General features: G+C 38.5%; 2 protein-coding genes and 1 pseudogene across 4 annotated transcripts; all 3 read left to right on the top strand.

Annotated features, from left to right (window-relative positions):
• The first annotated feature begins 25408 nt into the window (after positions 1–25408).
• LOC308246683 (DNA-directed RNA polymerase III subunit RPC3-like) lies at positions 25409–29154 on the top strand (annotated as a pseudogene). The gene is made up of 2 exons: positions 25409–25445; positions 27708–29154. The product of its transcript is annotated as a DNA-directed RNA polymerase III subunit RPC3-like (transcript).
• A 12867-nt stretch (positions 29155–42021) lies between these two features.
• LIN28B (lin-28 homolog B) lies at positions 42022–126729 on the top strand. 2 transcript variants are annotated; one of them, XM_080665461.1, is made up of 5 exons: positions 42022–42130; positions 51273–51321; positions 58734–58921; positions 105877–106061; positions 126229–126729. In XM_080665461.1, exons 1-5 carry the CDS (start codon positions 42128–42130, stop codon positions 126596–126598), a joined length of 795 nt encoding a protein of 264 aa, XP_080521587.1. In that variant the 5' UTR covers positions 42022–42127; the 3' UTR covers positions 126599–126729. The 2 variants fall into 2 exon arrangements, with proteins under 2 accessions (XP_080521587.1, XP_080521588.1); XM_080665462.1 differs by lacking the exon at positions 42022–42130 and adding an exon at positions 42436–42570.
• On the top strand, positions 91052–92645 carry LOC308246979 (importin subunit alpha-1-like; the record flags this gene model as incomplete). Its single annotated transcript, XM_080665460.1, is given in 3 exon segments — positions 91052–91657; positions 91661–92583; positions 92585–92645. Coding segments are annotated over 3 exon segments (1572 nt in total). The 5' UTR covers positions 91052–91069.
• Positions 126730–144179: the final 17450 nt, after the last annotated feature.

Raw genomic sequence — 144179 nt, 5'->3', positions numbered from 1 at the left:
AGATATAATTACATATGTGCAAAAATAACATATGTAAAGGTAATTTTTTTAAATTTACCACCCTAACCATTTTTAAGTGGGAACTATGTGATGGGATGGAGGTAGTAGCTAATACTATAGCGGTATTCATATTGCAATTTATAAATGTATCAAATCAACACATTGTATACCTTAAATTTAAACAATGTTATGTGTCAATTATATCTCAATAATACTGGAGGGGGGGGGCAGGAAGAAAACAGGTAGTTCAAGGGGGGAAATCTGGGTTTTAAGGAAGCAGGTAATGTTTTAAGATATTGAACATTATAATATGGGGTGGGTTTATGCTATCACCCCTGTTAAGCAAATTAGATGATTGTTTATATCCCTACTAGCCCTTATCTATAACAATAAACGTGTAATATGCTAATATGACCGGACAGCTGAACGACCTTCCAGATCAGTGGTCAGCAAACTCATTAGTCAACAGAGCCAAATATCAACAGTACAACGATTGAAATTTCTTTTTGAGAGCCAAATTTTTTAAACTTAAACTATATAGGTAGGTACATTGTTATTAACTTAATTAGGGTACTCCTAAGCTGGCCTTTGCTAAAAATGTCCTCAATCTGACTGAGGTACATTCGCTACGGTCGACCCCTTCCAACTCTCCCATCCACACTCGTCTTGTATACTTGTTTCGTCTATCTCCTTTTGTTCATCCTCTCTATATGTCCAAACCATCTCAACATACCTTTCTCAATCCTCGACACTACATCTTTCACTCCACGATGTTCCCTAAAATTAACTTAATAAACTTTACTTAAAGTTTTAAGTCTTAGTTAAACTATAGGTACATTGAATAAAATTTGATATCATACTTAATAATGATATTATTTATTGATAAAATTAAATTCCTTACAATATCCATAAAATTAAATCATGACAATGACTGACAAACACTAATGTGAACAATGGCCTTGCATCTCCTTGGAAAGTTTGGGTAAGTCGGGTTTGTATGTTGTTGTTTTTAATTTTAGGCACGATTCCAGGTTCTCATCAATAAGACGACTTCTCAATTTACTCTTGATAAGGTTCATGCTTGAAAATGATTGTTCGCATAAATATGTAGACCCGAATAAGGAAAGAACAGCAAACGCTAGTTTTTTCAGTTGATTATATGTCAGGAATACTATTCCAGGTGTAAAAAATCAACATATCTTCCTTCTCCAGGTCTTTCAAAGCAGACCACTTGTGCTGTGAACTAAGTTCACATTTGTTTTTCTCCAATATTTTTATATCAGCACAAAGACGTTCAAATTTCGAGCTCCACAATTCTTTGTTTTTTAAATCCAGCAATTGCATTTCAAAGTTGCCAATGTCAATATTAAAGGGAGAAAAATTTAATTCTGTTACAGTAGCATTAAGAGGTTTTTTAACAAAGGCTAACGTCGCTTTGCTGTTTCTGAATTCCTGAAACCTGTTGAGAAAAGCTGCCCTCATATTTAAAGGTGTTGTTTTGAAATAGCAAATGTCAATATCAGAATTATTTTCTTGGCGATGTTTCAACAGGCTTGGAAAGTGAATCAAAGTTTCTCTTTCAAAATCTTGAGCAAAAAGAGATCATTTTTTTTTCGAATGAAATACCTTCTTCTAACATCGAAAAAACTGTGTTTCCTTTCCCCTGTAGTTTACGATTAAGCTGATTTAGATGAGACGTAACGTCTACCATGAAATAAAATTTTTGGATCCACTGATCGTTTGTTAGTTCTGGATAGTGAACACCCTTCTCAAGGAGAAATGCTTTAATTTCTGTTAATAAGGAAGCGAAACATTTCATAACGTTTCCTCTTGATAACTAACGTACCTTGTTATGCAGCACAAGATCTGCGTACTCACTCTCCATTTCAACTAAAAGTTCTTTAAATTGGCAATTATTAAGAGCTTTAGCTATAATGGAGTTGATAATGTTAATCACCAATTCCATAACTTTGCAAATTTATTCTGGAAATGTCTGCGCACAAAGCGCTTCTTGATGAATGATGAAATGGTAAGTAAGTATCTCATGATTAATTTTTTCTTTCAAAATAGCAACAAACCCGTTTCTTACGCCGGTCATACTTTTTGCCCCATCTGTTGAAATTGAGACAATTTTATCGAGTGGAATATGATGTTTTTCAATGCACTCAATTACAGCATTTGCTATATCCTCTCCACGTGTTTGATCTTTGAGTGGCAATAATCCTAAAAGTTCTTCCTTAGGACCTGTAGATGAAATAAATCGTACAAAAAGTGAAACTTGCGCTGTATCATTTATGTCACAAGACTCGTCAACTGCTATTGATAAAGCTGAAACCAATTTAAGATCTTTGACATGCTGGTTGGTTATATTAGAAGACATTTTGACTGTTCTATCTTTCACTGTTTTAGCAGACAATGGTAACTCTTTAATTTTTTTTAGAATATCTGCTTTGTTCTTAAAATCCCGAAATAGCTCTTCGGATGCATTTATAAAACAACTTTTTTTTATGTATTCACCGTCTGTATATGGTTTTCCTCTCTTAGCAATCTCTTGACTAACCACAAAACTTGCAATATTAACATTGTTGGAAGATTGCATCCAGTAATTAAATACAGAACTTGATTTTTCTTGACTCTTCTGAAGTTCCTCAACTGCTTTCTTCCTTGCATCACTGACAGGATATTTAGTACTAAATGACACATGTTTAGTTGTAAAGCGTCTCTCCAAATTTGATTTCTTGTTATGCGCCAATTTTTTCTGACAAATAAGACAGGTCAGAAGGCCATTTAAGTTTTGAATAAACATGAAAGTCTCGGTCCATTCAACTTTAAATTCACGGTTTTCGTCTTCCGTTTTTCTTTGCTTCTTCTTTTTTTTTTTTTCAAATTTTTATTAAGGTATTATATGTGTACATATCTTACCATTGCCCCCCCACCCCACTCCCATACATGCCCTCACCCCCCAATGTTTTGCATCCGTTGGTTACTCTTATATGCATGCATACAAGTCCTTCAGTTGATCTCTTATTTCCCCCATCTTTGCTTCTTCTTTATAGCCATGTCAAACAGGGCGCCTAAAAAAAAGTTTCATTTTATAATAATAAAGCCACCAACACAAAATAATTACAATTCTTAAATTGATGACAAAAATACCTGTAGGATTTGCAGCTGGTTGGAAAAATACAGGTAACTTTATGCTTCGAGTAGGTACTTTTGTCACCCACGCGCGATTTGCGGACGCGACTAGCACTAACCACTGCAAAATGAGACTGCTGACTGACTGGCTCACTCAACTCGTGCATGAATCGCGCGCGCCTCCCCCCCGCGCTGCATATCCCGCGGCCCACCTGTGCCGCATCTCCCTTCGCCCAACCAACCGACACCCCCACTTCTTCTAACGCCACTTCTTCAAAATAGACTCGCCCAGGCCGAAAACTGACCTCTGCGCATGGGCCACAAAGTTTCAATCGCACTGTACGTGTGCGCCCACATGTGGTATTTTGTGGAAGAGCCACACTCAAGGGGCCAAAGAGCCGCATGTGGCTCGCGAGCCGCGGTTTGCCGACCACTGTTCCAGATGTCCTTCTGGATGAAGCTGGGACTGCGAGGGCTGAGCCCCTTGCACGAATTTCGTGCATTGAGCCTCTAGTATGATATAATTGCAGTAATTGTCTGCTCAATAAAAATAAAAGAGAGTAACTTACAGGCAGCTGTGAGTTCATGGATGACCCAGAGCAAAGTTGTCAGAATCTGCATGTGAGGCTGTAATTACAGGACCAGAGCAGAATCCACCATGACTGGAAGTCTAATTGTCGCTCAATACCAGAGATCTGGGAAAATTAAGCAATTATTTCTAAATCACCACTGCCAGGTATTTTAAAGCTGCAGGTCTGTGGCCATAAATATTTTCTTTTATCTTTTCAATTTCACCCTTTGTTTTATTTTCTACACAGAAGCTTTTCACTAGACTAATGAGACAACAAACTTAGTCCTAAGATGAATAGGTATTTTAAATGGAAGAGTAAATTTATATTTAATGACTATTACACTTTCTCAAATAGAGTTTAGTTTAAAATTCATTTGGCATAAAAACATACAATATGATAATGTATATATGTATAATAAAACTATATATTTATAAATTTACACATCAATATTAATTCATTTTTTAAAATCTATAAGGATAATACCCATTAAGAATATGACAATGGTGTCACCTCTGATGAGGGACATTATATTGAAAGAAGAAAAGTTAAGGTCACATGTAGCAATTTATACTTTACATATCTCTACATTTTTAAAGGGTTTAGCAAAAATAAAATCCCAACTTGAATTAAGTATTAATGTTGCTATTTAAAAAAAATATAATAAGAAACAAAACTTGTGAATTGGTAGAGTAGGATTTGGTCAGGCTAGATGGAATTCCCTGTGCCCTTTATAGCTCTGTTACTATGACCCATTTATATTATAAGCATGTTTACATAAAAAAGCCTAGAAGTAATTTTAATATACACCTGGTATTTTATTATTTTAATCGTGTAAGTTCATTCATAAGCCTTTTATTTTGTTTCCAACTATTTAAAATAACTTTTAAAACTTTTTGTTATGAAGTTTCCCAAACAAAAACACAAAGAGGGACTATACAGTAGTTAGCAAAGTAGGTTTTCAGCTGTGAGTAAATAAAGCAGTTTATTCTTGTATTATTATTTATTAAATATTGCATTATTTTCCATACAAACAACTGTAAACCTACTTTGTCAACCCCCAAGTATCCATAACCCAGTTTCATTCTATGGCCAAACTTGTTTACCTGAAATGAAAACTTTATTTTTTCTATTTACATAACTTCTTCCTCTTTGTACTCATCTTTATCTAAAGGTAGAGTTTATAAATATCTGGATTCTAATCCATTCATCATTCTCAACAACTTTAACCTTTAAAATCATCTTCCATCAATTACAGGATTATTTATCAGAGTTCCAAAACTCTCTGGAGCAAACTTATTTAAAGTCAAAATCCCCTAAGATTTTCTCTGTCTCTGTGACAATTCAAACACATAAAAAATCTTATGCAAAGAACTACAATGATAATTATATATATAAAACTATCAGTGTGCATTGATGGAAAGTTAAAGAGTTGGATAAAATAGAGGGAATCAGAAAAAAAATAATTTGTAAAAAATATATATAAAGGTTGTATCCACACTTAAAAATTTTTCTTTCAAGCCATGGCCTTTGTGTATTTTTTAAGCATCTTTTGGCCAAACAAAAATAAAATCAGGTGGCCGATGCAAACCAAGTTCACTTTTTTAGTTCCCCCACATAGCATCCTCTTGGACATGCTTGAAACTTAAAGCATAGAACACAAAATAGTGTTCTTGTCCAATGCATGGCAGAGTGGAACTCAGAGGCCAAGACCATCAGTTCCTATGCAGAGCAAAGTGGAGTGTAACCACAGGGTGTTTCAAGAACAATGGCGATTCAGGACCATGGACAGCGATATACAGGTCCTCACATTCCGTACTGTGGCTAGTTTGCTCTGAAAGAAAGGCATCTGTTACTGTGTATCGAATGGCTAGAACAAACACACAGACACCGTTCAGAAGCCAACTGCAGAGGTCAACCTAGCATCCATAGAGCCTAAGCAGAGGCATAGTAAACGTCTTCAAATCCAAAGACAAATACCTAGGAATCACTCTCAGGGAAAAGAAAAGTCAAATTGAGGACAAAAGGAAGGACTGGGATACAATAAAATCGACGTGGGAGGCATTCAGACTTAAGGTCTAGAAAGAGCACTTTCAAGTGCAGAAGCAGGCAAGCAGGTCCATACAACAGTGCAACTAGAGTAAGGTCCCTGCCCTTTTATCTTAATTCAATTCAGGTTGATTCAAATCTACAGGCACCGAATGTATGCTAATAATAGTGAGATAATAGTTTTAAACAGTAACCCTGGTGTGGACAGATAAGAGCTAACAGATTTGCACTCCTCACAGGCATGAAGAGGGTTCTGCACTTGTGTGACAATGTCTGCAAGGTATGCCTTACCCATTTCCATTTAGTCAATCAGTTGCTCCTCTTAGGGGAGGAAGTTTTTCATAAATGTATGTAGTTAGATTAAGCTTATTGTCAAGGAGGTGACACTGCCTGCTACAAATAGATGCCATATGTGCTAATTACCTCAAAACACAGGAGCTATAGAGAGATTAGGATAATGACTTGGATGGATGAACAAATAGGTCAGTTAGAGATGAGTGAACTGATTTGTCTAATATTAGACTGGAGCCCTACAAACCCCCTGCCTGAACAAAATCAATTCAATTGTTTCTGTAGCTTTAGAATTTAAAGTATGGTGTTAAGCCTCTATAGTTTTAAATTTCTATGTATTTGTCAGGTTTCTGCCTCTGGAAAATTATGAGATATAAAAAAACTCTCTAACAAAATTGCATTCCTAGAAGTTTATGATTTGTCAGAAGATTCTCTACCATCCTGCAAGGCTTTCCTAATTTCCCTAATACCTGTCACAGAAAGGCTTTGAATGTGAAAATCTTCAGCCACTGCATGGGCTGTCATCACTATATCAAAGTATAACACAAAGATATTTCTCCATAACACTTAGCAGCAGATTGTACTTTATAATGCTATATAATAAAAAGGTAATATGCAAATTGACCATCACACCCTCACAAGATGGCTGCCTATAACCAGGCCGGCAGGGGGAGTTAGTGAGGGACGACCAAATAACTGAACAGCAGGCTGCGTGGGGCAACCAGACCAGCAGGGGGGTTAGAGAGGGACGACCAAATGATTGAACAAGCAGGCTGTGTGGGGCGACCAGGCCGGCAGGGGGGTTAGTGAGGGATGACCAAATGACTGAACAGCAGGCTGCGTGGGGTGACCAGGCCAGCAGGGCGGGGGGGGGCCGTGAGGGGCGATCAGGCTGGAAGAGGGGTACAGTTGGGGGGCAACTAGGCCAGCAGGGGGAGCAGTTGGGGGCGATTAGGCTAGCAGGGGGGGGCAGTGAGGGGCGACTAGGCCGGTGGGGGGGCAGTTGGGGGCAACCAGGCCAGCAGGGGGGCAGTAAGGGGTGATCAGGCTGGGGGGGGCAGTTAGGAGTGACCAGGCCGGCAGGGAGGGGGCAGTTGGGGGCGACCTGGCTGGCAGTGGGGGGCAGCTAGTGGCGACCAGGCCAGTAAGGGGGGGGGCAGTTAGGGGTGATCAGGCTGGCACACAGAGGCAGTGAGGGGTGATCAGGCTGGCGAGGGGGGGCTGTTAGGGGGGACCAGGCAGGCAGGCAGGTGAGCAATTAGGAGCCAGCAGTCCAGGATTGTGAGAGGGATGTCCAACTGCTGGTTTAGGCCCGATCAGATCGGGCCTAAAGCAGCAGTGGGACATCCCCTAAGGGGTCCCAGATTGGAGAGGGTGCAGGCTGGGCTGAGGGGACCCTGCCCCTCCCCCCATGCATGAATTTCGTGCACCAGGCCTCTAGTTTGAGGATATAAAAGAAGGTGATAAGTTAAGAAGCCAACACAGAGGGTTTGCTGATCTAGGAGCCAAGGGACACAGATCCTTAGTTCATTTCTGCCTTTAGGGACTTTGTGAAGTTCAGACATTTAACCCTCAGTGCCCCATTTTTCTCTTTTTATAAAACTGTTTTCACAGGCAAGTATCTATACCTCAGTGGTTAAGGCTAAAGCTATTTAAAAAAATAAAAAAGGAAAGGGTGGTTTATTTTGTACTTCTCCCTGCCTTTCAAATACATACTCTTCAATGATTATCCCACAAAAATGGTGATAGAATGAGAATGATCATTTGTCAAATTTAAAAAAAAAAAAGAAAGCTAAGGTATTGGACAATGTGATCTGATTTAACATCTTTTAATTTCCTTAGGCATCTAAACACCATCTCTATATGTTCTGCTGAGACATTGTATTTCTGTGATGAGAATGAGGTCAGAGAATTTAAATAACAAACACCATTTTTAACACCATAGGGAAAACGGAAGGTTACTCATACGATTGGATGTAGTGGGCCCCTATTGAATCAAAACCAGCATTTAGCTATGTCGAGCCTGACTTTTTTAAAAAATATATTTTTATTGATTTCAGAGAGGAAAGGAGAGGGAGAGAGAGATAGAAACATCAGTGATGAGAGAGAATCATTGATGGGCTGCCTCCTGCATGCCCCCTACTGGGGATTGAGCCCACAACCCGGGCATGTGCCCTTGACTGGAATCGAACCCAGGACCCTTCACTCCCCAGGCTGACACTCTATCCACTGAGCCAGACCAGCTAGGACTCAAGCCTGACTTTTAACATTCTTCTTTTCCTTTCTCCCCTGCCATCTCCCATAGCTTCACACTCCCCAACCACTCACCTGAAGCCAAAGATGGAGAATACAGTATGCTGTGTGGCTGAACTCCATTAATTCCCACTGGAACCCTCTATAAAGAGAAGTTACGAGATAAATTACAAGGGACACTTTAAATGGCACTCTGGAAGCCAAAGGACACAGCTTGATATAAGCGAGAAAGAGGGGCATTCTCTACATGTCTTCTCACAGCACAGTATGACTTGACTTCTCCAACAATAGCTTCAGAAAATTTAGAGCTGCTTCGGCACCTCCAGATTTGGTAACTCTGAAAGCAATGAGAAATGGCACCCTCAATAGATTCATCATTCTATCAGATAAGGCAGCAAGGGCAGGCACAACTTTCAGGGGCTTCTCGTCTCAGGCAGCACATTAACCAGGTGACCAGAAGTTCAGAGCACAGAAGGGCTTCCTTACAAAACATGCCCTAAGAATTTAGAGGGAGATTGGGGGTCCTGTGATAGTAGATGAGGACAGAAATGTTGAAATGTGATCGATCACTTACTTGACTCCCTCTGTAACCACAGATTGATGAAGACTGACAAATTCAGCTTATGTGAATTTTCTGGTAAAATCCAGATTTCAAATATTCTTCCCATCATGTTCATAAACCATGGAAATGCATAAATCTGATCTTCAAATGACATGCCTGATTTGGGGCAGAAATACAGTTAGCATACTCATATGTTATAAAGAGAGAGGTAATGGGAAGCAGCCCCCCACAAAAAAAAGTCATTTCTAGTGATAGCTGAAATTCCACCATAAATAATACATTCTTTTTTTTTTTTTTTTTTTTTTTTTTTTGTCAAGCACTGCTCTTGGAGAGCAGATCTGTTCCTTCATCAGGTAAAAAGGAGATGGAAAGGAAGTCAAGAAGTGGCTCAAGCATGTCAAACTCGCAGCCTGTGGGCCGCATACCTCGTTTATGAGTTTGACATGCTTGCAAAGGGTCCTTTTGTTCTCTGCTTCAGTCTCCCCCTCCCCAGTGTGTCTCTGAGCGGTTTCTAGTTATACTGGTGAGTTGGATGGCAGGATTTGGTGAAAGGATCACTGGATTTAGGAATAGAACACCTGGTTTTAGACCTGTCTCTCCGACGAGCTAATAAAGGCTCTTGCAGGGGGGGTGGGGGGTGGGGAGGGGAGTTCAGGGAGAGTGGCCATGATTTACAGTATGTATTTGCCAATTTCTGTGATGTAAATATTCCCACCATGACCTATTTCAAATTACCAGCATGACGTCAGTGAATGTGGAACTGTGAAGAGATTCAAAACAGCACACTGTCATATAATACAGCCACCAAACAGATGTGATAGATGTAAATAACCTCAAGGACACAGATTATAATATAGTAAAATAATTAGGAAATAAGTTCTGAGTATCTCTTATCTTTGTGTGAGGGTGTGTTCTTAATAATAAATCCTATTTAATTACCACCGTGGGTCAGAATTTTTTTTCTATTTGAGGTATAATTGACATATAATAAACAATGCATATTTAAAGTGTACAATTTGCTAATTTTTGACATTTGTATGCACCCATGAAACTATCAACAAAATCACAAAGGTGAACAAATCCATCACTCCAGAAAGTTTATAATCTCTCCTCCTGCCCATTGGTCCCCATCCTCACACTATCTCCCAGGCAACTACTGATCTGCTTTCCGTCACTATAGATTGACTTGGATTTTCTAGAACTTTGAATAAGTAGAATCATACAGTATGTATCCTTTTGTTACCTCACTTTTTAAAAAAAATATATTTTATTGATTTTTTACAGAGAGAAAGGGAGAGAGAGTTAGAAACATCAATCAGCTGCCTCCTGCATGCCCCCTACTGGGGATGTGCCCACAACCAAGGTACATGCCCTTGACTGGAATCGAACCTGGGACCCTTCAGTCTGCAGGCCGACGCTCTATCCACTGAGCCAAATAGGTTAGGGCTGTTATTTCACTTCTTTAAAAACCTCTTATATTGAGATTCATCCATGTTGTTGTATATATCAATAGTTTATTCCTATGTATTGCTGAGTATATTCCCTTGTATGAGTAGACCATAATTTGTTTAGCCACTCACCTATTAATGTATGTTTGGGTTGTTTCTCAACGTTTACTGAGAAACAACCTTTCCATTTTTTTGTTTCATTTTCTTTTTTTGTTGTTAATTCTTTTTACTCTTTGGGTTTCATTGTGGATAATTTCTATTGCTAAGTATTCAAATTCACCAAACTTTTCTTCTGCAATGTCTAATAAGCTGTTATTCCATTCCAGTATTTGTTTTTTTCATTTCAGACATTATAGTTTTCATCTATAGAAATTCTATGTGGATTTTTAAAATATTTTCCATGTTTCTACTTAAATGTTAAGCACATGTAATATAATTAACCTATTTTTTTTACTGTCCTTTTCTGCTAATTATAATCTCTGTATCTGTTCTAAATTGGTTTGAATTTATTGATTTTTCTTCTTTTAGTTCCCATTTTCCTGCTTTTTTGCGTTCCTGTTATCTTGGATTGGATATTGTGAATTTCCCTTAGTTGAATGATGCATATTTTTGTACTCCTATAAAATTTCTTGAGCCTTTTCTGAGATGTAGTAAAGTTACTTGAAAAAAGTTTGTTCCTTTTGGATCTCAATTTTAAGATTTTTTTAAAGAAGGAACCAGAGCAATATTTAGTCCAAGGTTAATTCTTCCCCACCATTGAGCCAAGACCCTGTTCAGTATTTTACCCAAGTTGTAAGTTTTTCCAGATAGTGGAAACAGGCACTATTTCAAATCACGTGTGAGCACAGAGTACTATTTCCTCTAATCTGTTCAGAGAGTTCTCTTGCTGGTCTCAAGTGATTTCCTTATATACACATGCTAAGCATCAGTACTCTGCAAAATACTCCAGAGAGACTTTATACAGAGCTTCAAGATGCTTCTCTACAGCCCTCACCTCTCTGGTACTCTGTCCTGACCAGAGCTAGGGAACCTTTTTTCTGCCAAGGGCAATTTGGATATTTATAACATCATTCGTGGGCCATATAAAATTATAAACTTAAAACGTAGTCTGCTATATTTGATCAAACATTTAATTAACTCACCACTAATGCCTTGGCAGGGCCAAATTATTTCTCAGGCCTTACATGGCCTGTGGGCTAGATGATTCCCACCCAGGCTCTAGACTCTCAGCACTGTCTCCACATCTCAGGGAGTCCTTAGTTCTGTCTACATTCTCCCCCTCTGCTCAAAGGCCAAGAATCTTCCTCAAGGCAGTAAGCTGGGCTCAGCTGTAGAGTTCCCCTCATTTGTTTCTCATCTCCCAGGGATCACTCTTTTATTACCAAACTAGAGGCCTGGTGCATGGATTTGTGCACCGGTGGGGTCCCTCAGCGTGGCCTGCAGGGATCAGGCTGAAACCAGCATCCAACATCCCCCTAGGGATGTAGTAGTGCATGAAGCGGCAGGCGGCTGGGGAGGAGCCGTTCCCACTCATCCCACACTGCTCATCCTGGTCAGCTGAGCGGCGCTCCCTCTGTGGGAGCGCACTGACCATCACGGGGCAGTTCCTGCATTGAGATTGCCCCTGGTGGTCAGTGCGGTCATACCAACTGGTTGACTGGTCAACCGGTGCTTAGGCTTTTATATATATAGATGCACAGTGTCCAGAAAACTGCTGTTTAGTATATTTTATCTGAGCTTAAAAATTCCTTTAAGATGGAAAAATAAATCCAGTCCCTGTTAATTCATCTTGGCAGGAAGCAGAAGTAATTACTTATAATTTATTTCATCATAAGTTTACACAATCAAATTTTTAATGATGGCTGTGTAAATCAACTGACTCACAAAATTCCTGAAAATTTAACAATTGGTTCACACAAGCCAATAAAGCTACCTCTAGCACACCTCTGCTTGAGCTTCATTTTCTACATCCATCAGACAGAGACTGTTCAAGGCAAGTTAAGATTACTTCCAGTTTTTCAAGTCTAATTCAATGGCTTTAGAAAAAACTGCTCTGATTTATTCAATAATTTAAAAATATGAAGCAAATAAAATAAATCCTTTAAGATTTAGACTCAGAATTTAACCTATCATACTATTCTCTCCTCTTTATTTAATAGTCTCCTACTTGTATGCATACCAAGGAACATTTCAAGTTCAGGCCTTTGTCATCACTCTAGACCAAGACATTACTGTAACTGGTATGCCTGCTTTCAGTCTTGGTCCTCTTCAAGTGTACCCTCCATGAATCAGGAGGACCATCTTTCTAAAACCACAGATTTGATCAGGTGTTTCCATTACCTGAAGGATAAAGTCTAAGCTTCTTAGGATGATATATAAGGCCTTTGCAATAAAAGAAATATAACAAAATAAATTACTCCCACAATTTCATTCCCCTCTGGAGAATGGTATGTCCACTCCCACGTCGTTGCCCAAGGAGGCAAAGGATGCTTTACAGTCCTTTGATTTTCAACTTGACCATGTAGTTGCTTTGACCAGAGCATTGGCCTGCGGACTGAAGGGTCCTGGGTTTGATTCTGGTCAAGGGCACATACCACAGTTGCAAGCTCCATCCATGGCCCCGGTTGGGGCGCGTGCAGGAGACAACCATTCAATACATCTCTCACTCACATCAATATTTCTCTCACTGTCTCTTTTCCTCCCTTCCACTATCTCTAAAAATCAATGGAAAAGTATTCTCAGGTGAAAAGTAACAAAAAATAGAGGAAGAAGAAGAACATACCCTGGTAGCCTTTGTCCTTGCAGCCTGAGTTCAGAATGAGTTATGTGGGCTCAACCCATAGCCTGAAGCAGAGTTCCCTAGGCAATTCCAGCCTAGATCAGCCCATCTACTGTTTACCTGCAGACCAATGAACATGAAAACACATGCTAATTGTTGTTGGCCAGGAGGATTTCTGTGGTTCTTTATAGTGCATCAAAAGCTGAAGGATACAATAACTGTTAGTCCTTGTCCCTGCCAGGAACTTTCATGTCTCTTAGCTCCTTTAACTTTCACAATAACCTGTGAAACAGCCTTACTTGCATTGTACAGATGGGATAAATGATATTTAGTGAGCTTATGTTGCTTGCTTAAGTTTACATACAAAGTACTTGTGGTGGATATGGGATTTGAATTAGATTTGTCTTTCCCTGCTATACACCATGCTTTCATACAGCTCCCCCAATTTCTACTAGTTTTTGCTTTAGCAATAACATATCTAAAATATCATCCATATCTCTAGGCTTTGCACATGCTGTACTGCACTAGGCATATGACAGATATCCAATAAATATTTACTGGTTAATAAATAAATGACTGTCTAAAGTGTCTTTCTTTGGTCACCTGGGTAATTCATAAATAATCTTCAAAACCTGGTTTAGAGATCACTCCTATGTGAAGTGTTTCTTCCTATCTCCAATAATTTCTTTTTCAATCTTTACCATAGTTCCAATATTCTACCTCTTATACTATATTGCAGGGGTGGGCAAACTTTTTGACTCGAGGGCCACAATGGGTTCTTAAACTGGACCGGAGGGCCAGAACAAAAGCATGGATGGAGTGTTTGTGTGAACTAATATAAATTCAAAGTAAAGGAGCGGAGGGGAGAGCAAGAGAACCCTTCCGCTCTTTCGGCTCCGCTGGCCAGATAGAACAGCCGAACGGGCCGGATCCGGCCCGCGGGCCGTAGTTTGGCCACGGCTGCTATATTGCAATTATTTCATGACATTTGTTTTTCTTACCCTAAAATTCCTCAATAATTCATTTTGTGTACCTAGGACTAGTCTAGGAATAGTACATGCCTAATAAGTGTATGTTTTCATTCTAAGCATTCTTTGTGATCACCAAAATTGTACTAGAACTAAGCTTCCAGGGATGGTATCCACACTTATAAGCAGACACTAAAGAAAAACTTAAAATCCTTTCCTGTATCCTAGAACTTCTCACCTTTCTTTCCTGCTCCTCTTGAAAATTATTGCATATAGCAGGATGTTTTGATGGGAAAGCCCTATGCTTATACATAGCATACATGAAGGAAAAAGAGTGAATATTTTGTGTTTTATTTCAAGGTTCGGAATAACTTTTCTTAACCAAAGTATTTGAAATGCATAGAGTTTTATAAAGAGGAATAAAATTACCTTAAGTTTTGAAGTCGGTACTTTTTAAACCACTTATGATAGAGCCCGCAGAAAAGACTGCTTGGCTCAGACTTATCCAAGAAGAGCAATAGCCACTAGATGTCAGCACTTCTGAACTGTAATCCTGCCAGTGGCTCTGATGTCAGTTTTCTTTATTTTTAAGGTTATCATCTATGACAAAACAAATCCGAAAACATATATAAGGTGTGAATGAAATATAAAATAATCCATTTAGAAAATAATAGAATAAACTTCATTGTGACGACGCCTTATAACAAGAATAAAAATCTCATTTTACAAGCCCTAGAGGTCCATGAACTGGCACTTTGCCAAATCAGGACCAGGACAAAAATTCTCCATGTAAGGATTTTCCTTAGGTAGTAGCCTGTTATCTCAAGAACCAAATAAGTGGACTTTGCACCTAGGTATTTGGGGTTTTCTTCAGGTCATGAAAATAAGATGTTCTTCAGGTCATGAAAATAAGATGTTCTTCACGTTGTGGTCCTCCACGTGCACCTTCCTATGTACCTTCTTGCTACCTACCCAACAACTTCTTCAATGTCTCTTTTTATTTAAATGTCACAGAATCATTAAATTCCCTAGTGCTCCTCTTTTGAAGTATATTCAACAAAACAAATCAAAATCAATGCACTGACAGGCTGCATAAAATACAAAAGTTTCCTCCTTCTCCCTGACCCCAACACAAAAATCTCTCTTTAGGCTGCTTTTGAATAGCAAAACAAAGTAAGATGCACCACGAGCAAAGAGCATACCCAAGGTGTGTCCACTGAAACTCTCCCTGAGAGTAATGCAAATGTAATTAGCTGTGTCATAAACCATTATTAAGCTGTCTGGGGTTGAGGGTGGGATGTACACATTTGGCTCAACTGACTGGCATCATTTTGATCAGAGACTGAAATAAAACAATAGAATTTGTTAGATCATTGGATAGGTACTTTCATAGTAGCCTCAGAGATCTCTTCCATAGCTGAGGTTCTATAATGAGGCTAATAGCCTATTTCTTGCACCATCAGAACTTAGTTTTTTTTAATGTTTACTATATATTTTAAAGGTTTTGGATTACCTTTTTTTTGGTGTGTGTGTGTATTTATTTATTTATTTATTTATTTATTTATTTATTTAAAATAAATCTTTATTCAGATTATTACAATTGTTTCTCCTTTTTCCCCCCATAGCTCCCCTCCACCAGGTTCCCACCCCACCTTCTGCCCTTACCTTCCCCCACTGTCCGCATCCATGGGTGTATGATTTTTGTCCAGTCTCTTCCTGAACCCCTCCATACCCCTTTCCCCCTGAGAATTATCAGTCCACTCCCTTTCTATGTCCCTGATTCTATTATATTCACCAGATTATTCTGTTCCTCGGGTTTTTAATTCACTTGATTTTTAGGTTCACTTGTTGATAGGTATGTATTTGTTGTTCATAATATTTATCTTTACTTTTTTCTTCTTCCTCTTCTTAAAGAATACCTTTCAGCATTTCATATAATACTGGTTTGGTAGTGATGAACTCCTTTAGCTTTTTCTTATCTGTGAAGCTCTTTATCTGACCTTCCATTCTGAATAGTAGCTTTGCTGGGTAGAGTAATCTTGGTTGTAGGTTCTTGCTATTCATCACTTTGAAAATTTCTTGCCACTCCCGTCTGGCCTGTATAGTTTCTGTTGAGAAATCAGCTGACAGTCGTATGGGTGCTCCCTTGTAGGTAACGAACTGTTTTTCTCTTGCTGCTTTTAAGATTCTCTCTTTGTCTTTTGCTCTTGGCATTTTAATTATGATGTGTCTTGGTGTGGTCCTCTTTGGATTCCTTTTGTTTGGGGTTCTGTGCGCTTCCTGGACTTGTAAGTCTATTTCTTTCACCAGGTGGGGGAAGTTTTCGGTCATTATTTCTTCAAATAGGTTTTCAGTATCTTGCTCTCTCTCTTCTTCTGGCACCCCCATAATTCTGATGTTGGTACGCTTGAAGTTGTCCCAGAGTCTTCTTACACTATCTTCAACTTTTTGGATTTTTTTTTTCTTTTTGCTTTTTCAGTTGAGTGTTTTTTGCTTCTTTGTATTTCAATTCTTTGACTTGATTCTTGTGTTCCTCTAGTCTGTTGTTGGGTCTCTGTATAATATTTTTTATTTCAGTCAGTGTATGTTTAATTTCTAGTTGGTCCTTTTTCATATCTTCGAGGGTCTCGTTATATTTATCGGCCTTTTCTAGGATATTCTTGAAAAGCCTTATAACCGTGGTTTTGAATTCTATATCCAGTCGTTTGTTTTCCTCCATTTCTTTTGTTTGTGATCTGTTTCTTTGACGCCGCATTTTCATTGCTTCCCTGAGTTGGTAGGGTAGATTTGTGTGCTAGGTTTCCTGTATGGCCCAGTGGGTCGGCCTCCCCAGTTAACCTGAGGTGGACACTCTTGGTGCACCCCTTTGTGGACTGTGTGTACAGCCTTGTTGTAGTTAAGTCTTGATTGTTGTTGGTATCACTGGGAGGAATTGACCTCCAGGCCAGTTGGCTGTAAGGATCAGCTGTGTCTACGCTGGGAGAAGTTCGGTGCTGGAGACAGCCTTATAGGATTAGACTTGCCAAATTGCAATAGCCCTTGTGCTCAGTGGATGGGGTGGAGTCTCAGGGCGGAACAGACAGTCTTGGCTAAATTATTATACACTAAGATTCTCTTTCAATAATTATAAGATTTATATATTTCTCTCTAACCATAATTACCAGAGTTATTTAAGCTTAGTTTGTTTAAATAGGTTCATTGTGTATCACTATTATTTCCTACATAATTAGATCATTTACTTTTATTTATCTTTTGAAGATGAGGAAAAAAATTCTTTTTTTTTTTTTAATATATTTTATTGATATTTCACAGAGAGGAAGGGAGAGGGATAGAGAGCCAGAAACATCGATGAGAGAGAAACATCGATCAGCTGCCTCCTGCACACCTCCCACTGGGGATGTGCCCGCAACCAAGGTACATGCCCTTGACCGGAATCGAACCCGCGACCCTTCAGTCCGCAGGCCGACGCTCTATCCACCGAGCCAAACCGGTTTCGGCAGGAAAAAAATTCTTGAAGTGCTTTTATTTGTTTTAGTAAAGATTTATGGAGGGTTAGAGAAAGAGTTAGGGTTATTTGACATTGTCTTTTCTTGTATTATGGAGCTCATTTTTTCTTTAATCTCCTTGAGAATCAAAACAATTATGTAAATTTTTGTTCTTCCAAAGTGTGCTCTTCATCTATAATTTACCTTCTTTATTCCACTCTGTTTTTGTTCCAGTATTTTTATACAGGTCCCATGTGGGTGTTTATTGTCAAAAAGAAAAAAAAATAGTGCAGTGGAATTGTCTTAATGCTGCCTTTTCTTATTCATTTTGGGACCATTTGAATCCTAACCTTAGAAAATGAACTGGAGGTTTAATTTTAATGCTTTTTATTCCATATTCAGTCCTCTCCATGTCTAGCGATGGGAGAGGTTGGGTACCAAACCTGTTGCTATAGGTAGCCACAGTGTTAGGGCTTTATATTAAAAACTCCTCACCTCTGTCCAGTTATGCCAAATTATGAAAAAGTACTTACCTGCCATATTCAGTAGGATGTCCTTGGGTGTTGACTTATTTTTTTAAAGCAAATCACATGATTTTGTGAAAAATCAGGTCACTGTGACACCCCATAGTTTGTTAATCATTTTATTTTCTTTTTAAAATTCTCCTCCCTCCCTTCCTCCTCCCTTCCTTCCTTCTTTCTTCTCTCTTTGAATGGGTCAACTTATCTTTTTCTCCATCTAGTCATTTTTGTTCCTCTGCTGCAGATTTGGTTCTTCATATAGAATCCCCTTTCTCTTAGCATCCAGAGCTCTTTCACCTTGATTAAGGAGCCAGAATAGTGAATCCTATATAATAAAAGGGTAATATGCAAATTGATCCTAATGGCAGAATGACCAGAGCAACTGCTGGACCAGTCACTGTGTGGCGCACTAACCACCTCTTTGTCCTTTTCCCTGGCCGGCAGGCTCCGATTGCCTGATGGCCACCTGCAGCGGGGGCGGGCAGGCGAGCGGGCGGGAATAGCCGACCTCTTAGTCACTTTCCCTGGCCGGCAGGCTCCGATCACCAGATGGCAAACAGGGACAGGGGATGGGTGGCGGTGGGGGCGGGGCCGGCTGAGGACAGCTGGGGAAGATGGCCCTGATTGTAGGCAAGGCCTAGGGACAGTACCCATGTAAGAACTTCGTGCACTGGGCCTTTAGCTCTTAAATGATAGCTAGTGGCCACCGGGTCTAATACTGCTGACCATCTGCACTGGGGCAATGGGCTCCAGGAGACTTGGTCTTTGCTCTTCTTGCTGCCTCTCAATGCTTTCAGCCTTGTATCTTCAAAATGGGAGCATAGTAGGCAAGTTATTACCTTGACTTATTTCCAACAACACTACAAAGACCTAAAGTAGGGGAAACCTTTGCTGATGCTTTGAAAAAGCATATATCGAACTCTTTAACTCTGAAAAATTTCCCAATTAACATGAAAACTATTCCAGTTCAGTAGATGATAGGCATCAGCCATAAACCTTTGAAACAACCCCCTACGTATTTCTATGAGATGGTGATTATATCATAGATGCTCTCATGCATACATACAGATATTATAACTTGAACCAGACAATTTCCCCACGATGCACTAATTATTATTCAAACCTCTTCCAAGTTGCCTGTTGAGCTAAGTAGGGGTGCCTGTGTTCCAAGTCCTTGGGGAACCCTGCGGAAACCAAAGTCTAAAGAATGTGAGCATCTCTCACCACTCTGAGTTCACTGCTTACTTTATGGCTGCCTCAAGTTTGTTTTGCAGGTTCAGCATCACTGTAGCAAAATGTGTTGTTAGATAAATTAGCCCTATAAATCAATATCACAGATAGTATTTTAGTCCCAATCCTGATTCTTATTGGTTATGTGAAACACAGCCTCAGTTGTCTCATGTTTATATACCCTGTTATTGTCCAAACTACCCTTGGGATAATCATACCATTCCCTATGTGTATGTCCAATGTGGTCCTGGGAGGAGATGAGAATTGGCTTGAGCCTCTACCCACACTCAGGCCTGGGACTCCCAAGTCCGTTCCCTTAGCTAGCTCATGTGGCTCATGCTCTTCTTTGGTAAACATGCTAGGGTTCTGTTCCTTGGCAATGCTTTCTGGGTTACTGCTTTCACTACTGTCCTGTGTTGGCACATTTCTTTGCATCTCCAGCCACAATGTGTTCCTGATCTTTATTGTACTGACAGCACAATGAAAGACAGAGATGTGATACACTGTTCTCTTTTTTATCCCTTTTTGGTCTACAATATAACACTTACTACTAAATGATTCCTCCTGCTACTGAAAAGTCCCCTTTTTGAGAGCAGGCACCAAATCTATCTCGTTCATTTCCTTATTTCCAGGACACTTCCTGGCACATAGTAAGTTCAATAATATTTGTTCAATGAATGTTTCAAGTCCCACTCAATGATTGGAAAGAGAGTATTTAAATTATAACCTTGTCTTTAAAAATGTCCTTTCTGGCGGGCTTCTGGTCCAGGCAAGATGCATAGATTTGCCTCTCCTTGTCCCTGCTAGGTAAGTACAACTATAAACCCTGGAACTAGTGAAAGAGGCAACCATAGGAGGGCTCTGAAAAGGGAAAGGCAGATTGGCTAGGGACCCAAGACCAGAGGAACAACACAGTGGCCGGGTATCTTATGATCCTCCCTACCCAGCAACAGAAGGCATCCTAGATCCCATGTCTCCCGAACCCAAACCTACTGGCAGAAGATGTACCAGGCGGGCTCTTTTCTCCCTGGGTCAAATGGATATCCTACCAAAAACTCCAGGCAGACCAAGGGCACTGGCAAGGGGAACAGAGCAGAAGCTCCTCTGACAACAAGTGGCCCTGAGGGACTACTCTCAATCCTTGTCAGCAGACTTCCTTTTCCAACCCAGAGGCACAGATGTGTGGTCTAGGAAAATGGCTTTCGACCCCACAGGTTTCAACAGCAGGGATCAGTGGGAACCCTACTGGCTCTAGAGCAGTGGTTCTCAACCTTTTTAATGCCGCGACCCTTTAATACAGTTCCTCATGTTGTGGTGACCCCCAACCATAAAATTATTTTCGTTGCTACTTCATAACTGTAATTTTGCTACTGTTACCAATCGGAATGTAAATATCTGTGTTTTCCGATGGTCTTATAGAGGAACAAAGTAGACCAAAATAGTACTTCAAAGACTGAAAATTAAATTGTCATTGGAACCACAGCCTACAAGTAGACCAGGACCTGCATGCTAAATATAAACAGAGTAGAGTGACTGCTTGCTAAAACAAAAGATTTAAACAGACCCTAGAATTTCCTAACACAGCAGCCCCATTGTCCAAGATACAACAAAATCACCTAAGAGCCGGGAAAATCACACTAAGAGCTGGGAAAATCACAACTTGAATTAGAAAAGGCACTGAAATGACACCAACACTGACATGAATCAGATGCAGTTATCTGACAAGGATTTTAGAGTAGCCATCATAAAAAATGCTTCAACAAGCAGTTATGAATTCCCTTGCAGTAAATACATAAAAATCTCAGCAAATAAACAGAAATTAAGGAAGAACCAAATGGAAAATAGAAAACTGAAAACAACAATAACCAAAAATAAAAATCACTGGATGTGCTAAATTGTAGAGTGGCGATGACAGGATAGAATCAGTGAACGTGAGAACAGATAAGTAATAGTGACTGAATCTGAACAACAGAAAAAAAAAATAGACTGAAATAATATCCTTTTTTCTGGTGTTCAACTAGAATCTCTCTCTTGCTACGAGGTGAATTGTTTTCCTTCCTGATGCATTAATCCCCACCTCCTTCCTCCACAGAGGCTGGCTGGATTTCATCTCCCCTCTTTGTCCTAATGTCAGTATCACAGGGACCTACCTGTCAGTCCCTAAAGCTTTCTTCAAGGGCTCTGGGACTCTAAGTAAAAAGGAAATTTTGTAACCTGCCTTGAGCTTCGCATTGGGTAAATTACTAACCAGTGTCACTCTCTGCATCCTTCCACGTACCATACATCAGGTATTTCTTATAGTTCACCATATAAAATAGCGTGGGCTTGTCCCATCAGGACTCAGAAACACAGACTCCTAGCTGGAATCTACTTATGACAATCATTTGAGCTCCAGAAGAACTTAGCTCTGTATGTTTCAGAAGTAAATATTTAAACCTAAAGATACAACCTTTTATGAACATAAAAGTATAAATTATTTAGATACTCATTATATAAAGTGAAAAACATACAAAAAGATATATAAAAGATATGTATCTTTTTAGGTACAAGTTACATACCTTTTGGAGTAAATCTTAACTTTTATCAATGACCCCTTAAACTTCGGTTTTCTTTGCTCTCCTCAAAAAGAACAGAAATCTTCCACTTCTGGTATTCTCACCCATTTCAAAGTTATATTTGCTGCTTCAATTTGTATGGTCTTCTTTGGGAAGAGTTTCAACACCTAAAGCCTTATTTTAGCTCTGTTTCAGCTGCTTTGTAACGTTAGGTTTTCAGAGCTTAGGCTGGCTGGAAGTCTGCTGTTAATTAATTAGCTCTGGCTAATTACATGCAGAGCTATCTATGCCTGAATCCACCATAATCTCTAGGACCTAAATTCTTGGCACTCCTTTTACATGTCAGATTTGGCTCCCCTTGGTCATGAAGCTTGGATGCTAAAACCTCTCCATTATGTCTACTTTCAGGTCAGGAGAATTACGGAGAAAAACACGGACTCAAATCACAAAATGTGACCCCTGCCACTTCCTCCTCCAAACTCATGATAAACTCATTATGGTTACACACACACACACACACACACACACACACATACACACACACATACACACACATACACACACACAAAGCAACATGTGCTTATCATGTTTAAGACAAGGTACTGTTCAGGGAGTTGGCAGCAACCACACTTAACCATCTCCCCAGTTAAGTCTCTCTTCCCATCTGATCCACTGGGTTTTGTGTTTGTAATACTTCGCATATTATTTTTCCTGAGTTTAAATTCTAGCTTAAGAACCTACTTCCTGTGTGTTCAAGAGCAAACTATTTGACACCCACCTCTCACCCAAGTCTGAGTTTATCCACTTATAAAATAAGAATTATATTAGTACCTACATCATGATTCTGTGGTAAGGATCAACTTTGTAACACAGTGTCTGGAACAGAGTAAGCACTTGATAAATGTCTGCTATTGTAACTAATTTCTATTATTGAAATAAGTTGTTCCCGTCTCATTTATCTACTAAATTATACATTCTGTGAGGGCAGGGCAGTCTTACTCCTCTCTGTATACCATTTTAGGAGCTTTATCTGAAGCTGATTGACCCTGTGTCCTGGTGGTTGCTACTGCCACAAATATCACCACCACTGCCATAGACGGGTAGACACCTCCAATAGAACTCTCAGCTACATGGCTACAAAAGAAGCAATCACAACAGCCTTCTGACTTTGGGGAAATCTCATACTTGCTTTATTATGATGTTGACAAATATACCAGAAAGCAGCTGCGATGTCCCTGGCTCTGTTTTTCTAAAACCCCCAATCCAGAATCACGAAGGGTTGGCACTGGGGCCTGGTGTCTAATACATGGAAATCAAGATGGTATCACAATATTTTAATTCTGTCCCATAATTTGAACTAAATTGTTCATACCTATCTTAAAAACCAGGTGCCATTTGTATTTTAACACTATCTTTCCATGAACTGATCTGTATGGCTGAAAGCAAAGTAATTTCAGTTACTAAGGTAAGACTAATAGAGGAAATGATTGTGGGAAAATCATCAGTTTGGAATTCTTCACCAATCAACTCTTTAAAATTTTTTTTAATTATCTTTTTAGTGAGAGAGAAACACTGATTTGTATTCCGCTTATTTATGCATTCATTGGTTGATTCTTGTATGTGCCCTGACTGGGATCGAATCCACAACCTTGGAGTATTGGGATGACACTCTAACCAAGTAAGCTAGGACGATAGTGATTTTTGTTAATCAAGTGTTTAATATTATCTATTTTAAAGCTAAATAACAAAGAAAGCTAATGTGTTAATTTATAAACTTATGAGGCATCCTCCCTTTTTCTTCTTTTTAAAAAAAATTTCGAGAGCATGTGCCCAGACCAGGAAACAAACCAGTGACCCTTTAGCGCACAGGACATCCCCCAACCAACTGAACCACAACAGCCAGGGACAATGTCTTTCTTTCTCAATAGATCTAGTCTCATGGACAGTGATTGAACCCTCTGTGAATTTTTGTTAGGGGAGAATCTGGTATCTAAAAATGGGCTCTAAAAGTTAGCAGAGACATCTTCATGCCTATCACCACCTACAACCCTGAGGGTATTTCTAGTTTAAAACATTTTTAATTGCTTAAAATACACTGTCTCACATGTGTTTCTGACAATACTAAAAGCAGGTGACTTCTGGCATTTCTTTTCCAGACAAAACAACGAGATAATAGAATCTTGAACTATAATACGTCAGTACCTCTTATCATTTACTAGAGGCCCAATGCACGAAATTCATGCAAGGGACTCGGCCCTCGCAGCCCCAGTTTCATACAGAAGGGAAGGTCATCCGGAAGGATGTCTGGAAGGACATCTGGAAGGTCATTCAGCTGTCCGGTCTAATTAGCATATTATACTTTTATTATTATAGATATTTAGAAAAAGGTCTAAGTAACATTATTGAGAGAAAAACTGTCAAAGAAATTCCTGAATTTATTTTATTTGTATGCCAACTTTAACCTTTTTATTTGGTTGCCAGTGATTCAGTAATAATTTTAAGTGAAGAAGATGGGCATGATTTAAAGATTAGGAAAGTGATATCCATCTATGCTTCCTAAATACCATTCCATCTCCCGAGCCCTGTGACTCAGAAAAAAATCTGCCTGTCCTGGAAATTCTTCTCCAAGAACCCTGGTTAGAAAGCAAAGACAGGAAAAAGTGTAAGAAGCCCCATAAAGAAATACTAACGTATAACTGCGTGAGCACAAAGGTTTTATTTACCAGATTAGTTCTCATCAGAGACACAGTGAGTGGGTCTGGATGATAATGGAAGGGCAAGAAAGTGGCCATGGAAAAGTGCCTGACACAGCATTATTTACAACAGCCAGGCTATAGAAGCAACCTAAGTGTACATCAATAGATGAATGGATAAAGAAGTGGTGCATATATACATGGAATATGACTCAGCCATAAAAAAAATATCTTGCCATCTACAGTGACAAGAATGGACCTAGAAAGTATTGTGCTAAGTAAAATAAGTCAGACAGAAAAGACAAATGCCATATGATTTATATGTGGAATTTGAAAACAAAACAAATGAACAAGCAGAATAGAAACAGACTTATAGATACAGAGAACATTTTTATAGTTGCTAGATGGGAGAGGGTTGAAAGGTATGGGTAAAGATGGGTAAAGGGATTAAGAAGTACAAATTGGTAGTCACAAAATAGTCATGGGGACGTGAAGTGTAGCATAGGGAATTTAGTCAATAATATTGTGGTAACTATGTATGGTGTTAAATGGGCACTAGTTCAATCAGGATGGATACTTTGTAAGTTATATAAATGTCTAATCATTGGGTTGTACACCTGAAGCTAATATAATGTTGTATGTCAACTATAATTGAAAAATAAAAAATTAGAACCACATGGTTTCACTTATGTGTGGGATATAAAACTGAAAGCAACAAATGAACAACAACTCATAGACACAGAAAACAGTATGGTGGTTACCAGAGGGAAGGGGGGTAGAGGAGTAGAAAAGGGTTAGGGGGCCAAATATATGGTTGCAAGAAAAAATTTTTAAAAAATTTAAAAAGTTCAGTCCAGGGGGAGATCCAAGATGGCTGCTGATGGGACAGCAGGCTACAAGATAGTGTGTGAGTGAGAGAACAAAAGGAGAGTGCGTAGACGTGCGGGGAGTGTCTGTATTTATGAGTGAGGGACAACTATATTCCAAGGGACTGTTGGGGACTGGCAGACTGGACTCCCCTGGCCGGGCAGCCTCTACTGCTGCTGAAATCTCTCTCAGAGCGGCCAGCTCTGCCACAGAGACCGCACCATCTTGAAGGGGAGACTGGCTGTGATTGGGAGCCTTCAACCAGGGAGACCTTGGATACCTCCTAGGATCTTACAACCACAATGCCCAGGGACCAGCTGCCTCAGCTGCAAACCCACGAACACCAGGATTCAACCTCCCAGACCGCGGGCTGTCCAGGGGGAGACAAAGCGGCATCGAAAACCCGGACGGGCCCTGCGCCTTCTCACAGAGCAGATAGAAGGAACAGCTGAATTGAATAACACCCACCCAGAACTGGCGAATTAAACACAGCTGGTGAGGCAATCCACAGACAGAGAGGTCAGATATCGCCTAGAGCAGTGGTCGGCAAACTGCAGCTCGCGAGCCACATGCAGCTCACAAGCCACGGTTTGCCGCTCTGTTGACTAATGAGTTTGCCAACCACTGGACTAGACTAAATGTTACCATGTAGTTGGAAGCTGTGAGGATTAGGCAATTGTGGCATATCGCGAGCCGCGGTTTGCTGCTCTGTTGACTAATGAGTTTGCCAACCACTGGACTAGACTAAATGTTACCGTGTAGTTGGAAGCTATGAGGATTAGGCAATTGTGGCATATCGCGAGCCGCGGTTTGCCAACCACTGGCCTAGAGAAAGGTAAGATTTGGGATCCAGGCTGGAGGGAGAAACGCAGGCAGCGGAAACTCAAGTCTCAGAGGAAAACTGCACCCCACAAAATATGCACCCATTGGGATCAGTGTAGCCCTCAAATGTGGAAGGGGGTCCACAGGGCTGCTGGCAGAAGGGGACTCTAGATAACCCACAACTGGACTGGGCTCAGAAAGGCAGCCTGAAGTTCTGTATTGGCTGAGCAGAGCCAGGGGAAAAAGACTTGTGCAGAGCCAGAGGGGAAAAAGTCGCATGCAGTGCCAGGGGAAAAAGACGCAAGTCTAGTCGAATCCTCTGGCTTTTTTCTTTTTAAATCCTTACTTTTGCTTGCTAAGTCCAGTACATAGGATCTTCCAATTAAAAACACTCACTGAGGCTGTCTCCCCAGTCTGCGAGGCAGTCCGGCTGGGTCCTCCTTCTCCTCCTCCCCCTCCTTTAATCCTGCTTTTTCTATCCTCCTCCGTAATGAATCTCACTCGTTAGTGTGGAATAAACTTCCTCTTTAACATGCCTTGGTCTCCGACTCCTGTTTCCTGTGCCTCAAACCTTACATTTGGTGCCGTGAAACCCGGGAGGGTGCGAGCATCCCATTTGACCATTCACGGTCCAGGGTGCCCCCCTCTTCTCTCCTCGTGGCTCAGGACCCTCAGGCTCCTCCCCCCCGGCTCGGCAGCATCAGCGGTAAGTCCCAGCCCGTGCTAATTCCTGGCAGTCGTTCTCCGGCGTCTCTGTCTGTAAACCGCGGCCCGCATCAGAGATTGCCTTCCAGGCCCCTCCAGGAGGGGTTCCGAACCTGGGGAGGCAGCGGAGACGTTCCTGCCCCCCCTCGGTTCTCTGGCCTTTTGGAAGTAAGGGAGATGTCCCCTACTGACCCTCGGGTTCCCCGTTCGTAGCCTTGGCTGGGACGCTGGTCCTTAGCCTCCGCTACTGACCCCAGGTTTTGGTATGGGCAATCAAAAACCTAAACCGGATCCTAAGACACCTCTAGGATGTCTCCTCACCAATCTAGCTACTTCTGTAATGTGGCATGGCCTCAGTATGAATTGGAATGAGTCCAGATGACCCGAAAGGGGGACTTAACATCCTCACTGACCTCAGTAATTTCTGCCGACGAGCCGGGAAGTGGCCTGAGGTCCCATATGTCTAGGCTTTTTTCTATCTGCGCTCCTGTCCCTCCCTCTGCTCCTTCTGTTCCACAGTCCAGGTTCTCCTAGCTCACGAGAAACCCCCTCAAACCGGTCCTCAGCCCCCTTTCTCTGTCTTCTGGCTCTTTTGACACAGCCGATCTTTCATTTCCACCTCTCTCATTCCCGTCACCCCGCCTTCTGCTCCTTCTCTTCCTCCTCCTCCTTCTTCACTGCGGCGGCCTGTGGCCGCTGCTGCGGGAGCCACCATCACTGCCTCGGGGCGCAAGCCAAGCAGAGGCCACCACGCCAGCTGCTCCAAACAGCTAAGTGAAAAAGGCCCTGTGTGTCCTCATCCAGCATAACCTGGTGACATACCAAGTGCACAAACGTGGCACGGTGGAGTATGAAGCCCAGTGCAGCCGGGTGCTGCGAATGCTCAGGTACCCCCGGTACATCTATACTGCCAAAACACTGTACAGTGTCACTGGCGAGCTGATTGTGGAGGAGCTGCTGTTGAATGGCAAGATGACAATGTCAGCTCTTGTGAAGAGAGTGGCAGACCGGCTGACAGAAACTATGTGGAAGACGGCAAGACCATGGACTATGCTGAGGTATCAAGCACATTTGTGCGACTAGCAGACACGCACTTTGTGCAGCGTTGCCCGTTGGTGTCTCCCACTGAGAATTCAGAGCCTGGGCCACCGCAGCCTGCCCCCACTCCTGTCATCAGTGAAAAGGACATGTACCTGGTTCCTAAACTGAGCTTGATAGGGAAAGGTAAAAGGAGGAGATCGTCTGAAAATGATGCTACTGGGGAGCCCAAGGCCAAGAGATGAAAACATAGCACAGATAATAAAGAGCCCATTCCAGATGATGGAATTTATTGGCAGGCCAACCTTGACAGATTCCACCAGCACTTCCGAGACCAAGCCATTGTCAACAGGATGGACCAGACCAACAGCGAGATCATAAGGACCATGCTTCTAATGAGTGAGATTACCACTCCCTCTAGTGCCCCCTTCACCCAGCCATTGTCTTCCAATGAGATCTTCAGATCCCTACCTGCTGGCTACAACATCTCTAAGCAAGTTCTTGATCAGTATCTCACTCTGCTGGCAGATGATCCACTACAGTTTGTTGGAAAGTCTGGCGACAGTGGTGGAGGAACGTATGTCATCAACCTACATAAGGTTCTCGGATCCCTAGCCACAGCCACTCTGGAGTCAGTAGTACAGGAGAGATTTGGGTCTCGCTGCACCAGAACATTTCGTCTAGTTTTGCAAAAGAAACACCTGGAACAGAAGCAGGTAGAAGACTTTGCAATGATTCCAGCAAAGGAGGCGAAGGATATGCTTTATAAGATGCTCTCAGAAAATTTTATATTGCTCCAGGAAATTCCCAAAACACCAGACCATGCCCCTTCCAGGACCTTCTATTTGTACACTGTGAACATCCTGTCAGTTGCCCGCATGTTGCTGCACAGGTGCTACAAGAGCATAACCAACTTGATAGAAAGGAGGGAATTTGAAACCAAGGAGAACAAGCGGCTCCTAGAAAAGTCTCATAGGGTGAAAGCCATCATCGCATCCATGCAGGCTACAGGTGCAGAGGAGGCATAGCTACAGGAAATAGAGGAGGTGATCACAGCCCCTGAACGCCAGCAGATAGAGACTCTAAAACATAACGTCAACAAGTTGGACTCCAGCGAGATGCAGGTGGATGAAATTATCTTCTTGCTGGAGTCGTACATAGAGAGCAACATGAAGAGGCAGTGACCCTGAAGAAGAGTCTTCCTCAAAGACCTGAGGGAATGGAAGGAGAAATAAAGGAGGTGCCTGGATGCATTCTTTGCTGTGGGGTAAACTATGGATTCTTGTACTGAAACCCTCTATCCCTGCCTCCTAGAATACACCAGCTTGCTGATCCTGTCTTCGAACCATCACTACATTCTCTCCTCCTTGGCAGGAAAAAGAAACTTAGATCCCACCCAGAAGTCAGCCCCGTCTGTGTTTGAACATTCCTGGCAGTGAAGAAACTTCTTCCTAAGCAGTTCATTACATTTTCAAAAAGCTATATCTGTTACCTGGCTGGTGTCTGCTCAGTGGTTGAGTGTTGACCGATGAACCAGGAGGTCACGGTTCTATTCCCGATAAAGGTACATGCTCAGGCTGTGGGCTCAATCCCCAGTAGGGGGCATGCAGGAGGCAGCCGATCAATGATTCTCATCATTGATGTTTCTATCCCTCTCCCTCTCCTTTCCTCTTTGTAATCAATAAAAGGAAAAAAGAAATAAAAACACTCACTGAGACAAGGGAAAGTTGTTTTTGTGGAAACTGGGGATCAGAGTGGGGAGAGACGAACAGAAAACCAGCTCTGGGGCAGTCTGTCCCTCCAACCCAGTATTAAGTGCGGCAGGAAAAGCAAAAGCTAAATATGGGGTAGAGAGGCCTTTTAGCTCCAGATATTAAGACAGAAACACTGCCACCCAGGGGTTGTAGCAGAAATTGACTCTTGTGTATAAATACAACTAAAGGCAGGCTGAGAACCAAAGAGAAGAGAGATCCCGCCTGATTGAAAACAGGGTTGTGGCTTATGACACAGAGGAGCAGTAAATCGCAGGGAACTTCAATACTGTGCTGTCTACAGAAAGGAAAAATATGTGCCAAGCAGAACAGTAGAGGAAGTGAACGACCTTCACTATGTCACATTTTTATTTTTTATCTTTTATTTAAGAAACTAAATTTTTTCTCTCACTTGATTTTACCTTGTTTACTATATTTTTAATTTTAACTATTATTATTACTACTATTATTTTACCCTTTTTAAAAAGTTTTATTTTATTTTGGAATTAGTGTTCTACATTCTATTTTTATTTTCCCTTTAGCATTATTTTACTCTATCTCAGTTTTTCCTTTATGCCAACACTCTCTTCCTCACTTTTCCCCTTTTTTGTCCTGTTTCTCTTACCCTATTCCTGCTTTAGTTTTTCTCTATCCTTTCTTTTTACTCCCTGTTAAAAATTGATCTTACTCATAGATCTAATTTCCTCTTCCCTGCTCCAAGCCCATACACACTTCTCTCTTCTCTTTCTTCACTATCCAAATTTTTTTTTGTCTTTTTCTTTCTGTCTGTCTTGTTGCTGTTGTTTGTTTGATTGTTGGTTAGTTTTTTTTGTGTGTGTGTATTTTTGTTGTTGTTTTGCTTCTGTTTTTTCTCTTTTCGCTTGTTCTCTTCTTCTACTAATAGTTTAACTAATTCCCATAACCAACACACACCTATCTACTCTCTATTCTCCTTTTCCAATAGTAAACAAATACATAGATAGATAGATTGAAGAAGGGAGAAAATTTTATATATATGTATATACAAATTTTCTTTTATATGTTTTTATATATATTTTTTCTTTTTTTTGTATTTTGTTTTTTACTTTTCTTCTCATACACTCATTCTCTTTCTACCTCCTCTATACTGAACCGTGGCTATTTCCAGATTCATTCAATTCCTTGACCTTACCTTCTGGAAATAAGCTCTGTCTCCTCAAATTCATTTGAGTGTTTGTTGTTTGGATATTTGTTGTTTGCATTTTTTGGATTAGTTGTTGTTTGTAGTTTGCATTCATCTCTGGGTGTTTGTTGTTTGCATTTTTTTGGTTAGTTGTTGTTTTATTGGAGTTTTCTACCTATATACATATATTTTTCCCCTTCTTTTTTCTTCTCTTTATTTTCTCTCTTACATTTTTCCCTTTTCCCAATATCATTTTTGCACTTTTAATATTCCCTAATTCTCTTCTCTCTGGTGGTCATCTTTATCTGGGGTTATTAGTATCGTGAATACATTTGTGTTTGGTGCCCTGTGTGTTGTGTCTTGTTGTGTTGTATTTTGTGCCTTTAAGTCAACACAGGAGAGAGAGAGCTACATAACCAGACACCCTGAGAGGAGTGACCATGGGGAGACAAAGAAACAGCCCACATACGAAAGAAAAGGAGGAATCACCAGAAAAACAAGTAAACGAAATGGAGGCAAGCAACATGACAGAGAAAGAATTCAGAGCAATGGTCATAAAGTTGCTGAAAAGGATGGAAGACAAATTCAACAATATGTGTAAGAACCAAGAGGAAATGAAGAACTAAGAAGAAATGAAAAATGACATCGCTGCAATAAAGAACTCAATAGAAAGCATCAGCAGACTAGAAGAAGCAGAGGACCGCATCAGTGAGCTAGAAGACAAGGTAGAAAAAATACCCAAGCAGAGCAACATCTAAAAAAAACAAACTTAAAAAACAGGAGGAGAGCCTAAGGGAACTTTGGGACAACACAAAATGAAACAACATCCACATAATAGGGGTACCAGAAGGAGAGGAAACTCAGCAAGGAATGGAAAACTTGTTTGAAGAAACAATGACAGAAAACTTTCCAGATATCGGAAAGAAAAAAATGCACACAAGCCCAAGAAGCTCACAGAGTCCCAAACAAGATGAACCCCAAAAGACTGACACCAAGACACATTATAATTAAATTGGCAAATACCAACGACAAAGTAAGAATCTTAAAGGCTGCCAAAGAGAAACAAAAAGTTACCTACAAAGGATCCCCCATCAGACTAGCGACTGATTTCTCAACAGAAACACATCAGGCCAGAAGGGAATGGAATGAAATATACAAAGTCATGCAAAGCAAGGGTCTGAATCCAAGAATACTGTACCAGCAAGGCTATGAATCAAAAATGAGGGGGAAATCAGGAGCTTCACAGACAAAAAAGGACAAAGGGAGTTTATTACCACCAAACCAGCAATTCAAAAAATGCTAAAGGGTCTGCTGTAAAAAAAAGAAATAGGAAGGGAAGAGGGAACACAGGCATAAAGAATAAAAATGTTGACAAACAAGTACCTATCAATAATAACTTTAAATGTAAATGGATTAAATGCCCCAATCAAAAGACAAAGAGTAGCTGAGTGGATAAGAAAACCTGACCCATATATCTGCTGTCTATAGGAAACTCACCTCAGAACAAAGGACTCACACCGACTGATCGTGAAGGGATGGAAAAAGGTTTTTCAGGCGAATGGAAATGAAAAAGAAGCTAGGGTAGCAATACTTATATCAGACAAATTAGACTTCAAAGTAAAGGCCATAACAAGAGGTGAGGAAGGCCACTTCATAATACTAAAGGGAGCAATTCAACAAGTAGATATAACTCTGGTAAACATATATGCACCCAATACAGGAGCACCCAAATACATAACAAAACTTCTGGAGGATATCAAGGGAGAGATTAACAGCAATACAGTCAGTCATAGTAGGGGACTTTAATACCCCACTAACACCATTGGACAAATCCTCTAAATAAAAAATCAGCAAAGAAACATCAATTCTAAATGACTCACTAGATCAGATGGAATTAATTGACATCTTCAGAACATTTCACCCCAAAGCCACAGAATATACATTCTTCTCAAGTGCACATGGGTCATTTTCAAAGATAGACCACATATTGGGACACAGGCAAAGTCTCTTCAAATTCAAGAAGATAGAAATCATATCAAGCATCTTCTCAGATCACAATGGCATAAAACTAGAAATAACTACAATAAAAATAATCAAAAAATCAAACACCTGGAGGCTAAATAACATGCTATTAAACAATGATTGGCCCTAGCCAGTTTGGCTCAGTGGATAGAGTGTCGGCCGGGGGACTGAAGGGTCCCAGGTTCGATTCTGGCCAAGGGCACATGCCTGGGTTGTGGGCTCAATCTCCAGTGGGGGGTGTGCAGGAGGCAACCGATCAATGATTCTCTCTCATCATTGATGTTTCCATCTCTCTATCCCTCTCCCTTCCTCTCTGAAATCAATAAAAATATATATTAAAAAATGATTGGATTAACAAAGAGATCAAAGAAGAAATAAAAAGCATCATGGCAACAAATGACAATGAAAACACAACAATCAAAAATCGATGGGACACAGTGAAAGCAGTCCTGAGAGGGATGTTCATAGCTCTACAGGCCTATCTCAAAAAAACAAGAAACAATGGTAATAAATTATCTAACCCTACAACTGAAAGAGTTAGAAATAGAGCAACAAGAAAAGCCCAGTGTAAGCAGAAGGAAGAAAATAATAAACATCAGAGTGGAGATAAACAACATAGAGCCCCCCCAAAAAAAATACAATACAAAAGATCAACAAAACCAAGAGCTGGTTTGTTGAAAGGATAAACAACATTGATGAACCTCTAACCAGGCTCACCAAGAAGCAAAGAGAGAGGACCCAAATAAACAAAATCAGAAATGAAAGAGGTGAAGTAATAGCCGATCCCACAAAAATACAAATGTTTATGAAAAAATACTATGAACAACTCTATTCCAACAAAATGGACAACCTAGATGAAATGGACATATTCTTAGAAAAATACAAGCTCCCGCCCAGCCGGCGTGGCTCAGTGGTTGAGCGTCGACCTAGGAACCAGGAGGTCACGGGTTCAATTCCCGGTCAGGGCACATGCCCGGGTTGTGGGCTCGATCCCCAGTAGGGGGCGTGCAGGAGGCAGCCGATCCATGATTCTCTCTGATCATGGATGTTTCATTCTCTCTCTCTCCCTCTCCCTTCCTCTCTGAAATCAATAAAAATATATTAAAAAAAAAAAAAAAAAGAAAAATACAAGCTCCCAACACTCAATCAAGAAGAATCAAAAAACCTGAATAGGCTGATAACTACCAAAGAAATTGAAGTAGCGCAATACCAAAAAATCTTCCAGCAAACAAAGGCCCTGGTCAGAACAGCTTTACAGGGGAGTTCCACCAAGAATTCAAAGAAGAACTAAAACCTATCCTCCTCAGACTATTCCAAAAAATTCAAGAGGAAGGCACACTTCCAAGCTCTTTCTATGAAACCAGCATTACCCTAATCCCAAAACCAGATAAAGACACCACAAAAAAAGAGAACTACAGGCCAATAACCTTGATGAACATAGATGCTAAAATTCTCAACAGAATTCTAGCAAATCAGATTCAGTATTACATTAGAAAGATCATACACCATGACCAAGTGGGATTTGTTCTGGGGATGCAAGGATGGTACAATATCCGTAAATCAATAAATGTGATACATTACATAAACAAACTAAGAGACAAAAATCACATTATCAATTGATGCAGAAAAAGCATTTGACAAAATCCAACACCCTTTCTTGATAAAAACTCTCAGCAAAGTGGGAATAGAGGGATCATACCTCAACATAATAAAGGCCTTATATGACAAACCTACAGCTAATATCATACTCAATGGGCAAAAACTAAACTGATTTCCCCTAAGAACAGGAACAAGACAGGGATGCCCAATTTCATCACTCCTGTTCGATATAGTACTGGAAGTGCTAGCCATAGTGATCAGACAAGAAGAAGAAATAAAAGGCAGCCAAATTAGAAAAGAAGCAAAACTGTCTTTATATGTAGATGACATGAAACTATACACAGAAAACCCCAAAGACTCTATCAAAAAACTACTAGACCTAATAAATGAATTTGGCAATGTAGCAGGATACAAAATTAACACCCAGAAATCTATGGCCTTTTTATACACCAATAATGAACTCACAGAAAGAGAAGTGAAAAAAACAATCCCATTTACCATCGCACCAAAAAAATTAAGATACCTAGGAATAAACTTAACTAACCCTACGTTAAGACCTGTACTCAGAAAGCTACAGGATATTGAAAAAAGAGATAGAGGAAGGCATAAACAAATGGAAGAACATACCATGTTCATGGAATGGTAGAATCAACATCATTAAAATGTCCATACTACGCAAAGCAATCTACAGATTCAATGCAATTCCCATTAAAATGCCAACGGTATATTTCAAAGATCTACAATGAACTCTCCAAAAATTCATCTGGAATAAAAAAAAACCCCAAATAGCCACAGCAATCCTTAAAGAGAAGAACAAAGTTGGAGGGATCACAACACCAGATATCAAGCTATATGACCCAGCCCCGGTACTCAAAACTGCCTGGTACTGGCACAAGATCAGACATATAGATCAATGGAACAGAACAGAGAACCCAGAAATCGACCCAAGCGATTATACTCAATTAATATTTGACAAAGGAGGCAAGAGCATACAATGGAGTCAAGACAGTCTCTTCAATAAATGATGCTGGGAAATTTGGTCAGATACATGCAAAAAAAATGAAACTAGATCACCAACTTACACCATACACAAAAATAAACTCAAAATGGATAAAGGACTTAAATGTAAGATGGGAAACCACAAAAATCCTACAAGACTCCATAGGCAGCAAAATAGCAGGCATATACAGTATTGTAGCAATATCTTTACAGACAAGCTCATAGGGCAATGGAGTCTAAGGAGAAAATAAACAAATGGGACTACAAAATAAAAAGCTTCTGCACAGCAAAAGAAACCATCAACAAAACAAGAAAGCCCACTGCATGGGAGAACATATTTGCCAATGATATTTCCGATAAGGGTTTAATCTCCAAAATTTACAGAGAACTCATACAACTTAACAAAAGGAAGATAAGCGATCCAATAAAAAAAAAAAATGGGCCAAAACCGGTTTGGCTCAGTGGTAGAGCGTCGGCCTGCGGACTGAAGGGTCCCGGGTTCGATTCCGGTCAAGGGCATGTACCTTGGTTGCGGGCATGTCCCCAGTAGGGGGTGTGCAGGAGGCAGCTGATCGATGTTTCTCTCTCATCGATGTTTCTAACTCTCTATCCCTCTCCCTTCCTCTCTGTAAAAAATCAATAAAATATATTTTAAAAAAAATGGGCGAAGGATCTAAATAGACACTTTTTGAAAGAGGACATACTGAAGGCCCAGAGACATATGAAAACATGCTCAAAGTCACTAATCATCCGAGAGATGCAAATCAAAACGACAATGAGATACCATCTCACACCTGTCAGAATGGCTATCATCAACAAATCAAATGACAAGTGCTGGCGAGGATGTGGAGAAAAAGGAACCCTCCTGCACTGCTGGTGGGAATGCAGACTGGTGCAGCCATTGTGGAAGACAGTATGGCATTTCCTCAAAAAGTTAAAAATGGAACTCCCATTTAACCCAGTAATCCCACTTCTAGGACTATATCCCAAGAAACCAGAAATACCAATCAGAAAGGATATATGCACCCCTATGTTCATAACATCACAATTTACAATAGGTAAGATTTGGAAACAGCCTAAGTGCCCATCAGCAGAGGAGTAGATTAAAAAACTGTGGTACATCTACACAATACTATGCTGCTATAAAAAAGAAGGAACTTTTACCATTTGCAACAGCATGGATGGAACTGGAGAGCATTATTATGCTAAGCGAAATAATCCAGTTGGAGAAAGATAAATATCATATGATTTCACTCATTTGTGGGATATAATGATCAACATAATTTGATGAAAAAGAATAGATCCAGAGATAAATGGTAGGAGAGTGGGGCGGGCGGGGGGGGGGGGGGAGTGCGGTTAGAGAGCAACCAAAGGACTTGTATGCATGCATATTGGCATACCAATGGACACAGACACTGGGGCGGTGGGGGCTTGCCCACGGTGGGAATGGCTGGGAGGGGGCATCTTTAAAAGACAACATATGTAAAAGTTTAGACAATAAAAAAAAAAGTTCAGTCCAGGAACACACATAATTAGCTATGTGTGTACTTGTATCTGTAGCATATTATCCCAATAGAAGGATTACTGGGCCATAGAGTATATTTATAATTTTTAAAATATATTATTTTTATTGATTTCAGAGGAGAAATAGAAATATCAGTGATGAGAATCACTGATTGGCTGCCTCCTGCATGTCCCCTCCTCCTTGGGGATCAAGCCTACATATGCCCTGACTAGGAATTTAACCATGACCTCCTGGTTCATATGCTGACGCTCAAGCCATGTCAGACGGGCTATTTATAATTTTAATATTTCACCAAATTGCCCTCTCTAAACTGTGTGCCACTTTTGTACCCTAAAGCAGTATATGAAAGTAGCAGTTTACCCACAGCCTTACAACAGAAGGCTGTTAAACTTTAGGATTTTTAAGTTTGATAGGCAGCACAGGTTTGTTATAATTTTAATGAATGTTAAACTTTCTGCCCATTTTTCTCTTCTATATGTGAGAGAGTTCAATAGATACCTTAATTATGGATGATAGGGCTTGCTTTATAAACTTTTAATTTCAATAAGCACACAGTAGTCAAAAACAAGCATTTGTGACTGGGGGGGTTTTGTTTTTTTAACTATATAATAAATGGGGTGGGGGAGAGAAACCACCTATGTGAATCTAGTCAGTTCTCTGCAGTCAGTTCATTTTTCTGTGAAGAAGCAAAATCATCTAATTTTAACTGATAGGTTATGAGTTGAATCTCCCAAAGATATTGATGTCCTAACCCCCAGTACCTGAAGATGAGACCTTATTTGGAAATTGGGTCTTTAAAGATGATCAAGATGGTCATTAGGATGAGCTTTAGAAAACAAACACTATTACTTCCTTATTCTTAAGCTGTGTTTTAAAAATGGTTTTAGAGCAGGAAAATACATGTAATATATAAAGACCTAGTTTTTCAATATTATAATACTCAATATTTGTAACTTATAAGTAAAATGCTGTGATGTCTGGGATTTACTTTCATATACTTTGGTCATAAAAATATGGGTGAAAGTGAGATATAATACACTGCATTATATATTTTCCAAGTATCTTGTTAATTATTTGCTTGAAAATGTAATCAGGGTGCATTCTCATGTACTAATTAAAAAGCTAAATTTCTTTCCCACCCACTATGTACCCAGCATTGTTGTATGCCCTGGAGATACTGAGAATAAGATAGACTCTGCTCTTTTAGGGAGTAATTGTTAGATATGGTTTCAAGAGTAAAGCAAACTATCACCATGGTCCCAGGTAGAAAGATAAATTTTTTGAAAAATTACCAAAAGCCATATAGTACAAATGATAAATTCATATGCCTTTAACTTTCTCTTGTGGCTTTTCATCTACTTCTAATTATGCTAATATATTCTATCAAAGTTTGTATCTCCCTTGCCCAGCACCTGATATAAAATAATACAATAAGTCCCATTTTTATAATGTCCCATTTTTCATTTTTGTGACAGCAACATGATGCCATGATGATAATTAGTTTGAAATAAAAAAGAAAAATTACCTCTTGATTATTTGGGATACCAACTCTAGGTTATGTTTTCTTCTGTTTTGATTTTTATTTTCTGTTTATAATTCTTCTCAGGACTTTAAACAGTATTACATCAACATATCAAAAGTTTTATAAAACAACTGAAAGACATAGTTATTGAAAAAAAAAAACCCACAAAGTTCATTCTGTAAGTGCATCATTTATAAGCTCCACTCATAAATAAAAAATTAGTATAATGCTTTTAAGTTAAAGCATATCATATTTCAGATGGTGATATATAATGAATTGCTGTTTTTCATTTCTTTTGATCAATGTCTACATCCTTTCCCACTAAATTATATGTGGAATAATAATGTAAAGTATGCAGCACTGTAAACAAATCAATTGCAATTGATACAATGGTTATAACTAAGAATTGTATGTAAAAGAATTTTCTGTACTACTCAATGGGGAATTTAAGAAATACTTTGAATCTTAAAGTCAGTCTCATTGTACACAGGCTCAATAGAAAGTTGGACAGCCATCTAGGGAATCCATCAAAGGTAGCCAATCTGGCAAGTTCTTATGGGGTCACAATGGGATTTTCCTTCTGATCAGTTTGGCTGCACTCATCTCACTTGTGTGTTTTTTCTAGACCATGGTTATCTCTAACAGATGAGCTGCTTTTCTAATCTAATCCAGGAATTCAAAGGAAGAATATGGTCATCATTATTCAGCAATGATTTATAAATATGCCTTTTAATTATCAATTATCAGGCTAACTGGCCTTATATTAGTCATATTCAAAGTTTTCCACCTGTAACTTGTTGTTATGCCATATATATAGCATATCCTATATAATAAAAGAGTAATATGCAAATTAACCATCGCTCTGCTACACCCACAAACCACACCCACCAGCCAATCAGGAGCTAGTATGCAAATTAACCCAACCAAGATGGCTGCGGCCACAGAGAGAGCAGGAAGGAGGCTTGGGTTTCCCCGGCGATGGAGGAAGCCAAGCTTTCCGCACACCCTGGCCAGCCCAGGCCTCCACTTAAGGCTACAAAGTTTCAATTATAGAAGATAAATAAATCCCAGCAGAAATGGCTGCCGCCACAGAGGGAGCAGAAGGCTTGGCTCCACTCCAGGCTACAAAGTTTCAATTGTAGAAGATAAATAAATCCCAGATACCAGGGCCTCTGCTTGGGTCGCTGGGGGGTGTGGCTGGCCTGCAAACCACCACAGGCCCCTCACCCAGGCCACCCCATGCCCCAAGGGAACCTCCACCCTGATCCGGGACACCCTTCAGGCAAACCAGCTGGCCCCCACCCATGCACCAGGCCTCTATCCTATCTAATAAGAGTAATATGCAGATTGACCATCACTCCAACACACAAGCTGGCTGCCCCCATGTGGTCAAAGATCCTGCCCCCATGTGGACACAAGATGGCCACCACAAGATGGCCAGCAGGGGAGGGCAGTTGGGAGGGATCAGGCCTGCAAGGGAGGGCAGTTGGAGGCAATCAAGCCTGCAGGGGAGGGCAGTTAGGGGTGACCAGGCCGGCAGAGGAGGGAAGTTGGGTGCAAACAGGCTGGCAGGGGAGCAGTTAGACTTCAGTCAGGCTGGCAGGGGTGATCAAGGTGGTTAGGGGGTGATCAGGCTGGCAGGCAGAAGCGGTTAGGGGCAATCAGGAAGGCAGGCAGGCGAGCAGTTGGGAGCCAGCAGTCCTGGATTGTGAGAGGGATGTCCGACTGCCCGGTGGGATCAGGCCTAAATGGGCAGTCGGACATCCCTCCAGGGGTCCCAGATTGGAGAGGGTAGCTGGGCTGAGGGACACCCCTCCCGTGCACGAATTTCATGCACCAGGCCTCTAGTACATACATATTAGAGAAATATATATACATACATATATATTGAATATACCTGGGGTTTCATTTGCTGAAATATTTAATTCCTTTAATCAGTTCCAATAAACAGTCCATATTTGAACAGACCAGATCATAGATTACAAGTCTATGTTTGGTCAACAATGGTTGACCAGGACTATTGGTTCTGCGGTATAAAGAGAAACTTTGACAAAAATGAACTACGAAATCAGTAGGTAGGAAATACTCAGGAGAGAAGGCAGTGACATTTAAGGAAGATATACCAAAATAACGGGGTTAGGTATACATATATCACAGTATTTTTGTCCACAGATCTTCTGGCAGTTCGAGAGAGAATGTCTTCAATTCGAGGTTGAATATTTTATTGTTTAGGAAAGTACAATGTAGAATACAGCTGATAGTAGTTTCTCCAAACTTCTGATAGTATCTACGATGCTCCGAATTTACTATCTCTTGGTACCTCCAGAGCGTTTTTCAGTTAAGGAGAAAATGACCCGGTACCTTCTTACAGTGTCGCTCCCGCTTCCCGCAAGGGGCACCCTAGGGACCGCCAGCCCGGGTTCCTCCAAGAACGCGCGCAGCGCGCGGCACGACCAAAGGAGAGGCTCCCACACTAGCAGCCTCCGCGAGATCAGCGGGCGGCAACAGCGGCGGCGACCATGCGCGCCCACGTCCCGCGCGAGCACGCGCCTCCGGGTCGGAGGAAGGCAGCGCGCGTCCCCGACAGCCCGCGGGGAGAGCTCGGCCACCGCCGTGCGCGCCCGTCCGGCGCCAGAATGAATGGAAAGTTCAATCTCGCGCGCTCGGCGCGGGCAGCCAATGACGCAGCCGGGAGCGGCGGCGGGCAGGTGTGCGCGTGTCGCCGCCTGACGCAGGGCGCGAGTCGAGCTGCCTGGTGTCGCCGCCGCTCCCCGCGGCCCCCAGCCGGCCCGGCCCCCTCCTCCCCACGCCCCGCCACCCGCCGGGCTGCGGCGGTGGAGCGGCGGCGACCGCGGATTCCCCGTGCGGCTGCCGAACGCCGCGCTCCCACCCTCCCCGACCCCTCCGCGCCGCGTCCCCTCGCGGCTCACAATGTGCTGACCCTCCCGGCCGCGCCGCACGCACTCCGGTCTCTGGCGGCCGCGCTCCCTCTGGAAGGGACAGACTGCAGGCCCCTTCCTCCGTCCCGTCCCACCCGCCCCCCGGACTGAACGCCACACGCGTCCTCACACCTCGTTCCCCGCTAACACCCGGGCTAGCGGGCAACCATGAGGCCCTGGAGGTAAGCAGCGCGCCCAGCGGCTGTGCGAGCGCGAGTGCGGCCGGGTGTGCGCGCCGGAGCGACGCGGCTCGCGGCCCGGTCTGGCACGTGAGCAACGTCGAGGGGTGCTCGGTGCCAAGGAGCGGGCAGAAAGGAAGGGGCGCGCCCCGGAGGGGGAGGACAGGGCAAGGTGAGGAGGCGACAGGTCTCGCGGCTAGTGGCCGTTCGGACGCTGGACCTGGTCCTTCCTTCGCCGGCCCTGATTTACTGCCCGCGAGTTGTCTCCGAGATGCGGGCGGTCGATGTACTTCCGGGTTCACACCTTTCTCACCCCGCTCCGCGCCGCCGAGTCAGCGCCTTGTGCGGGCAAGGCATCGTCTGCGCGGCCGCCCAGTGTGGCCGCGGCAGCCCTCAAGGGCGGCAAGCGGGCTGTGAGCGAGAGGGCCGGGCGGGGGAGCGGAGCAGGCGACTGGGGCAATGGTGAGGCGGGCTGGGGTCCCGGCGGCGGGGTCGCGCGGCCGGTGCGCGCTGCTCGCACCCGCGGGGCCGCGTCGCCAGGGGGCGTCCGCACCTGTCCTTCCCGCATTCCGCGAGCCGAGCTGCTTTGTAGCCGGCAGGCGTCGGGGATCCTTTTTGCTTCGGTGTCGGTGATGTAAATTCATGGATTAAAATTAAGTATTAGCGGAGAACGAAGAAAAACGTACTTGGGTTTACGTTGCTTTTGAAAAGGAAACAACCAAAGAAGAAGCGATACATTTGCAAGAGCGTTAACTACTGACTGGAGCACTGGATGCGGGTGCATTACGAGGATTTGTACTCCAAAAACTTTTTTTTAAGTTGCACGTTGGCAAATATTAAGTGCTCGCAAGTAATATCTTGCAGTATGTATTTAATGTCCTCATTGCGGAAATTTCTTAAATGTAAGTAATAGTAAGTCCGCCATTTTGAATTGTTTCATGTAACAGACAAATCTTGGGTTCCTGTGTTTCCTTTAGTTCCTTTCTGTTCTTTCTCTGCATTTGTTTTCATCCATAGGTTTTTTCAGGTTGCTGGGTATTGTTACTGTTCACAAAACTAAATTACCCAGTGAGGATTTTTATACAATTGTTAATACAAGGGAAAAATAAATTATGTTCGTGTTTATATTTATTTCTTGGTCACAAATACTGTGGAACTTAAAATTACACGTGCTAGTATTAGAAAATTTATTACATTGTTGGCAAAGTATGATTGAAAGTGTTTTCGCCCTGATGAAAAAATTCTCGTGTCATTTTTGTGCCCATTTATATTTAGCTAGGTGGTAATGCAAAAACGCTTTTTTAAAATGCGTCTGTTGGTAAGTCAAATGGTTAAGTTCAAGAATAATTTTTAAAACATCACAATTGAATTTTATAAAAGATTTTGGGAAAACTTTAAAATTGAATTTTTGGAAATTTATGCCAGTTAATGTAATTTTGAAAATGCAAATTTGATTGTTATAAAATTTATGCCATTTAGGGTTTTTTGGGGTTTTCTGGCTGTGGTTTTGCACAGATTTGATAGAGTAGTCATAAATTAACAGAATTGTAATAATCAGTATTTCCTTTATATTAATTATTAGACTTTTGTCTATTTGGGGGACATTTCTTCCCAAATTTTTTATCTCTGAATGTATGAAATAGAACAATCCAGTATGTCTAAATTTCCTAAAGAGCTTTAGAAATTAAACTGACACAGGCCTCTTTCTAGTACATGGAGGTGAGATGAAGATACTACAAAGAATAAAATACTTCATTTAACTTTGCCATTTTACAAATAGGATCAACTGATCATTGCTTGATAATCAAATGTCAAGAATTTAAGGATCTGAATAAATTTGTAATATATATTATTAGAACTATTTTAGGTATTTTTAATAGATCTGGAACCAAATGATTCCAAGATCAATTTTCATTAATCCTTGTCAAATTGTAGTGTCTTACTATATGTCTATGCCAAACTTCTTTCAGCAACAATGAAAAATTTATTGTGAAATTAATCAGCACTTAAATGATTCTGGGTTATGGGGAAGATACTGTCAACTGTACTTATTTGTAAGTGAAGGAGATTGAATTTTAATATGGGAGTGCTTAAAGTTAGTCCAGTATGACTTATTTTAAAGTATGTTGCACATGTAAATTTAAAAAATCACCAGAATTTTAGTAAATATGTGGATTTAAGGGTGTGTTTTTTTTTTACCCATTTATTCTGAAGAAAAGAAGATTAAACAGATCTTACCTGTCTGATATTTGATAATGTTTGGTATCTGATCTTGTCATTGGGGGGGGGGGGCGGCGGTAATTTGAAATACTGCTATCATAATTAACAAAGCATGATTAAGGGAAAAATAAGTTGTTAAATGAAACATGCATAACAGCTGTCTGTCAGGTATAGCACTGATGTCTCTTTAAAATAATTGAAGTGTTATTTATAACTACCAAATTTGGGGACTGTAAATGATCTTTAAACATTTAATCTAGAGTTGAGTTGATTCAAAAAAGAAAGTGGACATTCAAAGATGAATCTGTTTAGAAGTAATTAAAACTGTTGAGTATAAAGGGAACATTAGAAATTTTTGGTCAGTTAAAGCATTTTCTTATTTGGTAATTTTTAGAAGAATCTAATTTTCTTTTAAAATAGTATAGCCCATAAGTGCCCAGAGTTTTTATATTTAAATGCTTTAGAACCTGTACCTGATTTTCTTGCCTCCTAAAGTGACATTTTCTTTCCAAATAAGTACTGTTTTCAATGAACCACAAGATAAAGAAGGATTTCTAGCTTGCCAAGCAAAACAATGAAAAATTTTTACATTAAAAATTAAGATTTATTTATATGAACATATCTAGGAATATATGAAATATAGAATCACATTGATTTGAGAAACTTGGCCATAATATACAGACTTGGATTTATCTGACAGTGACTCCATGAAGTCGCTGACCATAGTGCTGAACCAAGACGGCCATATTGGTCACTGCTAAATCGGACTGAAAACCACACAGAAATTGTAGAGGTTCAAGTAACATCATCACTGTAAGAAATATACACATACATTTCATATATACTTTTTAATGTATTCTTTTTACCCAGCTGAATTGGATTCAATCAGAAATTGTGATAGAGAAATATCCCTGACTGTATAACATTGATTTTGAATACTGTCAGTTTAATCAATGAGATCAATGCTAGAGATTTTCTCTTTCTTTGAAAGCTGCTACTTGCAGAGGAAGACAAGATTTTAAAACCAACTTAAGCAACTAATGAGTTCTTACAAAAAGCAGAATTTTAGTTGATACCACTGTAAGGTTGAGTATGAATTTGATATTTGCAATTTTTGATTCAGGTTTTAGTCTGGCACTATCCAAACCATCATCAAAACGTGTTATCAAAATTAATCAAATTAGGAATAACTCATGAAATAAATTCTACCTGGAAACTATAATAACATGTAACTTTCTAAATAGAAATATATACTAGTACATTTTGATATTATAATGGTCTTGACTTAGTGCTTTGGGGAAATTTTCTATTGTTTGAAGCAGGACAAACACCAGGCTGTCACTACTTAAAATATTACTGAATTGAACACTGATATGAAACCATTATAGAAATTACCTGCAAAAGAATGCCGTAATACATTTAATATCTCAGTAAAAAGTGCTATTTTAGAAATAAAACTTTGACATTATTTTCCTAAAAATAGAATGGGTTGATATGCAGGATCATCAAATTAAGGGTCAAAGGTGACCAACCAGGACAAAGGGCATGCAGCTCATTTTCAAGCAATCAGTTTCCAGTTTTGTCATGGCTGAACAAAAGCTTAATTATATAGAAAAAAGGACATAGTGTTGTATGACCAGTTGTAATGGTGGAAAAACATGTTTTAAATTTTCTAGATACTTTTAAATTAGTATTTTCTCTTACAGATAGTGGAAATGTAAGAGCCAAATGCTTTTATGTTTTCAAACATTTCTTTTACATTTTTTCATACTCTCCCCAAAAACATTTCAACTAACATATTCTATATTGTATAAGTTAAAAACAGACTTTTCATAGATTAAAAATTTTAGAAAACCTGTAAATTATGCTCTATTTTTTGCATTAGCCTCTTGATATAATCTCTGCTAATTAATGTCCTATTGTTTTTATTTAATATTATATTTATTATACCATTAGATTACTGGCAGTGACATAAAGATGAGCAGTCTTTAAAACATCTCTTGATCTTTATTACATAGAGGTGTTCAAGTTTAATTGGAATCCTTTTTTTTTCCACCATACCAAGAAAGTACATTCAAGGTTCTATCTTTAAAGTTATGGTGGGCCTTCAAAATATGTGATTAGCTTTTTAAACAGGAATTTTGCCATTATTTTGGTTCTTTAATTTCAAATCAATATTTTGTTATTTAAAATGACCTTATCAATGATTCAGCTGTGAGCTTTATTTTATGAAACTGTTTAATACTGTGGAAAATACAAACTATTGCCTTAACTGAACCAACTGTGTTACAGCTCAACTGTGTTACAACTTTCACATTTAAGTTAACTGTTCTTACCAGTTAACTATTGTGCTATACTCAGTGCCTTTAAACAATCTAGACAATATGCCAATTGATTTAATATTCATTGAAGTTTATTTTCTAAAATAAATTATTTTCTACTACACTTATTTGAAGAGTATTCTAGATCTGCCAATATCTTATATGAAACCAATAAAATTTCAATTTGAAAGTGGTTGAGAAAGTTAAGTTCATCTCTGTAATTTAGCAATATTAGAGATATTAGCCTCTAATTTTAGGTTAACTATTTATATATTATAAATAATGAAAAATAAATCATATATTATAATTTAATTCATAATTATAAAAATATAGTTTTGAAATATTTTTCTTAAGTAATATAAATTTTTCATTCTCTCAAGAAAATGTTCAAAATATTTCACCAAATGTGAAGTTTCCTGTCTTAACACTCCAGGACCTCTGATTTTTCAATTGTATAAAGTCCCATGTAAATACCTTTAAAGTAGATCATTTTTAAAAAATTGTCTGTACCTGTATATATTTAAAGGTACAGTATTTTCAGTTATAGGTAAAATTACAGTAGAATGTTCAGTTGAATTACACAATTTATCCTGATTTTGCTTATGCAGCATTTGAATTGTCTGTTGACTAATTTGCAAAAAGTAATTACAGTGAAGGGTTTTAATACATAGTAAACATTTCTTTAGAGGACAGTATAAGGGGGGTCGGGGGAGAGATTAACCAAAGATCTTATATGCATATATGCATTATCTATGGACACAGACAATAGGGATGTGAAGGCCTGGGGTGGGGTAGGAACAGGGTGGAAGGGGACAATGGGGGGAAAAAGGGAGACATCTGTAATACTCTCAACAAAGATTTAAAAAACACAACTTCAATATTGAACTTCAACATTTAATATTTTATTTACCATGTTGATGTTATATTTGTGTAATCTAAATAAGTATTATGCTTTAGGTTTCAATCTGGTGTTTGTGTAGGATGTTTGCTCTATGATTTTAAGTAGAGTCATTCAAAAACTTTTACCCCAATTATTCTTCTAGGAAGGAAAAGTTACATTGGTGTTTACTTTACTTTTCAAATAATGTATTTATTTCAGTCATTGTGGGAACCCCTTTTCACGTCCCGCGTGGTTCAGGGATCATAATTAAGTCATATTGTAAATAGTCTATAATTTTTGTTATAAACCATAAAGTGAATGTTTTTTGTAGTAAACTATAATGTATTTTATACTTACATTATTTTAGAAAATATTGATAATGAGAAACAAAAAATTTGTTTTCTATAGCATTTTTTAAATGTTGAGAAATTATAGTGATGAGAATAAGTAATGAAATAATTTCCCTTTTATATTGGTAAATATTCTTGATTACTAAATAATTTTTTGAGAATTTAAAGTAACTTGCATATTAATATTAGAGAGGAAAATTAACATGATGTAAATGGAATTGAAATAAAGTTCTGAGTAATACGTTATAGTAGTGTTTTTACTTATTACTCAATTCTCTGGGCTCAACAGCTTAATTGGCAATTTTTTTAAAAAAGGAGTGTATAATGTATAGTAGTAACCATTTTCCTTTTATTGAATAGTTACAATAGCGGATTAACAATATGTCAAGTACTTGAGAAAAATATTGTTATATATTTTAGTAGTAAGTATGAAGTCTAAGAGCGTTTGTAATAGTGTTCATCAGTTAGGCAATTTTACAACAGTAAGTACATATACTTCAAATAAAATTATTGAAATCACATATGCGAATGTTTTGTATTTATAATAGTCAAAAGATTAAATACCTAGCACATTCTCTTTTTTTAAAAGATAATTTTTAAGAAAATGTTGTATACAAATTCATTTATTTCATAGTAAACTATTTATTCTACAGATGGTTTAGCCAGGTTCAAAAACACTGTAACTACTTATTGATTCATTTAAAATGTATTAAACACCAAAGAATGCCAGGATTAAAATGATGTGCTAAATCTATACAACCCCTGCCAACATAGAGCATAGAATCCATGTGGAAGAGACAACATTTTCTGGGCTTATTATAGACAATTGCAGTACAGTATTAGATGGTAAAAGCAATGTACTTAGTGTGTAACAATAAGAAAAATAGATCGAAGTGGAGATAAAAATGATGAATAGGTATTATTCTAGTGAAGGGTCAGAGAAGTATATTCTAGCATATCACAATTTTAATTAAATTTTTGTTTTTTAATATTTACTCCAAAGTATAGTATTAAATAAATACAGGCATGTATAAAACTACAAATAACTGTTTTTTTTATTATTCATCCATTTAAGGAATTATTTTAATTTATTATTATTTCATTTCTAATAGTCACCTATAATATGAATATGAACATTTAATATTATAAATACTTTATGTAACATTTACCTATCTCATTCTTATTATAATTGTTCAGTAAATATTGGATGGAGTATAATATTCATATTTAAACTTAATTCTTTACTAACTTTTGTTTTTGAAAAATGTTATACCATTAACATCAGTGAAATATATCAATTAATGTCTATGATATAATTCCATCTTTTTCTGTGAAAGGGGATATTCAAACTATAAAAAACAACAAAAAAACACTATCATATCTAAGTTTGGACGGTGAAAAATGTGAACATCTTTATCATTCCAAATGATTGCCTCTTTTTAAACTCAGAAAGCTCATGGAGTTCTTAAATAACATTATGCCATTTGATTTTTACTTTTAAAGCTACAATTTATAATAATTTATCTGAATTAGTTAAAAAATTTTATCAAACTCCATTGATTGCTTTTCTATATCTTTAGAACATGTTGGTTTGAACTTTTCTGTAAATATAAGTAGAGAAAATTAAGCATGGGCCGTGGGCTATTGGAATAGAAAAAACATGACCTATGGTTTTGCAGAAATTATGTGTAATATTTAAATAAAGACCTACATAAACATAGTGTGCAAAATAAAACTTAATATAGCCTCTATGTAAAGGAAAGCTCTATTTCAAATGTTATAATGAATTTTGTTAACATTAGGGTTTGTCATCATCTTCTGTCTTTTGGTTGTAAACACAGGATTTAATGTAGAGTTTCATGTCCTTTTGTTCACATTCTTCCTCTATTCAAATTTTACTCAGTGGGATTGTCATCCTTTATAAGAATCTTGGGTCAACATTCAGAATAACTCTGAACTTGGAAAAGCCTCCATTTGTTGTTTTTTTTGTTTTTGTTTTTAATTTAATCCTTACCTGAGGACATGTTTATTGCCTTTAGAGAAAGAGGAAAGGAGAGAAACATCGATGTGAGAGAGGAAACATCCATTGATTGCCTCCTGTCCATGCCCTGACTGGGGATCGAACCTGCAACTTTTTGGTGCATGGGATGATGCTCCATCCAAACCGAGTCACACCTACCAGGGCTCCATTTAGTTTTTTCTTTTTTTTTTTTTAAATACATATTTTATTGATATTTCGCAGAGAGGAAGGGAGAGGGATAGAAAGCTAGAAACATCGATGAGAGAGAAACATCGATCAGCTGCCTCCTGCACACCTCCCACTGGGGATGTGCCCGCAACCAAGGTACATGCCCTTGACCGGAATCGAACCCGGGACCTTTCAGTCCGCAGGCCGACGCTCTATCCACTGAGCCAAACCGGTTTCGGCTCCATTTAGTTTTGAGAAGAAAATTAAATTGCAACTTAAAGAACTTACACATAATGGCTTATTTTGTGAGAATTGATATAGTAGATATAACATGTAAAACTTAGTTAAGGGAACAAAGACAACCCTGGGTGGTGGCAGGTGAGTGGATGCATGTTCAAACAGATCTACTTTCCAAACTTTAATAACTAACTTGAGGATAAAAATGATAATTCAATGGCTATCAGGAGTTTCTCTTCCAATTGCTATACTCCATTACTGAGTAAACTCTTTATTGCAAGTTTTATTGTGTTGTGACATATGCTAGCAGATAATATTCGATATTTCAGAAGGTATTCATATTTTTTAAACAAGAACTGTTGCTTTTGCCCTGACCAGTTTGGCTCAGTGGATAGAGTGTCGGCCTGGGTACTGAAGGGTCCCGGGTTCAATTTCGGTCAGGGGCATGTACCTTGGTTGCGGGCACATCTCCAGTGGGGGGTGTGCAGGAGGCAGCTGATCGGTGTGTCCTCTTATCGATGTTTCTAGCTCTCTATCCCTCTTCCTTCCTCTCTGTAAAAAATCATTAAAATATAGTAAAAAAAAAAAAAAACACAAAAAAAAACTGTTGCTTTTTAAAATCTGGGTTAAGGAGTATTAGATACCTTTAATTAAATATACTTAATGATTAAATGCTTTACTACTAAAGTAATTTTTTTCACAAAGGATATTTGAATGTAACAGTGAGACCTAATATCAATGTTGTAGTACTACAATTAGATTCTCATGATTTATCTTCTATCTAAAACATATCTGAAGAGAAAAGACAAATTAAGTTCATCAAGAAGCACAATATTGTAGATTAGGTTGATTCTTAACTGTTAATAAAAAAAATGGGATTCTTGCCCAGCCACGGTGGCTCAATATTTGAGCATTGACCTATGAACCAGGAGCTCTTGGTTGGATTCCCGGTCAGGGTACATGCCCGGGTTGCAGGCTAGATCCACAGTAGCGGGTGTGCAGGAGGCAGTGGATCAATGATTTTCTCTCATCATTGATGTTTCTATCCCTCTCTTCTCTCCCTTTCTCTCTGAAATCAATAAAAATGTATTTTTTTAAATGGGATTCTTGAATTACAATGTAATATGAAGTATTTTTAAAGTGTAATTGCATTGTTGATGAAATCGAGATATTTGACATCTTAATGGTCTTGTTTAAAATGTTTTTTAAACCAGTGTCCTTTAATAGTAATGAAAGGCAAGTTTATGCCAATTGGTTATCTACCTAATATTGCTAGGTGAGTCTTAAGTTTGACTTCACAAGAGTCAAAACCTAGGCATTTTATTGCTTTCTAATGAGCCATTAAGCTGATGAAGAGGCAATTGAATAGGCAATTAATGTAGTTCTAACTTGAGCTTTCTGGTTTTAGGTTCTTCAGAAGACGATGAGGTCATTCAACCAGTTTTCATCAGCCCCAGGTGAGTCTATTTGTTTTTTCAAATAAATAATTTATTTAATTTATGTTTGAAAAGATCACTAGAGGCATATAAGAAACTTGACAGCCTTCAGAAACTCACTTTGGCAAGATGGGTACCATATCCCACTGTTCTACAGCTAGCTCTGTCCTAGAAACTGATATTCCCACCAGAATGCATGGATGAAATCTCCTAATTAACTCCTTTTCCTCCTGATTTTAGCAGCATTGGATTTTGTGATTTTTTTTTCATAACTCAGGCAAAATAGATATTTATATGCTTATGTAGCTGAATGAAGATTATTTGTAGCTTGTTCATTTTCAAAACACCCATAGGCTGAATTAATTTAAAGATAGAGAGTTAATACTGTTTTCAAATAAGTTACCATAACATAGATAGTAAATTTTTTCAGAGAATTAGGGAATTTCGCTAGCCTAGGAAAGCCTCCATTTATTTTGATTTTCATGAACTTGTATCATATTTGTTCCTTATTATACTGCAAGAATGAGGCATTTGAACTTTTAACACTAAATCTGGACTTATTTTGATATATATTTTTTCATTTATTTAGGTGTACTATAAACCTGGATTTTGGGTACATAACTATTTTCTGAAATTACTGAAATTCACTTAAAACTTATAACACTATTTTTGGCTCTGATGAATTTAATATCTTGGCTCTATTGACTGATATTACTATGAAAATACATTTAAAAGCTATGATATAACAAAGTTTCTGATCATTAAATAAGTACAAGTAAAAAGATGTTATTCTGTTATTAAATAGCTTATCAAATTTAAGATTGTAGGTAGCAAGAGGAAAATAGTAGGGATCAAAAAGTTTAATGAGGAAATCACTGATAGGCATTGCCATTTGACAAACACTTTCCTTTTTTCTAGAGTGAATCCTTTGACATGGAGATGATGCTCTAATGAGTATCATGAAAAAGAAGATTCTGAAAAGTTGCTACAATATTTTAATTTACCAACTAGTTTCTGATAACTGTAGATTGTGATTTTTCTGTGGGGACAAACTGGAGACAGGCCAGATAACCTTTTTCTTTTCTGTTGGGAAATAATGTTAACACCAATGTGTTAAGTGACTGCAATAAAGTTTCATGTCTGTGTTTCCTTGTGATTAAAAAGGGGTTGTTTGGACTTTCACCAAAGAGTGGTTATTTCCAGGGATTACATTTAAGCTGAAATACTTGAACATCAACTGGTCCAGTCTCTCTTCACTTTGCAAATGAAGTAACTGAGGCCAGAGAATATTAGTGATTAGCAAAGTCAGCAAGTGGGACCAGAACTCTGGCTTCCAGTTTCTGGCTGGATGTTCTTTCTCCACAGATTTGCTTCCCACACAGGCATCTTTAAAACCTGATTTCTTCCCACTTCCCTCATCTTTTATTCCCCTACTGTTCTTTTCCTTCCCATATTCCATACACCTGACCCCTTCTCCCAAATAAAGCCAAAGTGGAAATATTAAAATAAATACCTGGAAAACAGTTCATTCTCTTATTTCATTTATTCTTTTGATGACATTAAGTTGTAATCAACTTTCACTCATTGCCTTGGAGGGGAAAGGATACATATTTACATTCTTTAGTGTCATTTATACAGACAGAATATTTATTGCAAAAATATGTTTAAATTATGAAGCATACAGGTTCAACTGGTACAGATGAAAAATACTGGCTCATTTTTCATATAAAACATGAAGCTTCCTTTGTGCTATTCTGGGCAAAATAATGGAGAGCTTATTACAAAATGATTTTTCTAACCTATTTCTGTCCTCATTAAAATCATTTAAGAAAAATGTTTATTTTTTCTTTTCATTGGGGGAGTGTGGTAATGGAACAGGATTTTTTTTTTCTTTTTCAGTTATTTTAAGGAAACTTTCTACAAAATGGATGCTCCTAAAATAATGTCCTTTTTCTGAATTAATCTTATTGCTACAAATACTTAGCTGAAACATACCTGGTCAAAACGAAGGAAACATTTGCAAATGTTTGTTTTTTGAAGTGTGAAAGCAATTTGGAAAATTTAAAGTATGTGCTAATAGTTTCCTTTATTTCCATAATTTTATTTAATTATACCTGGGGAAATGTGTTAAGATATTTAAGGAAAAAAATTTGAAGAGATTTACAACTGTGTAAAAATTCTCAAGTGGGAAGAATTGTGTTAAAAGCCAGAGAATTTTCCTTCCAGATTAGGAAATTAAATAAAACGGAATTTTGCTTTTTGAAAACATAATGCCCCCATATTCTGAAGTGCCTTTATTATAAGATCAAGGCACCCAGGGGAGTACTCCTTTCATTGATTCCGTATTGTAAGAATTTTAAGAAAGTTATTTGCTTAGTAGTTTGCTGAAACCTCAATGGGAAGGAATCGGGAACAGTTTGCCCGACGTGCAGCTTTTGAGCTGGAAACCACAATAGTCGAGGCCAGAGAACAGGTTCCCTAAAATCGCCCCTGGCCACCCCCTTGCCGGACCAGGGCTTTTTCTGACCCTGCAAAGGTGCAGGGCGCTGTTTTCGTGGCTGCCCTAAAGTACCGGCGCCAGGAGTCTGAAGTCCTTTCCATTTTAGGCAATGCCGGGGTGGTAATGGGGGGCGGGGGTGAGGGGGGAGAGTAGGGTGTTAGTGGTCATTTTCTGGGGTTCTCCTGATTCCTTCCCCTTAGACTTCACTTATCTTAGATTTCCGAGACTGATAACTCACAGATAAAGGCATCACTTTATAAAGGATATATCTGGAAATGCAGTAAAAGTAGTAGACTGTTCCAAGGGTTGCCTTCCATAGTGGTAAAGGCAATGGTTTCCTTTGTTCGGTGTTCTGGGGTAGGGGCGTAGTGGGGCGGGGGGGGGGGACATGTAAAAATCCATTAATTAGTGAGAAATCATTAGCCTTTTTCGGAAGGGTTCCACTTCTAAAGAGGAGGTGGTGATGTGCTGAATAAAGGGGAAGGTGACGAGAAAAAGGAAAGGAAGTGTCGGGGAGGATGGAGGTGGAGGGAGAGGGCTGCTCGGCTGGCCCGGGGGTCTCGGCGACCCTGGGGCGCGAACTGCGTGTGAAATGACTGAGCTGCGAACACAGCACTGGGGCTGCAGACCCCGGCTCATTTGCCGGGAGAAGAGCCCCGGTGGAGTCGCTCACAGCAGTGTTACAGCCCCTCCTCTTAGTTTTAAGAACCTAAGCATTGTTTCTGCATTGATAAAAGTTACTCATTGCTTATGGGAAAACAACGACGGTGGGCTGTGGCACCTCTGTTGGCTCCTGGCATTGCACTGTTGGAATTAAAAACAAAACTAAACAATAAAACGACCAAGAACATGTGTACTTTGCTTTTTAAATGTAGAAGCCTTAGATTGTGGTACCCAATGGGCACATGATAGGTTATTTACTTGATTTTTAACCACAGTGCGTTAAAAATCTATGTAGCTATTTGAACTCATTTTTAAGATATTTTGGAAGAACTATGATAAATCAACTTACGGAAACATTTGGCTTTCACAAGTATAAAACATGCGTTCTGAGTCAAGCACAGGTCTTTCTGGCACTAAAATCAAGTAGGAAATGAGAAAAAAATTAAAACCAGAAGACTTCAGGAAGGTGACAAATTGGAAAGCATTCTAAGGAGATTCATAGGACCATTTTATGTGAAAGACGCTTTCTCTGAGCTTAAAGAGATTATGTTCAGTTTTATAAAAGGGTCTTAGGCTCAAAAGACAAGGGTGGGGGAATGAAAAGACCAATCTATGTAAAAGATAGTGCCATATCCCTGAAATGGTGATATTTTCTCAGAGTCTCTGTTCTCTTTTCTCCCCAATTTCCTTCCCTCCTCCTCCTCCCTTTCCTCCCTTCTCTCCTCTCTTTTACCCACCCCCCCAGGTATGTAAATGCAGTTGCCTTAAATTCTTTGTGAATGAACATTAGAGGATTTCTCAGAGTTCCCAGTTGGAAAAAGCCTTCTACACAACTTGAAAGGCTGATGTCCCTCTCAGGAAATGAATGAGTCGATAACCTCTGACACCAGTGACCAGTCCAGTGAACCCTACCTTAATTCCACTAATACTGGAGGCCCCCAATCAGGCAAGACTGAATCTCATCTCATACTGTGTGGTTCAGTTATGGTATTTCACACTTGTAAACTGTATATTGGTAGGTTTGAATTTCATCAAATTTAACAAACAAGGATTCAGAATCCACCTATAGTTACTGATTTTATTAAACTTTTCTAATTAAGACAAACTTACAGATAAAATATCATGTACTATAAATGTAGGTCAGTGACAACTAAACTGTACTGGCTTGTGAATTTTATGACAATTGGGTTTACATGAATAATAGCTTTCCCCCTCAATTTACATGCATACTTTTCCAGATTAATTTTCTGTTTCCCAGATGTTGGTTTTTTAAAATAAATCTGTCATTTAAAATCTTTTTAAAAGGAACATAACTTATTTTAGTATTTTCTATTTTGTATTATGTGAAATGTTTAACCTGGAATGAATGCCCTTGTTAAAGTTACTTCATTATAGGTCAATGTAATCAATTGCTTTTTTATTAAAATAATGCCTAGTAAATGTTTTGTTAACAAATAATTTTTTGAGAGCTTTGAGCTTTTGTTACTCCTTTTAAATCATTTGGATTTTCACGCTTTTTCTTTCCTCCCTACCAAGGTTTATACCCCCTTTCGTGGGAAACAACAAAATAAACAGACAAAAAGACTTTACAAATTCATCTGTCTTTATTGAAGCCTTTTACCGTAGACTGCCGAAAATAGCATTTACTTATATATATCCACTTGTTTCAGATCTGAACCAATTAGTATACATTTATATTTACTTGTTCAGTACGAGGAGGAGGTGTGCATAGATGCCATATGTGGATTTTCAAAAGGTCTTGGATTCAGGCTCCCTGCATTTCAGTTTGTGTGAAACAGTGTTGGTTAGGAGTGTTAAGAGTTAGCAGTGTGGACATGTTTGGAGACACCCGAGGGGATTGCGGGTTTGGTGGGGGAGGGTCAACTCGGTAGCGTTGCCTAAGGGAAGTAGTATCTGTACAGTTTCTCTGTAAACTGCTTGTTTAAGAAAATGGGGGGTGGGGAGGGGGAAAGTGTAGTGGTGCGTTTAAAATGTTTGAAAAACGGGTGATGCTTTATATTTTAAAGGAAACAAGTCATTTCTATTTGATCTATAATACTGTAGTATTCGATGAGGGCGGTAATATTGGTGTCAGTATCTAGTAATCTGCAATCCATTTGAACCGATTTGAAAGGTAAAGGGAAAGCATTTTGAAACTGGGGCGGGCGAAACGGGGTAGGAGCCTAATCTATTATTAAATTTTCATTTATTCGACTCTTCTATCCACTGGTAAAATGTCACGGTCCAGTCAATATTCTATGAATTTACCTTTTTGTCTCCCATTTGCCTCTCTTTCTTTACCCTTCCCCCCACCAGCGCCCGATTTTTTCCTCCCCCACCTCTTTCTTAGCTCTGCAGCCGCCTCTACTGGCCACCCCTCTTCACCTCCCTGCCTGGCGCACCCCTCCCCCTCCCTGCCCTACCTCGTCTTGCTCTTGGGGAACAATCGCCAGTGATTGAGGTTCACTCTATGTTAAGCTGGAAAACTGGGCTGTTATTTAGGAAGTCATTAATCACATCTCCTCCCCCGGAAAGAGATGGCGGAGAAACCTGTGAAGTACAGTTTCTTACCAACCCCCTCCAAAATGTTGCGAATTGATAAACCTAAACACAATTTGACTACATGAAGGTGATAGTGATTTTTCCAGTAGGATTTTATTTTGAATTTGAAAAATTTCAGGGCACATTCAGGTAATCGTGTGCTTTTGTCTTATTGTAGGTGTATATTATCATTATCTAAACTTTCATGGGGATGTAATTAGGTTAAATTAGATATTTTGTAAACTATATATTCTCTAAGACTGAATTAAATAGGAGATTTGCGTCCAAAGCCGGTTTACTGCTGTCGAGCTGCTGAATTCTTAAGGGGGAAAAAAGCGTAACCTCGGTTGCTTTATTTAAATGGCTCTTTTCCCCCTAAATGAGATTATTGGACAGGCTTATGTGTAAGGCACGCGTGTGCACATATATGACTGTGCCGTTTTTCTAAACTATTCACAAGGACCCTCCATTGTGTTTAAATAAAAGCACGAAATCAGCATTCTGTTTTATCGTAAAGAAGCGTCCCAAATTACCTTTAAGGTAACGTGTTTGAGTTTTTCGTGTTCATTCATAAATTATTTTGATGTCAGCATAGATGAAATGGCGATTGGTTATCTCTTCCTCTTGCCAGCCCCTTAAGGATCCGAGGTGAAATTAGTAGCAAGAAAGCATGTAATTGACAAAGTCACGTGTGCTCAGGGGGCCAGAAACTGGAGAGAGAAGAGAAAAAAATCAAAAGAGGGAAAGCACATTAGACCATGCGAGCTAAATTTGTGATCGCACAAAATCAAGATGTTAGATTGATGCAGAAGATCACTCCGTTGCAAAGGGAAAGTTTTCATCTCACGAGTTTGGAGCAGAGGGCCCGTGGGGCAACATGGCCGAAGGTTAATTTTCTTTTCTATTGTTTTACTGTGATTTTCTCTCTTCCTTTCTCTCCCCCTCCCCCTCTCCCACTCTTCTTGCCCGTCCCCCCCTTCCTTGTTATACCCCAATACTGGGCATTTCCCCCACCCTCCATCGCGCAAGGGGGCTTTCTGCAACCTATTGTTACAGATCTCCAAAAATGTTTTGTACCGCCCACACTGATTCACAACTTGAAAAGCTTTCAGTGGGCTATTGTTTGAATTGTTAGAGTGTGATTAAGCGCAGTTTCAGTTAGTGAGCCCAAGAAAACTTTTATACACCTGCCCCCTCCCCCATCCCACCCCAACTTTAATTGAAAGTTATGGGGGGAGGGGAATGCACATTGCAGATAACCCCGGATTCGCTGCCGCCGCGTGTGCATTTAAACTAGTTCTAACCATCTTCCCGATTTCTCTTTCCTCCTGGTGCCCGCCCGAGAGAAGAGTTTCGCTGAAAATTTCTCTTTGTAAATGGGATCAGTGTTAAATCAGCAATATGCAAGTAAAGTATCTCATGCTGTACTGTAATGTGTGCCTGAAAAAATGGAGTTAAATGTAAAAGGACACGTATGTACAGAACCGTGCAAGTGGGATGTGATCGATAGAACAGTGTGGCTTCCCCTCCCCCGCTTCCCTTTTTAACTATTTTCATTTTAAATATTTTCTGTAGAAGGAAAGCAGGAGTCAACCATTTAATCACGTTTTCTTATTTCCTTCTCCTTCCCCTCCCTGCCCCCAACCAGCCCCCCCCCCTTTCCCCCCTCTCTTTCAATGAACTGTATGGCAATACAGACTAACTGACTTTTTTGTCCTGTTCTACTCAGGCGGGGCAAGCAAAGGTGGTGGAGAAGAGCCTGGGAAGCTGCCGCAGCAGGCAGAGGAGGAATCCCAGGTTTTGCACGGAACTGGCCACTGTAAGTGGTTCAATGTGCGAATGGGATTTGGATTCATCTCCATGATAAACCGAGAGGGAAGCCCCTTGGATATTCCAGTCGATGTATTCGTACACCAAGTAAGCCAAACTGCCCCCCTCTCCCCCCGCCCTTCACCTTTTTCCACGTGGAGTTGATAAAGTAGTTTGGTCAATGGCTATACAATAATGTGTCCTTGGGTGTATTGAAAGACAAAAATCTTCCTTCTAGTCACGAGTTAATACAGTTTTTAGGTTATATGTACGGCTCCCTTCCTGAGTATTTTTCCTAAACAGAAAATGAAATCTTTGAAATTTTACTGCTTGGGTGCTTGTTGACTTTAATAGCAAGTTCCCTCTCTTCATTCGACAGTGAAATTGCAGTGGTGTAGCTTCCGGTGTTATCCGTTACCATGTACTCTGTCGCCTACGCCTAGTAAATGAATAGGTAAATGAATGAAGAAACGGCGGCCGTTTTAAGTTTTAAAAACACACGAGCAGTAGTTTGCTCTTGAAATCTGTAGGTCCCTGTATTTTTAGACATCTCTAGTCAATAGCTTTCCCTGTTCATCTCTGCCTGTCCGGTAGTCATTTATACATGTAAGTTAAAATAATTTGATTTTACGCTAAAATAAAGTAGAACACTGTTAGCCTAGTATGGATTTGAAGAAATGAAAGAGTTGATGCTTAGAAAGCAAACATTTTAGAAATGTGCTTCGTGTAGGACTTATGTCCAAGGATACTGTCTCTTTAAGAGACTGAACTAAAAAAACATGTGGCCAGAGGCGGCTCTAGCTTGTATGTTTAAAATGTGCTAGTCTGCTACTTGGGGGTAAATTTCCACCATTCCTTATAGTGTGTTGTAATTTTTTAAGATGCTTAATACCAAGCAGAATGTTATTGCTTCTCATTTTAAATTTTTTACGCAGAAACAAATTAATACCTCATCCCCTTTCAATCCACTCCTCTCTATTACTTAATCTCTTTATAGTAAAAAAGATAATTTACAGTTCGCAAGTTTGATCATTTCATTAAAGGAAGTTAAAGAACTATTCTCTGTAATTCTTAGATAGGTGTAAAGGGATTTAAGAGTAAAGAGGTTTACTTTGTCTTGATATCTAAGTTACAAAGCATTCAATGAGTGGCTACCAATATACTACAGGTTGACTGACAGTAGATGCAGGAAATAGTCTGTTTGCGTGAAAAGTATATATTTTATTTGATACTATGTTGCATGTTCCTGGTAGTATTTACAGCCTCCTTTCTCCCTAAGGAATATCATCTCCAAATTAAGTATATAAACAATAGAAACACATGAAACCATTCTGTTTTGATCTGTTGTCCTGTAGTGCTTGGTAGCTTCCTGACCTTGCTGTGTGGTGTGTGTTTTCCTTTCCGAAAGGCCTGGCCATCATTATTGGCTGTTTATATGTGGAAGGATCGACATAATCTGTGAATTGAAACAGGGTTTAAATACATAAATAGAAGTGCACAGACAGGCTACTGAATTTTATGCCTCCTACTTTATATTGCACAATGAAACCACATTTTCTGCAGTGACTAAAATCACTGACAGATCCAGTTCTGTCAGGCCCTGGCCTTCCCCCCTTTGAACCTTCTTTAGGTTGTTAAATTGTTCTTTACGATCTCATAAATTTGTTTTATAGATGAATGAAAAAAATAGCCCTTTTCTTCTTTGATCACACCTTGTTATAATTTGGTTTTCTGTGTTTACCTTTAATATATTCAAATATTAGACATCTTATTAATTAAATATTTAGAACCATAAGACATCCAAGTTTAAGCTGTTTAATGGTTACGTATTGATAAACATTACTATAGCCACTAAATTTAGAAATGTTATATTGCTGAAAAAGTTTTATAGAGAGCAAACCATTTCCAGTGTACAGTAATTGATTATTAAAGACTTGCTTTAATCTTCTGTTACACATTATGTGTTTACTAAAGAACAATATTAAAATGACATGTGATAAAAATGCTCTTTAAATATGTGTATTTGTATTCTTCAGAAGAATATATCTAGATACATTCTTAGGAAGAAGTATGTAAAGAGTCAATAAAACCTAAGTATTAGTGTTTTTTGTGATGTAAAAAGGCAGGCAGTGATAATCTTTAACTTTAAAATTAGAAAGTGATATTTTAGGGAACTTTTTTATGGTAAAAATATATCTAGGAAAAAATTAGTTGGGTATCAATCACCTTATTTTTTTGCATCTTTGATACCTGGGTTTTTGTCTTACATTGTGACTTAATGTATATTACATATAAATTATATGAATAATTGTTTGGAAGAAGGCAGGAATCCTACTGATTTTAGCCAAGCAACTACAAGTAACAATTTGATGGTCATAAATGATATGTGTAGTATCATGTGAACATTGCTTTTGCTTATACAATCAGGTTGCAATCTAGGACAATTTTATAAATGTCTTCTAAATCTTTTAAATTATTTATGCTGACAATTTTACTGTCTGAGCATTTTGAAAGCATACTAGGTTTTATGTATAATTATAAATTAGATTCCCTCCCCCATTATGTCTCTACATTCTTTTGTTATGCAAGAATAGGCATGGGTATTTAAGAATTTTTAAAATGTTTTCCTGGACCAAGATCTACTCATTATTTTAAATATATGACATGAGTGTTTTTTGAGTGTTCAGAAGTGTATGTGTCATTGGATTTAAAAAAAAATATTTGAAAACGTTTTTAATACTATATACTTGAGGAAATAAAAATAAATTATTTTCTTTTCTTTAAAATAATATTTTAAAATTCATGCTAAGTCACCAGGATATATATTTTTTTTCTTTTGAAAATATTGACTGCAAAGAACTGCACTTCAAAAACAATTAAATTGCTAGGAAATTGTTCATTGTTACATAAATCTAGTTAAAATTTGTTGGTAGTAATACAATCAAAGTTCTATTTCTCTAATGTTACCAGATCCTCCAAAATAAACACATAACTTAGGTAATATACTTTATCTATCTTTAGATTCTTTGATATATGCAGTGAAATTCTGCTGTCTGAAGATGGTGTGTGACCATTGGTGGTTTAAAATGACAGATTCATTTGACTTTCTAATGTTAACTTGTGATTTAAATCATCCTATATTTGTGGACTATTAATAAATTCAAATGTATTTTGACACATGTCAATACTGAAATATTGGTGATATTCAATAAGGGATATTTTATTTTTTACAAACTTAACAATACTGTGTAAATATATTTGTTAATTTTGGCAGCACACAGTCTTTGACGTGTTCCTTAAAATTTTAATATTTGACAATTTTGATGATTTAATTTGTCAATAAGATTAATTTGTAGGACTATCTTACTTAAAAATCCAATGGAAAACAGATTTGTCTCTCAATTGAAGGAAGGGTGTACATGGTTAATACAGACTTGTACCCCTAGGTTCCTGCTAAGGTGATTTCATCAATTAGAATATGATTATTTCGTAAGTGCTAATAATTAATACTCCTATCAGTTTATTGTTATTAACAGGTTTTTTTTTAAATGTGCATCCACAGTTAGATTGTGGGCTAACATGTTTAAATTATCTAGAAAGGTTTCTGGCAACTTTTTGAAATATTATAAGCTTTTAATAGGCTTAAATAATGATGGTACTTTAGATGAATTGCATGGTACTTTAATATTAGATCTTTTTTGGGGAAGAGCAATATTCCACAATAACTACCAGTTGATATTTGTTATCCTGTAAGTTTTCCTTACATATATTTTGACATTTATGTCCAGTCATTTCCTCTTCTAATGAGATAAAATGATCATTTGAAATTTATTTTGTTTAGGGGAAAAATAGAATCCATTCTCCTTATTGCCCTCTCTTAAGCTTATTTGCGTAGTAATATTTCTTCACTTATTGCATTGTATTTGGAATTCTTGGCCATCAAATATGGTACAAAATTTTTTAACATAAATATATTTCTTTTTTTCACAATTTATGTAAGAATTTTTTTCAAAGACAGAGTAATTCAAAATGATAGCAATTTAGCTAGTATTACTCAGTAGGCTTAAGTATTTTTTAATAATTTGGTTTGGAATTCTTCACTTACCTTTGTAGTATTGATGTTTCCTTCCTATGCTCTTTATTTCTGACCTGTAGTTTGATCTTTATGGAGGGCACAAATGTCCATATTAGAAAGATTTTATGTTCCTTTTATTTCTTTGCTTAGAAAACATCTCAAAGTGTAATGGAAATAGAAGAAATAAGAAAAATTATTGTAACAGAAATTTAAGTATTTTATTAATAGTATAAGATATGAAAACATTTGCAGATGACTAATTTATTACTTTTTAAATTTTTATTTTATTTGAGAGAGAGAGAAACATCAATTTGTTGTTGTACTTATTTACTGGTATGCATTCATTTGTTGATTCTTGGATGTGCCCGTACCTGGGATGGAGCCCACACCCTTTGTATATGGGGACAATGCTCTAAGTAACTGAGCTACCCACTCAGGGTGGACATGCCTAATTTAAATATATGAAAATTTCAAGTATTATACACAATTCAGTTGACGTATCATAAAGTACATATCTTAAATGTTTTCAATATTAATTAATTACACAACTTATGAAAACAGATTTACTCCAATATGTTCATACTTAAGGGCTTTTCATAGCATTTTATCTACTATATCTACTTTTGTCATAGTTAGGCATGAAAAAATTTTTCACATACAGAATAGATGTAATTATTATTATTCTCAGGAGTGTTGAATATTTTAATTTCAAAAAGTTTATTTAGACAGAGAAATCTTAGAAATTTTAAAAGATGAACATATGATAATTGTAGCTCATTTCTTAGAAAATTATACATTTTAATACTTTCAAAATATTTCCTAAACCTATCACATTTTCATGATTTGCCCAGTTGACCAATTTGGAAGAATCCCAAATGAAATGCCTTTAATGTAATCACATTTAAAAGCATTTAAATCGAAGTTTTATAAGACTAATTGTTTTATAAAAGATGTTTGATACTTTCCTTCTGATTTTCAAATGCTGATCTATTGTAAGACTCCTTTTATGTACTTACTAGAGGCCTGGTACACAACATTCGTGCACTGTGGGTAGTGGTCCCTCAGCCCGGCCTGTGCCCTCTCGAAGTCTGGGACCTCTTGGCAGACATCCCCCGAGGGGTTTTTAACACTGACGCGAAAGCGGGAGAGGCTCCAGCCACTGCCGCAGTGCTTACCAGCCGTGAGCCCAGCTTCTGGCTGAGTGGCACTCCCCCTGTGGGAGCACACTGACCACCAGGGGGCAGCTCCTGCATTGAGCGTCTGCCCCCTGGTGGTCATCGCACGTCATAGGGACTGGTCATTCTGCCGTTAGGTTGATTTGCATATTAGGGTTTTATTATATAGGATAAAATGATGTTCTTATTCTCATTCAGTTTTAACCTGAAATATGAATTGGGTACATATTGAAGACATAGTCTCTCCTCCCCTTTTTAAAGATTATTGATGTAACTATAAATATTTTTCTCTTTTTTATTTGTGCATCTTCTTTTTTTAAAGTTCATTGACAATAAATGAAGGCAATTCAGAATAACATTTTAAACTTACCTATAACTCATCTCAGAGTTCTTGGGTTTCAGAGGAAGTTAAAAACGTTGTTACCTACACTCAACATAGAGGATTAAAAAGTGTGTCCTTTGTTACTTTGGAGCAGGAATGGAACCCTTATTATTTGAATTTGGTTGGATCCTTCCTGTTCAGAAATTATATAAATATTGAGGATAGTTTTGACCAGGAACCCAACCGGAGACCCTTCAGTCTGCCACCCCACACTCTAATCACTGAGCAGAAACTGGCCAGGGCAATAGTTTTAATTATCTTAACTGAGTAGTTATTTTTTTTTAATATATTTTTTACTAGAGGCCCGATACACAAAATTCGTGCAAGAGTAGGCCTTTGCAGCTGTGGTGGCTGCCTCAATCCCTCCCTCACAGCCACCACGCTGCAGCCCCGGCTTCATCCAGAAGGACATCCAGTCTAATTAGAATATTACTCTTTTATTATTATAGATGGCCTTTGGTTGATTACCTCCTACCCACCCACCCACCCACCCACCCACAATTGGGGCCAGAGAGGGATGTGGGAGGTTGGCCAGCTGGGGAGGGACTGTGGGAGGACTCCAGGGCATGTCAGGCCCATCTCACTCAGTCCCAATCGGTTGGACCCCAGCAGCAAGCTCACCTACTGGTCAGAGCATCTGCCCCCGGTGGACAGTGCTCATCATAGCGAGCGGTTGAGTGGCCTTAGCACATCATTAGCATATTATGCTTTGATTGGTTGAATGGATGACTGGACACTTAGCATATTAGGCTTTTATTACATAGGATTGATTTCAGAGAGGAAGGGAGAGGGAGAGAGAAACATCAATGACGAGAGATAATCATTGATCAGCTGCCTCCTGCACGCCCCCGACTGGGGATCTAGCCCACAACCCAGGCATGTGTCTTTGACCGGAATCAAACCTGGGACCCTTTAGTCCACAGGCTGATGCTCTATCCACTGAGCCAAACTGGCTACGGCCTGAGTAGTTATTTTGATACCATGATTAGTTACTAGTTTAAAATATATTATCTTGTGGGTTTATTTTGTGCCAAGTATAACCTAAACAATTAAAGTCATATTTCTAATTAATTAAACTGGAAATGTATTACTTTAGATATGATATTCTATAGACTTGATTTACAATTAAATATGAAATACCCTGAGATATTTCTCAATAAATTTCACATAACAAGAAGTTAAGTTGTTCAATATATATTTGGTATAGGTTATGTCATTGTAACATATATAGTTCATGAGAAACCTAAATTATTTTTATTCTTCTAAAATAATTTTATTGTGGCATTTAATATCAGAAAAGTTGGTAACAGTAACATATTAAAGCAAATACATTGCAGATTAGTGGGGTACATTTAGAAATGATCTTTTAATGAGTGTTTTGTCCAATAGGTGACAAGTGTTACATTGTAATTTGATATATCACTATTTCTGTATTTCTGACCTCTAGTTTGATCTTTATGGAGGATACAAATGTCCATATTACAAAGGTTTTATGTTCCTTTTATTTTTATCTTGTATCCAGCACTAAATTGGGAGATAATAAGGAGTAATCATACCAAACTTTTCAGGTTGCTGTGAAGAGTAGAGTTGTTACATAAACTGCCTAGCAAGTATGTGTTGAATAAATAAACTAAAATGGAAACTAGTCTTTGCTACAATAAAATCATGGTTAAGTTATATCCAATGGCATATATTCATGGTGGAAAATTAAATTGGTATCTTCTTTTATGTGCTCTCTTTAAAATAGGGTAAATTATCCTATATAATAAAAGGCTAATATGCAAATTGACTGAACAGCAGAATGACTGGTCACTATGACGTGCATGACCACCAGGGGGAAGATGCTAAATGCAGGAGCTGCCCCCTGATGGTCAGTATGCTCCCACAGGGGAAGCTCCACTTATCCAGAAGCTGGGCTCATGGCTGGTGAGTGCAGTGGTGGTGGCGGGAATTTCTCCTACCTCCATGGCAGCACTAAGGATGTCCAACTGCTGGCTTAGGGAGAGGGCACAGGCCAGGCTTGAGGGACCTCCCCCCCCCCCAAGTGCACGAATTTCGTGCACTGGGCCTCTAGTATAATATTAATACCTTAATTTCTATTGCAGTGAACTACAAAGCTTTTTATTATAATGTTGTGGTATGTAATATTAAAGTATCAGGATATAAAATGAGGCTTAGAAATATTTTTGTTATGCAGAAATTTTTAATTGTTGTACCTTTGTATATTCTGTTCATATATTCTTCAGTATAAGTTAAGGAAAAAATATTGTTTTAAATGGACCTGCTATGATAATTAATATCCATTGCTGTAATAATAATTATTTAACCCTTGTGAGATACTATATAATGGAATAGAATCTGGTCAAATAGATCAGTATTCAAATCCTAGTTTATTATATGTCTGATGGAGAAGTAAGTTATTTTAAGTTACTTTCTCAGTATCACAGTGTCCTATAAATGAAGGAACGAATTCGTATCCACCTTGTAGAGGGTTGTTATGAGGATTAAATGTTATTACAATGTAAAACCTTTAACACAGATCTTGGGAGATAGTAAGGGCCCAACAGTGTTTGTTGTACATAGTTATTACAAAGCTGAAATAGTGTAGTAGAGTGACGGAGAAAACATTGGAAATTAAGGTTTGGATTTGGCTCTGCCACTTGGTTGGTTCCTCACTATTGGCTAGTCATTCCTCGGGGTGTGGTGTGTTTTAGTGACTTGGCTAGTCACTGAAATTCAATACTTTTCCTCACTATTTTTGAGTGATAGTTAAGTATCAATTGATGTAAAATTGATGCGTGAAAATAATTTTAAAATTGTAACAATCCCAGGTTTTAGTTTTAATCTTTATTTTGAGCACTATATTTTTATTAGTACTTTTATAATGTAAATCATTATCAGAATTTTTAAGATAGTGAGCCCATGTCAATTATTTTAATTTTTGCCTTGTCAGATTTATTGAGGTATAGTAATATAGAATAAAATTGAAATTTTTTTTTTATCCTTACCTGAGGATACTTTTCCACTGATTTTTTTTTTTTCCAGAGAGAGTGGAAGGGAGGGGGAGAGACACACACAGAGAAACATTGTTGTGCGACAGACACATTGATTGGTGGCGTCTTGCCTGCAACTGAGGTGTGTGCCCTTGACTGGAATCAAACTTGCAGTCCTTCAGTCTGTGGGTCAACACTCTAACCACTGAACAACCGGCTAGGGCAAGTTCACAAAATTTAAGTATACAATTAGATGAATTTGACAAGTTGTATATCCACCACCATAATCATGATATAGAACATTGAACCACAGAAAGTTCCCTTGTATCCTTAAAGAGAAGAGGCTCAATTATCCTATATGGTTATTGGTGTGTTATATTACTGCTTAACTGTCCTGGCTCCTTTTAACTTCATCTTGTTGGATATAGGCTATGATCTAGTAACCTTTATATAGTTCACATTTATTTTCATGTGTTTCGTTTGTTTCTCTTTAGTTATTTCTGCTTGGAAATTATCTTTACACAAGTAGTTTCTGTGCTTGTGAAAGTGAGATTATTAGTACACACTTCACTAATCTTCAATCTTAAAACTATTCGGCCAGTCACTATGACGTGCACTGACCACCAGGGGGCAGACGCTCCAACCTGTAGGTTAGCTTGCTGCTGGGGTCTGGCCAATCGGGACTGGGTGAGACAACTGGACATGCCCTGGAGCCCTCCTGCAGTCCCTCCCCAGCCGGCCAACCTCCTGCGGTCCCTCCACGGCCAGCTGGCCCCTATCAGCCTCGACTGGGACTGGGCGAGATGGCCCCAATTAGCCTTGATTGGGTCTGGGCAAGATGGTTCCGATCAGCCCCAATCAGTCTTGATAGGCCCCGATCAGGACTGGGCGAGATAGGCTAGACATGCCCTGGAGCCCTCCCTCGGTCCTTCCCCGGCCCTGATGGCCCTGATTGGGACTGGGCGAGACGGGCCAGACACTCCTGGAGCCCTCTCGCGGTCCCTCCCTGGCCCTGATCAGCCTCGATTGGGACTGGGTGAGACAGGCCAAACACACCCTGGAGCCTTCCCATGGTCCCTCTCCGGCCCTGATCAGGGCCATCGGGTCCAGCCAGCTGGGGAGGGACTGCGGAGGGCCCCAATTGCCCTGATTGGGACTGGGCAAGATGTGCCGGACATGCCCTGGAGCCCTCCCTCGCCTTTAAAATATTTCTTCTAATTAATTTCCTTTTGATGTGCATGAATTTGAGCACCAGACCTCTAGTCCTATATAATAAAAAGCTAATATGCAAATTGACCAAACGACAAAACGACTGGTCGCTATGACACGCACTGACCACCAGGGGGCAGATGTTCAATACAGGAGCTGCCCCCTGGTGGTCATTGCGCTCCCACAGGGGGAGCGCCACTCATCCAGAAGCCGGGCTCACGACTGGTGAGCGTAGTGGCGATGGTGGGAGCCTCTCTCACCTCTGCGGCAGTGCTAAGGATGTCTGACTGGACTGCAAGAGGGCGCAGGCCTGGCTGAGGGACACGCCCCCCCCCCTGCCCCATCCCAAGTGCATGAATTTCATGCACCGGGCCTCTAGTAGAGTATAAACTCACTGCTTACCTAAAGGGAAGATTTCGTTTTATTGATATTTATGTTTTTTGTGGGAAATCTAATGAATTTCGGTCTTAACTGAGTTTTTGTATAAACATCTTTAGAGGTGTAAATGAACAGGAGGACTTATTTTCATAAAAATGCTATCTTTTAAAAAATATATATTTATTGATTTTAGAGAGGAACCGAGAGGGGATAGAGATATAAACAACAATGATGAGAGAGAACCATTGATCAGCTGCCTCCTGCACGCCCCCTACTGGGGTCAAGCCCACAGCCCGAGCATGTGCCCTTGCCAGGTTCGAACCCGGGACCCTTCAGTCCACAGGTCGATGCTCTATCCACTGAGCCAAACTGGCTAGGGCTAAAAGTGCTATCTTTTTATCTATTCAACTTCTCATTGATCACATATTAAGTGTGAACTGTTATATGATAGGTTTAAGAGTTTTGCTTTCCAGTTGCTATATATTTTTCTGTTCCTTCTAGCAAACATTTTAATAAAAAGTTTCCAATTCTCATTCTTTCCATACAAGATACTATTCATTTTTTATATAACCCCTACACACTTAGTTTGGAAATAATTATGATTTTTAAAAAATCATTAATTTTTAAAATTTGAGCTAAATACAATGATTCCTCATCAGTCTTAAAATACATACTTTTCATATTTCATGCATAGAAAACATCTTAACCAGTGCCTAGAATCATATAATTTTATTGTGTTATTAGCAATATACTTAATTTTTACCAGCTGCTTGAGTTCACTTTTAAAAATCAAAATCCACTTAGACTTAGTACTTTTGTTAATCTTAAAGTTGGCCTCTATTTCATAATCTTGTAAGTTTAATTTGATAATGTTAAGATTTTTGTTCCATTTTATTGTGCTATATTATATAAAGGTTATGTAAATTTAAAATTAATTTTACTTTGGCCATGTTTGTTTATGACCATTTCTTTCCTTAAAGGTTTTTTTGTAATTCCCTAGAAGATGATTACTGATATATTCCCAGATATTATAATACCTAAATTATATTAACAAAGTTTTCATTCAAATGAATTATTTTTATCCTTAGATGAGACTAACAGAAGGCTGATAACACTGGCCATTTGTATCACCTTACATGTTTAATAGATTGTTGATACATTTTAAAACTTGGATGAATTCCACCAATTTTGTACTCAAGGTTTGATTTTAATAATACATCATTTTGCTCTTAATATGGAAACACTAGTGCTTGGAAAATAATTGCACTTTTCAGAAATTCCTCTAAATAGATTAAATGATATTAAAGACACATAGTAACAGTTCAATGTTATTATATTTAGAAAGATAAATGAATCTTTTTTAATTTTACCAAGAAAAAAGCTTTTTTTTAGGATTGATTAAACTGTGAGCCAGAAATTTAGTCACAGTCCTGACCTCATTTTTTAGCTCTCTAATTAAAGTTTTTAGTTCCATAGTAACTCTAAGGACAGTTGGATTTGCGTGTTTGCCCCTTTCACTGCTTCTTCCCCCATGCCATTGAAGAAATTTGAATGGTGAGGAATTTACGCCCTTTGGCTCAGGTTGCAGACCCACTTGATCAAGCCTGAGAAGCTGGGGTCAGAACTATTCATCGCTTATCTTTTTCTTGAGCCACTTGTAAATCCTGCCTTTCTGCTCTGAAAAAAAAAAAAAAAAAAAAAAACAAAACTCTTTATATTATACTTATAATAAAGCCTAGACTATAAAAAAAAAAAAAAGGCCTGGACTATTAAAAAAAAATGGTTGACACTTGATTGTGACTCCACATGGGTTGAATTCACAATTTTTAGTTTTTTATTGCATCGCAGCTTGTTTGATGTATACAACTTTATTTAAATACATGTTATTTCATAAGACATTATAACAGCATCCTGTTGGTAATGGAAATATCTTAGGTTGAGATTTTACACCTTCAAGATATAGTGATTACTTTTAAGTAAATTGAATTAGTCTATTTGAATCAGATCTATAAAAAGCCCCAAAGTATTTTGTTTTGACGTTGTTAATTTCCAACATTTATGCTGACACTTAAAACTTGTCTGAATCAATTATACCACAAGTTTATGAACTGTATCAATATGGTGTAAAGAGTTTAAATACAAACCCAGGTTTAAACAAACACAAAACACTTTGTTCTTATCTTAGCATCTTTTAAAAGTATACAGCTCTTGTTCAGGACCTCAAGACCACCCATCACCCTGGACATTGGATACTCCTATTTATTCAAGAAGCTTGTGAAGTATCTGTGCGCCAGTGGGGGATGGTGTGTGTATCTGTGTAGGAAATCATAGTTAGGTGATTTTATCCCAACAAAAGCAGCAACATTGTTTATAAACTGAATTATGTTCCAGGAAAATTTTCTAGTTCTAAAACCTAACTTCAATTACATACTTATTTTTTGTAAGCCTTGGTTGCAGTTTTCACATTTTTGATGCTTTCAGAAGGCTAAAGTGGACCTCCCTTTAAGATTAACCCCAATCCATTATAGCTTTTGGCTTGCAGGCCCCACCCATTGGCCTTGGATAGCTAATACCAAGCTTTTGTTTCTTCCTGTAGAAAGGAAAGGAAAGGATAGAAAACTGTTCTTTCTCTTTTATTGTGTAAGTCATGTGACTTCCCTTTTAGTTTACAGATAGTACCGAAGTGAATCTCAAAATGAATAAGCTATCAAACTTTTATGTTTATATGAAATATTTATTGAAATCGGACTCATAATTAATGCTTTTTATGCATTAAAATAATTTGGTTTGAAACACTATACCTTATTTTACATCTAGACTGCTGTTTTTTTAAGAAACAAAAAAAATTATTAAATAGATTTTTTTTTACAAAATAGATTTTTTAAGCAATATAGATCTTTTTACCTACATCATGTTAGTTTCTTAGTGTACTTATTTTTCTATCAGTTATCTTTTAGCATCATCTGAGGTTTCTGAACCATAGCTTACTTCTCAGAACTCAGTGTAAAGAAAGTAGTGGTGGTAGTTGGGATGATTTTAGAAAGGAAAAATTCCTTATATGGAAAAAAGAAAAACTTACATAGCACTATTCAAATATAGAAGGAATTATTTGTAAAAAGATATATTTTTTGCTCTTCTGTGTCATCTCTCTAATAATAAGCAGTGTATGCTATCAGAATAATATTTCATAATGAAGTTAGATAACATGAGGATAAATAATATTTAGTCCTAATATGTGATATAAACATATTATAATTTACTATTAAATATTTAATCTTTAAAATTATAATAATTTTCTCTTTAGCTATTTTTCCAAATATTTAAATTCTATTTTTAAACAGTATAGCTGTCCACATTTAATAAGTAAAATATTTAAAACAATGATAGTTTTAAAAGAAGTATCTTCTCAATTATTTTTTTTTCTGTTTTTTTGGGAGCACACATTTTCATATAAATAAGTACTTTTAAAGGACTTATAAGAAGAATACTATTTTTAAGTCTTGTATGCATTTTTATTTAAAATACTGTTTCAATAAAATGTTCCAGATTATTGTTATATAAAAAAGCATTGTTTCTTACATTTTCTTAGTCTTAGAGATCTTAAAGGGCAGTGATATTTAACCCTATGATTTTGCTATCAATCCAAGATGACTTGGTTAATTTGATTTGTAAATATGAAAAATTTGTTGAGATATATAGAAAATTCCTTAAGTTTCTATTCATAATAGTGGGTTATCAGCTTTTCAATAACCAGGATCTGGTCATGAAGGCTATAATGTGCTGTTCATGCTTTCATTGACATTAAAATTTATAGTAAGTGATTTATTTTGCATGCGCTTTACAGTTGAACATTTCAACTTCAGTTTAATTGATTCACTTAAATATTTATTGATATTTTATTTAATGTTTATATTGTCACTAAAATTTTGCTTTGGAGAAAGAATTTTAGGATACTAAATCTTTGAAATATGTAATACTCCATTTACCATTTTGATAGCAAGGTATTCATAAAGCATCAACAATTTATTATTAAGTATTGTATTTGAATCTAGTACTGACCATATGGTTGAAATAATCCATTTAGTATCTTAGTGTCATTACGAAACATGAACCTGATGTTTAAAAATTGGAACCAGTTTTGTTTTTTAATGTACCACATTTTTTTCTCCCCCTAACAAAATTTGATATTGAAAAGTGAAAAGTTGAGTGTTTTTCACTTTATAAGTTTTTTCTTCCTGCAGAAGTTTTCTTAAAATTGTGTAGATAAAAGTTGTTTTTAAAATGTATTTATATGGCATTAAGTGTCTTCATGTTTAGTCAAGAGTACAAACCTCATTTGTGGAAGTATCACCATTTGGGATATTGTTACTTGTTTTCATGTTGTTTATTGTAAATATACAGTTAATTAATGATTTGTTTTCTGGATTTTCTTTCTCCTATAATAAACTTTATAATAGGAAGTACACTTTCAAATAATCGAAATATATGAAGGACCAAGTAAATATGGACATTTGTTTATTTAGTTTAGAGTTGGGTATTTATTTTTTTAAAGATATCATGATATAAAAAGTTTTTAACCAATAATGTTTGGAAAATTGTCTCATTAGGTATTGACCACTTTTCCATTCACTCTGCCTTTACTTTTAAAAATATCTGCTTACGATTAAACCCTTAATATCCCTGAAGATAACCATAATTTCATATGAGATTCAATGTTCAACATATATTTAATTACCCAAATTTACAAAATTCAAACAATTTTTAGGATAATCTCAGAAGACAAGAGATAATATTGTCTAAATATAGAGTTCACTATTTCGATTTATATTATTCAATTTTTAACTGTAAATTGAAAAAAAATTACCAATGTTATTAAAGAATTAAGCTGTCCCCAAATTATTCCCTGCCCTAACATTATTATTTGATCTGCCAACAGGAATTATTACTGCCCTAAGTGGTCTCTCTCTTTTAGTCTCTTTCTCCTCTTCTTTCCCCCTCCCCCACTGCCATTCAGGAAGGAAGCCAGAGGCCCTACCTCTAGAGATAAGAGGAAAAAGCAATCATTCAGCAGAAAGTATCTGTCTTTAGCAGAAGTATCATCTTTTGGAAAAGAGTGTAGTTAAGAAGAGATTAATATATATGAAGATACCAGAGTTTTTCAAATTTATTCTTAATTAATTTAGAATTTGGTTTTTGTATAGCTGAATATTGTTGTCGTTAAAAAGAGGTCTACTTTGTTTAGATGTTAGCAAAGTCAAATCCAGTCCTTTACCACTTTTCTCTCTTTACTTAGCTTTGGTTAAGTCTTTAATACTGTTTCTAAAGGCCCTTGCCAGTGATTTTCCTAATATTGAAGGACAGAGAGTGTTCTGAACGAAAGCAATGTACAGCTGGGCAATTTTTAACATTTCTAAGCACTCACTGATATTTGCAGTATTTACCTAAATTTCCAAAGAAAGTATCTATGAAATGTTTTCCTCTACATCATTTGTCATCTCTGTAAAGATAATGTTTGTGCCTGGCCGCTGTGCTCAGTGATTGAGCATCGACCTATGAACCAGAAGGTCACTGTTCCACTCCTGGTCAGGGCACATGCCTGGGTTTCCGGCTCGATCCCCAGTAGGGGATGTGCAGGAGGCAGGTGATCAATGATTCTCCCTCATCATTGATGTTTCTATCTCTCTCCCTCTCCCTTCCTCTCTGAAATCAATAAAAATATATATATTTTAAAAAGATAATGTTTGTGCGTCTAATATAATTTTGTGTAGAGACTTTTTAAACTACAAACTGACCCATAAAGTAGGCTAACAATGAAAATGATATTGATAGGTTTAAAAATGTTTTAATAATTTACTTCCTGAGAGAGATTGTCATGAAATCTGCTTTTTTTGTTTGGTTTCAGGATGAGTAAGAAAATGCAGATTCAGTGGGTGTAAACACTGTAAACTGAAGGGCCCAAGTTTCTTCTCTTGTGCTATAGGGATTTCTGCTAGCATTTCCTCTTCTTCCAGGGCAATCCCTTTACTGAGCTCCACGTGCATTTATTCAAGTCTCTTATACTGGTTGACCCTAGTTTAAAAAACTGGGGCAGAATGGTCATGGAATTTTGCAATTATCTTAAAGAGGATTTTAGAAGTCATAATTTATAATCTGAAAAATAATAAAGTGAATATTGCATAATACTTAAGTTTTATGGAATGAACCAAATATATTTTGAAAAATTTTAATGTTATTTAAGTTAAGGGCAAATATAAAAATGTAATAGCAAGTATATTTAAGGGAATATAAGAATGGTAAATGTAAGTAATCTTTTGATAGAATAGCTTTAAAAATCAAGTTAGAATACAACCATATAGTCCTTCCTATTGGTCCAACCCCTCACCAGATCAAGGACCATTTATATTTGTTTTGTTTTAGCGCTGTGCCTAATGCTAGGTTGTTACTACTATCTTTCCCTGGAGAGAGACCCCCAGTTTGCCACCTTTGGTCCTATCTTCCTCCCCATCATTCAAAGACCCTGGTGTAAACTCTCCTCTACCCAGGCTATGCAAAGACAGTATTCTGTCTTTCCCTTAAATTCACTCTTTTTCTATTTAAGTTTTTTTAAAATATTTTTTTATTGATTTCAGAGGAAGGGAGAGCAAGAGGGAGATAGAAACATTAATAATGACAGAGAATTATTGATTGGCTGCCTCCTGCACGCCGAGCCCGCAACCTGGGCATGTGCTCTTGACTGGAATTGAACCTGGGATCCTTTAGTCCGCAGGCCGATGCTCTATCACTGAGCCAAACCAGCTAGGGCTTAAATTCACTTTTGAAAATCCTTGCCCTCTTTCACAATCTAGCCCCAAATTCAGGTCCTTCTTTCCCAAAAGCCTTTCCTCACCATTCTAGCTAGAAATTGCTTACTTCCTTATAAACTCCAAAACTCTTTCTAAATGCATCACTTGTCATCTCTTATTTTTTTTTCTTGTTTGTCCTACTAAATTGTAAATTCTAAGTGGAATTTACCAAATTTTGTATTCCCTACAATATATAGATGCAGGCTTTTCATATATTTCTACCTAAAAACATTAAAATTCTTATTATTTTTAATCTTTACCTGAAGATATGTTTTTTGTTGTTGTTTTGTTTTAGAGAGAGAGAAAAGGAGAGAGAAAGAGAGAGAAACAGATTGGTTGCCTCTTGCACATTCCCTGATTGGGCATTGAACCCCCAACCTATATATATGCCCTCACCGGTAATCAAACCCATAACCTTTTGGTGTACAGGTCAAAGCTCTAAACAGCTGAGCCACCGGGCCAGGGCATCTACTCAAACATTTTTTTAACCATGATAAAAGTATAACACTTTAGGAACATTTTTCTCTTTCTGCCATAGGATTAAAAAATATGGATTATAGGGAACTAGCTGGACTTATGTTGTTCAAGAGAGCATATGTGAATTCTTGTTTAAAAAACTCTAGTGTTCAACTTATATTCAGTTTCCTTTTAATTTTACACTTACATCTTCATTATGAATTGAGTTATATATGATGAACTGCATTTGTGCGCCTACAACACTTTTAGGCTTCTGCCTTTTTGTTTTATTTTGTTAGCAGAAAAGATGGTGGCTTCTGTACTATGTTTATTACCAGTTTACTGCTAAGTCCAAAGTGTCTGCAGTTTATTGGAGGGGAAGGACTTATTTGTCTAATTTTCTTTTTAAGTTCAGAGAACAGTGACATGAATGTTCAATAAACATTTTTAAATGGCAATATCATTAAGGATACCAGTATGAGATGGTAGTAAATGTAAATAGTGGAGACCATGGATTGAGATCACCTGGGTTTGAATCTCAGCTCCACTGCTTACTAGCCGTTTGAATTTCGCCACATTACCTTAGATAGCCATACTAATTATTTAAGGTTGTGAGGATTGGAGTTAATGTATTTTTAGTGTCTAACCTCGTGCCTGAAAAGGGAATAAAGGGTGTCCTTGCTGTCACCTTTCTGTTTTTGTGTTTCTTTATTTTTAAAAAATGTAGGTGTGCCACAGTTACTGTGATGCAGAGAAGGATATGCAGTCTAAGAATGACAGGGCCAAGACTTAGCCGATACATGGGACCCATCACACAACATGAAACTTAATGGAGAAAAAGATAGCAAGCTGCATCTTAGTTAATAACAAAGGTCAAGAGCATAAGGGTAGGATGGGGGTAGTCTTTCTGGATATCTACTTGTGTGAAAAAGGTCTAAGGTTTTCATAGTGGACACTGTTGGTTGCACACCCAGCATTCATTTCTTCCTTCCTTCTGATCATCACCCCAATTCTTTTGTTCATGAACCCACTTCTGTCTCCCTATGTCCCTGGGAAAGATGACTCCATCTCTAACAAAAGGAGTACTTCTTATCAGTCTGAGCACATGGCATTCCCCTGACAGCTAATGTAATTTGGCTTATTCAGTCTTGAGGGGGCAGTTATTTACATTTTAGTATTAACAGACTCACTGTTATTTTACTTCTGTGATTATTACCTTCTCTCTGCCTTTATTTCCTTCACTAGAACTTCCACCAATAACCATTCCTTTTTTCATATGTACTGATTACCTGCCTCTTGCCTGTCCCCATCACAGGCCTCCCACTGAATTGGGTTACTTAGTGTCATTTCTGACGCATGACTCTTCTTTATCCCTCGTGTTCAGTCAATAATTAAGTTATATATAAATCTCAAAATGCCATATAAATTGCTAATATCTACTGTATTTGAGATCTTCATGATCAGAGCAGAGTCTTGACTGGCTACCCTAGGGTCCATACATAGAATCGAGGCCTGAAAGTTAGGCAATTAGATAAAGAAGCTTTGGAATTGAAGGCAGGCATATGATAATAATTTGATGTTAGCGTCTTCCTGGGGTGAGCTTCTGCAGGTGGATCACTTTCTAAAAGGAATCTGGTGGCAGGCAATCTCCATCCAGACTTAGCTCCCCCGGTTTATTCAACAAATAATTATTGAACACCTAATATATGAGGTACAGAAATGACCAAAATAAAATGAATGAAAATACCTTCCCTCAATTACCAGCTCCCACTCCCCTTGTCTCTTTTATATCTTCTGTCTCCTCTGAAAAAATTGGGAACATAGACTAAGATTAACAATATTCAGTGTAAGAGACAGCATCTTTAATTTTTTTATGCTCACCTGAGGATGTGTCTATTGATATTAGAGAGAGAGGGAGGAAGAGAGAGGGAAACATCGATTGATCATTGCCTCCCGTAAGTGTTCCGACTGGGGATCAAATCTGCAACCTTCTGTTGTAGGAGACAACGCTCTAACCAAACGACCCACCAAGCCAGGGCTACACTCTCTTTAAATGCTCCTTTCTCAATAGTGATGGATTCATTATCTGCTTGTCCACATGTTTATTAGTTCTCACCCATGTATCTTGTTTATTCACTGAGATTCCCTTTCTGCACTCAAACTGAATTAGCCTTTTTCTATCATGTCCACTTACGTTGTTGGCCATCCTCCTCATTCATTCAACAAAAGGAGTTGGAGCAGCCCATCCCTAATCAGTTATTAATTTTATTCTTACCAAATATTAAAAAGTATGCCTATTGTTACCATTTTCTGCTATATTTCATGCTATAAATTTTCTCTTGTCTCCTGGGCGCTTGACCCATTCTTAATATAATGCTAAGCAGAACTGAGGTTGAAAACCACAATAGATTCTGAAACATCTTATTTTAACTAGCAAAAATATAACATCACAAAATATGTAGGACATATCCTTTAACACTAGAAAGTCACTTTAGCCTTTGTTTCCTTTGTGCTATTATTTCCCATCTTTTCTAAAACACTGCTATTTTTAAATCTTTCACTCATTTTTCTCCTCTCACCACTTTGTATGTATGTTTTTCTCCTCTTTCTCAATTTCCACCCCCACTCCCTCTTCCTGGTGTAAAGAGCTTCTGTAGGAAATTGATAATGGGTGTCTTTCTGCTTCAAAGTCTTTAACACATGGAGCTGACTGTTAAGAGAAATTGACCAGGTTCCTGTGATCCTGTCAGTTTCTCTGATTAATCAATTTTCCTTTACTGGAGAAGCTGCTTTTAACAAAATAAAAGTAGCTGGAAATTTCAATCATTTGCCCATTGCTGCCTAGCTTGTATTTGTTCTTCCGTTCCTATCACGTTACTTTTTATTATAAACTTTTAATTCTTGGCTTTCAGTTATCTTATTTGTACTGGAGAGTGATGAGCCAATTTCATGAATTTATATCTCCTCCATGATTCCAGCTAATTCTAATACTTGTGCAATTTAATTTATAAAGCTGCTTCCTACTCAGAAGACAAGGACTACAGATTAAAATGAGGGCATTTCTTTCCTTATTCTTGTTGACTTTCCTACAAAATCCAAAGCAAAGCAATTCCAAAGCCCTTAGAAGGAAATCATGCCGTCATAGAAACTAATGCAACGAGAGCCAGAAAAACCAGGGAGATTTACTATATTGCTCTTTTTATAGAGATATTTCTTTAAACATGTCATGTACTGTTATGCTTAGATACAGAGTTAAAGGAATTTGTCTTTAGGTCATGGACAAGTTTGAGCAGCCAAGTTAGCCTCAAATAAGGTTATAAGATCTGATGAAAAAATTTACAAAATGGCCAAAATGTATTTGGAATATCCCTTAGGCATTATATAAAGGTGTTTGCACATAGTGATATTAGATATAGACATGATTATCATAGGAAGGAGTTAATTTGAATGGCCTTAGGCTCAGTGGTGAGATTGAATGATAGCTAATGCTCTTACGCATGTTTTTTTGTTTTTTTAAATATATTTTATTGATATTTTACAGAGAGGAAGGGAGAGGGATAGAGAGCTAGAAACATCGATGAGAGAGAAACATTGATCAGCTGCCTCCTGCACACCTCCCACTGGAGATGTGCCCGCAACCAAGGTACATGCCCTTGACCGGAATCGAACCTGGGACCCCTCAGTCCGCAGGCCGACGCTCTATCCACTAAGCCAAACATGTTTTGCAACAGGTACTTATATGGTATATTAGTAAGTGTTCCCTGCAAGGAAAAAAAGTCCCTTTTCAATAAGTTTGGGAAACTCTTGGTTATATAAAATTCAGTATGTTTCTTCATTTAGTATATGACTTCCCAATGCCTTATTTACGATAGTATGCTATCAGTCTTCACGATTGGGATATATAGTATGTAGTATTTTCCATAAAGAATTGACTCATGGGACATGGTTCCATGGGGGTAAGAACTAAAGTTCTTAGCTGATGGCCAGGAATCTGTGTATTAATCAATATTAACATCTTTACTCTTTAGCTCATAATTTATCATTAAGTTAAAAGAAATTAAAGGTCTTTAAAATGTAACTTAAACATTTTTAGTGGTGTATTTTTATTTTACTAGGGACATAAGTAATATTCAAGACATCCAGAAAAGCAGGGAGTAGAGTGGTTCATCATATAAAAATAGCCTAACAGATGAACTTAAAATCAACCATTCACATGGACATCTTAAAAGAAGAGTGGAGACTGCTCAGGACTGGTAAATGGTGGTGGTGGTATAGAGAAGCTGAAATTTGGCCATGGTAGTTTCTGTCAGGTGATAAAAAAAAAATTTAAAAGCCAATTGATGTCTCTCTGCCCCCCTCCCTCTTTCTCTCTCTCCTCCCCCCTCTCAAATCAATAAAAGCATATTTTTTAAAAAACAACAAGGATAAGTGACACATATTTGTGTTTCACTAGCAGCTTCTGATCTCTGGCCTGTAGCACCTGGCTGTCTTTTACTTTTACTTTTTTTTTTTTTTTAGTAGCAGCAAAGTTTGCTTTAAGGCAGCTACCCCAGTTATTCAACAGGACAATATGAGGTATACTCTTCTGGCAAATTTTAGTGTCCTAGAGCAGTAATTCCAAGCATTTTTTTTTTAATTTGTAAAATTTTTGATCTGTTGCAGACCAAATACTTTTGTACAAATGCTTTTCTTAGTTTGTATACTTGTCATGGTCCAGTAAGAAACAGCTTAGTGACCAACATTGATCCTCAGACCACACGGGCACTGTTACTAGAGAAAATATCACCACTTCTACCCTACTCTCAACTTGAAAATGTCTCATCATTCACAACTGCCTAAAATTCTTCCTATTGGGAACGAAGCTTTTTATTCCACAAGTAGAGAAGAAAATTATTTAAAAATATAAAATTTGCATCACTGATTATAATTTTGGTAATATATAGACTAGTAAACCTTAAAAAAAAGAAAACTGGGATGATTTGGTAAATCTATAATAATAAAAGCATAATATGCTAATTAGACTGGACATCCTTCCGGATGACCTTCCAGATGAAGCTGGGGCTGCAAGGGAAGCCTGGGTCTTGGGTGCCTGCTGGCAGCCAGAGGGAAATCCAAGTTCTGGGTGCCAGAGGGAAGCCGGTGCCAGCAGCAGGGGAAGGAAGGCCTACTTTTGCATGAATTTCGTGCATCAGGCCTCTAGTATTTAATAATTAACTTTCAAAAAAGTGTGTTATAAATTTCATTGTTTTAAAGAATGTGGAACACAATTTACAAATAATAATCCTACATAATAAAGAGCTAATATGCTAATTAGACCGAACAGCAGAACGACTGTCCGGATGATCTTCTGGATGACGCCGGGGCTGCGAGGGCCGAGGCAGCTGGAGCTGTGAGGGCCGAGCCCCTTGCACGAATTTTGTGCATCGGGCCTCTAGTACATATCTAATACTCTATTATAAATTCTTTGTAGCCAGTTGATTCTCACATATTGCATTTGCTGATTTTTTTCTGAACTCATATCTATAGCCAAACCGTGTTTGATATTGATGAACAAGCGTAGTTCTTACATGATAGTTAAATGATTTTTAATACTAATGAGTAACAAAAGTCAAACAAAAAAGACAAGGATGTATGTTAGAATTTTATTGTGAGTGACTTCTTTGCTGAATTAAGTTTTTGAATACTGTAATAATCCCTCATTTTTTGTGATATTTACAATGTAATAATTATAGAAATGGTACGCTGTGAAATATAATCTGCATTATTAACACTTTCACCATTACTTTCCTAAGTGTCTAGACCAGTGGTCGGCAAACTCATTAGTCAACAGAGTGGCAAACTGTGGCTTGCGAGCCACATGCGGCTCTTTGGCCCCTTGAGTGTGGCTCTTCCACAAAATACCACGGCCTGGGCGAGTCTATTTTGAAGAAGTGGCGTTAGAAGAAGTTTAAGTTTAAAAAATTTGGCTCTCAAAAGAAATTTCAATCGTTGTACTGTTGATATTTGGCTCTGTTGACTAATGAGTTTGCCGACCACTGGTCTTGACAATCAACAAAAGAATAAATAAAGCCTTGATTTATAGCATTTGCCAATCTCCATAGTGTAAATGCTTCTATCATGACCAATTTCAAGTGATCGATGTGATATCAGTGAATGTGTATTAGAGAAGAAATAGACTGTGACACACTATTATGTAGTAATTCCACTGAACAGATTCAATAGATGTAACCTCAAGAGTGCAGATAATAGTGAACTGCAGTAAAATTAAGAAGTAATTACTTGATCTGTGGCCAGGTGGCTCATCCTGTGCACTAAAAGGTTGCAGGTCTGATTCCTGGTCAGGGCACATACCTAGGTTGAGGTTCGATCCCCCTTTGGGGTGCCTACAGGAGGCAACTGATTGATATTTCTTTCTCTCTCCCCATTCCTCTCTCTAAAAAATCAATAAACTTATCCTCAGGTGAGGATTAAAAAAAATTATGACAAGTATTTTTTTTTACCATTTTTCATATAATTTATTTCATTGTATCTTTTTATGACTTAATTTTTAGTAATTGCTTTGTTTAACAACTATCTTATGGATTATAATTATAAGTTTAGAAGTCATCATATTTAGGTAGTAGTGAAAGTGAAGTGGAAAGCGTTATAAAAGAAGAAAATGTAGAGTGGGAAGGATCCAGGCACAGAATTTTGGAAAGTGCTGATAAATAAAACAGATTAATGACATATCCTATGGCTTTCTTTGTAGTGATATAGAGATATAAATATATGAATCCATAAGAAGCTCATCTTTTTTATGGAATTAAGGAGCAACTGTGTATGCACTTACAATAGAAAAAAAGCAACATATAAATAAATGCATGAATGTAATATGAACTGTAAAAGTATACGCTGAAACTAAGGCTGATTTTAGATAATAGAGACTTTTTAAGATATGTTTTAAAATAAATAAAAAATGTAAATATATATACAATATATAGTGTATATAGATAATACCGATATAAATAAATGCCATCAGGAACACACCTGAATCAAACAAAATTGGATTTACTAACTTGTGACAGTGAGGGTCAGGGCACATCCTGTGGAACCTTAGAGGGTCTCAGTGAGATGATGTTACAAGAGATTTATAGGATTTGGGTTTATGTTAGGTGATTTAAGGGGAGATCAAGGAAGCAGGGGTTTGCCCTGGATTGGATGCTCTCAATAAGCAGGAATAATTCTGTGATTGGGTGTTTTAATAACTCTTGTCTAGAAGGCAGAAAGAACACAGTGGTGCCCAAACTGGAATTGGTAAGGAAACCAACATATTAGCCAGAAAGGGGGAGTGTTTGACCATTTTTTGGTTTGGACAATGTTCTTGTTTTTGTCTCTGTTCAGATAAAGTCACAGAGTGGTCTTTTCTGATAATGATATTCTCTGAAATTGTTCACATTCAAAATGAAGTGTTGTGAGCACCCTTGCATAGCTCTGAGTGCCAGTCCAGCCCAACTCCAGCAGCATAGGGCCTCACGGAGAGTGAAGGGCCAGCCTCTGACTGCAACCCCTACTTTTACCTTCCTTTACGCTGACAGGGAAGAGGCTCAGCAAAGAGCTGGTGGCAGAAACACATGCTGGGTGTCCTTAGGAAGTGTGGTTGGGATACAGGAAGGATAGTATTTAAGGGAGGTAGAAAGCTGAGTAGAGACCAGATGGTGAATGGTTTTAAATGATCAACTCTGAATATAGTTCACGTAGATACTTGAACCAGGTTATGGTAGGCTGAAATTAGTGTTTGTGGGCAATACAACTGCCTTTTAAAATTATTAAAATCTAAAACTAATTTTAATGAACATTACCTTACTATAACTCAAAATAACTATTTTTTCTTAAAGTATTTATCCATATGCTTTTTTACATTATTTTTTATACTCTGAACTTCAAAAAATTTTTCTTAATTGTGCCATCATACACTTTGTTCTATTTTTACTTTGTTGGAAGAGGATCATCTGATATTTGTCTATCAATTTTCTCAGAAAGGAAAAGGCAGTAACATAAAGAAAAGGGGAAATTTTGGGGAGGAAGAATTAACAAGCCTCTAACATTGATAAGATGGTGTAAAGGAAAAGAAGAATGAAAAAAGCTGAACCCTTGACCGTGATAAAATTGAACTATATCTATGTACATAGTTTCTCAGTTGGACAATATTATTATACAGTATTAACAAAAGTATGTAATAACCACCACTACTATTTCTACAAGATATTCTAAAAGTTGTAAAATACACCTGATAAGATGTGTTCATTTTGAAAGCTTTCGTTGAAAGCTTTGATATTTAGTGACCATGATAGAAAATGATGATGAGGGTAGAATTTACTAGTGGTAAGACGCTCATACCCATATTGATCATGCTCAGTTTATAATCTGCATGTAGCTGAGTTCATATCCCGTAAAAATTAGTAAAGGCTGACACTTCCGGGTTTAAGATGCCTACTATCCCATTAGGGTTGGCGGTACTCATCGGAAGAAGCACTAGCTTTGCATCCTTAATTTATTCCCATGTGCCTTTTTGATAGGGTTGTCTTCTTTAGTTGCCTTTTAAAAAAACCTGTATGATTTATATATGGTAATAAAATGAGAGAAAGTTTCCATTATTGGAGAAGACTGATCATTGAAAGGTTGTTTTAAATCTTTTTATATTATAAAATTTGAGTGCTTTTGTTATCCACCTAATTTGAGTTTATCATCTACAGAATAGTTTTAGGTACAATATATAGTGCAAATCAAACCATACTATAAGAGAATATTAAAATTAACATGCCTAATCCCTGGCCCATAATTTTAAGTGCTAAGTGTTACAAAACTCCATGAAGAAAAAGCTAGAAATGGTTGAAGTTCAATGGCAATAGATTTTTATCTATCATATAATTAAGGTCCTGAGACTACATTTCATTCATAAAGCATAAAGTTCAACTAAAAGAGAGATGTAAAATTCATTAATATTTTATCATTTTATTTAGATTTTTCAATGTTAAGCTTTAATAGAGAGCTTATTTAACAACATACCCCCAAATAATTCAGGATTAGATGATTTACTTCATCTAATTTTACTCTTAGTATAGTAGTTTAATTTATTGGTTCACCTATACACAATAATAATCAAGTTATTATTTGTGATTTAAAAAATTTTGCCGAAACCGGTTTGGCTCAGTGGATAGAGCGTCGGCCTGCGGACTGAAAGGTCCCAGGTTCGATTCCGGTCAAGGGCACGTACCTTGGTTGCGGGCACATCCCCATTGGGAGGTGTGCAGGAGGCAGCTGATCGATGTTTCTCTCTCATCGATGTTTCTAGTTCTCTATCCCTCTCCTCTCTCTTCCTCTCTGTAAAAAATTAATAAAAATACATTTTAAAAAAAAATTTTGACCTTCACTATTTGTATTTAACTGCTTTGTTTCTCTCCAAATTTGTCAGCTGTGTCATGTTACAACTGCATGTCTAAAAAATTAATTTCTTCTTGCCTGTGCATTTCCTCTTATAATCCAATATCATCAATCACTCACTTATGTTGACACCTAAAGTCAATTTTATATTTGAATTACCCATCTACATTTAATAAAAGAGTAAGATGCAAATTGACCATACCTTCACTACGCCCACCAGCCAATCAGGAGTGAGTATGCAAACTAACCCAACAAAGATGGCGGGTTAATTTGCATACACAGGCACCGAGCAGCCGGGGGAAGGAAGGCCCATTCTTGCACGAATCTTTCTGCATCGGGCCTCTAGTTATTTATAAAAGTAAAGATGCCTGTTTGTTTTATGAGTAAAATCGTTCATTCCAAATATATTTTAACTTCATAGAGTACAGTTTACATATTGGAGTCTTATACATGTAAGCAAAGTGAGTAACTTGTATAGATTAAATGTTTATGCATCTGCAGAATAGAATAAACTAGAATTTTTTAATATTTTGCATAGCCATGGATCTTTTTTTCTATGATCTGTATTTCTATGACTAATTAGACTTAAATAGCTTGTAGAAACTTGTTAGGAAAGTTCAAAGGCAAAAATGCAAAGAAAATTATAACACACACACACAAAGGAAAGGGTTACAATCTTTGGAGTATAAAGAAGTCTTGTGAATTAGTAAGAAAAAAAGCAAGCATCCTTGTAGGAAATGGGCAAAGGGCAGGAATGCAGAAATTCACAAAAGTGCAACTACAGAAATTAAAGAAATCTAACTTTAAAACGGCACTTAACAGATGAACGTTTGGCAAAGTTAAGGTTATCATTTTAACAATACCTGATGTTGGTGAAGTTGCAGAGAAATGGGCGGTCTCATATATCTCCGGCAGAGGTGTGTTCTGATACAAGTTTCTACAGTATAATTTGGCAGTGCATTTCAAGGCCTGTAAATAAGATTTTTGTCATAACATTTTTTATTATAATAAAGAATTGAAAAAAATAAATGTCATCATGAGGTTATTAATTAAGTTATGGACATCCATGTAATGTAAGACTGTGTAGCCAATTTTTTAAAATGATGTTTTCAAACTTAAATGTCAAACTGTATTCAGAAGTGACCTTGATTTCTTTAGAAGTACTCTGAGAGGGGGCAGCGGAGCAAAACTCCATTCTGCTTCAAGCAGACCAGCTTTTTCTCTACAGGAGATAGGTTCTGGGAAACTGTGAAACAATGTATAATGAAACCAATTTTACCATAGGCTAATTGATATAAAAAAGAGTTAAATTCCTATTTATTTATTTCTGGTCAGGAAAACATCATCAAACGTCTAAATAGAGACCCAAAACACTTTTATTTGATTTTTTTTCAATTAAATAAATCTTTATTGTTCAGATTATTACAATTGATTCTTTTTTTCCCCCCATAGCTCCCCTCCACCCGGTTCCCACCCCACCCTCTGCCCTTACCCCCCCCCCTGTCCTCATCCATAGGTGTACGATTTTTGTCCAGTCTCTTCCCATACCCGCAACACCCCTTTCCCCTGAGGATGGTCAGTCCGCTCCCTTTCTATGCCCCTGATTCTATTACATTCCCCAGTTTATTCTGTTCATCAGATTATTTTATTCACTTGATTTTTAAATTCACTGGTTGATAGATATGTATTTGTTGTTCATAATTTTTATCTTTACCTTTTTCTTCTTCTTCCTCTTCTTAAAGAATACCCTTCAGCATTTCATATAATACTGGTTTGGTGGTGGTGAACTCCTTTAGCATTTTCTTATCTGTGAAGCTCTTTATCTGACCTTGAATTCTGAATGATAGCTTTGCTGGGTAGAGTAATCTTGGTTGTAGGTTCTTGCTGTTCATCACTTTGAATATTTCTTGCCACTCCAGTCTGGCCTGCATAGTTTCTGTTGAGAAATCAGCTGACAATTATATGGGTGCTTCCTTGTAGGTAACGAACTGTTTTTCTCTTGCTGCTTTTAATATTCTCTCTTTGTCTTTTGCTCTTGGCATTTTAATTATGATGTGTCTTGGTGTGGTCCTCTTTGGATTCCTTTTGTTTGGGGTTCTGTGCGCTTCCTGGACTTGTAAGTCTATTTCTTTCACCAGGTGGGGGAAGTTTTCTGTCATTATTTCTTCAAATAGGTTTCCAGTATCTTGCTCTCTCTCTTCTTCTGGCACCCCCATAATTCTGATGTTGGTATGCTTGAGGTTGTCCCAGAAGCTCCTTACACTATTTCAAATTTTTGGATTCTTTTTTCTTTTCTGGTTGAGTGTTTTTTGCATCTTTGTATTTCAACTCTTTGACTTGATTCTTGTGTTTCTCTAGTCTGCTGTTAGGTCTCTGTATAATATTTTTTTATTTCAGTCAGTGTATGCTTAATTTCTAGTTGGTCCTTTTTCATATCCTCAAGGGTCTCGCTAAATTTATCGGCCTTTTCTAGGAAATTCTTGAAAAACCTTATAACCTTATAACTCTATATCCAGTCGTTTGCTTTCCTCCCTTTCTTTCCTTTGTGATCTATTTCTTTGTCTTCGCATTTTTGTTGCTTCCCTGAGTTGGTAGAGTAGCTTTGTGTGGTAGGTGTCCTATAGGGCCCAGTGGCTCAGCCTCCCCCGTTACCTGAGGTGGACACTCTTGGTGCACCCCTTTGTGGACTGTGTGTACAGCCTTGTTGTAGTTAAGTCTTGATTGTTGTTGGTATCACTGGGAGGAATTGACCTCCAGGCCACTTGGCTGTTAGGATCAGCTGTGTCTACACTGGGAGAACTTCTCTTCTGGAGGCACTCTTATGAGACAAGACATGCAAAATTGCAAAAGCCTCTGTGCTCAGCTTGGATGGGGCGGAGTCTCAGGGCTGAGCAGACAGCCTTGGCTTCCCATCAGCTCTGCCCTATGAGGCCCCTGGGTGTCAGTGTCCCTTGGTAATCGCTGGAAGCACCTCTGAGAGAAAGCTGCCCTCGAGTTTTGCCCGCTGCCAGACAGTCCAGTTTCTCCCCGAATGAGTCAGTGTTCCCAGAAACTTGCCCAGAACTGGGGTTCAGCGCAGTCGGGAGCTTCTGCCTTCCTCCCGCTAGAGAAAGCCAGCAGCACACTCAGCAGTCAGCCCTCTCTGCGCACACTCGTGCGCGCGCCTCCAGATCTCTGCCTTTCGCGGCTCCCCCGAGTTTCTGTGCGTTCCTCTCTTTTCCCGAAAGTCCAGACTCCCCCCTATGAGTCTGGGACCCTGGGGTCTCGTCCGGAACTGGGGTTCAGTGCAGTTGGAACTGGGGTTCAGTGCAGTCGGGAGCTCCTATCTCTCTCCCATTTGAGAAAGCTAGCCAGGCACTCAGCCGCTCTGCACGCGTGTCTCCGTACCTCAGCCTTTTGCAGCTCCTCTGAGTCTCCGTGTGCCCCTCTCTTTCCTTCTAGTTGTAGAATTTCCACTCAGCCAGCTTTCCTGTGGTTCTGGATGATGTCCATTCTGTCTTTTAGTTGTAGTTTTGAAATTGTTGTGCGAGGCAGCAGTTTAGGTGTTCACCTATGCCGCCATCTTGGTTTCTCCCCCAAAACACTTTTAAAAATGCATTGAAATAAATGTGAGCTATGCCCACCTTTGAAAAGAACTAATAAAAACAAGTGAGGTGATTATTTTCCAACCTGCTTATTCCAGTTTAGGGTCATGGGTGGCCCAAGCCTATCTTGGCAGCTCAGTGTACAAGGTGGGACCCAACCCTGCACGAGATGCCCTTCCATCGCAGGGCACACTCACTCAGACTAGAACAGTGTAGACACACCAGTTCCCCTTACATGTACATCCTTGGGATGTGGGAGGAAATCAGAGCACCTAGAGAAAACCCATGTAGACATGGGGAGAATGTGCAAACAGAAGTGTCTCTGGTCAGGAATCGATTTTATTGTTTCTTCTCACTGATGTTATTCTGAAACAACACTATTCAAGGCCCTGCTGTATTTGTATTTTATACAGAAGTTTCATATAAGAGTTTGGAGGAAGGGGAGGAGATGGATAAAAACACATCCTTAAGAGTGTTCAGTACAATGGAAAGATATTTGTGTTATCTCGCTGAATGAAAAATAGTGGAGTATAAAAAAACATTGGTACATCTCAGTAGTAGGGTCTTAGTGTTTAAATAGATGTTTTTAAAAAGTTCTATCTACATCTGTCTCTATGCATATGAAAAATAAAAAGTTTAGCCCTAACTGGTTGGGCTCAGTGGATAGAGCGTCGGCCTGCGGACTGAAAGATCCCGGGTTTGATTCTGGTCAAGGGCATGTACCTTGGTTGTGGGCACAGCCCCAGTAGGAGGTGTGCAGGAGGAAGCTGATCGATGTTTCTCTCTCATTGATGTTTCTAGCTCTCTATCCCTTTCCCTTCCTCTCTGTAAAAAATCAATAAAATATATTTTTAAAAAATAAAAAATAAAAAGTTTATGGGTAATGGTAAAAAATGGTTTAAAAATGATTAACAGGAGTATGATGGGATTTCATGTGGTTTTTACCCTCTTTTTTAAAAAAACATGTAATTTTTATTGATTTCAGAGAGGAAGGGAGAGGGAGAGAGAGACAGAAACATCAGTGATGAGAGAGAATCATTGATTGGCTGCCTCCCGCACGCCTTCCCACTGGGGATTGAGCCCACAGCCTAGGCATGTGCCCTAGACCAGAATCGAACCCGGGACCCTTCATTCTGCAGGCTGACGCTCCAACCACTGAGCAAACCCGGCCAGGGCCTCTTTTGTTTTTTATTAATCTTTATTTTAATAAATGAATAGGTACTATTTGTGACAAGGGGAGAAAGCAATAGCAGTCACTTATAGATACTTTAAAAATGCTATCACATTTACATACAAAATGACCTTTTAATATTTTATAGAATTTACTACATGCCAGGTACTGTTCTAAGTGGCTGGCATATATTAACTCACCTATTTCTAATAACACCCCTGTATAGTTAGTATTACAGTTGACCCTTGAACAACATAGGTTTGAACTGTGTGGGTCCGTTTTTTCAATAAATACTGATATGTTTTTGTTAACATTTGTTATGGTTTTGTTAATATTTTCTTTTCTCTAGCCTACTTTATTGTAACAATAGAATAAAATATTCATATAACATACAAAATATGTTTTAATAAAATATTTATAGTTTCAGTAAGGCTTCAAGGTCAACAGTTAGTTAAGTTTTGGGGGGAGTTAAAAGTTATATGTGCAACCGAACCGCAGCCCGTCCTCCGCTCACGGTCTCCTGTGAAAGCCTGAGCCAGCTGTGTAGAGCTTCTTCCTTTGTCTCATAACCATGTCCACCAACGAGAATGCTAATTCGCCAGCTGCCCGCCTTAACAGATTCAAGAACAAGGGGAAAGACAGTACAGAAATGAGGCGGTGCCGAATAGAAATTAATGTGGAGCTGAGGAAAGCTAAGAAGGATGACCAGATGCTGAAGAAGAGAAATGTGAGCTCATTTCCTGATGATGCTACTTCTCCACTGCAGGAAAACCGCAACAACCAGGGCACTGTAAATTGGTCTGTTGAGGACATTGTCAAAGGCATAAACAGCAACAATTTGGGAAGCCAGCTCCAAGCTACTCAGGCTGCAAGGAAACTGCTTTCTAGGGAAAAACAGCCACCCATAGACAACATAATCCGGGCTGGTTTGATCCCAAAATTTGTGTCCTTCTTGGGCAGAACTGATTGTAGTCCCATCCAGTTTGAATCTGCTTGGGCCCTCACTAACATTGCTTCTGGGACTTCGGAACAGACCAAGGCTGTAGTAGATGGAGGTGCTATCCCAGCATTCATTTCTCTGTTGGCATCTCCCCACGCTCACATCAGTGAACAAGCCGTATGGGCTCTAGGAAACATTGCAGGTGATGGTTCAGTTTTCTGAGACTTGGTTATCAAGTATGGTGCAGTTGACCCACTGTTGGCTCTTCTTGCAGTTCCTGATATGTCATCTTTAGCATGTGGTTACTTACATAATCTGACCTGGACACTTTCAAACCTTTGTCGCAACAAGAATCCTGTACCCCCGTTAGATGCTGTTGAGCAGATTCTTCCTACTTTAGTTCGTCTCCTGCATCATGATGATCCAGAAGTATTAGCAGATAGCTGCTGGGCTATTTCCTACCTTACTGATGGTCCAAATGAACGGATTGAAATGCTTGTGAAAACAGGAGTTGTGCCCCAACTTGTGAAGCTCTTAGGAACTACTGAATTGCCAATTATGACTCCTGCACTAAGAGCCATAGGAAATATTGTCACTGGAACAGATGAACAGATGCAGGTTGTAATAGATGCAGGAGCACTTGCTGTCTTTCCCAGCCTGCTAATGAACTCCAAAACTAATATTCAGAAGGAAGCTACATGGACAATGTCAAACATCACAGCTGGCCGCCAGGACCAGATACAGCAAGCTGTGAATCATGGATTAGTCCCATTCCTCATTGTTGTTCTTTCGAAGGCAGACTTTAAGACACAAAAGGAAGCTGTATGGGCTGTGACCAACTATACAAGTGGTGGAACAGTTGAACAAATTGTATACCTCGTTCATTGTGGCATAATAGAACCACTGATGAACCTCTTAACTGTGAAAGATACCAAGATTATTCTGGTTATTCTGGATGCCATTTCAAATATCTTTCAGGCTGCTGAGAAACTAGGTGAAACTGAGAAACTAAGTATAATGATTGAAGAATGTGGAGGTTTGGACAAAATTGAAGCTCTACAAAACCATGAAAATGAGTCTGTGTACAAAGCTTCACTAAACTTGATTGAGAAATATTTCTCTGTAGAGGAAGAGGAAGATCAAAACTACCTCTGAAGGTTATACATTCCAAGTTCAGGATGGCACTTCTGGGACCTTTAACTTTTAGACTGTACAACTGAAGCATAAAGTTGTTTGTTGTGTACTATGTTTGATATAAGTATGTTTTACTGTTTCTCTACTAAGAACTCTTTTTAAATGTGGTTTGTTATTGTGGCACTTTTCACAACAAATCTATACTTGAACAGTTCCAAACTGTACATATTGTATGAAGCTTCCATTCTCAGTGAGTTTCTTACGTCTATGTGGAATTTCATATCTTGCAGTCTCCTGTAAATAAAGATTAAATTCCACCATTTACGTTAAAAAAATAAAAAGTTATATGTGGATTTTTGAATATGCAGGGGGTTGGCCCTCCTAACCCCCAAATTGTTCAAGGGTCAACTGTATTATATACAAAGAGCTTAAGTAATGTGACCAAGGTCACATGGCTGAATCAAACTACCTTGATACATTGCCTCTTGTTCAAAAAAAAAAAAAAAATCCATCTCCTTGAACCCCAATTCATATTACTAATTCCCTCAAATTTCAGAAATAGTTTATAGATGGTAGTTGTGAAAACATATAAGTTGTTGACATGGATGAATGTTTTATATTTTGTTTGTATTTTCAGTTTTTTATCTAATCCTGCTAGATAGAAGTCTTCGCCTACTGCTGCTGTTGCTTCATCCATTGCCACTGTCATATGCTGATAGGAAAGAGGATCTTCTAAGTTAATCAGATGCCCATTCTTATTAAAACATTGCAGAAGCCTGTCAGTGGTAGCCCTGGCCCTGAGTTACTATGTTAGCTTTTAAGCAAGATGAGCACCACACTTATTGGGATATGCAGTGTCTCCATGCTGTGCCTCTAGAACTCATATGATAAATCATTTGCCCTTGGAGCATACAGAAATCATGGTTTCTTTATTCTTGAAGATGGCATGTCTTTCTTTTGTAGTTATTTTTTTGTTAATCTTCCCCTGAGGATATTTTTCCATTGATTTTTTTTTTTTTTAGAGTGGAAAGGAGGAGGAGAGAGAGATAGACATCAATGTGAGAGAGATACATCGATTGGTTGCCTTCTGCCCCAACGAGGGCCGGGGATCAAGCCTGCAACCTAGGTATGTGCCCTTGACCAGAATTGAACCCAGGACCCTTCATTCCCAGGGAAGATGCTCTATCCACTGAGCCAAACCAGGTAGGGAGAGATGGCATTTCTTTGGGTATTATTTCCTGATCTAGATTTCCTACTATCAGTAAGATTTATGCTTGACTTATAGTAGTAACAGATTTTGAGAATATGAGTCCCATATTCTCTCTTTTTTAAAATAATGCTGTTTTAAAAAATATTTTATTGATTGATTTTAGAGAGAGAGAGAGAGGAAGAGGGGGAGAAAGAAAGAGCAGTTTGTTGTTCCACTTATTTATGCATTCATGGGTTGCTCCTTATATGTGCCCTGAGAGGAGAATGAACCTGCAACCTTGACGTATGGGGACAATTCTCTAACCAACTGAGCTACCTGGCCAGGGCCTCCCATATTCTCTTATCCATGACTGTGGGCCTTCTCAGAGCTAGATGAAAAAGCTGGGAGAGGTGTGAGTGCATTTTAGACACCAGTAATCCCTATGTATATGCTTTTTTTCAACAGAAGATAATAACTCATTTCCAAAATACTGTTTAGGGTTTGTGAGTGTCATAAAAAAATTTGTCAGGACTCTAAGGGGAGAGGGGCATGTGTAAGATAAAGCGAAAGTTATTAACAAGGGTAATGAAGTGTGCTGAATGAATGGGAAGATAAGACAGGAGAAAATAAGTGTTGGGGACTGTGCTAATGAAAATATCATAGGTATTAAAACAGTATTACTGAAAGATGATGAGCTGATTAAGGAAATGCTATGACATTCCTATGAATAAAATGAGCCCCTTCCAAGTTTTTCTTGATATTAAAAATCCATATCCCTAGCTGAAAGTTAGATTTCTTAGCAAGTATTTAAATATTAGAGAAAGAGAAGAAGAGAAAAATGCATGACACAATCTTAAGTGAATGAAGCCCTTGCTTAATATTAGATCTTTTTCTTTTTGTCTGGTTATTTGAAACAGTTGTAATAATGTAAACATTGTAATGTGGCATACCTGAGGCATTGCCTTACATGTAACCAATGATTTATCCAATGAAAGACTTAGCGCAGAGTTGTGGAACTTATTTCATGCCTGGGAAGATCCCTTGGTTTTGTGACCTTCTGTGATCACTGGAGCAGGCTGAGCACTTGAAGAGATCCTCTGAATTTTCAGGAGAGTTTGTTCATTCTTTGCCCAACCTTGCACCAGCCATAGAGATTTTCCTCCCATGGCATACAATATCCTGCTGTCTGATACAAAGATTGGAAGATGAAGGTTGTCAGGTAGTCATGCAGTTAATAAAAACATTTCAAAATAATATGTCTCATAGTTATTACCTATGTTAATTCTCTTGCTTTAGTAGACTGAGCAATATATACAGTGTGATCTGTTTTCAAACCTCCTTTGCAAAGTACCTCTCAGATCTTTAGGGCATAACTCCAAGACTACGCTGTCCAAAATGGTAGTCACTAGCCTGTGTGACTATTTAAACTTAAATTAATAAAATATTTGGTTCTCCCATTGCACTAACAGTATTTCAGGTGCTCAGTAGCCACATGTGGCCTGTTAGTAGCTACCATCTTGGACAGCACCAATACAGAACATTTCTGTCATTGCATCACATTCTATTGGTAATCATTCAAGTTAATCAGTAATAGAGATTTCCTGTGTTAAACTGTAAAATACTATAAAGTTGGGCTTGTGGGAAACAGTATTTTGTAGGTACTGAAAAAAAAGAACATTAACTTTGAAGACAGGAAACGTGCTCTTGTCCCAGCTTTGCTATTTTCTAGTTATAAGACTTGGGGCATTTAATTTTTCGTAGTTAATTTGGGATTTAATTTCTTCATCTCTAAATTGTAGGTTCAAAAAAATTTAGACATCTATTGTTATAATAGTTAACTTTGGGTATTTTTATTCCCTTAGATACAACTATTATAAAGGACCTGTAGTTTTGAGTGAAAGAGGTAATCCAAAGAGAAGGAGAAGGTGTTGATGAAGCTGATAAGAGAATCCTGCCCTTATTCACAATTATTTTAAGACGGATCAGTTAGCTGTAGGAACCACTAAACCACTGCCCACGAGTGTTTTATGGATGCAACGTAATCTCTGTTTGAGAATGTTAATTGTAAATTTTTAAGATTTCTTTTCCCAACATTGTCTTGTTTCCTCCAGGCTTTTTTTGTTTGCTTCTTTTGCTTCCGTCCTTTCACATTGAAATGTCTGGTGATGATTAGCTGTCCACTTTTAAGAGTGACCAGGCCATTTTGTTATGTGACAGTTTTACAAATGCTTTGATATCACATGCATGGATTGCCATCCGTATAATTTTCTTTCCTCCCACTCACCAACCTTAATGCCAAATATTTTAGGCTTTTTTTATGGCCACAACTCAGTTCTAGATTCCTATTTCTGTAATACTCAGGTCAGTCTAGGTTAGGTTTTGCTAACAGTTTCAAGTTTTCAGTGGCTACACAATGAAAGTTCTGTCTCCCTCACACTACATGTGTGGTCTGCAGGGCCTTCTACTCATGACCTCACTTCAGGACTCAATCTAACTGAAGCTTCATCATGCAACATACTTCCGTGATTGCTGAGAAGGAAAGGAGAATAAGGCAGATTGTGCACTAGCTCTTAAAGCTTCTACCCCAAAGTACCCAAGCCACTTCCACTCACATTCCATGACCAAAGCAAGTCATGTGTTCATGCCTAATTTAAGATACAACAGTGAAGTACTACTTGCCATTTGTCCTGAACAGGGTAACTAGAATATGTGTAACAGCTGTAATGGCTACCATAATGGTATTCCACTTATGCATGTTTGGCAATTTCTTTTTTAATTTTTATTTAATTAATTTATTTATTTTATTGATTTTTCAAGGAAGGGAGGGGAGGGAGAAGGAGACAGAGACAGAGAGAGAGATCTATCAGTTGCCTCCTGTATGCACCCCTACCAGGGTTCAAACCAGCAGCAGACTGGGTATGTGCCCTGACCTGGAATCGAACCTGAAACCCTTCGATGTAGAGGATGATGTTCCAACCAGCTGAGCCACACAGGGCCTATAATTTTGTTATGCTCTTGCTATCTTAATGAATTTTACAGTATATGTGTCTTCCAAGAGTGAGATGTCTAAGCTCCCTTCCAGCTTCAACTTCTCCGGCTTTATGATTTAAGAACTGCTCCTCACCCTTGACAACTTGTTAAAAATTACTATGTTCAATAAATGTAGTGAAAATAAAGACATTAATATTCCATAAAATATGGGAGCTATTTTCCTCAATAGCAATTTCTTTAAAGAAAGAAAGATACTGATTCAGAATCTTGAAAGAATTGTAGGTCATTTTTTATTGTGTTGAGTTGCTGACAACATTTAACAATCGCTTGTACCTTGAATTATAAATGTGCAATTTCAAGATCTAAAATGACCAGATTATTCAGCTGACTTAAGTGTTCTTTCTTGGTTGAAAAAAAAGTATATTTTTAAGTTTATAAATCATATTACTTTATGATATCATTTAAAAAATATGTCAGGACCTTTATGTTAGATAAAATTTTATATTTCTTTTTTTAATAGATTTTATTGATTTTTTACAGAGAGGAAGGGAGAGGGACAGAGAGTTAAAAACATCGATGAGAGAGAAACATCGATCAGCTGCCTCCTGCACACTCCCTACCGGGTATGTGCCCGAAACCAAGATACATGCCCTTGACCGGAATCGAACCCGGGACCCTTGAGTTCGCAGGCCGACGCTCTATCCACTGAGCCAAACCAGTTAGGGCATATATTTATTTTATTTTAGTTCTATTTATAAAATTTTAGTTCAAAGTTTTATGTTCAAACTTTTAAAAATGTTACTACTGACATTTCATAAGCCTAGTAACATTGTAGCACCACTTTTGCTAAATAAATAAGACTTTTCCCTTGTCAATACTTGTTTTTTCCTCATAATAAATTTAGTAGGTTATTTTAAATGACATAATTTTCTTTTCCAAACCTCTAAGTAAGTCAATTTACACTAAAAATAAATTAACAGCCTTATTTTCATTCTATATTTGAAAAAGACATTGTCTCTTGAGAGCAACCATATCAACACTTTGCTAAATTTTATTATTTGAAGCTCATGTATGTTTGGACAATTTTCATTTTCCACAAGGAGTACCTCAACAACAAATAATGTCACAGTACCTGCTTGCCTTTGAGTGATGATTTTATATGAAAGTTTTGTGCACTGTTTATATAGTGAAACAATTGAAGAATTTGTTGTTAGACTAATGTAACTTGTTCTACCCTGAGTCTAATAACTTGACACATTTTATTTTATGCTCTTCTTTTATTAAAGAAATAGAAAACTTTTTTAAAATATGTTTTTTATTGATTTTAGAGAGAGGAGAAACAGCCTGTAGCCCTGGCATGTGCTCTGACCCAGCAACCTTTCAGTGCACAGGATGATGCCCAACCAACTAAGCCACAACATCCAGGGCTTGATAAGAGTTTTTTAAGATCTTTTGTCCTGCCCAGCCAGTGTGGTTCAGCATCGACCCATGAACGTGGAGGTCATGGTTCAATTCCCGGTCAGGGCAATGCCTGGATTGTGGGCTGGATCCCCAGTGATGGGCATGTAGGAGGCAGCCTATCCATGATTCTCTCTTATCATTGATGTTTCTATCTCCCTCTCCCACTCCCTTCCTCTCTAAAATCAATAAAAACATTTAAAAATATTTTTAAAGAACCTCTTCATTAACAGACACTGTGCTGAATGCTTTCACTGTTATTTCATTTGATCCAACTACCCTACTCTCTACCCCTTTCTGTCCATCCTGGGTTTCAGTTTAAACATTTTCTCATCTTCAAAGCCTTTTATGATATTCTAGAGCAAATATAGGTACTTCTTTTCCAGTGTTCCAATATACATGGCATATAAAACTTACCATATTGCATCATAATGTATCTATTTTCTTATAAGGCTACAAACCTCCTGAAAAGAAATGTCATAATTTTTCATATACATCTCCATGCCTAAATCCATCCTTGAAACGTAGCAGGGTGCTCAATATATATTTGAGACAGAGGGAGAGAGTCAGGGTGGTGGAGATCAAGGCAACAACCGAGCCACACCAGCTGGGCCTGAATAGGCTCTTGACACCTGTTTGTTTGCTCCTCCTCTCCCATACTGTGCCAGCAGGTAGAGGAGCAGATGGATACTTATAAAAATAGTAGTAACTGTTGATTGATTCAGTGTGCTAAACACTGTTCTTGGCATTTTACATTAATTATTTGGAATCTAATAGTAACTGTACTTTGATATTTTCAACTCTTAGAAGATGTCATCCCCAGCTGATAGATAAGGAAACTGGGGTTCAGGGTTTTTCAAACATGTCTATGATAATGTAATTTAGGTTTTCAGGAGTGGGATCAGGATGCAAATCCAGCTTTGAATTTTGTGCTTTCCATTATGCCTTTTTCAATGCCATTCCAATACTTTTGCCCATTTTAGTGTGTCCTTCCCAGTTTTGAAGTACAGGCCACAGGAAAGGTTTATTTAAGGCTTTCTTTAATTTCAAGGAAAATATTTCAAGAAAGCTAAAATTATCTCATTCTTTTCTATCTTTTTATGTGAAATTTAATGATTTGATGAGGGTTAAACTGGATTTTAACTATTTAAGTAAAATTTGATAAACATCGACTTCTACAATGCCACCACATTTCTTTAAGTTTCTATTTTCTTAAAGGACTTATATTAAGTAAGAACTAAAATCTTGCTTCTCTTCAGTAGATTGGGAAACATTAAAAATGTGCAGAGAGAAATCCCCTTACATTTTATTTTAGCATTGGCAAAAAAGTTACTCATTTATTCCCATCTATGTCCACATAGACAGGGTGAAGTCATAGAATTTCTTCTTAAAAGTGTTATAACAAAGGATAAAGTTCTGTGTTCTGTAACAAAAAAGGAGAGAGGGTGACTCACTCCATGGTTAGCAATTTTCCATGCTTGTACAACACATTAATTGTGCAGACAAGGCTAGATCCCAGGTCTCCTGACATGTAGTACAGTGATCTTTCTATTGTGTGTGTGTGTGCCTTGGGCTTAATGATTCCTGGAGTATCTTGGCATGCAGGTTAAAAGCATATAGTCCTTAAGAGTGTTGGTCATTACTCATGCATATTGTGTGATATCTCTACTACTGCATATTATTATTGTGTAATAATTAATGGCCCTTCATTAATCGTATATTTTTAACTGACTCTTTTAGAAAAAAATTAGTCTTTGCCTCATAAAAAAATTTTAAAAAATGAGTTTGCATTGGTTTTTCAGTCTACTAAAATTATCTATTACTCCCAAAATATTTTTTTTTCCAGCATACCTGTATCACCCAGCTTTATTGGACTGAAATTCCAATACAATTTAACTTTTAATTATATTTTCAATATACTTACTAATAATGGAACGAAACACTTAAATTTATTGCTGTTATAGTTAGAGAAAGTCATCTATCAAGGTATTAACTTGTTCAAGAAGTAGTGGGGAAAAAAGCGAAGTTGTGATGTTTAGAGTGCTGTTTTCCAGCTGACTGTGTTAGGTGATCCTTTCTGTGACAAAGCACTTGGCGCAGTCTTGCAAAGATGTTTGTGTTACTTTTACATCACTATCCATTTTAACAATAAGTTGTTACATGGGGCGGATAATAATTTATAGCAGGTGATAAGAATGACTCCTGAAGTGCTTTGCAAAACCAATTCCTCCTTTCATTTTTTTTAGTGTTGTTATAATACTCTCTTGCTAAACCTATGACAGTTACCTTGTCACAGGTATGCCCACATACATTCCTCTCCACACATACACACATTATTGCCAAGGAAACTATATATTTAAAAACAGATTTGATATTACTACTTCTAAAAATAAAAAAATATCATTAGATCTTTATGTTAGACAGAATAAAAACATGATGTTCATCAACAATATCCATCGTCTGGCTCTAATTTGCAATTTTCAGCCTCATTGTGGTTACTCCCTTCACAGTAATACATGTAGTTAAGCTACTTGCCGTCCCCAATGCAGTTATTCTGCTTCACAAGCATATGGTTAAACCATCAGCTTAGTATGGATTACTAATTTCAATCTCCATTAAAATCTCACACTTCTTTATATATATATTTTTTAATTGATTTTTTTACAGAGAGGAAGGGAGAGGGATAGAGAGTTAGAAACACTGATGAGAGAGAAACATCCATCAGCTGCCTCCTGCACACGCCCTACTGGGGATGTGCCCACAACCAAGGTACATGCCCTTGATCGGAATCGAACCTGGGACCCTTGAGTCCACAGGTCGACCAACGCTCTATCCACTGAGCCAAACCAGTTAAGGCAAAATCTCACACTTCTTGCACTCAAAATTGTACCTCCTGGAAAAGCTTCCATACAGCCTTCTGCCCAGTATAGAGTTCTTGGTATTCCCATTAGCTCTGGGAAGTTTTCTTATAATATTGATTTCATAATTTCTCTTCCTCCATCTTCTGTATTCTTCCAGGAACACTGGTTCAAGTTGGATATTTATGGATTTTTTATATTTCTTCTGTACTTCATGTCTTTTCTATCATATATATATATTTTTTAAAAAATATATTTTTATTGATTTCAGAGAGAAAGGGAGAAGGGGAGAGAGAGAGAGAGAGAGAGAGAGAGAGAGAGAGAGAAACATCAATGATGAGAGGGAATCATTGATCAGCTGCCTTCTGCACTCCCCACATTGGGGGTCAAGCCCACAACCTGGGCATGTGCCCTGACCAGGAATCGAACCATGACCTCTTGGTTCATAGGTCTATGCTCAACCACTGAGCCATGCTGGCTGGGCTATCATATATTTCATTGTGGGGTGGGGGTGGGGGTCTGTTTATCTATGTCCTGAGAGATTTTCTAACCTTTTACTTCCATCCCATTTAATTTCAACAATCATTTTTAACTTTTTGGGAGTATTTTTCAAATCCTCTGGTTGTTTTTGTTCTTGTTTTATTGATGTCATATTGTCTCATATTTGCGGAGATACTAATTGGATGGTATATGAAATTTCTTCTGTTCCCTCATTTATCTTGACCTTTCTTCATTATGCTTCATGTTTTGTGATTCTTGGTTGACCCTTCAGATGTATGAATGAGAGGTTAGAATGAGGAATAGGAAAGATTTAAGGGTGAATGGTTAGGGAGCCAACTCTTGCACCAGTGGCCTCCTAATTGTTAGAATGAATAGGGATTTGTGTGTCGGATCCAATATTTCACCAGTTGCCCTGATATTTCCTTCAGTCTCTTTAGAGAAAGACCTCACATTATTTGCCTTAGACTATGAATAGTCTCACCTACAACCTAAAGAGATATATTGTAGATTTTTGAGACAGGAAACTAACAGGGTAAGATTAATTCAGAGAATATGCTGGTGTGGAAGACACTAGAATAGGGAGACTGGAAAAGTTAATGAAGAAACTGTTACACTTATCCTAGAAGGAGATAGTTAGGACCTGAAGTAGGGCATTAGTAACCCAATGAAATGATTGGGGCAGATGAAAGAAATTATGAAGATAAAATGGTATGTTTCAATAAATAGTTTGGGTAAAACTAAGGATTGAAACCAGTGTGACTAGAAAAATGGAGGCACCTTTAATAAAAATTATCAAGTCAAGGAGAGAAGTTGATTTTTGTGAAGCAATATAATGAGCTAATTTCTCCCCCTATTTCAACAAATCTTTCCCATCTATGTAGTAGCAATTCCTATCTGATAAAAGAATAATATACAAATTAATCATCACTCCGCTACACCCATAAGCCACGCCCGCCAGCCAATCAGGAGCAAGTATGCAAATTAACCCAACCAAGATGGATGCGGCCACAGAGCGAGCAGGAGGCTTGGGTTTCCCTGGCAATGGAGGAAGCCAAGCTTTCCGCACACCCTGGCGGGCCCAGGCCTCCACTCAAGGCTACAAAGTTTCAATTATAGAAGATAAATAAATCCCAACAAAAATGGCTGCAGCCAGAAGCAAGCAGGAGGCTTGGCTCTGCTGAAGGCTACAAAGTTTCAATTATAGATGATAAATAAATCCCAACAAAAATGGATGCGGCCACGGAACGAGCAGGAGGCTTGGCTCTGCTCAAGGCTACAAAGTTTCAATTATAGAAAATAAATAAATCCCAGATCCCAGGGCCTCTGCTTGGGTCACCGGGGGGTGTGGCCGGCCTGAAAACCACCATAGTTCCCTTGCCCAGACCACCCCACTCCCCAAGGGAACCCCCACCCTGATCCAGGACACCCTTCAGGGCAAACCAGCCGGACCCCACCCGTGCACCAGGCCTCTATCCTATCTAATAAAATAGTAATATGCAGATTGACCATCACTCCAACACACAAGATGGCTGCCCCCATGTGGTCAAAGATCCTGCCTCCATGTGGACACAAGATGGCCAGCAGGGGAGGGCAGTTGGGAGGGACCAGGCCTGCAAGGAAGGGCAGTTGGGGGGACCCAGGCCTGCAGGGGAGAGCAGTTGGGGGGGGTGGCCCAGGCCTGCAGGGGAGGGCAGTTGGGGAGGACCAGGCCTGCAGGGGAGGGCAGTTGGGGAGGACTAGGCCTGCAGGGGAGGGCAGTTGGGGAGGACTAGGCCTGCAGGGGAGGGCAGTTAGGGGTGACCAGGCCTGCAGGGGTGGGCAGTTAGGGGCAATCAGGCTGACAGGGGAGCAGTGAGGCATCAGTCAGGCTCAGGGGAGTGGATAGGGGGTGATCAGGCTGGCAGGCAGAAGTGGTTAGGGGCAATCAGGAAGGCAGGCAGGTGAGCATTTAGGAGCCAGCAGTCCTGGTCCCATATTGGAGAGGGTGCAGGCTGGGCTGAGGGACACACACACACACACACACACACACACACACACCCGTGCATGAATTTTGTGTACTGGGCCTCTAATTTTTTATATAATAGCAAAGATAGACTATTCTATGTGAATCATCTTTTCCTTGCAATGCCATTGTAGTTTCTTAGAGATGTTCTTATTTTTGTGTGAAGTATTATAAATCTAAATTACCTTAACGCAGTAATTTACAGAAGGTTGAGTATATGATAGAATTTAAAGAACTATTCTTTCATAATATTATGAATAATTTACAGAACTTAGTGATCCATAAGGGATGGAAGTTTAGATTTGGAAGGCCCAATCTAAATGATCAATTATAAGTTTACTTATAATTTTTGATACCTGTCAAAAATTGTAATAATGGAAAGTGAAATCAAATCAAAATGGTGATAGTGCCTATGGACACTATAAATGAGGAGTAAATAAATAAGTAATGGAATTTTTACTGCAGAAACAAAACATATGAACAACCTGTGTCCATTCTCTTAATTGCAGTAGTTGACCTATACTCCACTTCGCCTGATTTGATAATCTGTACTTTCCTGAGTGAGGAGTAAGCAAGGGAATGAAAGCAAAAGAACTCTTTATAATTCGTGAGGGAAAGCTTAGGGGAAATGAGAAGATTTGGGATTGTTAAAAAAAAAAAAAAGCTTTAAAAACAATAATTGTTTTTATTTTAAAGGGTGTAGGCAGTTGTGTTTTTTTGTTTTGTTTTGTTTTTCGGATTTCTACATCCCATCAGACAGCAGAAAAGGTGCTGCCAGTTGCAGACTTCCCCTGGAAGGGTTTTGCAGTTTCAGGGGACCTAAAACCAGTTAAAAACCCTGTTTTCATGTATCATATTACTTTCACAATGAATAAACTCCTTTTGCATTGAACTTTGAAGTATTGTTTCTATTTGTTCCATATAATCATTTGGTTATTTGTAATTATTGAACTGCCTTTTGACTTGTGAGGGGCAGAGATTTTCTGGTTCAGTGTTTCCCTAAGTGTGCTAGTCATCTGTACTTATAAAGCAAGGGCTCTGGCATCAATTATGTCAGGAAATTGCTAGGTTAAACACAGTTAGATAAGATTCTTATTTCGGTGTGGGGCAGAGGGGAGGGCATCTCAGAAACTTTAGTACGATGACTAAGGAGAAACAATGTATTGTATAGTGTTTCACAAACTTATTGACCACAAAATCCCTTCTTCATGGAGTCTTTTTTGGAACCACTGTTCCTCAGAATACATGTGGGGAAACTCAAATCCCTTAAATTTACAGATACATAGAGAAGAGATAAAAATGACTCATTAACAGCTGCACACTTGGACCAACGTCTTCTACCATATTTCGTTTTGCACCCTTTTGCCCCTAAATTCAGAAAAAAATCTTTTAAGACTACATGATATTTCAAATTAGATCTGTAAAATATACACAAAGGGGTTTGAAGAAATAAACTAATGATTTTCAAACTTTTTAAAGTATATTTTGAATTGGCACATTTACTTTGACAAAAAGAGTAAGATCCAAAGAGCCAGTTCACATTTGTAACCAAGGTTACACTTTTGTAATCAGAAAACTTTTTTCCTTTTTTTCCCCAAAAATCAACCATCTTTCTTGCTATAAAAATGTATTTCCTTTCAAGTTATAAAAAGTTCACACAGTACAATCATGTGTATTATCTAAAAGGTTCCCCTTCCCCAGAAAAGGACTGGAAAATGACTTTGTTGTTCCAGATTCCATCTCTACATACATAAACATGTAACTTTTAAAGACTTCTTTAATCTTAATTTTTTAAATCAACAATATTACATGTTTATCTTCCTACATTAATACATGCAGATCTTCTTTAAATGGCTCAATGACACTACATTCTATAGCTCTACTACAATTTATTTAATCAGTTTACCAATGATGGACATTAGGATAGTTATTTTCTTACCAGACAGTGCTGTGGTAAATTTTGATATAGGTCCTTTTTTTTGAATCTTTGTGTGAGTATGTCTGTAGGAAAGACCTTGAAATGGAACTGCTGGGTCAAAGAATATACACATTTAAATTTTTGTAAGTATTGCCAAATTGCCTTTAAAAAATGGTATTAGTTTATTCTCTCACTGCCAGCATTGCAACAGTAAACTTTAAAATGGCATATAACCATCACTGAACTTAAACAAAAAAGACTTTATACTTAGTAATGAGTAACAAAGAATATTTTGCTATATTAATTTTACAATTATAGAGATAATTTATAAAGCATTGATAATCATGATCTCTCTTTCTTTCCCCCTTCCTCCCCTGCTCTTTACAGAGCAAATTATTCATGGAAGGATTTAGAAGCCTAAAAGAAGGAGAACCAGTGGAATTCACATTTAAAAAATCTTCCAAAGGCCTTGAATCAATACGGGTAACAGGACCTGGCGGAAGCCCCTGTTTAGGAAGTGAAAGAAGACCCAAAGGGAAGACACTACAAAAAAGAAGACCAAAGGGAGATAGGTAGGTTATCATTTTAATTTGTTAGGTGATGAGCTTATGGTATTTAGGAAAGACTTTTGAAAATTTATTTATATTTTTATGTTATTGGACTTCATATAGTCTAATAAAAATAACATGCCACCACTGTGTAGCTGAATGGAATTTTTCAGTAATACGGGCTCTCTTGCAATTTGAGCTACCTGCAGCGCATACTGAACTGAGCGCTCAGCATTGCGCACTGACTAGTCGGTCCCCTGCCACCATTTTCATTAGGCTGTTCTGAGACCACAAATGAGGTTGGAGTTTTCAACAGACAGAAATGCCTGTCTGTATATCCCAACACCTCACCTCTTTTTTCAAAAGGAAATATACCTATTGTTTTGTCTGTTTTTAATGGATAACTCATATACAGGAAATTCAAATAATATTAAAAAAAAGAAGTTAGGGGAAAAAAATCACTTGAAATACAAACTGAGATGGGAATTATAATATTAAGCAATTTTTTGAAACTTGCATTTGTTTTTTACTTAACAATATGTCACGGAACATTTCATGTCAATTATTAGCACCTACATAGATAGCTTCCCACAGTGTGAATTAGTCTTTGGGCAGTTCCAGTTTGGCAGTCATAGATAGAGTCGCTACAAACATTTGGGTACCACTGTTCAAGAAACATAAGTTTTTCATTTATCTCAGAGTAGGATTGATGGATAATATGGTCACAGCTATATATTTAACTTTATAAGAAGCTGCCAACATTTTTTCCTGAGCGATTATACTGTTTTAAAGCCCCACCAACAATATATGAGAGTTCCAACTGCTCTGCATCTTTGCCAGCATTTGGTATTGACAGTATTTTTTACTTTAACTATTATAGTAGGTAGATATGTCATTATGGATTTAATTTTCATTTCCCTAATGGCTGCTGATATTGAGCTTCTTTTTTTGTGTGTGTGTCATCCTTTTATTTTCTTTGGTTTATACCTTTTGCCCATTACTGGATTGTGTGTTTTCTTATTATTGCATTTTGAGAGCTCTTTACATAATTGTAAATAAAAGTCCTTTGTCAGACATACGGTTTGCAAATCTTTTTTTCTGAATTTATGGGTTGTCTTTCCAATCTCTTAAACATCTCTCACAGAGGAAAAGTTTTAAATTTTGATAAAGACATTTATCAATCTTTTATGTTATATTTATGTGATGTCTTATTTAAGAAATCTTTGCTTAACCCTAGATCGCAGAGATTTTCCCCCCCATGTTTTCTTCTTGTAGCTTTGTAGTTTTACATCTATAATCTTTCTAGAGTATACTTTTGCATATAAGGTGTTTGGGTTAGGTTGAGGTTTGTTTGTTTTTAATATGAATTGTTCAAGTGCTATCTGTTGAACAAATACCTTTTCTCTTGAAACGTTTTTAAATTAGAAAGTTTAATCTACTTTCTATCATTTCAGGTTAAAATATTAAATCTTAAAGTTTTTATTACAGGCCATTAAAATATTTAACAAATTCAAAATTTGGTTCCATCACTCAAAAGAACTTACTTGTTCAATTCTAATCTATATTATATATATCAAATTTGTTATATATATAATTTGTTCAATTCTAATATATAAATTCAATTCTAATACATATATGATAAAAACACATTTTGTGAAGATTTATGGCAAGAAACATAAAATAATTTTAAAGATTTTTGCCTTAGTTTTGAGTAAACTGGTTACAAAAGTAAGTGGGGTTATTTTTTCATTCTGTCTTAAAATTGTTCTGAATTTAGTGTTCAGTTACTAGTGTCCAGTTACCCAGCAGCAGTATTATCTTGTTTTATTTTAAATCCTCCACATTTAAAATGTTTTCTTAAAGTTTCAAATGAAATAATTTTAGATTTATTTTTGCTGTTTAGTTTTTCTTATGCTCATTATCAAAGAGTAGAGATTGACTAACCCTTACAATGCTCTCTTTATAGTAAAATGAAGGCTGTAAAGAAAAAATATTTTAAAACTCTATATTTCTTCTTACAAACTGGCCTACACTTATGGTTTTATTCTTTAATAAACCACAATTTACTATGAGAAAAATAAGTATTTTTTAACAGGAAGAAATTATGGGGGAAGAATGATTATTTATGTGTTTGCCACTGTTGATGTTTAGTATTTACATGAAATAATCATGTCAGCCTATAACATATAATTAAATATTTTATATAATAAAATTTTAGTTTATATTAACAAATATGTTATATTTATAAACAGCATGTATACTAAAATAACTCGTTTGGAAATCTTCCTATGTAGGTTAAATTATTTTAATTCTTAATAATTAAAGAATAAAAATACATGTAATTTTTAAAATCAGTTGAAGTGCATGCATGCATACATGGTAGATATATATATTGGGTATATACATATAGCTTCATATTTTTTAATTGTTTGTGGGGGTTTTTTACCTCTTTTTTTATTCTGTTTTTTTTCTTGGGTAGTGACTATCTTCTTTGTTCTCTTTAACCTTCCACATCTTTTGACCCAACCACATAGTCCAAGAAGTGCTATTTATAATGCAAGTTTCTTTTCAACAATGTTGACTTGAGATTTATAAAATAACTTAGAAAAGAATACCATTGTTCTACTGCTTTCATTCCATTTCAGGCAATATTTTATTTGCATCACTGCATTAGTACATGAGTAAGCTTTTTCATTTTCTATATGAGTTGGAATTTTAATGTTTTTTGGGTTTTTTTTTTTAGAAAGAAGGGTAATTGTTCTATAGTTCAGTAGTAATGTTTTTGGCTTGTAAGCATAGGAAATAAGTTTCATTTGATCATATTAGAAAGTCTTGTTCATTTAGCATTTTTAAGATGCTTGTTCCTTTAGACTTAAAATTGATTATGAAATGTGGCATTTCTTTTAGTCCACTATTAAAATGATATGAGAATGACATATTATGATATATTTACTGTTTATGGTCAGAAAGACCAAGGTGAACATGAACAGAAACTCATTATGTGTGTGTGTATATATATATATATATATATATGTATATATATATATATATATAATTTATTCTTAGCTCAGAAGAGCTAACTTGCCCTTTTTAAAAATAAAAGTGAAGGTGTATGATTACTTTTACAGGACAATAATTTTGTGTTTCAAATTCTTTTAATTTGCAGGAAGGTTTGGAAGCCATAAGATAATCTTCTTTATTGAAGGACTGTATATTTGATTTGTTTATTTAAAAATATTTTTTGAATGTCCATTTACCTTAAGTACACTCAAAACTTGTGGTAACCCTTCTCTAACAACCCCCTCCCCACACACACACACACACACACACACACACACACACACTCGCACCCACACCTCTACAGCAGGATAACCTCTTTTAGACATTATCTCTGTGGTATAATTTAAAGTTTTTCAGATTCTTTATGGCTAGGAATTCAGGATATTTAAAATCTACATAGAATGCCTTCAAGTAATAAATCTATACTTAGGTGTATGATACAATCATATTAAGGATATCTGTTTTACCTGAAAAGTTCTTTCAATTATTTTATTTTCATATTTATTATATGTGAGAACCTGCTCCCAAAAGAAAAAGAAAAATGCTCTTTAAGTGGTAGAGATATTTAAAAATGTCAGTCAACAAATTCCAATAAATAACAGTTTCACCCTGATACTTGTGTGATTAGACTTAGGAATTTGCTGTTTCGTAGGTTCCTATTGTGGAAGAGAAATCTCTCAGGCATGGATTGATAGTCCAGATCCTTTGAGGTCTGTCTATTCTGACCTATGACCCCTATTCTTACAAGGTCAACATCTGAGGGCAGGAGATTAAGGCAGTTTAAAGACCGGAATGGTAAATGGAATGGAAAAATTAGCCAGCACATTTTGGGTGCAAAACATCAAAGTCATCAAATAGTTTGCTTATTTTAAACCTGGCTTATGGGTGTAACAAGCTAATTTTATTGTGTTTGTTGGAATCAGAAAAATTTAGTAATTTTAATTCACTTCAAGAACCTATTTATATAATAATATGTTTTGACTGTATAATATGAATTAAGTTCATAAAGTTTAACTTCAGAATATCAGGAAATGCAAAAATAATTTGTCACAGTGTCAATACATTTCAGTCTTGTGACTAGTTTGGGTACTTAATTTAAATTTAAATTAGGAAAACATTTACCTTAGCTTTTGGTATGAAATTTTAATTTATCAACAATGTTAAATAAAACACATACACCTATATCAGCTGGTAATTTCAGGTGACTCAGGGTTTAGTTGTAATTCTATGCTGTTGACTTTTAAGGAAAGTCTGGTTTTAAAAGTTAGAGGTAGAAAATAGAAGAAAGTAAATTGATCAGGCAGGGACAGCTTGTTCTTTTTTTTCTTTTGTTTTTCTGCTGCTTTGCTCTTTTAATTTTACTTCTTTCCCTCTTAAACTGCTTCTCATGCCTTTGATTATATGCTTTTCATTGTAATTTCACAATATAGACCAGTAGATATCCCTTCTTAATTCCTATTTTTGGTCCCTTGTAAGTAGTTCCCCAGCACCCTTTATTTTACATTTGTTTGTATCCTGGACAGCTGTGAATTTGCATCTTCTGCTTCCTACTAATGACTGGAAAGGGCTGGAGCTGAATAACTGAACTGTTGCATCCAACTTTCCATTCATTCATACAGTGACCAAGGAAAATAATAAAACCAATAGAATACCCAAGTCTCCTTCATTCTTCTACATTTTTTACTCTGTCTCATCACATTTACCTTATTATAGACTTAATTTTAGGGTGGTTTTCCAAGTCCTTTCTTCTTGTGATTATTTGGCCAGAGATCTCCTAATGAGGCAATTATAGTTGTTTCCTTCATTCACATTATCTTAGCAGATGCTCTCCCTGCTGTGACCTCTGTTCAGACCAGCAGACAATGTGCCATTCTCATCACCCTCTCTCTGCAAGACATTGTGTGGGGCCGAGCTTCATTGGGCACTGCCTAGGTCTCCCAAGGTGCCTGATGGGAATAGTCAGAAGCCAAGTGGCAAATTATCACAATTTTAGGTTGATTTTCTGATTGCTGTTTTATTCTAAGCATAATAAATAGTAAAGTAATGCCTGCAGAAACTCAGGAAAAAACTCTAATAATATTTCAAGCAGAAATTGTGTGTTTAAAAAAAAACTTTACATAGCTTTCTTCCTTCAGACTCTGGTCTTGGTGAAAATGAGATCAAATATTTATTGGATAGTTTCCATACAAGGGATTATGAGAATTGGGTAATATTTAAAATTTTTGAGTTGCTTTAAAAAAAGGAAATTAATTTATCCTTTAATATTAAGTATATATATTTTTAATGAGCATCTGACATTGTTTGGAGTGTCACTTTAAAACTCTAAAAACAAATTCTCATGTTTATATCTGCTGTAATGTCCAATCTGTTCCTGTGTGAATAGAATAAGGGCTAATCAAAATGAAAAATAATCAAGAGAAAATTTCCTTAAATCCCTCCACTAATATATGAGTGCTGTACCCCAAACCCAAGTAATAATCCGAGGAGTTACAAAGTTGTTAGCATCCTCTGGCTAACCTTTTTCTATTCTCCATTAATTAAGATGCACAAGTCAGTTCTGTTCTGATGAATCTGAAGAGCCTATGTAGTGATTCTTGTAAATGTACACTGGAATTTTAATATTTTGAAATTTAGTTAAAAATAAACAGATTAAGAACTAGGACTTGAGCCCTAACTGGTTTGGCTCAGTGGATAGAGCGTCGGCCTGTGGACTTGAAGGGTCCCAGGTTCGATTCCGGTCAAGGGCATGTACCTGGGTTGCGGGCACATCCCCGGTGGGGGGCATGCAGGAGGCAGCTGATCGATGTCTCTCTCTCATCGATGTTTCTAACTTTCTGTCCCTCTCTCTTCCTCTCTGTAAAAAATCAATAAAATATATTAAAAAAAAAAAAAAAGAACTAGGACTTGAATTATTCTCATAAAAAGATTTTTCTTTTTATTGGTGTAAATAGGATTGCCTTACTTACATTATAATTTATAATATATGTAATATTATATAAATTACAATCTGCACTTAACAATACAAAGTAGTAATTTAATAAAAGCAGCCCTCATTTTTGTAAAATCAGATTCATAATCAATAAGTTTCCCTATAAAGTAATATTGTTAACATGTATTTTCATATAATGAAAGGCTGTTTTTAAATGTAGGTGCTTTGGATATAATCAGACAACAGATTTTAAATTTAGAAAATATTTTGTAAAAGGAATAAATGGACTTGTGATCATCTGACTTATTGGTTGAATGTCAACCTATGATCCAGGAGGTCCCAGTTTGATTCCTGGTCAGGGCACATGCCTGGGTTGTGGGCTCAATCCCCAGTGTGGGGCCTGTAAGAGGCAGCTGATCAAAGATTCTCTCTCCTCCCTCTCCCTTCCTCTCTGAAATAAATAAAAATATTTTTTTGAAAAAGAAAGATGTTCCTTAGCCTTTAGAGATACAATCAATTTTTTAAATGGAGTAATTATCAGGCTTTATTTGTATAAATAACTAGAGGCCCAGTGCACAGATTCGTGCACCGGTGGGGTCCCTCGGTCTGGCCTGTGCCCTCTCGCAATCCAGGACCCCTCCTCGAATGTTGGATAGCCAGTTTCAGCCTGATCCCCACAGACCCAATCCAGACAGGAGGGAGCCCAATCCTGTGCATTGAGTGTCTGTCCCCTGGTGGTCAGTGCGCTTCATAGTGACCGGTCATTCAGTTGCTTAGGCTTTTATATATATAGTCTAGAGGCCCGGTGCATGAAATTTGTGCATGGGGGGTTGTCCCTCAGCCCAGCCTGCACCCTCTCCAATCTGGGACCCCTCGAGGGATGTCTGACTGCCCGTTTAAACAGGCAGTCGGACATCCCTCTCACAATCCAGGACTATTGGCTCCCAACTGCTCACCTGCCTGCCTTCCTGATTGCCCCTAACTGCTTCTGTCTGCCAGCCTGATCACCTTCTAACCACTCCCCTGCCAGCCTGATTGATGCCTAACTGTTCCCTTGCCAGCCTGATCGCCCCTAACTGTCCTCCCCTGCCGGCCTGGTCCCTCCCAACTGCTCTCCCCTGCAGGCCTGGGTCCCCCTCAACTGCCCTTCCCTGCAGGCTTGATCGCCCCCAACTGCCCTCCCTTGCAGGCCTGGTCCCCCCCAACTGCTCTCCCCTCCTGGCGAGGATTGCCCACAACTGCCCCCCCTTGCAGGCCTGGTCCCTCCCAATTGCCCTCCCCTGCTGGCAATCTTGTGGTGCCCATCTTGTGTCCACATGGGGGCAGCCATCTTTGACCACATGGGGACAGCCATCTTGTGTGTTGGAGTGATGGTCAATTTGCATATTACTCTTTTATTAGATAGGATATTATTTTAAGAAATAAATAATATCCTATTTATTTGGATATACCTATCCTGTTTGGTATGAATTTCTAACTTTTTGTTATTTCTTAGATAACTTAAAATTTTAATTTTCAATTTGCTTTAATTGGAGATATAGGAGTCACTAGTCTTTCAGGTATAAGTAATATGAACCAATTCATAATGGCTTAAGTCAGTTTATTCTCAAGTGTAGTCACTAAACCAGCATCAGCATCACCTGGGATCTTTTTAGAAATAAAAGTTCTGAGGCTTCATCCAGACTTACCCCAGGGTATGGATTCCAGCAATCTGTTGTTTTGTTTTGTTGTTGTTGTTGTTTTTAACATGCTGCAGGTAATTTTGATGCACCCTGAAGTCTGAGAACTATTGCACAAGAAGGAAAAAAAATGAAATTTATTGACTCACCTAACTTGTAACTCCAGGAATTAAAATTGTTTCAGATACATCTGGATTTGAGTGCTCAATTCAAGTGCCAGGAAGGCTAGAATTGCCAGCAGTTCTGACAAAAGCTTAGATTGATTTTATTGATCTAACACAGTGTGACACTGATTCCATAGACTTGAGTCATTTGCCCACCCCTTGAGCTGAGGAGTGAGGTAAGCCCTATCCAAACCACAAGGATTAAAATAGGGGAAGGAGGCCTCTCCCAAAAGAAAATCAAGGTGCTGTTATAAAAAGAGATACTGGATGAAGTTAGGCAAAAACAACTGATGTCCATAAAACAGTGCTATTTAAAGTAGCTAGTCTGCACACTGTTTGTTTCCGTTTTCCAACAACACAGGAGCTTGTGCGATCACGTAAATCAACAAATCACTTCCTTCATTGAAAAAGTCTTGTTGCAGAACAATGTCACCTCTTGTAAATATTCATTTCTTTATGTGTTTAGAAATTTTCTTTTGTTATTTGTTTACCTTACTTATTTCCTTTTCTCCTTCTGGAATTCCTGTTAGTCAACTGATAGTGCTCCTAAATTGGACTTTAAAGTTTCATACCTTTCTCTCAGCATTTCCAATCTCCTGTCTTGCTTTTTGTTATAAGATTGTTTTTCTTAAACTTACAAAATATTGCGTTCTCAGGTGTGGCTATCTCTTCTTACTTTTTTTTTTTCTATTCAGTTTTAAAATTTGAAACTGTGTTTGTAGTTCCAGAGGGCCTTTCCCCATTTTCTAAAAGTGCATCTTTCTTCCTTAGGTTACATTGTCCCTGTTTTTTTGTGTGTATGTTTTTTAAAATCTCCAATTGTGGTTTTTCTTCCCTTAACAAGAAAATAGAGCTGGCTTTTAGCATTTCTTGAGCAGAGGCAGATATCTGAGCTCTGGAATGTATAGTTTCTGCCCTTTTGAGCTGGCAGTAAACAAACTATCAAACCATGACCCTTCTGCTAGGGGAGATAGGCAGAAGGAGGATGGATGGCTGGGAAAAGAACCTCTCTGTATCTTTCCTGCTCAGTGAAGATATATTCCATTTACCAAATGGAAAAGAAAAATAAATAAAACACTTGGGAATAAAGCTTAATAAGAGATACGTGGAACCTAAATGGAGAAAATGAAAACTACACACTGTTAGCATAAAATAAACGTTTAGCAAATCTAAACACATGTCTAAAATCCATCCTGGGGTGTAGTGTGTTTCTTCTTTTATTTTTTTGATTTTTTTTCCTAAATAGGGTTGATTTTGTGTAACTTTGTAATCAGCCACAAATATATTCTATGATGACATCCTCCCTCACTGGATAACAAATGTCCTTTTGGTCTTAAAAATAGATTGTTCACTCTTCGATTCTTACATTTGATAAACTACTAGTATATCTTGGATATTATTTTATGTAAAGACATAATCTGAAATAGTTTATATAATTAATTTCACCATCATTGTTAAGAGTGTCTTTGTATTTGTATGCTTATTCTTCTAACAATTATGAAAGATCTTGTCAGTTTTCTTCTCTTTGCCATTATAGACAGAAAATGAAAAATTCCAAATTCTCAACTGTGTTCAATGAAAGTCTAAAAAGAAAAAAGACTACAAATAAGTACTATCTCCTGGTACGTTTTATTTATTTTTTTAAATCCTCACCCCAGGATATTTTTCCATTGATTTGTAGAGAAAGGGAAAGACAGAGAAATATCGATGTGAGAGAAACATATCGATTGGTTGCCTCCTGCACGCACCCTGACCAGGGCCCAGGCCAGGATGGAGCCTGGCAACCAAGGTGCATTCCCTTGACTGGAATCAATCCGGGGACCCTTGTGTTGGCAGGCCGATGCTCTGTCCACTGAGCCAAACCAGCTAGGGCTCCTGGTATCTTTTATACCTTCTAGGAAAATCAGACAATACTGAGCAATGCAATATGGAAACTGAAAGATGATGAAATAGTATTATCCAAACAAGTTTACCTCCTTTCACTACACCTGCCAGGATATTATTCAAGATTTTTTTGTTGTTAGAAAAAAAACAATAGAAAAATTATTCAGTGAATTTGTTTCTTTTGTCTTACTAAGATAATAAAGTCTTCATGTAAATTTCTACCAGTCAAATTCAAAGGATGACCAAAGGAGTTGAAAACTCTATGGTTCAAATACTCAAGGAATTGTCTTCAACACAAGCCAATTTTGGCTTATAGTCTATGCACACATAAATTGGTTAATGTGTAGGCTCTAGTCCTAACAGGTAACATTAAGATAATTTGGGCATGTGAAAATCATCCTGTCCCTGTCCCGGGACCCATCTGCTCTTCTCATACCTACACCTTCAGTTTTTCCCTCTGGCCTTGGTTTGAGAGCTGTCGAGTTTTATATCAGTGGTCATGTGTTAACAGGGTCACAGCCTTAACATGTTCAAATAGGGAAACAAGCTCTCCTTAAGGGAACAGTGGCCAGCGAAAAGATCTGTAGGAACTCCCAGCAGCCTACCAGGCTTTCGTCATATAAAAGGCTGGGTGACATGAAGGGCACTACAACCTATAAGGAGGAAGGGAAAGTAGTCATGAGACCTTAAACTTTAATTTTCAAAATCAGACCTACATGGAGAAGAGATAATATCACGGTTTACAGAGGTTATCTGAACTTAGTGGTAATTTTCCTTGTTCAATTTTCACCTACCTACCCACATGGTGAACAATTTAAGAAATGCTGATTCTTGGTAAACGGCAATATATAGTGAGTCACAGGAAGACCAATTGGTCTAGAAGGGGAAGTGGACAGAGGTCATTTACTTCTCGTCTGCACTTCATCATTTTCTTCAGCAGTAGCTGGTGCTGGAACAGATCAAATTTATCGATCATTAGAAGCCTCTCCTTGGTGATTTCAGCGCAATCGTTTTAACTCCATCCGATTCCTGAGTAGCTATAGAGTTGGTTTGGCACAATCTCCTTTTGCCTCTTGCACATGAGTTAATACTGAGGGTACATTTTAGATAGCAACTTGCTCCAGGACAACAGGTCTCTATACAAATTTGTATGCTATTCGCATAAACTTTCTGTATATGGAAAGTGTACATATAGTTCTTATTAATTCAGTGATCTAGCAACAATACAGTAGCAATATTAATTTAGTAATACAATAAGGAGGTATTTTGTGTTTTTTTAAAAAAAATATATATATTTTAAATATATTTTATTGATTTTAGAGAGGAAGGGAGAGAGAAACATCAATGATGAGAGAGAATCATTGATTGGCTGCCTCTTGCACGCCCCCTACTGGGGATCGAGCCTGCAACCCAGGCATGTGCCCCCGGCCAGAATCAAACCTGGGACCTTCCAGTCTGCAGGCTGATGCTCTATCCATTGAGCCAAACCAGCCATGGCTAAATATATTTTATTGATTTTTTACAGAGAGGAAGGGAGAGGGATAGAGAGTTAAAAACATCAATGAGAGACACATTGATCAGCTGCCTCCCGCACACCTCCCACTGGGGATGTGCCCGCAACCAAGGTACATGCCCTTGACCGGAATCGAACTGGGACCCTTCAGTCTGCAGACTGACGCTCTACCCACTGAGCCAAACCAGTCAGGGCAATAGGGAGGTATTTTGATACTCTATCTTCATAGAAACTAATTCTACCAATATTATTACTTGCATTAAAGATAACTCAGTCATGGTAGCTTCAAAGCTTTGAATAAGCCATTTGGCTAAATAATAATGATAATAGTAATAATAAAACTAGGGTAATAATGATAATTAAAACATCTTTTAATCTAGCCCTCTTTTGCATCCAGCTTGCAAACAACCAGTTTGCACACCTGGAATGTTATCTAACCTTCTTCTATACAGTTCCTCCATCACACCACTGAAATTGATTCTTTATCTGTATACCTCTTTATTTTCTTCAAAATTTCTCATGCTGTCTCTTCCTTCTGTGTGATAAAATACGAGCTAGTCACTTTTTTTGTTTTGTAGTCCTTATATTTATACCTAAGGGTTTTTTTTTTAATACTTAAGGTAGTTTTATTATGTATTTTAAATTCTTCCATATACTCTTTTGATGTTTACATTCACTTCTCTAGATAAATTATTGCTTCACCTATCAAGTAATCATGATGACATTCCTCTTTTAAACTTTCTTGTGCTTCTGGCCAAATGTTTACTATTAGTTAAAAAAAAAAATTTAATGTGCATACAAAGAAAAAGATATCATCTTAGAATGACTTGTGAAGTAATGCCAACCATAAAAATAAGGCTGTTTTACAGAGCCGAAGCCTAAAACAAATCATGTGATGACCAAGAAAGAAACATTTATAAAAGTTGACAGAAAGGCAGCCGTAGAATTGTATTTCTTCAGGCCGAACCAGTGCTTATTTACAGCAGATGTCACACCTCTGACACTGGCGGGTGTGAAATGTTCTGGTGAAAAGCAAGCAGCTCTGGGGGTTTTAAGTTTTCAGCGTAGCTGCTGTCATGGATAAATGAGCCAACGTTTTCAGATCGCATATGTGAACTGAGTCTTTCATCTATACGAACACCTAATTGTGACCATTTCAAGATAAATATGAAATGTCTTTCCTTTCTTTCATATTTGATACCAGCACCAACCTTCTAAAAATACGCTATACCTTGAAGGTCAGCATGACCAAATATGGTAGATAAACTGGCCTAGGTTTCAGCCAGGATTAATTTAAATCTAAAGTTTGGATAGTCACAACACTACCACTTCAAAAATGCACGTGGCTTTTATGTAGTGTGTGTGTGTGATGCCCCGACCTGGACATTCCTCCTTGGTTCTGTTGGGATCATCAAAGCCATGCTGACAGAGTGCCCACTGCCTGTGAGATTGGGTTTTATATCATAACAAACTTTTTACTCCCAAGAAATTGGAAAGCATTAAGCTATCTGTGTTAGTACATTTTTCTCCTTGTTTTTTCAACTTTTCCATTAGGCAGAACAGATTACCCGTCTGGGATGTTTTTTTATCATTTGGACGAGAGATAACATTTTTGTTTCAAATACAGCTTTAACTTGTGACCCAAAATTCATTATTAAGCTCTTTCTTAAATTATGGTACAAAATAGCAACCTCTCAATAAATGGTTTTTGTTTCATGGTTTGTCACAAAGTCCTCCAACTACTTTTAAATATGATGGAATGAAATACAAAAATGTCCGGCTTATCATTAATTATACCTGATTGAAATGTCCTTACATGAAAAAGACTCCCTTTTGCCCCATTTCTCCAACAATTTCTCTCCCATTCCATGTCCTCTTATATCTCTTAAAACTGCTACGTGTTCCATCCGTACCTCTCTTGATACGATGCACTGCCATTCATCACATATCTGTCCCCCACATTGTCCATCTTATCTTGTTTCTATGAGATGATGAAAGGTTTGTGATTAGAGCTATTGCTATACTTTAGCTAGTTTCCAAGATACTTTGGGGTGCATTTTTAGCTGGCATTACCATATAGATGACATTGGCATTAATCAGGAAGTGTCCAAAAACTAAAAACACTAGATAATCCAAAGAGCAGTAAAGTGAAGACATCAAACAAGATAAAATATGTAACTGTATATATCTTACTAATCAGCTAACGAGTCACATTGATTTCATTAGGATCTACTACATATTACATGCTTGTATTTTTCTGTTTTTCATTTGAACTTACAAAAACGATTGCATGGGTATTATAAGTACTTGAATCCACTAACAGACAAGATATTTAGATAAGTTCTCATCATAGAACCAGATAATAAATAAGGTTAGAACAATGGTAAGTTAAGAAAAAGCACCCTTTGGCCCTAGCTGGTGTGACTCAGTTGGTTGAGCATCATCCCATACACCAAACTGTCATTGGTTCCATTCCTGGTCAGGGTACATGCCCAGGTTGTGGGCTCCATCCCCAGGAGGGGCGTGCAGGAGACAGCCAATCAATGTTTCTCATCGATGTTTTTATATCTCTCTCCTCTCCCTTTCTCTATCTCTAAAATTAATAAAAGCATATTTAAAAAAGAAAAAGCACCTTTTGAACTCAGTATAGATCTCAAGTCATTTAGTAAATGATCTGAAAATTGAGGTTTGGAGGAGACATAGAGTATTCATTTCCACTGCCAGCAGTTCTAGAGTTTGAAAGCACGTTCGTTTCCATGTCAACACAGACTGGCCCTTGCTTACTAGTACTATGAGTAGAACTAGGCAATACAGAACCATCCAAACATCTACCAGTTTATCTTGCACCAGAAAGAACTGAGTGGCAATTGTAGTGGTCAAATTTGGTTTTTAAAGATAATATTGTAAACCTAGGGTTGTAGACATCTATCATGGACTTTCTTCCTCTCTAAGTATAGGAAAAAGTGCACAGTAGTTACTTGATCAGTGGCACTCTTTTAAGCAATATGTAGTTTAAATAGTAGAGCTTTTAAAAATCCTATGGCTAATAGATTTTATTAAAAGCAGTGATCTTGTTATTATATTTATATCCATAACAAAGTAATTTTCTACTTAAGAACCAACAGAATGTGGCTATGTCAGTGCTAAACTCAGGTTTTGCATGCTAAACAAGTGTATATCCTTTTGAGAGCTATTTTAGATGCAGGCAACAGCAGATAGAGAATTAAGAGTTGTTATGGGAAATCAATGAATGCTCATTGGTAATGATGGTCGAAGTTTAGAGAAAGCATCAATCGATTCAAGAGCTGTAAATTATCACCCATTCTGATCACATGGGTGCCTACATTGAACCCATCCTTGATTGATGAACTAAGAATTGAATAATGGCCTAAGAAAAAGAGAAACCACTTCTGAAGCTAAACGCAGTAGATTTGCGATGTTCTGCTCCCTCCTTTCCCTCCCCCCACAATAAGCAGGGTTTGCTGATGATAAAAGGTTGTGGGCTTTTATGCTGTCAAAGTCTAAAGTTTCGTTCCCAGTAAGGAAATAAGATATATACAAACCTTTCCTCTTTTCCCCATTCCCTCCCTCTCTCCCTCTCTCCCTCCCTCTCTCCCTCTGTCCTTCCCTTCCTTTTTTTCTTCTTTTCTGGGGCATCAATGACCTATTGAAACAGTATTTTGGGATATTTATTCTGTTTGAACCACAGTCCTTATGGGTGAGATTATAGAGTAATCCCTTGGAAACGCTGTCAGTGCTAAACTCGGGTTGGTACACGGCTGTGGTTCTCAAGAAGCATCACACTCCTGTCTCCTGGGACGCCTTTAAAAAGTACTGGTGGCCCCCACTGCTGACGTGGCTCAGGGGTTGAGCGTCATGTGGTTAAGGGGAATGGAAAATTATTGAATGATTCTTGAGACAAAATTTTCCACATAGAAAGTACCAGAAGGGTAGAAATAAAACTGGCCATTGATAGTGAAAAGTCTGGACTGGACTAGTTTCAACCTTTCATCTCAAAGAGAGAATCTCACTTCCCCACAGCATTGTAACAGAGCAGCAAGCCACATCTGAAGAACAATCTACTTCCAGTCTCTCTCTCTCTCTCTCTCTCTCTCTCTCTCTCTCTCTCTCTCTCTCTCTCTGTGTGTGTGTGTGTGTGTGTGTTGCTTTGAATTCAGGTTCCTATATGTTTTTAGAGTTACATATAATAAATTTACATCAATGTTGTTGGGTGTAATGTCTTTATGCAATTAAAATACAAATGAAATTTATTATTTCAGTTAAAATTCCCTTCTACATAAACCCTCTGAGTCTTAATGTTTTCTCATCAATACAATACCTACTTCATAGGTTTTGGGGGAGGACTAATTATATCTTACATTAAAAACCTTTTGCACAGCCCTAACCGGTTTGGCTAAGTGGATAGAGCATCGGCCTGCGGACTGAAAGGTCCCAGGTTCAATTCTGGTCAAGGGCATGTACCTTGGTTGCGGGCACATCCCCAGTGGGGGGTGTGCAGGAGGCAGCTGATCGATGTTTCTCTCTCATCGATGTTTCTAACTCTCTATCCCTCTCCCTTCCTCTCTGTAAAAAATCAATAAAATATATTTAAAAAACAAACAAACAAACAAAAAAAACCTTTTGCACAGTATCTGGGACATAATAAGATCTCAATAAATTGAACCTGTTATCATTTCTATTATTATTATTTTAATTCTGTTAATAGTATGTTCAGCCCTGCTGTGTATAGATCATTTTATTTTTAGCATTAAGGTAATTGAGGGGGATATTGACTTCTATATTTCAAAAAATACAAATAAAATTCTTTCTGATGTTAAATATGTATTTGTTCCATACGAACCATTTTAAAAGAACATAAATCACCGCTAACTAATATTTTTGAAAACGCAATATTTTTTACCACTATACTTAGGAAGAATATATAAAATTTTATTTAAATGTTTTATTGTTTAATTGGCTTACCGTCCTCGGAGTTTGGGTGTAAGAAGAATGAAATAAAAGAAACAGAACTTCACATAAAAGAATAGGTTGCTTTGAGAAAGGTCAGAAAACGTGTGTGCTGTTGAAAGGCATTTCCAGCTGTGTGATTCACCAGAGTGAATTCTGACTCTCCTCTTGGTCTGTTGGAGCAGATTCTGTTGTGTGGACAAACTATATGCAAGTGTAAATTTAGATGGTTGGGAGCCATCAGAACAAAATGGGGAGTTCACCTGGAAGGTTGGTCTGAGGATCTGTCTTTCTTACCCTTAAGAGATCAGAGTGGGCAGATTGCTTCTAAAAGAAGCTCCACTCTGGATCTTTCCTTTTCCTCATCTTTCTTGGGTCGTCCAACAGCATCTCTGCCCATCCACCTCGCTCCTACCACCAGACTGGGATCCAACACTCCTGTGTTTGGTTGATTGACACACAGTTGAATTAGATGACAGGTGTTCAGACATATTAGAATAGAAAGCTATAGACTTAAGGAATGTTATTAGTATTATTTCTGGATTTTAGTTGGACTGTCAAGATTAAAAATGGTAAACAATCGCTTCAGAGTCAGTTACCTTTTCCTCGAATTAGTTTCTGAAGTTCTTTCCAATATGGCTTTTCTTTAGCCCTTTAGCATCCTGTTGAGAAATTTCATTGAATTATTTTGATAGTCTTTTAAAAATTGACTTTAATTTGTTAATCTAGTTTCCATTTTAAGTATCTTATGAGAAGTAACTTAATAAGAATGTCCTATGCTAGCTCTATATAATTAAAGTATAAAGGAATTTTATGAAGAATTTGATAAAGTTCTAAGATTAATCTGAACATTCTAGTTTATTTTTATCTTTAATATGTAAGAAAATATCCTTTGTGACATTAGTTGATCATTTTGTAAAATACTTAACACTAGTTGGGCTATGGAAATACTCAGATTATGGTTCCTTCTACGTAGCCTTTCGCTTGAGAGTCTATCCTTATACAGGGGTGAGCAAAAGTAGGTTTGCAGTTGTAATACAAATAAATAATACAATGAATAATAAAACAAGAATAAACCATTTCTCATACTCACAGCTATAAACTTACTTTTGCCAAGCCCTGTATTTCTTAAGTATGTAAGTATAGATGTGCACGCGTGGCGTTTTTATGCTCACATCACACTGTAATTCATTCACATTAACAAAAGCCGGATTTGGAGGTGTGGAGAGGGAACAAAGGAGACCAGTGCCTTGTAGAGCTTCTGTGGGGTATGTGGTCTGGTATCATTAGTGGGCTGAAAGGTAACTGAACATTTCCATTTTGGTGTCAGTCCCTTGGGAAGGAAAAAGGTTTTATAATGGAGTGTGATCTGCACTCTTTGTAAGAGTGATTGACACTGAATGATTAAGTAGAATAGGAGAATAAATACCACTCCTCCACTTTAAAGGCTAAGCATATATACACTAAATGCAAATCTTCCCCGTGTGGAAAGCAGTCTGGCTCAGGGATAGCATATATCTGAGAAGCTGGGGGATAGGGTTGAATTAACCAGGCAGGTCAAATTGTAAGGAAACCAGAATTATATAGTATCCTTCAAAATAACTTTTAAACCCCAAATGTAATGGTAAATGCACATATAGAATATGATGGAAGACCGCATTTGTGAAAGTGGAATCTTGACATCAGGCCCTTGGTAAATGAGTGGGCAAATGGTTCTCTAAATTGGATAGCATAGTGCATACCACAGTGACTGATGAAATGGATGTGTCTGCAGGAGAGCCTGCTCTATCACGGAAGCCTTTAACCTATTTTCTTCTTCTTCAAAAATGAGCTCCTAACTGGATGTTCTCCCCAAGAAACTGAATTTAATTCAAAAGGAGATATTTTATAGATGGGCAAATTTAATTTAAAGATCCACTTATCTATTATAGAATATGGGAAAACATTATTATAAGTAATATGGTTACATTTCTGAAAGATGCCATTTTTTAGTGTGTTATTTGGGGGACCTGATTTTCAAGCATTAGCAATTTTTATTCTTTCAATTTGCACTATCTTTTTAAACACATGGCTGAAACAATAGTGAATCTTTATTGTAGTATTAATTACAAAATTTTATTTATTATATTAAGGTATGTAATTACACAATAAATAATTTAACCAGAAAAAAAGTACTTCATTGGTTTTCCCCTTAATTTTTGAAAATGTGATGTCTTTTTCCCCTAGATAAATACTTATTAATATTGCAAATAATAAAAGCCCATCTTGTGAATTCATTATTCTAACATCTATAAGGTAGTATTGATGAGAAGCAAGCCATAGTTATCCTAGTTTTTGCCAAGTAAAAATCACTCTTTATAACTTATCCCAGAAAATAAAATACTAAGTATTCTACATATATTGCTCAGTAGATTAGTAGTAGCTTAGTAGTTTGTCTTTGAAATACATAGTAAAAATAACATTGAGCTTGCTATTCTCACACAGACAAATCTAATTACAATTAATTATTTTTTTGTCAATAGTCTTAAGCTGACTCTCACAGTTACCACTTATTTTGCCATTTAAAAAAAACACAACTTTGTGATCTGTTTGTGCTTCCTAATGAGAATTATGGAGTCATAAATGTATTTTGAAATAGAGAGTCCTTAAGACATTTCATTTGGGGACAAATTAATAAGGAAATTCTATACTCAACAAGTAGATTAAAAATCTTTGTAATTATGAAGTTTTATTTTCTCCACTTTATGCTGTTTTGTTGTTTTTTTATATTAAATTTTAAAAGAAAGTCTGACTGGAATTAAGCAAATATATCTTCAAAATAATTGCTCAGTTTTTAGACGCTAAGTCAAATTTTCAAACATTTAATATAAAGTTATGCACCCAATGTGTATTTAAACACTAATTAAGGATGGATTTATGTTTATTTCAATTTACAATAATTACTCTAGAGGAAAACTAATTTCTTACAGTAGAAAATAAAGTAAATTCTTTCCATCACTGACCTATCATTAACCTTTTAAAATCCAGTCTAAGTAGTTAGGAGCTTTCTTTTACAGCATTCTGATCAGACACTTACTGTACTACTCTAAAATTATTTGGTAATTTGCCAGATACCATTCACCATAGACATCTGATTTTCCTACATATCAGATTTCCCTGCATTGCTTAATTTGTATAAAGGAACAAAATTCTTCCAGTCAACTGGTTTCCATAGTCAAAATAATTAATACCCAAAGAAAGTTTAAGCTGATAAAATAGAATTTGCTCTATAATTTTCCCAATTGCTGGGTGCATTGCCAGTGCATATTATGTCAAGAGCTGTATTTTTTTAAACTATATTTGTTTGTTTGTTTTAATTTATCTTTATTGTTGAAAGAATTACAGATGTCCCCTTCCTCCCCTCCCCCCCCCCTTTGACCCCTTCTAGCCTGCCCCCATCCCATGCCTTCACCACCCTATTGTCTGTGTCCATGGGTTATGCATATATGCATATAAGTTCTTTGGTTAATCTCTTCCCACCCCAACCCACCTCCGCCTTCCGTCCGAGATTCCTCAGTCTGTTCAATGTTTCTATGTCTCTGGATCGATTTTGTTCATCAGTTGATTTTGTTTTATCCTTTTAAAGCTAGCTGTTTGCTCTTTTGTTGAGTGTTGGCTGCCCTCTAGTGGGCTAAGCTGTGTTTTTTAAAATAACCTGTCAGATCTTGAAAAGGAGTGATTTCTATATGGACGTGATTACATAGCCTTTTGTGTTTTACATTGACTGGTGTGTCAAGCACAACTGGCTTTATAACTTTGCTGGAGCGTTTGGGTGATGATGGCCTTTGAAACACATGGTCTGATAAATAGCATCACATACGTACTAAAGAAGGCACATGAAAACGAGCTAATCTCATTGACAGTTTGTGTATTTGGGTATCTCTTTACCTACATAAATAACATCTTATGACACATAATCCCTACTTCTAAGATGTTTTCATTATTCTTGTTGCAGATGCTACAACTGTGGTGGTCTTGATCATCATGCTAAGGAATGTAGTCTACCTCCTCAGCCAAAGAAGTGCCATTACTGTCAGAGCATCACACACATGGTGGCCAACTGCCCGCATAAAACTGTTGTGCAGCCGCCCGTCAGTTCTCAGGGAAGACAGGAAGCGGATTCACAGCCATGCACTGCGGCTTTCCCACGGGAGGTGGGGGGAGGGCACGGCTGTACATCACCCCCATTTCCTCAGGAGGCGAGGTCCGAGATCGCAGAGTGGCCAGGCAGGTCCCCTCAGGAAGCTTCCTCCACGAAGTCATCGGCAGCCCCTGAAGAACAAAGCAAAAAGGGGCCTTCTATCCAAAAAAGGAAAAAGACATAACCCTTCTTCTTAATGTATCGTTTTCTTTCCCCGGTTGGGAAGTCTACCTCATGCAAGGATAGGGGAACAGTATTTCACAAACAGCAGCTGACCTGGGATTTTTAACTACTGTTGAGGAACTGTGAATTTTTCTAAACAGACAAATCACTCTAAGCAAATTACATTGGAGCAGGGTGTCATGTTTGATGTAATTCAGAGAATGAGATACTATGTATACCTATATGTGCATGTGTGAGAGGGAGAGAGCCTGAGTCTGTGTGTGTAGGAGGATTTATATAGCAATGGAGACATACATATGTAAAGAGAGTTTGTCTTTATATATGTGTGTATAGATATAAGCACACACCCTCCCTCACAGGATTTGACATCCCCAACAATTGAAAACTCATGGGAAGCATTTTATTTAGATGGTTTCAAAAATAGCCCCTGGAGGAGTTTTTCTTGAAATACCATTCACTTTACCTTTTACTTGTACATACAAATAAAAACACGGTTGTTACTTTTGTGTGAGCCAAAGGATACTGCAGATCTCAGAGCTGCCAAACACGTGGTACTAAAGGTTTTTAAATCATCAGTTTCTCCCAAGTTTGGGATTGCCTTTTTTCTTGATACCCACAGAGTGCTCCCACCCCTTTTGAAGGCAGTACCTTAACTCCACATGCCTCTGACTGCCATAAGCTTTTTGAATCTGGGATACGTATTTCCAGAAAAGACAATGAATGTGTAATTTCTGTGCCGATATTTCAATGTTTTTAATTCATATATTTTGATTGTAAATTAGATACATATTAAGAGAAAGGAAGGGGGGAGGGCAATGTAAAAATGTAGTGACTTGATTGTTTTCAGTGGTATTTTGATACCAGCTCATAATCTTTTACGTGTTGTGAGGTTTTGTAAGGGGTTCTGGCAACAGCAGCTTCCCTTGACTAAGTCAGTCCTTTTGACCATCACTTCGAGCAGGGGCCCTCCCTGTTTACTACTGAAGACCTTGGAGAAAAACTCCAATAGTTTGGTATATATTTTGGTGACGATTTTTATTCCCCCTGGAGAGTTATCTAACTTGTTTTTAAAACAAACAAAACAGCAGAGATATGAATAGAATGCCAGGGTTGAGAGTAGACATTATTGATGCTCACAATTGCCCAATATGTATGACCTTGAATATATTAAAAAGTGCAGTGTTTGGTGGCAGGCAACTAGAGTGACGAGCTGGGCCAGAGGTACCAGAACCTCTCCTTGCAGAGAGCTGGAAGGATTTTATACAATAAGATTGATCTTACGGGTGTTCCCTCTGTTACCGTGCTGAAGGAGCCCGCATGGTGGATTCAGGATGAACACGCAGTGATGGTGATGGAGAGGCTTCTCAGCTTGGTCCTCGGTTATGTTACTAGATTGGCTGGGGAACAATCATAGTGTTGGTCCCTTGTGGGTTTCAGTCACTTTGGTGTCATCCTGGTTATAGTTGTTATGGGTACTTCACTGAAACATCTCCAAGAAGGTACCAATTATAATGCTTAACATTGGCAATAAATATAGTTTTGTATGATGAGCCTGTTGGTATAAGCTCAGATAATCAAAAAAAAAAAAAAAAGAAGAATGAAAGAAAGAAAGAAAGAAAGAAAGAAAGAAAGAAAGAAAGAAAGAAAGAAAGAAAGAGGCATAGTTCAAATGTGATGTATTCTACCGAACAGTGTCCGCTCCCTCGCCCACTTGTCCTTCCATGTAGACCTGTGCCGTTGCTGCTGTCAGCCAGCCGGGCATAAGGAGAAATGCCGGGGCTGGGCTGCCAGTGCTCCACAGCTCAGCCTGAACGCCACGACAGTGTTTGTGAGACTCTCCACAGTAGGTACTGAAATATCAGTGTGCTGTGAGTAACGCTTACCTTTGACGATATTGAATGTGATATAGCTGTAGAGAAGTCCGTCCTTGCCTTACGTGAGGATTGTAAGCGTATTTAAATTATGTAGACAAATCAAAGTGGCATTGCTTAATTTTTAGCAGGTATAATAAGCAGGTGAACAGTAAAAATGCAAACCGTGACAAGTCACTTTGAAAATCCAAACCAAAGTTTCTTGACCTTAGAGAACTATGGACTTAGAGAAGTTACGGACTTGAGAATTGGGCATTCCCTGTTTCCATATTAAAAAGTGCAGAGCTGAGATCATGTTTTTTTAAAAAAAGAGTATAACTGTGGACCTATGGGTGCAATTTGAAATCATTTTAAGCATTTTACCAGACTGAACTAAGAGCACATACCAAACCTATCTTATGATTAAAAGTTGGGTTTATTTTTTATATAAGAATATTATCACTATTGCATAACATACTCAGGACAAAGAACTTTGCTCAGGGAACATACCATATGATGATGTTGTTGTTGTTTCTTTACAGAATAGTCTACAGTCCTGCTTACTCAAAACAAACCAAATAACTTTGAACCTTTATATAAGTATTATATACTGATGTTAGTAATAACTACCTCTGTTTGACATAGATCAAAATTTCTGAATTTAAGATATCAGTTCTCCTATTTCTATTTCATGTGAAAAGTACTCGACAGTAGAATTCCTGAACTCCTTGTATATGTGAATATCACAGATGTGAGCACAGTGTCCATTTTCATGGGTGAAATGTAATTCTGTTTACAACAAAAGGCTACCTCATCGTTGATGCATAGCACACCTTTATGCTGCTCCAGCCTTCCAGTGGCTGATCATTCTCTGGTACAGAACCTTTCTGTAGTATAGATAGCAATTCACAAACTGCATGTTTCTGACAAACACTTGTGAATAATGAAGCATCAAGCATCTCATTTAGTTAGCAAAGTCTCCAAGCATTTCCTTGAACCGATCATGTACTTAGATGAAAGAATTATGGTCACTCTTCCACTTAAGCAACGCAGCACACAGAAGCAATCTTGGAAACAGCTGCTTTGCCCAGAGGTTGAGGCAGGAAGGGGTGGCAAGAGGAGAGGCTGGTGTCTGAGTGCATTCATGCTGGGCAAACAGTATAAAAGATGCCAATCTCCTGCATTTATGTCTGTGCTGCCCTGAGGCCAAGCATGTTGCAGCATTATTGCCCTAGGCACACAGCTAACTAGCACTGGCTTGCCAAGGAGTAGACATGGAGTGATGTGCAATGCCATTTCCAGCTACTGAGGGGTGGTGGCTGTGTGAAGCATCCGTTTACAGGGGTTACCCAGGGATTGGCAGGAGGTCTGTGAGTTAGTGGCTCCTTGACCTCACCCCCATGTCAACACAAATGTAATTCCTAAGAAAGATGCTCTACCAGTCTCTCAGCCCTGTGAACTATTCATTTGTTACACGGCAGATTATAGTGGAAACATTTTTATACTTGCATTTCTAGTCTTTACTAGAAGACTTTGGATGTATTTTTACAATGGAAAGATGTAGAAAGATTTTTACCTGCTTATAACTTGCAAGTTTGGTGTGCAATGTAAGAAAAAAGATCAGTAAACATCATGTTATTAGCATCGATCCACCTACAAAAACAGAATGTTTTTATTGCCGATTTCTTTTCAGTTAGTCTGGCCCAGTTTTGTTTTGCACCAATGTGGCCCCAAGTTAATGCTAGTTGTATTTAGTTTGTGAATAGAAGCCCATAAGTGTTAATAGACTTTGTAACATTCACTGTAAGATGAATTATACAGGACATGGGAAATCTCACTAAGTCTTAAAGTTAATTTAAATTAATTTATCTGTTTTCTCTAAGAAATGTTTATCATAAAATATATATGTGTGTTTCCCCTTTGGTTATAAAATTTGGGAAAGTATGTACAAGTGCAGCTGCCTTGATGTTAATTTCCTAGATTTATTTGTTTTAGAAAAGAACAACTTGTTAAAAGTATCTAATTCTGTCTTACATAGCTGTCATCAGCCTCTTTAAGATGTGGTGGTTATGTGATCTGTGTCATAGTTCAATTAGAGTGAGAAGTTGACCAATGAGTCGTTTTTAAATTTTTTATATGGAACAAAGCTGCAAAGTTATGGCAAAGTACTGTACTGTGAGAAACTATTGCGATATGTAATACATCTGTGGCTTAACACTTGTGAGAGTTACCAGCTTGAACATGATGGTGTTGACTACCTCTTTAATTACATCTACCAACCACTGGCACCCACCACCAAGCTGGCTTTAATTATATGTACTGGGTTTCTTGTGTTTTTATTTTTTTTTATTTTGGTATTAACCACCCTAACCATACTAGAGACCAAAGTGAACACTGATTTCTATATCTCTTTACTACGGTGTTTTATCTAGTGTTTTTAAATTATCCTGTGTAGCCTTTAGATTGCCTCGTTGTCCATTTTGACTCATGTTTACAAGTGAAACTAAACAAAACACGTGAACTGTATATTTTTAAAGGACAAAAAAGGAGATGTTTCGCATGGCCTTCACTCATGTACAGTCATTCTGATGGGCTAACATACTGCTTGCCTTTCTGCAGACTGTGGGTTTTATATCTCATTTCATGCCTAATGTCTTATTCTGTCAACTATGGATATTTTGAGGTCTAAAAAAATTACTTGATTAAAAATAAAAATATAATGTTGGCATTTATGATGAGTTTTGAAGATTTTTCATTATTTGTATGATTGCTCAGTTAAATGAATGCATAAAAGACCATTTACACGTATATTAAGTAGTTTTAACATCTTCAAATACAGGTGATTTAAATATGGGCCAAATTTATGTCAATACAGATGGCAAGTAAATTTAGTCTAATGAACGAATGAATGAACGAAGAAGGAAAGGTAGGTTTTGTCAGCATCAGGAATCGCCCAGGATTCGCAGGCATGGATTGTGTGTGAGCTTCTAAATCAGATTACACACTGCATGTGTTCAGGAAAAGTCCCCTGAAACAAAAGTGTTCAAGCCCTTTTGGAGGAACCATTTTATAATTCTTATTAATTGGAAATTAGTTGGAACAAGTCCTACCTGGTGTGGTTCAGTGATTAGAGCATCCGCCCTTGCACTGAAGGGACACAGGTTCAATTCCCAGTCAAGGGTATGTACCTGGGATGCATGTTCGATCCTGAGCCTCAGTTGGGGTGTGTGTGAGGCAACCAATGCATGTTTCTCTCCTCCTCCCTCCCTCCCTTTCACTCTCTCTAAACATCAATAGGAAAAATGTCTTCGGGTGAGGATCCATACTAATAATAGAGGAATATGCAAATTATCCTGGGTGCCCTCACATCACGACCGTTCAGCAGGGTGGGCGGGGCTGTGGGGCAGCAGGGCGGGACTCCAGGTCTCGCGCCATTTTGTCCCCCCCAGGCAGACTCCCCCGCAGCCCCGCAGCCAAATCCCAACGTGGACCCAGGGTTTACTAAACTTTACTGGAGCTGCTCCCCACACCCCCACCCCTGCCCCAGGACTGCGCTGACTGCAGCAGGGCACCCCGGCAGCCTCCTGACAGGCGGGTGGTCAGGGAGAGCCGAGTGGAGCGGGGGTGGCAGGGAGCCACGGAGGGGCAGAGTGGCTGGAGCCAAGTTCCCGGGGGTCTGAGGAGAGGGCCTGACAGGAGCCAGGACTGCAAAGAAGGAAGAGGAAGCGGCCACGGGGAGCTCTTCCAATCCCCCTGCACGGACACCCTACCCTAGCTCCTGCACCCCCAGGGGGATGGGGAGGCTGACTGGACAGGGAGAAGACCCAGCCTCAGGGTTAGCTGCAGCCTGCACCTCCAACTCCCGATCTCTTCCCCTGCCACCCCTGCCAGGGGCGCCCACAACAATAGCACGCAGGCGACGACCCGTCAGTGCCCCCCAGGCACCTGGGGCCCATGGCCCACCGCTGCCAGGCCCCCTCCGCTGGGGCTGGGCACGCCTCTCCTCTCTACAACTCCAGACCCAGGTGGAGGCAGGCCCGAGCGGCCCCCCCCAGGGTCAGACCCTCCCCCCCCCTCCCCCCCCCCCCCCCAACAGCAGCAGCGCTGTCTCTGCAGCGGAAGTGCACTGAACCTCGCTGGAGGCCGCGGCTAAATTCGCCCTCCTAGCCCGCCTGGCCCCACCCTGGCCCAGCCCCTGCCCTGCCCCAGGAGATTGGAGCCCCACCCTGAGCACATACAGCTGCGAAAGAGCCAGTACAATTTAAAGAATGGCGCCAAGCGGGAAGGTTTGACAGTTACTCTCCCTTTGGCCTCGCCGCCCCTCTAGTGCCCCCCCTACCACTCTCCTGGCCAGTGCCTCCAGGGACGACCACCGCTATAAGGCTGCTGGCCAGAGCCCGCCCCTCTGAGGCCTGCGGAACCCTCTGCAAAGTTTCCATAGCTACAGTCCAGGAAACAATCATGCCCTCCTCCCCTAATCAGCACCTGCTACCTGCGAGGGTACCCGTGAGCCTAAAAATAACAATCCTTTCCCATTTAGACATCACTTACTTGATGAAACATTTCTAGGTTTATTAGCTCAGAACCTCCTCATGACAACCCAGTGATGTGGGCAAAGCAGAGATTGCAATTCCCATGGTATGTGTGTATGTATTCAGAAATGAAGCTCAGAGAGGAAAAGTGTCAAGCCCAGTGGTTCCCAGGGTGCAGCACATGCCCCACAGGGGAAAAATTTGATTTTAAGTGCAGGCAATTTGAAAATGAGTTAACAGTGAATTTTTTGCATTTCTTATGGTTCTAGGGGGCCTCATCTACAGTGTATCCTACATAATAAAAGGCTAATATGCAAATGACCGAATGGTGGAATGACCAGTCACTATGATGTGCACTGACCACCAGGGGGCAGACACTCAACACAGGAGCCTCCTGATGGTCAGTGTGCTCCCACAGGGGGAGTGCAGCTCAGCCAGAAGCCGGGCTCACGGCTGGCGAGCACAGTGGGAGTGGTGGGAGCCTCTCCCGCCTCCGTGGCAATGCTAAGGATGTCTGACTGACGGCTTAGTGGGCCTAAGCCGTCAGTCGGACATCCCCCCAGGGCTCACGAACTGCAAGAGGGCACAGGCCAGGCTGAGGGACCCCCAAAGTGCACAAATTTTGTGCACCGGACCTCTAGTTTAAAAATAAAAGTTTCTGAAAAGAACAATCAAAGCCAGAATACTCTAGTACCAAATATCTAATATGTGAATGTAGATTTGTCAAACGGTGTATGCAGTGCTGATATGCTGCTGAAACAATTTAATGAAACTTGAGTTTTATAAGTTGGCCAGTCCCACAATTAAACTAATTTTCATTTCAGCTCTATACCTGGATGATTGTGTGGGTGTGGGGGGGGGGGGGGCGGGGGAGCGCTACTATGATTCGTACTTCTTCTGTTGTTGTTAATTGTGGTAAAAAAAACCCCAAAAACATAATTTTCCATCCTACCCATTTTTTAAGCACACCAGTATATTCACATTGTTGTGCAACATTGAATGATTCACTTGTAGGATTTGAAGGTCTCTACCCTGAATGCTCATGAGGGTGTGATTACATAAACATTTCAACTGTGTTTATTTTCTTTGACAATTAAAAGAGTGGCTTTTTGTTATAAAAGTAACATTGTACTTTACTGTGGAGAATAGGAAGAAGCTTAAAAAAATAAAATTCATACATAACCCCACCACCCAGAAATAATATTTTTTATTAATTTTAAATATGGAAACCCTTTTTTAAAAGTACTTAATCCCATCACATAGAAATAACCATTAACCTTTTTTTGATTATATAAATTAGATATTTAAAAAATAAAATTAGATTAAATTATATATAGTTTGGAACTTTACACTTTTCCTCCTATATCATATAATGTTTTTTTTAAATATATTTTATTGATTTTTTTTTAAATATACTTTATTGATATTTTACAGAGAGGAAGGGAGAAGGATAGAGAGCTAGAAACATCGATCAGCTGCCTCCTGCACACCTCCCACTGGGGATGTGCCCGCAACCCAGGTACATGCCCTTGACCGGAATCGAACCCGGGACCCTTGAGTCCGCAGGCCGACGCTCTATCCACTGAGCCAAACCGGTTTCGGCTATTTTATTGATTTTTTTACAGAGAGGAAGGGAGAGGGATAGAGAGCTAGAAACATCGATGAGAGAGAAACATCCATCAGCTGCCTCCTGCACACCCCCCACTGGGGATGTGCCCGCAACCAAGGTACGTGCCCTTGACCAGAATCAAACCTGAGACCCTTCAGTCCGCAGGCCGACGCTCTATCCACTGAGCCAAACCGGTTTCGGCTATATCATATAATGTTTTGTCATCAATAAAAATTGTTCAAAACAACATTTCTGATAAATGCACATGCAGTTTGAGGAAGTGAGATTCAGGTGAAGTGAAAAAGATGGGCGAAGAAACAGCATAAACAAAAGGTCAGAGTTGAGCGTGAGCAGTGCACAATTCAATCAGCAGAGACTAACTTGGTGAGGCAAAAAACATTTTGCATAAAAAGCATTTTGAATTCACTGGAGGGCAAGTAGTGCAACCAGGAACTTGGGGGGCTACTGACTTTGAAAGAAGGGGAAAGCACAATTGAGAAGCACATTTACCCCCAGCTTTTCCCCTAAGGGCCCTTGCCAGTTCCCTGACGTGCCACAGGGTGAAAGACAGAGAATGAAGCCCCCACCATCTTCATATAGATTCATTTAAAGTCATTGAATGTTAAGACTCAGCAGAAAGCAGCTGAGAGCGGGGCCAGAACTAGGGTGAGGCAAGAGAGGTGCCTAAGGTGTAAAATGTAAAAGGTGCTGACTTTCAGGGTGGTCCCTTGCTCTATGCACCTTCCTGTCTCATCCCACTCTACGCCCCTGGCTGAGAGGCTAAAAGAGTTAACAGATTTCCTCAGCCGTCTAGTGCTGACAGAGATGGAATTAGAAAGAGAGTTAGATGGGTCTTGGTAAACACCTCGGTTTTTGTCTGGATCCCAGAAGACTAAATCTAGGAATAAGTGTGTGCCCTAAGAGTACTGGCCATACACCAGGAAAGGGGCAAAAGTGAAATAGACCAGCCCTAACAAAACCTGAAATTAAAAAAACAAAACAAAACCGGAAATTAACCGTGGATGGGACAAGGTGACCAGCTGGTACAATACCTATCTACCAAAATAAAACAGCTCTCTTTGGAGGAAGACAACATTACCCAAAGCCCCTACAAATTTTTACCTACAATGTCCAACACCCAACAAATAGAATGAAGCATGCTAATAAACAGCCAATTCACTGGGAACAAAGGAAAACAGGTGATTCAGATACTGCAATCATTATACAATGATGTTAACAATAACTATGGCAAACAGAGAAGGTATAGAAGTCAGAAACTGTAGCGCCAAAAATTATAATATCTCAAAGTAAGAATTCAACAGATGGGCTTAACAACAAGTTAACTGCTGAGAGAACAGGAAAAAGGGGGGCGGGACAGAAAAGCAACAGAATATTAATAAACAGGAAGACAGGTCAATAAAAAGTTTCCAGAATTATGGACAGAAAATTTTTAATGGAGCAATATAGGTGCAACCAAATTGCAGAGGTTAAAAAAAAAAGAAAAAAGGCAACATAGCCTATACTACTTGTTTGAAATGGAGTGAAAGGGAGGATAAATGCAATCATTGCAGCAATTAGAAAAAGTAAGAGTTCAGAATTTTTCAAGATAAAAAAATTGTTTTTTGTTTACTATTTTTTTATTTCATTATGGGGAAAATACATAAAATGACAGAAATGTAGAAAAGCTATAGGGGTTAGCAAAGTTACTACAATTATTTTAAAGTTGCTTCCTTCACAAAGTTACTGCAATGCGATTGGTCTTGCTTCCCAACTTGCTTGCTAGAATAGTAGCCCTGTTGGACTCCTGCTCCCGAAGGTGGATCTGATAATAAAATAGACAGATAGGCAATCAGACAAGATAAATTTGCTCCTAATACCAGGAAAAAGCAGCTCTTTGGGTCTATAATAGTGTCTTCTTATGACCTTATTATTTACTTTTTAAGGATACAAAGCATGCATTTGAAGGCAGAGGGAATAGAATCAGTGGAGAGAGAGAAGGTTCTGGAAGATGGCCTAAGTGGGAAACTTCCTACTTTCATGAAAGAACATGGGGGAAAGGCCTTCTCACCACTTCTTTTGGGTGCTTTCTTAGTGGCATTAGGGTGGGGATACTCAATTTTGGTATTTTAACGAAACTCCCTTTAAATGCTGAGAAATACACCAGCATGTTTTGCTGGCGAAGCCGCATGCTGATGTAGAGAAACAGTTCACCATGTTTGTCCTCTCCGAAGAGCTACACTGGGGAAAAGAGGTTTTAGTGTTTAAATGACAGGAAAACCTGACAGCTTAAACATAGGCAGTCCAATATGCTTTTGTAAGAATTAGCGTTTCTTTTTCCTAATAAAGAGCAAATGTAAATCCCATCAGGATAATAGGAAGCCCCAGAATCCGGTACACGGAGCCCTGCGTTTGCACCAGGCCTCTGTTTGTGCCACTTGCATAAGCTTTTGATAAGAGCCTTATATGAAGCTTTGGCCTGCTAGGCTACTAAATCAAAAAATTGCTCATGTGACAATTTATCATTTTGTGATAGGTCCTGCCCCTGTTTTCCTGTTATTTTCATGAAATTAATTTTTTTTCCTCACACAAACTCTATGAGGTTCTCCTGTCTGCTTTGCTTTCTAGAAACAATTGAAATTTAAAAGAATGGTTTTGCTGGTAAATATAATTTCTGTCATCCTCAGTTTAGAAATCAGCATATGTTACCCTTCCAAATTCTCTCTCTCTCTCTCTCTCTCTCTCTCTCTCTCTCTCTCTCTCTCTCTCCTTCCCTTTCAAACACACACGTGCACGCGCACACACACACACACACACACACACACACACGCTTTCTGAAGTGGTTTTAGGTTCCCTAGAAAATGGTAAATATTTCTGAGGCTGCCTATCAGGGATGTTACTTAACACCATTTCCACTTAAACGTTTCTTGTCTTTAAGTATATACTTTGCTTCTAAAATTAATCAACATTTCTTGAAGACGTGAGCTGTTTTCTGAAGGTCAAGGGCCTCAGTTCCTGAGCTGCTTGGCATCTATGGCTATCTGCCGGCTCCAGGCTATATAAATTCTTTTTAATGCACACTCCAACCTTGGGGTCCTTACTTACACCCCAAATGCCATGGTTTGTTTTGCATTTTTATCAAGAAAACTGGACCCATACCTAAGTACTCTAGTGGCAACAATGCTGCAAATGCAGAGAGTAACGAAAGCAAACCATATTTACATTTGACTTGGTTCCAATACACGTATTATTGACACGTGGTCTTTTCTTACTGGTTTCCACACGTTCTTTAGAAACATGGCCTCACGGCTGGCATGTCATATATATTTCTTTGTCAGGTTTTATTGATCACTTCTTTCATTTAGATGGTCAGGTCACATATTCAAGCGATTATAGTTACCTCCACATTGGCCCTGCAAATTCTCATATTTCTTCATGAAATTAACTCTGTACAACGTATCTTCATTAGCTAGTCCAGATATTACTTTAGCTAGCTCTGTGTTAAACTTGCCTCTGCCGCTCACCCAAAGCAATCTATTTAAAACAATCATAATAAATTCTAATTCCAGCCATCATAAACTTTCTCATGGTAGAGAATTTGGAAAATGCAAAGAAGGGGCTGAAATGTATGACATCATCATTGAAGCATTCTGGAGATGTCCACTGCTCACTGTTTCTCTAAGGTTGGTATTTTTCTTTTGTTTGTTAGTACTGAACAGCATTAATGGGGAGACAGATCAGATTGCCCAGGAAATGTTAACAGAGAACAAAATGGAAGGAGCCCTGGAATGTCATTTGGTCCAATATTCTGTCTTCGTATAGGATCACGCCTGATCATCTCAGATGCTTATTCCCAAAGCCTGCTGGAGAAGATTTAACAAGTTCCATTAGAACCCCATCCCAACCAATGTCTAAATGTTACAGCACAAGCCCCACCCCCACCCCCTCACAAAACAAAACAAATCAGCAATGAAAAGAATTGTAAGCCAAGATCAGATTATTCCAGGGGTCTTCAAACTACGGCCCACGGGCCACATGCAGCCCGCCGAGGACATTTATCCGGCCCGCCGGGTGCCGCTGCCTGTCCTGCTTAGCAGCCGACTCGTCCCGGGCCCCCAGTGCGCATAGGAATTTGTTCATAGCTTTTTTTTTTTAAACTATAGTCCGGCCCTCCAACGGTCTGAGGGACAGTTTAAAAAGTTTGAGGACCCCTGAAAGCGATCCCATTTGGAAGGGCCATAGTCACAACCCACAGTGATTCTTTTTAAATAAAAATTATTTCTTAATGGGACACTGTCCCAACTAAGATTTTTCCTAAGATAGCCTACATAACATAACAACCTAAATAGCATGTCCTAATGTGGTGCATTGTACAGTGTGTCTTTGGAAGCGTGAAAAACCCTTTTGGTGAAGATGAAAAGTGCACTGCATTTCAGTTGCTATACAATACCACCAGAGGGCGCTCTTCACTCACTCTCTGAAATGAATACTTCACGTCGCTTCAGCTACTATTTGAAATGCAGAATATTTCATGTCTGATAAACTTACCTAGGAGATTCTCTGCCTGGAAAAATGTGTAAGTCTAAGAAATGACTTTATGGGCTCTGATGCAGAAGACAGAGGATGTCAACGTGGAGTTCGTGGTGCCGAAGGTATATTGATATTGGTAACGTGTCTAGGACAAAGTATTTTATCTGAGTATTTCTAGGTCTTCTTGTAATAAGAAACTTCAAACCTGTAAGCACCCATAGTGCATTAAATACTCATATTGTATTATTGTCCCATAAGTTTCTCATCCAGATTTCAAATTTTCACGTGAGATTTTTATTACTCAAAACTTTGAGGTTGTTCTTCTCACCTAGACATCTTAGTAGGTCTGCCCACACTCGCATTATCTGGGAAGAAACGTTCTCTTGTTAAAATGCGCACCCTATCGTGCCCAGGTGTTCTGGGTTTGCGATTTGAACGTGTACACCTAGAAGTGAGGGCAAATTAGCCACAAGTTCCAAGAGAAATTCAAAGTATAATTTAGTGAAGAGATATTTCTTTTACCTTAAGCTTCCATTTATGTGTCACTGGTTAATACAGTTATATTAAGCTTTCACTTTTATAGTGCTTTATAGTTTTATATGGGCTTTGGAAATTGGTTCTCACAAAACTCTTTTAAGGTAAAGATGGCAGGTATAAATAGTCCTGCATTACTAAGGAAGATGCAGCTGCTGGGGAGATGATATTAACTGTGCAGGTCACAGAACGCGTCTCGGGGCCAGGAAGGACTCCTCAGGGTTCTGATTCTTATTATTCTCTTCTCCCAAACGCCAGAGCCCGCTTGCAAGCTTCTTTCTGTCTCTGTTACTTAAGAAGGCACAGGGAGCCAGAGAAAGTGACTAAGGGGAGTTGATCAAAATCACACACCAGCAGTGGTCAAAAGGCACAAGCTTCCAGCCCTGGCTGGTGTGGCTCAGTCCTATACATATAAAGGTTTCAGGTTCGATCCCCGTCAGTGCCTCTAGGGGAGGCAGCAGATCCCCGTCTCTCTCTCTATCTCTCTCCCTTCCTCTCTCTCTAAAAGCAATAAACACATCCTTGGGTGAGAATTTTAAAAAAAGGTACAAGCTTCAAGCTTCCAGTTATAAAATTAAGCCCTGGGATCTAATGTCCACCATGGTGACTATAGTTAAGAATACTGTGCTGCATATTTGAAAATTACTAAGGGAGTAGATCTTAAATGTTCTCATTACAAGAAAAAAAATGGTAATCATGTGTGGTGATGGATGTTAACTGGCCTTATTTTGATGATCACTTCTCAATGTATACATATATCAAATCAGTATGTTGTCCAATTGGAAGTAATACAATCCGATATAATAAAAGGGTAATATGCAAATAGACAGAACGACAGAACAACCAAACAATAAATCAAAGCGTAATATGCTAATTATATGCTAAGACTGCTTAGCCGCTTGCTATGACATGAACTGACCACCAGGGGGTAGATGCTCTGACTGGTAGGTTAGCTTGCTGCTGGGGTCTGGCCAATCGGGACTGATCGAGATGGGCCGGCCACGCCCTGGAGCCCTCCTGCGGTCCCTCCATGGCCCAATCGTGCACCAGTGGGGTCCCTTAGCCTGGCCTGCGCCCTCTCAAAATCCAGGATCACTCGGGGGATGTCAGAGAGCCGGTTTTACCCCATCCCGCAGGCCACTCCTCTTGGGAGGGCGCAAGATGCCAGGCTCATGGCTGGCAAGCGCTGCTGTGACAGCACCAGCCTCTTCCCATCAGGACTGATTGGGCGTGAACCTGCGGCAGGCACAGTGGGGCCGGGATGAGTGGGAGCGGCAGGTAGGAGCTGCAGGCGGCATTGGACTGCGGGTTTCGGTCCAATCCCTGCAGGCCACCCAGAGGGACCTCACCCATGCACAAATTTGTGCACTGGGCCTCTAGTATGCACGGAGATTCATGCAATAGGCCTTCCTTTCCCTGGCTGCCGGCACCGGTTTTCCTCTGGCACCCAGGACCCAGGCCTTCGCTCCGGCCACAGCGGAGAAGCCAAACCTCGAGGCTAGGTTTCTCCGCTGTGGCCGCAGCGAGGAGTCTCCTCTCCAGCCGCAGCAGAGAAGCCAAGCCTCCTTCAGTCTTCAGTCTCCAGTTGTCTTCAGTCATCTTCAGTCTTCAGTCTTCAGTCTTCAGTCTTCACTCGGGCCGGAGCCTTCAGTCTTCACTCCACTCCTGCATATGCAAATTAACCCTCCATCTTTGTTAGGTTAATTTGCATACTCACTCCTGATTGGCTGGTGGGTGTCACGGAGGTGCGGTCAATTTGCATATTTCTCTTTTATTAGTGTAGATTATATATTGATAAAAAATAAATGTTCCTCACATAAATATGATACATGCTGAAGAAAATCACACACCAACAAAACTGTCTACTCTTGCTTTAACCTGAATGTTTCCATCTATGCCACCCACTATGCACTCTTCCAACCCCACACTAACACTCCTCCTGCTTCCTTATGTTTCCCAAAGCAGGAAGCAAGGCCAGGAAAGCATTCCTGCATGGTCTGTACCAGCCACAACTATGCACAGATCACCTGGGGTGCCTGCTCAAGTGTAAGTTTCTGACCTTCCTCCAGACTAGAGAGTCTCAGATTTAACACACCTGAATCATCTGGGAGCTTTTAAGAATCTGGATGCCAAATGAATTGCTGGCTCCAATGTGCTGTGAATCACTGTTACAGGTATACTGAGTTCATGGAGCCAGATTTTAACTAGTTCCCAATGTGACTCTTTTATTAAAAACTAGAGGCCTGGTGCACAAAATTCATGCACTTGGCGGGGCGGGCGGGTGTCCCCTCAGCCTGACCTGCACCCTCTCACAGTCCGGGAGCGGGCCTTGGCAGGCAGTCAGACATCCTTAGCCAGCCATGAGCCTGGCTTCTGGCTGAGCAGGGCTCCCCCTGTGGGAGTGCACTGACCACCAGGGGGCAGCTCCTGCATTGAGCATCTGCCCCCTGGTGGTCAGTGTGTGTCCGGGCTGGTCAGTGCACAACCGACCAGTTGTTCCACCATTCAGTCGATTTGCATATTAGCCTTTTATTACTAGTATATAGGATTTGAGAACTACTGGTCTAGGGCAGTGGTCGGCAAACTGCGGCTCGTGAGCCACATGCCACTCTGTTGATAATGAGTTTGCCGCTCTGTTGACGAATGAGTTTGCCGACCACTGGGCTAGACTCTCGATTCCAATAATTACAGGCTGTTGTTGTTCCTTGTGATTAAGCCCCTATCATTATTTTTTAAAAATAAAATAAATACAAGTTCCTTTTGAGTGAAAGCCATTGGACTATGAATGAGAATATGTGGGTTCTAGTTTTCCTTGTGTTTAATTTTCCCAGCCATAGTCTCCTCATCTGCTAAATAAAGGGAACTTAGAAATCCAGCCTTTGAGCCTTTCCCCAGCTGTACTGAATCAAACTCAGGGGTGAGGCCCAGCTAGCTGGATTTTAACGGCCTTCTGGTCATCCCCCGATTGCCACTCAGTGGGTGAACTCTTGAACTAAACTTTACCTGCTCTGCTGTGAAATTATACAGGTCTGTCCCTCTAAAATCTCAACCAACACCATTTCGGAAGGGCTAGAAGGGGTTTTTCAGCAAGCTGGCTGCTTTGAGAAGAACTTTTGAGAAACCCTTTAAATGGTATAAAAAGAACTACTGAATACTTGGTGATAAAAGGACCTAAAGTAGTTCTGGTATTAATAATGATGATGGTAACATGACCTCAAGCCAACACAGCATTTGTGAAGGACAGCGGACGGATGGGACTGTCCTGGGTGGGAAAGACAGGCAGAGGGGTCCAACTGGTGAGACATGGCCTAACCCTCCAAATCATCCTCAACCTCCCCACCTCCCTGTTCCCCCCAAAAATCCTGACTCAGGTGGACACGGAGGGACAAAGAGCAGAGATACCATGTCAGCCTTTAAGAAGTATGCATACTTGGAATTGCGGGCATGGAAGCTGGGAGAGCCCTCACCTGCTCTCACCCCATTTTGTAGATGAAACTGGGCCCAGACAGGTGACGCGACCTGCCCCAACCCCAGCATTCTTTAGCAATCAAACCCGATGGAGAATGCCAGTCTCCTGAATTTTGGAGAACTTCTCCCTCCCCACACTCTCTGGGGTCTCGATGAACTTCTCTCCATCCTTCCTGTTGTCAAAACTTGCCAATCCTGTGTTCCATGCATGTCCACCCCACCTGCCCAAAGCTACTGGGCAGCCACCATGGGGAGATAAGCAGGGGTATTAGGTGAAAATAAGTGTTAAAGGTTGACCACACTTAACAAGTTCTTTCTTCTCTTCACCTTATTAAGATCATCATTTAACCGAACTCCGTGTTTTCCACCCATGTGCCACCTCACAAAGGTGCCCACAGCCTCCTTCCAGCCTAGAGCTTCCCGGGGCCACTTCCCGACGTCAGGGTGGGCTCCTTCTCTGCCACAGTCCAACATGCCTACAGTGCAGCCTGTGGCTCCCGTGCCTCCAGCCACCTCTGCTGTGAGCACCAGGGGCCCTGGCCACAGCCCTTGCCCTGCCTGTCCCTCAGGTCCTGGCACCGACTCTCTGGCTCTTTACAAGGACTGTGGTTGCCAAAGCCTTAAGGACCCAACTTGGCAACCACAGGAAAAAGGAAAAGGGGTGAGAACTAACACTCAGTGAGCGCCCGCTGTGTGGGGAAAGGATCTAGTGTGCAGCTGGGGACACGCGGCTGCCGGGGTGGGGGTGGGGGTGAGGGGGTGGGAGGTGGGGGGGCGGTTAACAACCTGCTGAGGGTCCATGGGTAGAGAGTGTTTAGAACCGCATCTGTCTGACCTCAGAGCCATGTCGGGGAGGGAAGCTCCGCCACCTTTTCCAGTCCTGCTTTAGGGCTGCTTTGAGCTAGGAGGGTGGCCGAGATGGACAACATAGATAAGAAATCTGTTGGGGGCAACATGTCACTCGGCCCCCCACATCTTTGCATGGACTGCTAGATTATTTTAAAGGGCAACATCAGATTTTAATTTTTCTTTATCTAAAAACATGCCTCTCTCTATAAATAT

Source organism: Plecotus auritus (genome assembly GCF_963455305.1).
Source record: "Plecotus auritus genome assembly, chromosome: 4".
Classification (NCBI taxonomy): domain Eukaryota; kingdom Metazoa; phylum Chordata; class Mammalia; order Chiroptera; family Vespertilionidae; genus Plecotus; species Plecotus auritus.
Note: the sequence above shows the minus strand (reverse complement) of the source record. Positions and strands in the feature narration are given on the sequence as shown.

Coding starts and splice junctions, on each gene's coding strand:
- LIN28B (XM_080665461.1), top strand. Junction 51,322..58,733: donor CCAGTTTTCATCAGCCCCAG/GTGAGTCTATTT, acceptor TGTTCTACTCAG/GCGGGGCAAGCAAAGGTGGT. Junction 58,922..105,876: donor TCGATGTATTCGTACACCAA/GTAAGCCAAACT, acceptor TGCTCTTTACAG/AGCAAATTATTCATGGAAGG.